Source organism: Apostichopus japonicus, chromosome 16, assembly GCF_037975245.1.
Source record: "Apostichopus japonicus isolate 1M-3 chromosome 16, ASM3797524v1, whole genome shotgun sequence".
Taxonomy (NCBI): domain Eukaryota; kingdom Metazoa; phylum Echinodermata; class Holothuroidea; order Aspidochirotida; family Stichopodidae; genus Apostichopus; species Apostichopus japonicus.
This window is the reverse complement of record NC_092576.1, coordinates 18,567,369-18,711,547: the sequence shown is the minus strand read 5'-3', so window position 1 is coordinate 18,711,547 and position 144,179 is coordinate 18,567,369. Positions and strand designations below refer to the sequence as shown.

The 144,179-nt window shown below is 36.1% G+C and overlaps 8 protein-coding genes and 4 long non-coding RNA genes across 19 annotated transcripts in view; 3 read left to right on the top strand and 9 right to left on the bottom strand.

The window, feature by feature from the left end:
* LOC139982730 (uncharacterized) overlaps window positions 1-738 on the bottom strand; it is a 13,218-nt gene extending 12,480 nt beyond the window's left edge. Inside the window, exon 1 of one of the 2 annotated variants that reach the window (XM_071995808.1) lies at window positions 531-738. In XM_071995808.1, the coding sequence (XP_071851909.1) occupies window positions 531-537 (7 nt within the window). In that variant the 5' untranslated portion in view covers window positions 538-738. The remainder of the gene's footprint in view (window positions 1-530) is intronic. The other variant, XM_071995807.1, reaches the window with a different exon arrangement.
* A 369-nt stretch (window positions 739-1,107) lies between these two features.
* On the bottom strand, window positions 1,108-10,897 carry LOC139982737 (uncharacterized). 2 transcript variants are annotated; one of them, XR_011798318.1, is made up of 5 exons: window positions 10,579-10,897; window positions 6,606-6,663; window positions 5,479-5,602; window positions 4,403-4,490; window positions 1,108-2,489 (listed from the first exon to the last, which is right to left on the bottom strand). It is a non-coding gene; the product is annotated as an uncharacterized lncRNA (long non-coding RNA). The 2 variants fall into 2 exon arrangements; XR_011798319.1 differs by having other exon boundaries at window positions 5,479-5,599.
* Window positions 10,898-16,044: 5,147 nt separating this feature from the next.
* LOC139982056 (uncharacterized) lies at window positions 16,045-26,684 on the bottom strand. The gene is made up of 5 exons (XM_071994563.1): window positions 26,505-26,684; window positions 25,554-25,605; window positions 23,131-23,477; window positions 21,817-21,969; window positions 16,045-20,832 (listed from the first exon to the last, which is right to left on the bottom strand). Exons 1-5 carry the CDS (start codon window positions 26,682-26,684, stop codon window positions 20,698-20,700), a joined length of 867 nt encoding a protein of 288 aa, XP_071850664.1. The 3' UTR covers window positions 16,045-20,697.
* Window positions 26,685-29,257: 2,573 nt separating this feature from the next.
* LOC139982729 (uncharacterized) lies at window positions 29,258-41,880 on the bottom strand. 3 transcript variants are annotated; one of them, XM_071995805.1, is made up of 5 exons: window positions 41,671-41,880; window positions 37,971-38,039; window positions 37,807-37,934; window positions 31,916-32,068; window positions 29,258-30,855 (listed from the first exon to the last, which is right to left on the bottom strand). In XM_071995805.1, exons 1-5 carry the CDS (start codon window positions 41,675-41,677, stop codon window positions 30,694-30,696), a joined length of 519 nt encoding a protein of 172 aa, XP_071851906.1. In that variant the 5' UTR covers window positions 41,678-41,880; the 3' UTR covers window positions 29,258-30,693. The 3 variants fall into 3 exon arrangements, with proteins under 3 accessions (XP_071851906.1, XP_071851907.1, XP_071851905.1); XM_071995806.1 differs by having other exon boundaries at window positions 37,807-37,880; window positions 41,671-41,877; XM_071995804.1 differs by having other exon boundaries at window positions 37,807-38,039; window positions 41,671-41,877.
* An 8,295-nt stretch (window positions 41,881-50,175) lies between these two features.
* On the bottom strand, window positions 50,176-58,978 carry LOC139983413 (uncharacterized). 2 transcript variants are annotated; one of them, XR_011798660.1, is made up of 4 exons: window positions 58,728-58,976; window positions 56,095-56,283; window positions 52,928-53,080; window positions 50,176-51,890 (listed from the first exon to the last, which is right to left on the bottom strand). XR_011798660.1 is itself a non-coding variant. In XM_071996952.1 (4 exons), the coding sequence occupies exons 1-3, from the start codon at window positions 58,732-58,734 to the stop codon at window positions 52,964-52,966; spliced, it is 321 nt and encodes a 106-aa protein (XP_071853053.1). In that variant the 5' UTR covers window positions 58,735-58,978; the 3' UTR covers window positions 50,176-51,890; window positions 52,928-52,963. The 2 variants fall into 2 exon arrangements, 1 of the variants encoding a protein (XP_071853053.1); XM_071996952.1 differs by having other exon boundaries at window positions 56,095-56,291; window positions 58,728-58,978.
* A 2,158-nt stretch (window positions 58,979-61,136) lies between these two features.
* Window positions 61,137-74,938, bottom strand: LOC139983411 (uncharacterized). Its single transcript, XM_071996950.1, has 4 exons — window positions 74,659-74,938; window positions 70,067-70,290; window positions 63,814-63,966; window positions 61,137-62,826 (listed from the first exon to the last, which is right to left on the bottom strand). The coding sequence occupies exons 1-4, from the start codon at window positions 74,663-74,665 to the stop codon at window positions 62,599-62,601; spliced, it is 612 nt and encodes a 203-aa protein (XP_071853051.1). The 5' UTR covers window positions 74,666-74,938; the 3' UTR covers window positions 61,137-62,598.
* Window positions 65,300-68,332, bottom strand: LOC139983686 (uncharacterized). 2 transcript variants are annotated; one of them, XR_011798789.1, is made up of 3 exons: window positions 67,235-68,332; window positions 66,366-66,499; window positions 65,300-65,947 (listed from the first exon to the last, which is right to left on the bottom strand). It is a non-coding gene; the product is annotated as an uncharacterized lncRNA (long non-coding RNA). The 2 variants fall into 2 exon arrangements; XR_011798790.1 differs by having other exon boundaries at window positions 67,613-68,332.
* Window positions 74,939-83,782: 8,844 nt separating the features above from the next.
* LOC139983412 (uncharacterized) lies at window positions 83,783-91,427 on the bottom strand. The gene is made up of 4 exons (XM_071996951.1): window positions 91,271-91,427; window positions 87,554-87,768; window positions 86,081-86,233; window positions 83,783-85,469 (listed from the first exon to the last, which is right to left on the bottom strand). Exons 1-4 carry the CDS (start codon window positions 91,275-91,277, stop codon window positions 85,308-85,310), a joined length of 537 nt encoding a protein of 178 aa, XP_071853052.1. The 5' UTR covers window positions 91,278-91,427; the 3' UTR covers window positions 83,783-85,307.
* Window positions 91,428-101,354: 9,927 nt separating this feature from the next.
* Window positions 101,355-128,365, top strand: LOC139982732 (uncharacterized). The gene is made up of 4 exons (XM_071995809.1): window positions 101,355-101,511; window positions 124,083-124,219; window positions 125,256-125,390; window positions 127,248-128,365. The coding sequence occupies exons 1-4, from the start codon at window positions 101,493-101,495 to the stop codon at window positions 127,413-127,415; spliced, it is 459 nt and encodes a 152-aa protein (XP_071851910.1). The 5' UTR covers window positions 101,355-101,492; the 3' UTR covers window positions 127,416-128,365.
* On the top strand, window positions 101,789-111,199 carry LOC139982733 (uncharacterized). Its single transcript, XR_011798313.1, has 5 exons — window positions 101,789-102,414; window positions 105,671-105,923; window positions 106,493-106,682; window positions 107,421-107,525; window positions 108,083-111,199. It is a non-coding gene; the product is annotated as an uncharacterized lncRNA (long non-coding RNA).
* LOC139982734 (uncharacterized) lies at window positions 116,182-120,711 on the bottom strand. 2 transcript variants are annotated; one of them, XR_011798315.1, is made up of 3 exons: window positions 120,261-120,711; window positions 118,351-118,571; window positions 116,182-117,625 (listed from the first exon to the last, which is right to left on the bottom strand). It is a non-coding gene; the product is annotated as an uncharacterized lncRNA (long non-coding RNA). The 2 variants fall into 2 exon arrangements; XR_011798314.1 differs by lacking the exon at window positions 120,261-120,711 and having other exon boundaries at window positions 118,351-120,229.
* A 6,175-nt stretch (window positions 128,366-134,540) lies between the features above and the next one.
* LOC139983479 (uncharacterized) lies at window positions 134,541-141,630 on the top strand. The gene is made up of 4 exons (XM_071997045.1): window positions 134,541-134,670; window positions 136,055-136,122; window positions 139,896-140,027; window positions 140,558-141,630. The coding sequence occupies exons 1-4, from the start codon at window positions 134,658-134,660 to the stop codon at window positions 140,819-140,821; spliced, it is 477 nt and encodes a 158-aa protein (XP_071853146.1). The 5' UTR covers window positions 134,541-134,657; the 3' UTR covers window positions 140,822-141,630.
* Window positions 141,631-144,179: the final 2,549 nt, after the last annotated feature.

Below are 144,179 nucleotides of genomic sequence, written 5' to 3'. Positions count from 1 at the left end.
TCACAATTATCGAATATAAATACACAGTAGTTAAGCCATACCTACAAATACACTGTAGTTAAACCATAAATACATATATACTAGTTAAACTGTACATACAAATACACTGAAGTTACGCCACACCTGGTACAACATACAAACACATAACAATTCAAGTAAAAGCAATAATGTTAGCATTCCCCTTTGTACATTAAAGTGTGACATCACTGCTTGATACGCATGGTCTGCAGGCAAGCCATGTACATTACAATTTACATTTTTAAAACATTTATTTTAGCCATCGTCATCGTCATCGACATGATCGTTGTCACAGTCATCTGTTATCGACATTGTAATCTTGTGCGCCATTGTGTGTAATATACCATATGTAAATATTACGTGGCATAAATTATAATGAATCTTACGTATGTAAGTACACTTGGTTTCTTCAGCTATTATGAACAAGTATTGCGATATTATATTCATAAAGGAGTTCAAATGTAATAATGTTAACAAATTATTCACTATCTCTTTTTTATTAACAAACTTACCAGTCATAATGAATATTGTCTTCCGCTCAGTGGTACGTTATCGTTATCTGAAAGTACGATTGGAAAGAAACTATAGTGGTAAAGTATTTGTCTAGTCTGGTGTTAAACTCCACTTTTCAAACTGACGATTCAGTTTTAGGAAACGTTATTGTAACTGCCTTAAGCATCAATAAAGTCAAGTAACAATAAAGTACGTTTGGCTCAGTAGTTTTGTTAAGCTTTAACATGGTCACTGAGCAAGTTAAAATGGGAAAGAGGAACAAAGTAAAAAGGGGAAAACTACAGTAAGGTGAACAGAACAAGTTCATGGCGTTCTTCTTATCTTTTTTATATTAATGATATTAGTCACGTATAATGAATATATTAAAGACGATTTACCCAAAGTAGTCCCCAGTATATACACATATACATATACACGTATATATATATATATATATATATATATATATATATATATATATATATATAGATATATATATATATATATATATATATATATATATATATATATATATATATATATATATATATATATATATATATATAGATAGATAGATATATGTATATACCGCCTATATTTCCAAATCATTACGATTTTCAATTATGTATATTCATTTGCCTTTATCGTTTACCTCCATCTCATTAACAAAAAGTCTGTTCAAAGTATCTCTTTCGAGATCCGGCTTTAGGAATCACAAATGATTTCGAGTTGGTCAGCATCATGTTTGATCTCTAGAGTAAGGCAAAATATGTCACCAAAAACAGAACTAGTATTGTTCGATACAGGTGACAAAACGCCTAGAGTGGAATTACGATCTTCCTTACCGGTTTCGAACCTCTGGACATACAATCAGCGTCCATAGCCTAGTGGTTAGGGTGTCCGTGTACAGAGCGGGAGGCCCGTGGTTCGAATCCCGGTGGAGGCTGGAAGTTTTTCACTGTTCTTGATTTCCCAACTCATTACGATTTTCATTTATATATATATATATATATATATATATATATATATATATATATATATATATATATATATATATATATATATATATATATATATATATATATATATATATATATATATATCGTTTACTCCAGTCATCGTGTCATCCATAACGTAAATGTTATTTGAAGTGTTCGGAAACAACTAATACTTACAAGAGAATATTGAATGTTTACTGCAGTATTCCTTTTAATTGTTGTTGTTCCATTGACGTTCCTGTTCGATGGTTTCAGTATCGTCTGTTCTACATAATCATTCACACAGACAGATTGGTTACATTAACATATTTCAATTTTAAGAAAATAAAGGGACTCCCATCAGTGAAGGTAGCATGGATTATTATAACATCATTTTTCTGTACAAAACTATGTAATTCATAGAAATATGTTCGACTGTAACTGAGAAATGTATTAGCTTCCTTGGTTTAACTTGCCCTAATTTTTATATTTAGCTGATGTTGACATGGAAAAAAAATCAATCTTTTACCTTGTATTATTTTCTCTGCCTTCAGTTACAAATGAAGTTTTCTGTCTGTTTTAACACTAACATTAAATATCATCATTATTATTATTTTTATTAAATACTATGTCATAAAGGATAATCTGATTCACATTCAGTCTAACTATTTTGAATCAACGAAAGTATTTTAAAATTTACTTTCTTCAATCGGTGTGCTTAAGTAACAAATATGTAACATCTGAATAGTATATTTTATAACAAAAAAATGTAAAAGACAGACAAAGAAGGAGCGAATAATGAGATATTAATTGTCTTTCAATACGTCTACATCAATCTTAGTAGTAAGAGGAGGAGGAGGCGGCGGCAGCTACAACTCGAAACATCACGTTAATAACGATCCAAACAATACCAATGACAAGAAAGATCTCCGAACACAACTTAGCTCTTTCAGAAGCTTGCTCTGCACCTTGTATGTCACCACTACTGAACAGGCTCCTCACCTTGACAAGAAATAAACATAAAAATATACAAACAGACGTTTTATCACTTGAAAGGAAGACAGTGTTAAGCTTTACGTATTAAAATATTCACTAAATCGATTGTCATCGTCACCGTCATCGTAGTCGTCATTGACATGATCGTCGTCATAGTCATCTTTTATCGGCATTGTAATCGTTATTGTCACCTTCATCGTCATTGTCATTAATATCGTCATAGCACTCGTCTTTGGACCGTCATTATCATCACCATAATAACCGTCATTGTGCCTGCAATCGTCATCGTCATAGTTGTTTTCCCGTAGTGTAGGAGTCATATGTCTGAAGGGCAATTCTCCGCTTAAGTATATTTGAAATATTTGAAATATCCATCTAAAAAGGATTGAAAAATCGTTTCGCTGTCAAAGGCAATATTAGCGTTCTCATACTTTATAAACATGTTTGTGAAAATTGACGTTTTTTTAAGGTGACTTCAAATGGCTACCAGACATTTCCTTTCAGTTTGTTTACATTTGTTGTTGGTTAGGTCCAATCAATCCTGTTTTGATAAGAATATCAAAGGTGTTTTAAGTCTTCAGGTAGAACAAGTATTCATTTTGTTTAATGCTATACTAAATTGCTGTGGTTATAATTGAAGAACATAAGACAAACTTAATGATTGCCTTCCTTATTGCATTTTGTGAAAAGTTGCTCAAATTACCGGGAGTATAATTTCAAAATTATGGGTCATATTTCTTACTGTCGTGATGTTTCAATTTAGACTTCAAAATTATTCAAGTGTTTGTTAATAAAAAAAAATGCTTATTGAAGAAAACACATTTTCGTTGTTTTCTTTTGTTTCAACGATTCCAGGATATCCAAAGTTTACTGAAGCGAATACCCCGTAGTTGAGTGAAAGCGCCTCCCCCATTCTCCGTCACAGTTCATTCCCCTTTCTCCGTTACGCTTCCTTATCCATCCCCTTGTCCCTCCCTCTTTCTCCGTTACAGTACCTCATCCATTACAGTGACCCCCCTCTCTTTATCCGTTACAGTTCTTCATACATCCCTCCATTATTTAATCCTTCATACGCCTCTGGGTACTTCCATCAACGTTAAGCACCCATGTAACTAGATCAGTCGGTGCTAACTTTGAGTTTGTCTCTCTCACCTTGGAAATCATGGGCACGTTACTCGGTCTAAGGTAAGATATGTGGTAAGACAGTGACTTATTTATATATATATATATATATATATATATATATATATATATATATATATATATATATATATATATATATATATATATATATATATATATCTCATTAACTATATTTAATATATAACGTAATACAATTTAACACAAGGCAATCATACAAGCTAAGGGAGTTACGTTCTTTTTATATATTTAGTCATAAAATTTAACGAAACTAATGCTTTATTCAAGTATTTGCATTTGACAACTTTACACAAGGCAATCATAAAAGCCAAAAGCATTACGTTCTTCTCCTGCCCTATATATCGTTTTTAATATATTGATTGTTGTTGACTTTTAATTGAAGGAATTGATTAGCTTTCTCCACCTATCGGTTGTTAAAGAGTCATGAAAGGCACAAACGAAAGAGGAAGTCACTCAATATGGTTTTGTCATTGTTATGACTCATGAATAACAGACGCGTTTTAGCACCTTTAAGTCTTTTTTCTTGTACAACTTTCTTCATTAACTACTAGCTTCTGTTTGTTTCAGGTGACCTGGTTTATTCAACAGCGAGGATAAGGTCCTCTCATATATACTACTTCAAAACACGCGAACCGGCAGCATGAACAGTTCCTGTTTCTCTAGCAGACACTAATTTTTGTTCTGTTAGCTTTTAGTTCATGTGAAAAAAATGAAATCCTTTATAATCGTCAATTTGAAACATAGAAGGAAACACTCACAAAGTCATGATGACGTCACTCAGTATGCTGTTGCCGATGAATTCTCTCCTTGAACATGCTCACGGAATGTGGTGTAGAGTAACATCTGCTATTGTAGAAAATTTACAGTACGTTAATCAATCGTTTACCTTTGACAAAGAAATTATCTCTTTGCAAGAATGAAATTAAAACCCATTTTGAAAGTGTTCCATTATACATTGACAGGAAACTTGTTTTTGTGTCTCTTTCTTTTTCTTTTGCTTAATTTTGAACTTTTAAGAGTTATGAATATATATATATGTGAATTAACAGTAAAAAAAGTATTAAAAAAAATAATAATCATCACAAAACATTAGAAACGTACAAAATATTTATTCCAACCATATTTTTCAATCCGGGATATCCATGGCATTGAAACGTTTGTGTAAATTTTCAGAGAAATAAAAACTTAACAAGTACGTATGAAACGCCGTGTTCAAATGTATTCAAAAACTAAAGATATCTTCAATTTAATTCGAGATATCTACAATTAATTTCAGATATCTCAAACTAATTTAAGATATCTGTAATTGTTTTCAGATATCCTCAAATACATTTGAGATATCAGATATTGCATTTTCGATATCTTGAAGTTCATTTAAGATATCTCAAAATTTAGGATATCAAGAAATAAATTAAAGATATTAAGCAGGGAAATTTATCTAAGATATCTCAAATTGAATTCACGATATCCAAACTTGAATTAGAGATATCAAGAAAAGAGTTCGCGAATCCAAATTCGAAATCAATAAATCCTAAATTATATTCGAGGTACCAAAATAATTAGAGATATCCAAAATTGAATTAGAAATATCAATAAATCGAATAAGAGATATCCAAAAGAACTAGAGATACATCACGAATTCGAATTAGAGATATAACAATAATTCGAATTATAGAATTTGAGATGTAATAATGTGTATAGAACCGCCAGAGGTGAACAATGTTGTGTGACACCATCAAAATTGGGGCTATAATATTTTGTATTTCATACATGTAGTTCCATCGTTTCATGGGCGATTAATTGTAAATCAAAGAAGCATGATTTCGACATTTACCTTTTTTCTGTAGCAGTATAAAGATCAAGTCTGGTACCAACAGATTTTGAAATTCGTTGTAAAATAGCTTATTGGTTACCTGAAAATTCTTTCCTCAATGTCTCACGAACACCTTTGTTTTCTGCTGAAGAGGAAGTGACGTAATTGATATTTTACAATGGATAGCCGGCATAGTACGACATTGTTAATACTTCCCCTTTCCATTTTCGTTTTGTTTAAGAAGACACACGAATTTGCCGCCAGCAAGATAATCCTAAATATATTTAAACCACTCACTATGTAAATTTTTCAATTTTTAGCGCATAGAGACTTAAGTGTGTATTTGCGCTTTATAAGAACTGTGTATTATTATTATTATTATTATTATGTAAACTAGTTCACAACGAAATTAAACATACTAACAGCAGCTTATACTCTTTGCCTGAAAACGTTCCCGTGATGTAGGGTGAGTAACAACTTGAATTCCTTGCATGGAAATAAGTCAAAAGCTTTATAATACATTGGTTAACAATATGATAAAACCGTTATTAATTGCATGGGTTGTGTTTCATTTGTTGAAAACAAGTTGATAAGAACAACGCAGGCAGTGAGAGGAATAGGATTCTTCCATCATCTGAGTTGTGTAACCGCTTTGAGTATATTCTTATGATTCCAGATATGTACTAAGCTAATATAATCAGAATCTGCATATATGAGAGACTTTTTTCATCGACATCCAAAACTCTCAAAGTTTTAGGTAACTTTCAATTGTAATGACCATTGTTTGAAAACTTACATTTTACACTTTCAACCACTCGATCGCAAATGTTATAACTGTAAATGTTAATAAGCATTAAAACTAGCCTGATATTAATTTTTCAATCAAAATTTATCGAAAACAGAAGTAGCTTTACTAAAGCAAAAATTATAGAGGCACCCTGCACTGAGATTTAACACACCCTCCCAATTTTGATTGAGCGAACAAGCAGCATGTTCAATAAGGTGCCATTTAACGTGACAGTCATTGGGCAGTTATCGTGGTCCACCTGCACGGATATATAAGTTATTTCTTCTAATTTTGATTAAGCGAACAAACAACAAAACTTATCTCAAAAGTCTCTGATAAATGAGTCCTATTAGAAACTCACAAATTTATAGTAAGAAGCCCCGTAACGTAACAGCCAGCGGGCAGGTATCGTGGCCCACCTGCATAGATATAGAAAATATTTCTTGCAAACATTTTTTTCAATGCAATAAATTACGGCAGCTCAATAGGGCCATAATCCCCCCCCCCCAGAAAAAAAAAGGAAATCGTTTTACTGGCTTTTTTTTTGTTCTTCTGCCCTTTTTTTCTCGTATTTCTGACTTTTTCCCCGTTTTTCTGATTTTTTTCTCGGTTTTCTGAAATTTCCCCCCGTTTTTCCGACTTTGCCTAGCCTATACGTGCAATGTGTTTGCATTGGCGTTGTAACTAGGAAAGCCAAACGCTTCGCCTGTCTATGGTCAATGTAAAAGTATTGCTGCAATGGCTGCTAGCTTGTCTAGGGAGCAATTGCTTACATTTTATTTCAGGCTCGGATATTCAAACTTTTTCGCCTTTTGTTCGTTTTTCTGATTAGGCAAGTTTGAGGCAAACTGCGTTTCAAATTTCAAATCATATATGAGTTTTCATTTCGGTTCCATGCTGATAAAAGGTGCGTCGAGAAAAAACCATAAAAACAACACATTATACATACTGCACCAATGGTACAGGGTCAAGAAAAAAAGTCTGAAAAAAGAAAATAGAAAGTCTGAAAAGCGAAAATAAAAGCCTAAAAAACGAAAAAAAAAGTTTAAAAAGCGCAACAAAAAGCCATAAAAACGAAAAAAAGTTAGAAAAACATATGTGTAACTCAAACATACGAAATTTTAACTAAAACAAATCGACAAAATAGTCGGAAAAACGAAAAAAAAAAATTGTCATGGCCCTATTGAGCTGCCGTTATAAGTTAAGCATTATAGCAGAAAATGTATGTTGTCATTGCTGCATGAGTACTTTTTAATATTACAAAAATTACAAAAAGGTACACTCTTATTATCAAAAGGGACACTTTTCAGCCTGGTTTTCATAGAAGAGGAGGTGTGTAGATAATTGATCAATTAATATTGAATTCAGTGTCTACTGGTTGTTGTAGAATCACTACGTTGTCGAATGTATACCGCGGCAGGTATTTAATGTAATATATAAGATATAATGTATTTTACCTCCAAGATCCTGACAACAGTCTCTACCCACTTATTTGCCCGGAAGAGTCGTATGCCTCTCTCTTTGTCCATCCCGTGTCCGTCTTATTCTCCGTTACGATTCCTTATCCATCCCCTTGTCCCTCCGCCACTCTCCGTTACGGTTCCTCATTCCTCCCCTTGTCCCTCCCCCACTCTCCGTTACGGTTCCTCATTCCTCCTCTAGTCCCTCCCTCATCCTCCGTTACGGTTCCTCATTCCTCCCCTTATCCCTCCCACATACTCCTTTACGGTTCTTTATCTATCCCCTTGTCCCTCCCCTGTCCTCCGTTATGGTCATTATGCATCCCCTTTTCCCTCCTCCATTCTCCGTTACGGTTCCTTATCCACCCCCTTCTCCCTCCCATTTCTCGTTACGAATCCTTGTCTATCCCCTTGTCCCTCCCCTGTCCTCCGTTATGATCATTATGCATCCCCTTTTCCCTCCTCCATTCTCCGTTACGGTTCCTTATCCACCCCCTTCTCCCTCCCATTTCTCGTTACGAATCCTTATCCATACCCTTGTCCCTCCCATGTCTTCCGTTACGGTTATTTATCTATCCCCTTGACCCTCTCCCATCTCCGTTACGGTTCCTTATCCATCTCCTTGTCCCTCCCATTCTCCGTTATAGTTCCTTCTCATCCCCTGTGCCTTCAATATTCTCCGTTACAATTCTTTATCCATCCCCTTGTCCCCCACCCCACCCCGTTCTCCGTTACGGTTCCTAATCCATCACCCATTCTTCTTGCCGTTTCCAGTCATTACTAAATCTTTCATATCATTAAAGCAGATAAGTACCTTCGTCGCTCATACGAATGACAGATACTTGCCCCCCACACCCAACCTCCATTTTTATTAACGATTACACTGGACAATTTATATCTCGTTCAATTTCGCCAGTTTAAAAATTAGTAGTTTTTCTTGTTATTTTCAGATCCAAATCCTCAGCATGGCAAGTCAGGGGTAAGTATGTGACATACATGTGTGAGTAGATAGTAGGTGTTAAGAGGAAGTTGTAGACAATTGAACGAGATTGCATTTAAAGAGAGCAAAACAACCCCTAAAACAAATTAAACAATTATATTTAAATACGCATCCAAGAACTTTTGTGTGATTCAGCTGTGATTCAGGAAGTCGGATGTTTAACAAGGCTATTATACATTAACAATAATAATAAATATCTTAAAACGACCTGGTGAGTTTATGTACATACACATCCACGAAGGTTTCCTTATTGAAGTTGATGTAATAGATGAAACAAATCAATTGTATCACTCACCATGGTAAGTCAAGGGTAAGTATGTGACATGCATGTGTGAGTAGACAGTAGGTGTTAAGAGGAAGTTTTAAACAATTGAACGATATTGCATTTAAAGAGATCAAGAAAAAAAATCATATTTAAATATGCATCCGAGAAGTTTTGTGTGATTCAGCTGTGATTCAGGAAGTCGGATGTTTAACAAAGCTTTTATACATTAATAATAATAATAACCTAAAACGACCTGGGTGAGTTGATGTACATACACATTCACGGAGGTTTCTTTATAAAAGCTGATGTAATCGATGAAGCAAATCAATTGTATCACTTAACTGTACAGTTGTAGTAGTAAGACAAAACAGAAACGCAATTAACTTACTTGAACAGTTTATTCATTCCAATACAATATAAAGTGTTCCACAGAAGTGTCTAAACTCCAAAAACTTAATTTTGTGGATGTACTGGTAAATATGAATAGTTTTATTATCATAAGCCTACTGACATTTACGTGCATTTACATTCACAGAGCCTCTTAAGAATTATATTACTTAAAGCCTGCCAATAAGTCAGGCAGACTGAAACTCATTTGCACCGGCCCACGTGATTATGAACATCTATGTAACTGGGTATTTCTTTAATGTCATTAAACCTCACCAGCTTATCGTACAGGGCATATTTTTAGGGCTAGCAGATAGAACTATGGGCACTTATAAAATTACAAGTCCGCATTCTGTTAGTGACCGATTACAACACCCTCATCAAATCCTGTTTTAGTCTTATCTCGCAGAATTTTGCCTTACAGACAATCCATCTGTAGGGAAATCCCATTTTCAGTGCATTTCGTCAAGCCCATCACTTTAGACTTCACCTCACTTCAGTGTAAAAGGATCATATTCTATGACGGTATTTCTTTTCAACTCTCCACCCTCCTTTCTTAACGACAAGTTGCATAGATGAAAGGAATTGTCTGGTGGAAGATTTGGATACATTGTCCTTGTAGTTCTTATTTTTTCTTTCTAACCATGTTAAAATTGTCCCTATTCGACGTTTTCTTCTTGTAGAAATCTGAATTACCAGTACACTAGTTTCTCACCAAAAGCAACGTTTGTTACGTCTTCTGTGTATTGTTTTGTTATTCTGTGCACTCTTGTCATCTTACTGATCTTAAACATTACTTTAACTATTTGTGAGACAGTGATTGTTTCTTCACTTGTTTAAAAGTAAGTCATAATTAAGTTGCCCAATTGATAAATATTCAAATGGTGTTTGTACCCCATTGATTTTCTAAATAAAGAGAGGTATCCATCTATATATCAGTTTTATTTATCAGTATTATATATCAGTATAATCAGCTCGGAGTCAACCGAACCAGTTGCATGGGGTGGGGTTCCCGACCTTCATCCCCAGTCGAGAGAAAGTTCAGTCGCGTATGTCTCTCTTAGTTCGATCGGGGAAGAAAAAGACCACCCATCCGGACCTACGATTTAAGGGTAGGAGATGAAAAGCCAACTTTATTCATAAATCATAACGTTTAGACCTAATTATAGATCAAAGTAACAGTTTATATACAGGTCTTCCAAAATGACGTCTACATTTTTACCTTGTTTTTCCAACGAGTCAGCTAAAACTTTCCCATGCAGGGCCAAATGTTCCCTCCTTCATGAACTTCCTGATCCGCCGCTGGAACTTCCGTAAAAGGTTGATACCCTTCCGAAACCTGTTGGGGAATTAAGAACCCCATACACTACCAACACACGTACCTGCGTCGTTGAAATCCACCGGTTACACCCTGATTTAACCCGGTTACACTCTATGCTTATAGATGAAACTCTGCGTAAATATAACTAGCGCAAGCTATTCAATAGAACGAGTATAATTGTGCAAAGGTCAACAGTTTAATTGATAACCGACAGCCCAATGAACCTTCCAACCGTAGATTTGTACGTAATTCATACACAAACTTAATACAGAAAAAAATACTCCACATAGACTTAAGCTACTTCCGGCTTGTCGCTTGCAGCATATTGAACAAACAGCTCACGCAAAAGCGTCGACCCAAGTAATATTTTACGTTAATTCTCAACGTCAGGCAATCAAGTTCCTTAATTTTTAGGATTGTAAGGAATTCTTAAAATTAAATAAAAGCCAAGAATTGTGAGCGACTTCGAAGGAAGTATGTAAAGGGAATGGCAAGCGAAAGGGAATCTTGAACATATTTTTTTATGAAATTAAACTTGGTTCAACGAAACAGTTTGTTGCTGCTCGATAAGTTAAACTATATAGGCCTAATTTAGATTCTTTTCGGAAGTTATATTGTTCTTCTTCCATTTTAACTTATATGTTGTATGTTTACACCTGTCTCCTCTCAGTCAATCTGATAAGTCCATTTAAAATAGTCAGAAAGTACAGGGGAATTATATTTTGGGAAATTCTGTCCAAAACCGTCTTGCAGATATGATATGGACAAAAGTGGGGTTTGACATATTTTCCAATCACCTGTACCATCACCTTGCTATGGTTGTTTCATTACTGTGAGGTACCTTTCAATTAAAAAGGAAGCAATTTTCCGAAGATGTTTCACTTAGCTTCAACATTTGTTGATTTAAATAGCCTTCAAAAGGTTGACCTCAACATGACTTTGCAGTCTTTTTCAGTCTTTATTATTCACTGAGCACTTGCCTTAGGTGACTGTATGGCTCCATATGAATGTTTTCACCCCTCCCAAGCAGTCACATAGCCAGGTTGGGGGCCTAGGTGGTATGTCCTCTTCCCTGTCCAGACTACTGTTCCCCCACACCTTTCCCCTAATCCGTTCCACCATCATGTGTACGAAAATTTCACAAGTAACAGGACATGAGTATTGTGCCCCTCCTGTTTTTAGTGTCCCTTCCATAAACTGTTGTTGCCCCTCAATCTAAGAGTACCCGGCTCAGCGTCATGGCCCTGGGGACCAAATATTTCTGTTAAGCCGTTTCGTCTATATTTAGGTCTACTCAATTTAAGCATGGTAACAATAAAAACGGTTAGGCTTCGTATACCGTATGTAACTAGTTAAGAGCCTTACGTTGGATTGTACAACATTTGACAACATGCATGCCAGGATATTTGTTTCCACCAATTTAGAACAGCTGTGTAAGCACGGTTAAATATCCGTAATTTGTATTTCAGTTTAACTAGTATATTCTACTCACTCAAAACTCGAGAGTAAATCTGGTGCTTCTAATGTTTCAATATGTGAACATTTGAAAAGATTCGACGATAATATCTGTATTTCGTCCAAACCTTTGCGCGAGTCATTGTTTTGGGTGTAAGAAGATGGCGCAATCGAGTGACCTTCAAATCGCTAAAATGCGTGACACGGTTGTCAGCTGGTACGAAGCCGCTACTGCGTTGGATTGTTGTGGCATGTAAGTAGGCTATACATGTGTAGGTCTGAGTATAACGTGTTAGAGAGCAATTATACGTTATGTAGTGTTGTATGACAATTTAATACCATGAAGTTAGAAGAGCTCCGTGCTAATACATTTAGAGTATTAATTTTGTATGATCATTCATATCACTCAAAATAAGAAGACCATACAACAAGAATCAGGCAAGTACTGACAGATGATGAACGACTGCGTGCTTGTTGGCTGTTTACTCAAAGTCGTTACAACCTGTTGTTCAAATTTGTTCAAGATTCTTCGGAAAAGTTCACTGACAAGTGTAAATATGAGGACAATAGTAAACATGTCTTGGGTTATTACAGGGTTAGTGAAGGTAGGCCTACTTGAGTGACAATAGAGTTATATCAATTACCAAAACGCCTGGCTTGCCAGTTTCCTTTGAATTTGTTCATTGCTGTTTTTATTCATCTTTCGTTTGTTAATATTGTTCACATTGTAAGTTGTCTCGTTACGACTTACGTGGTAGTACAGCAGAGCTTCAACAATGGCGTAATTGAATAAAAAAAAAATGGATAGGAATGCTTCTATTATTGAAACTTATTACAGCCCCAAACAGACCTTAACGCTAATAAAATCACTACAACACGACAGACTTATTATTCCTATTGTACGTACTTACACAATTCAGTTTTACACGAGGATAAGTATCATATATGGAGAATAGAATAAGCTAAGCGTTCTGTCTAGCATGCGTTAGCGGCATATATCAACACAGTAGGTATATAGACAATCAGGTGTTATATGTTATACCAGGCTTGATCTTTTAACAGAGTACAACAATATGATGATCTTGTGACCTTCTGTAGCTTGGTTTATTTAACACGTCACCGTGACCTATGCCATTTAAAAATCAACGTAATAAAACATAACAGTCAGCGTGGTTGTTTGTTTTGCTGGCAACAACTGAGAATATTGGAAGAGGGGGTTGGAGGGTGGGGCGTTATTTGCCAACATTGTATGCTAACGTTGTATGCCAACATTGTATGCTAATCGTCTATGCATACCAATTAACTCAGTTGATGTCTGTCAATTCCGTACTGTAGCGAATGTTAGTTTCAGTTTTGCTTTCTTCATTAAGGCTACCTACGCTCTCACCTGCTGAATACGTAGATCCCATTGATAAGGATTTTTTGCTGTATATATGCTAACGTTGTATATCAACATTGTGTGCTAACATTGTATGATAACGTTGTATGTCAACCTTGTATGCTAATCGTGTATGCTAACGTTGCATATGTGATATATATATATATATATATATATATATATATATATATATATATATATATATATATATATATATATATATATATATATATATATATATATACATGAACAAGTTGTAAGACGTTATTTTGGTTGAGGTTTTCATGTTTGATAACACAACAGATTAACCTTAAGATTGATTCGGGAACCGACACCATCATCAATTTAGCATTTAAGGAGCAATCTAGATCTTCGGTGACATAAAGGACTAAAAAGGACTAAACCGGTCGTGAAGTGGAATTTTTCTGGTGTGTTATTTTTTTTTGATTTACTAAATATATATATATATATATATATATATATATATACATATATATATATATATATATATATATCAATGCATAGCCCACTCTTCTCACTTATTCGTAATGTAGGAATGGCTCATTAAATGAATGATTATTATAATTAAACTTTCAAAGATATATTAACATTAGCGTTTGGCTAAACAGTACAGTGCACTGCATTGACAGTTAACGCAGTACTGTGCTCGTTTCACGTTGGCCGTTGCCAAATCACATACACATACATTTTGAAACGTAACAACGTAACGTAACGTATATATATATATATATATATATATATATATATATTTATATATATATATATTTATATATATATATATATATAAATAAATATATCTATATATTTTTATATAAATATATATCATCCACGTATATATTAATCCGCCGGCGAAGAGTATAGTGTCATCCTTTCAATTTTGAAAAAAAAAGAACCTGAAAATTGGACCCCATAACCCATTCTGATAGGGTTTTTTTGCATTGTGAAAGTAGTGCACATAGTCAACGATGAAGCAATTATAAATGAAGAGTGAGTGGGTGCGTGTGTTTGTGTGTGTTTATTTGTTTGTATGTATAATGACTGCCCTACCTGTGACTACGGATTGACGCCCCTGGAAGTAGGTCTCATAATCGATCAACATCCCTCATCAAATAGTTAAACTGCAGACAATATCGTCCAACTCATCACTTTTGAATATTAAATTAGTAAAACTGTCGAACTTTACATATCAGTTCCTTTCCCCCTTAAAATGCACACTAGAAAGTCTCAATAAATATGACACAGGTGAGCATGCAGGTAGGTGTATGACTTATACAGCTTAACCCGGAACTTACTGTGCGGGATGTATTTGTTGTGTACGTTATTGGCGTTTAACACACAACGTTGTGGGAAGCCGGTATGGAGCTTGACATGCTATATGCAGAGTATATAAGAAGTTGTTCCTATGGGTCTTCCCAGGTGGTATGCCATTGTTTATTACCCTGATCTGCTGGAGAAATGCTGGCATGTCAGTATTATTAATTAATACATGACCTGTTTCCTCAGTGAATTTTTTTCCATGCAACTCAGTCAGATATTTTGTGTACATGAATATGTTATCCTGTCAAGTGTGATATTTCCTACTTTAAATCTTTAAATCCTATATTTAGTCATGGTACAGGGTGTCCAAACTTGATCCAGATGAGGTTATTTGGTATGTTAAACACTTTATAGTAAACATCAGGTTTTTAATCTGTGCTGTTTTATTCATTATACAATCAATTATGAAGGAGGCTGCAATAATCTTTTTTCAAAAAGCTTGAATAGAGGGTTTCCTCTATTTTGATATCATCAGCTAACAACTGTTCTAACGTTTGTTATGCACCTATAAGGTGGGTGGGGAAGGGGGAGGGGGGGGGGGCGAGGGAGAGGCATGCATTTACAGAGGGCATGTCATACTTGGTAGACTTTTGATTGCTCCACTTATTCTTTAAAAAAAATCAATTTGTAAATGTCCTGTTCCGTTTCACTGTTCCTTTCACATGCTTGCAGTGTAAACCCAGGCGCGTATCCAGGGGGGGCGTTGGGGGCGCGCGCCCCCCCCGGGTAAGGAAAAGAGGAGAGAAAAAAAGAGAAGAAAAAAGGGAAAAGGAGGGGGGAAAAAGAAAAGGAGGAGAGGAAGGAAGGGAAAAGAAAAAGAAAAAAGAGAGAAAAAGGAGAAAAGGAGGGAGTAGAAGAAAGCCAAGACCTCGGGAAGAGAAAGAGGAACAGTCATAGTTAAAGCGCTGATCCCTATTATATACACAGGGTAGCCATTGACAGATCAAGGGTTACGGAGGGGGTGTGCGCCTCACCCTACCCCTTACATCGACAACTCCATTTTTGACGTTTCCATTTTTCCTCTCTCACTAATGTATCTACATAAGTACTATATATGGTCTATCATAACGCGTGTGTGTGTATGGACGCCTTAAACAATTGTACAATTGTGCTATATGGAACCAACTGTGCACTGGTCTTGAACTCGACCGAGTCGTCGGGGAACATGACGCATTTCGGGAAGGGGGCGACCGCCCCTCCCCCCGAGCAAATTTTCTTTATGACATCGCTAGTAATTTCAAAATAAACAATGCTTAGATGCAACTTACAAGGCCTGGGAAGTGTCATTTCCAGCGATCTGGGAGGCATTTTCGGCCAAAATTTTTATTGTACGCTTCGCGCCAACTCATGGTGGCGCTTCGCATAGATAGTTTGCCTACAGGCTTCGCCCCTCCCTTGGCAATTACTCGCTACACGCCTGTTCGAATTTGTAAAGCAAAGAGCAGATATAATATCATATCAGTGCGCATTGAAATGCATGTTCCACGATGAACAGCCTCAAAAACTGTCTATGTGTGTAGTCAAAGGCGTAGGAGCCCAATTGGATTTGGGGGCTGTAATGACTTGCCCGAAAAATATAACCAAAATTGTTCGCGCGCGAAGCGCGCGTTCCACATATAGATGCCTATATCATATCAGCAAGCATTGGTCATTACATTGCATGGCATCGTGTACCTTACGGTCCGTGAAAGTTGCACAGTATACCGCCGGATGCTAATGTCAATAACGAAATGTTTTATGTAGATGGAGAAAAGCATACAGATCCATTTATGTCAAAACTCTCTTTTAAAGTATAGTAATGTCGGCCAAGCTTAGAACTTTATTGTAATTACCAAGGAGATCATTTTTAAGCTATTCATTGCTATTTATTTTTCTTTCAGTAGGTGCCCGAAAAAAATGGGGAAAAAAATGGTTGCGGGGGGGGGGGGGCTGCAGCCCCCGCCTCCTGCGGGACCTACGCCTATGTGTGTAGTGTTCGGTTTCGGAAATATCTGCTATTTTTCATTTCCTTCAACCAAGTTTTATAAAAGCCATTATAAGAGGGTTTTAATATTTCTACACCAATAAATTAACTGTGTCGGAATTTTCGAAACTTTCCTGACCAACATTCTTCATCATACTTTCCTCTACTCGTGCAATTTTGACCTGTCTGTTAGGGGTTCAAGGAGGTTTTTCTATATTGGTTGTCCATAGATTGAATTTTGTGCAACATTATGGGTATGTTTTAAAGTGATTTTATTCACGAGAAATGTGAATTTTCAAATTCTCAACAAATAATGGGCTTAAAACCTTGAAAAGTGGGGCTGACGGATATTGTGGGCCGTGACGTAGAATCACCTACAAAAGCAATGATCCATAGGACATGCGATGAGGTCGAACATGATGTGTGACTGGTGACAATCTTCAAAAAGGTTGTGGATGGAAGAAAAAAAAAATGGGAAATACTTGGTTCTCAGGCAAAAGTGTACATCTGGTTGGTCAATTTCAAGCCCGAGAAGTGCCATTTCCGGTGATCTGGGGGGTATCAAAACCAGAAATTTTCTTGTACGCTCCGCGCCAACCGATGGTGGCGCTCCGCTTAGATAGTAATTCGGGCCCTCCGGGTTAGAAAATCCTGGATACGCGCCTGAAACCCCTTCTGCTCGGACCTGCATGCAAAGCCTGAATGTTATGTATGACCACTAATTGACAGAGAGTCATGGCAACTTAAAGGAAGTCAATTATGCATTCAAAGTGAGAAGCAAATTCAGTGCAATATCTTCCCAGTAACTCTTTGAAAAGACGATTCATTATTACACACATATATGGCATACTCTGCTCAAAACAAAGTCATGAGAGCCTAGAATGGGCCCATGCCAGGTCTTAGAGGAAGATAGAATGCAAACATAAATTATGTCTGTTGAATTTAGGTTAGTATAGGAATTCCTAGATTAAGACTGGGGGTACCATACACAGTCACCGATAATATAGGTGTCACACCACAATTAGAGTAGTGCACGTCCACATGAGAGGTTAACGATTTTGTCGGAAAATAACCCTCAAGTGACCTACTGTATTGGAACTTTGGGGGGATTTTCTGATTCATCATCATTTCTTTATCTGCTTGGATGTTGAAGAGGATGACATAAACTACTGATGGTATTAAAAATTGGAGGATTGAAGGTGATTTAAGGTATTTAAAAAGGTGTTGGTGGTAAAACGAGAAGATTCCGCAGAGACTTCTGGCAGATGGGTTGGAGAGCACTATGCTAAACTTTGAGCTTTTCTAGGTAAAAATCGAAAACGGTCATGGTGGCAAAAGTTGAATGTGCTGTAATAAGCCCAAGCCGCCAGCTATTATATGGTGGGTAGAAAATGTGAAAACTCGTATCTATGCTCTAGCGGCCTTGGAAAGTAACGAGTTTAGTGTGTACGTCAATGCGAGCAATTAATTGTTGTGCGACCCCTGCATGACTGCAAGCTGCAAGACGGTCCGTCGATTTGTTTGTATGCATTGTTGATGTTATTTGTATTTAACTTCTATTTAACTATTCATTACAAAAGAAACGAAACAAACACCGATGGAGATAGGGAATCCGTCGGGGGATTTCCAAGCGTTTTACACGTAATGTTGCAATAAAGGGATCACGGTAGTATATAAACTACCGTATGTGAGCCTCTTTCAATGTGTGTCTGTCTTGGTGGGTATGTGTGGGTCTCTGTGTGTGTTTTGAAACTGTAATAGATATATAGGCTACCAGCAAAGAATATTTGATGAACGAAATATAAGCATTATCCAATGTTACAGATCTGCATCCTGTTTGTAATAGACGTGTAGGGTGCGGTAATTGTATGCAGAAACTTAGCTTGACTCAATAAAATGTTTCTATAATGGCAGGTTAGACGAATGAATAATTGTCACAAACTCAATTAGTAATTATTATATATTGCTGAGATGAAAAATGACAATATTGATTATTTATGTGCTTGTTTAAATATGTACCTTTTAACTTGATATTAGTAGGTCGGTGAGAGCGTTCGGTGGTCTTAATGAAGAAAGCGAAACTGAAACTTACATTCGCGACAGTACGGAACTGACAGACATCAACTGAGTTAATTGGTATGCATACACGATAAGCATACAATGTTGGCATATAACGTTAGCGTACAAGGTTGACATACAGCGTTAGTATACAAGTTGAAAACTATTCAAAGGAATAGCCTATGTAATCATGGTCATAATATGAAAAACGTACTTTTTCCTTTTCGTTTTGCGCTTCCTTCTTTAATCAACTTCTTCATTTACTTCTCAGAAAACGCTGTAATAAAAAAAATAATAAAAAAAAATAAAGCAACTGTACATCACACTGTGAAACATAGAAAACTAAAACAGATAAAATACTAGTAAAGCAAACTCGAATCCTAATCTTTTGTCAATTATAATGCAAAAACACACACACCCACACTTAGGTTCTAACCATGTAATTATCGACATTGTATGCAATAGGACATCATATTTGTTAACGATATATTTAACCCTAATGGTAACTTTCTACCGGTGGAGAGAAATTTATTTAGAAATTCTCTGTAATTAGTATTCACTCTCTGGAATCATTTTTTAGTAAATCTAGTTTAGTCATCTTGGAAATTGGTCTTTGATCAAATTAACTACAAACAATTGTAATCCTGTAAGCGTAATAGTTTCAAGAATTTTCTATTATCTAGCTGGGTTCTCGAAAGTTAATCAATCTACGATCGTTTACTCCAGTCATCGTGTCATCCATAACGTAAATGTTATTTGAAGTTTTCGGAAACAACTTATCCTTACAAGAGAAATGTTGAATGTTTACTGCTTTATTCCTTTTAATTATTGTTGTTCCATTGACGTTCCTGTTCGATGGTTTCAGTATCGTCTGTTCTACATAAACATTGACACAGACAGATATTAACATTAATATATTTCAATGGTAAGAAAAGATAGGGTCTCTTATCAGTAAAGGTAGCATGAATTATAAACATAATGTATATATAGAATGTTAAAGTTTTACTTCCATTATTTATCTTTACCTTCAAATACAAATGAATTTTTCTTTTTATATTGATTTTTCGTTATATGAACAACAAACAGCAAAACAAAATCCAATCATGCGAAACAGAAAAACCCTGTAATAATAAAAAAGTTAGAGAAATACAAAAGCAACTACATCATACAGTAAAAAAGAGAGATAAAATACTAATTCAACTTGAAATATGTAATGAGTATAGACTAGATCATTTTGAACACTGTTTTCCAGACCGACCACAGTACACTACGGTACCTAATCACTGTACAAATGGCATTCGATGACTTCAGTCATGTACAAATTATTAGAATGGTGTGCGTCTGTTTATGTTCTCAAGTTGTGAATATGAAATGAAAGCAGTTTATGGGACAATGACTTAAGATATACTGTACATAGGGAAGTCGTTAGAATGAAGTACATGGTTGCGTACAGATTTGTAGGGGATTCTGGAAGACATCGTGTTCGAAAATAGAGTACATTATGCAGGAGCCCATGTGTATAGAGTAGATTAAAGGAGTTAAGACGATGACTATATCATATAAGGATACTCAGTTATAATGATAAAAGAAATCATTGACACCAACTAATAGAAATATCGATATTTTAATAGATCATCATAACATAAACTGGTTCTCATTTAGTCTAACTATTTTGAATCAACAACATTATTTAAATTTACTTTATTCATTCGGTGTGCTTAAGAAACAAATATGTAACATCTAAGTAGTACAGTTTAAAAAAAGAGAGAAAGAGAGAGAAAAAAGAGCGAATAATGAGATATTCTTTTTCTTTCCATATACGTCTCTATTAAACAGCTTCAACAATTGAGACAACAACGATCCAAATAATACCGATAACAAGGGAGATCACCGACCACACCTTAGCGCTTGCAGAGGCTTGCTCGGCACCTTGTATGTCACCACTCCTGAAAAGGCTTCTCACCTTGACAAGAAATAAACATGGAAAGATATAAATAGACAATTTATCATTTGAAAAAGAAGACTGTTCAAGCTTTTCTGTCACTGATATGTGATATACCTGCGTATGCCTATACCCATACGTACCGTAATGTAACTTCTTTACGTCATTTATATCACACAGGGCCGTAGCCTCAATTAACATGCCAACATGTGCCTTCTCCTCTCCCCAAAACTTTCTTATAAATGCCTTGCATATATAACACACGCATGAAAAGTCGTATAATCAATTAGGGTTAAAATGATGAAGATGATAACACCATTTTGAAAAATGAAAAATCATGTACCAATATTATAATAAAACTTAAAGTCCATGACTCTATACAAAATGGGACATTTTTTTCTCTCTCTAGTACGAAGGTAGGCTATGCTCCTGCATAGACCAACCTTTCCTTCCCACTACCCTTACCCATACCCTTCGCCTTACTCACTCTTCCCTCATAAATGCTACATCATTGACTACGTGCACTACTTTCACAATGCAAAAACAATATCAGACTGGGTTTTGGGGTCCAGGATTTTTTTTTCCAAAATTAAAATGATGACACTATACTATTCTCCGGCGGATTAATATATACGGGGATTATAAGGGTTATAGTACTATTGAACTGGTAATAAAGAGTTATGCACAATTAACAAGAGACTGCTATAAAGTTCTCCAATAGGCCTGCTGAGTCAAATTTTAATTAGCTTCTAAAGTTTTACGCAAGTTTTAATTTTTTGGTGGGGGAGGGGAGGGAGTTCGGTGAGGGGTTTGAGACGGTAGGGGACGAGAGGGTCTGACCTCTCAAGACATTCTCATGTTAAAGATGACCAGTTGTTCTAGCATATTAATGTGCAACACTGAAGATATTTAATGTAGGAAACGAAGCAAAGGGTTTTAAATCTGATCATACATGTACTAGCCAGGAATATGCTAGAAAGGCAATGATTCTCATAAAATACTTACTTTAGCTGCAAATACAATAGCCACGATACCAGTAGGAAAGAAACAGAAAATGGTGACCAGAATTGCAAATACCAAGTGGTCATTAGGTTGTACCTGGGTTGTACGAACAATTGTGACAGGAGCAGGCTGTGTGGCGGCAGCGACAGTGTTGATCTATATACGGGAAATATAGCAAGATTAGCAACTTTGCATAGCAAACTATACATGTAACAAAATACATCGTGGTACTATCGGCCATTAGTATATCATAACAGTATCATGTCTGTAACAGTGTTATGATGTCATAAATAACCAATGTTGAGTAATATTAGTAATGATCTCACGCACACACACTTCCCCACATTCCAGCTCGATTTAAACGACACCATGGCCACGTTCCTCCATTTTCAAATCCTGCACTCGCTCGTGTTCTGCTGGTGTGGAGTAAGAAAATGCCAATCAAACGGAGAATCATTTATAACCTTAGTGAGCCCAGGATTATAATAATGCAAACTATAGAACATTACATAGGTGATAATCCCGTTGTTGTTGTTTAAAAAGAAGAGCCAAATATTCCATGATTGTATAGAGATGTCAAGTATGTGTAGGAATGTCTACATAAATATCAGCATTTAATAGTATAACAGAATTATAGCGACTTACATAATTATTAGCGAGTCATATTTGAAACTAACATGCCGAACACAACAGCAGAAAAGTCATGAACCTAATTGTAAATATATATATATATATATATATATATATATATATATATATATATATATATATATATATATATATATATATATATATATCTAACTTAAATGTCAAAAAAATGTATTGCCCTTATAGTATTAAAAGTATTTCATCAATATAAGTAGACTATCACGGCTATATGTTCAAAGGTATGGCGCCTATAGGTTCCAAACCATATCTTTCTCTTTTCTGTCTTCGACATGTCAATTGCTTCCACGCCTAAGTGTAACTCCTAATGGATATCTAATAAGCTAAAGTTTGTATTCTAATATAACATTGACATCTCATTTCAGGTTTCGATTGTGAAAGACTTTATTTAAACAAGTCCTGCGGTCGGCAGTGTAATTATCAAGCTGTAAAAATAATTAGTTTTGTATAATAAATTAAATGGGCCGATATATTGAGATATGGATTGTAAATATGCTGTGATCATGTTTGACAATATTGCTAATACCTAACGTTAGAACATCTGCCTATGAATATTCCTTTGAGAGATACAATTAAAAAAAGAAATAATATTATCATTGCTTGTAGCCCTAACTACATTTTCTCAATAGTTAATATCAGTCTTATACGTACCACTGTAACTTGTTGTTGCTGAGGCGGGTAACCTTGTTGAGGCGGGTAACCTTGTTGAGGCGGGTAACCTTGTTGAGGCGGGTAACCTTGTTGAGGCGGGTAACCTTGTTGAGGCGGGTAACCTTGTTGAGGCGGGTAACCTTGTTGAGGCGGGTAACCTTGTTGAGGCGGGTAACCTAGTTGAGGCGGGTAACCTTGTTGAGGCGGATTTCCCGACTTTTCATCATATGGAGGAGGCTGTTGATCTGGAATATATATATTAATTTGAGTGGTAACATTGTTCCGTGCGTTTGTTAACCTATTACTCCTAGAACTGGAAGTATACAGCGACGACAGTTTGACCTTTTCTTGCAATGTATCAAGGTATTAAAAAAGTATATTATATCTAGTGTCGCTTACGTTGTGTCTCTTTTTAACCAAAATGCTAAGGAAAATGTTTCCGAAACTATTTATTCTACCCTGGCACATGGGATCTATGCAGTGCCTGTCTGGATACACTTTTAGAAAATGTAAATGCTGCTGCAAGAACTGAGTTTACAAGAATGGCAAATAAGATTCATTACAGTAATATAATCACTCTTTGTATACTGAACTAAAAAGTCTCCTGCAAAAATCGAGCAGAAATCTAAGAAATCCACACACAATACCAAACGTAAGTTTACAGTAACTCATTTATGTACGATGCTGCTTTATACATTCCATCCAAGCACTTAGAATGTTTGTTGTAGTCTGTTTCTTATATCATTTTATGTATTATTTGTTGTATGTGTAGATGTATTTTGTAGTATATCCTATCATCTTAACATTTTCCCTTTTATATTAGTCAATGCTTGGACTGTTTGTTGAAGTCTGCTTCTAATATCGTATTATGTATAAACTCTTGTATGTGTAAATGTATTTTATATTATATCCTATCATATTAACATTTTCCCTTTGATATTAGTTAATGATTGGACTGTTTGTTGAAGTCTGTTTCTTATATCGTTTAATGTATTATTTTTTTGTATGTGTAGATGTATTTTATATTAAAACCTACTGTATCATCTAAACATTATTCCTCTTTATTTTAGTCAATGCTTGGCCAGTTTGTTGAAGTATGTTTGTTTTATCGTTTTATGTATTAACTTTTGTATGTGTAAACGTATTTGATATGATATCCTATCATCTTAAAAAAAAATAAGTATGAAGAAATTGATGGTGGATTTGGAATACAAATAACCAACACAAATTTTTGTTGACCTGCATGCTTTCAAAGCTAATGTGACAACGTCCAAATATGTTAAAACTCAATAGGCCTACAGTGCCATTTTAAACCAAATGTTTGATATGCCTTGCTTTCACTGTATATAGTGTGGGGTTTATTAAATACACTTCAGAAAAAAATCACTGTGTGCGTGCTTTGTACACATTTCATATACATCACTGTCACGCAAGCCAAATTCTCAAACAATGAGTACGATATGTAAATAAGGTTGCATATATAAAATCAATTCAAAGGCGTGTTAATGGTGCATTGAATGTCTCGTTCAGAAGTATAAGGAAGTGGTTTACTTTGTATAATTATGCCATCAAAAGAAACAATTCAGATATACTTTTTTTCAATTTTAAAAGAGGAACTAATTCAATCCCTTTACATAATTTCCGGCATACAAGGTTAACGTTTTACGCCTAAATCGGTATTTTCTTCACGACCAGAGATTGCATACTGACGACCAAAAATATGGTTCCGTCTTAAAACTAAATGTAGTGTTACTTATTGTTACGACCAAAAATGCGACACAAAATCCACTCAAAAATTAACCTACCTTGAATATTCTTGCAATAATCATTACACCATTTTTCAATATTAAAGTATAGTCTATCTGTAATTACAGATAGAGATACTGCTAAACCAGTAGGAATGCCCTTAACTACCTTGCTTGGAAAAATAAAGTCGCAGTTTAAGGACATTAATATTAACAATTTCGAGGAAGCAATAAACCTTGCGCAAGATCGTGATACGTGGCGGAGGTTAATCACTGAACTTGTCGGATAGACGAGACTCAACTTACTACTATCTGTAATTTGTAACGCTGACCTCCTACTCCTAGGCTAGGCTCGGTAGTATAATGATGCCATCACTTTTAACAATTGTTCTTCAGCCTACCACACCCACCCCAATGTACTGTTTAGCCAAACGTTAACGTTAATATATCGTTGAACGTTTTATTCTAATAATTATTCATTTAATGAGCCATCCCTACATTACGAATAAGTGAGAAGAGTGGGCTATGCATTGATAACATCACAGAATGATTTTTTCAGTGTAAAATCAATTAATAAAACATGCAAAAGCCAAGTTACTATAGTCATGATTGTTACAACAGGAATTTTAAAAGTTACTCCCAAATTTGACACAAAAAAGTCGCCCAACAAGTTGCGACCGTTTTTTCTCGGACAAACGCGAACCTTGCCGGTATATGCTTCTTCCACAAACTGTTGGTCAAAATTATAAAGCACATTTTGTAACCAAAAGCGAAAGAGGCATGTGAATAACGTCTCAATGTACATTCGCACACAAACTGTCATCATCAATATTTTCAAGTTGATTGTGGAACTAGGATGACATGCTGTCACTACAACGGTTGTGAACTTATGCAATATTAATCGACGAGAATGCATTACTATTATAATGATACGTTCGCTTCTAAGGTGGATAATTGACGTCAACTGTTGGAACAAAACAGTCAGTTGTGGAGGCAGAAGATATGTTATGTGTCTAGACTTCAAATAATGCTAGAATTGTATCCCTGAACTAATTGGCTAGATAACAAGGGCGTCTGGGGTGTGCCACCATGAAATGAAAACTGTTTAAACGATTGCATTGACATAGTCTCTATACGTGCCTTTATATGATTAGCACAAGATATTGCAACATAGACCTAATGGATTTAAGGTTGGATTTAATCTTACGCACTTTATTTATTATGGAAGTACCTATGATGTACTAAACTATTGAATGTCGAAAGTAAAGAGACATGCTCTTTAACGGCCTCGATATGTTCACAATTATTAAATACAATTACACAGTAGTTAAGCCATACCTACACATACACTGTAGTTAAGCCATACATACATATATACTAGTTAAACTATACATAAAAATACACTGTAGTTAAGCCATACTTGGTACAACATGCAAACACATGACAATTCAAGTAAAAGCAATAATGTTAGCACCCTCCTTTGTACTTAAAAGTGTGACATCACTGCTTGATATACGTTTACTGCAGGCTAGCCATGTGCATTACGATTTACGTATTAAAATATTAATTATATTCATCGTCATTGTTATCGTCAACGTCATCGTCATCATCATCCTAGTCGTCATTGACTTTATCGTCGTCATAGTCATCGTTCTTCGGCATTGTGATCTTTAGTGTCACCATCATCGTCATTGTCATACATATCGTCATGGCACTCGTCTTTGGACCGTCATTACCATTACCATCATAGCCGTCATAGTCCCTGCAAATGTCATCGTCATAGTTGTTTTCCCGTGGTCCCGAGGTCATAGGTCTGAAGGTACAGTTCTCCGTTTAACTAGTATCCAGTGTCAAAGCAAAGCAAAGGTTTCGCCTTTGCCATTAACAGGTGCGCCATTGTGTGTTATGTACCATATGTAAATCTTACATGGCATAAATTATGTATCAAACGTATGCAGGTACACTTGGTTTCTTCAGCTATAATGAACAAGTATTGCGATATTATATTCATAAAGGAGTTCAAATATAATAATGTTAACAAATCATTCACTGTCTCTTTTTTATTTACAAACTTACCAGTCATAATGAATAATGTCCTCGCACTTAGTAAAACCTGCCAATTGGTGAGAACGCTTACGTTGTGAATATGTTATAGGAATGCTAAATACAGCCGTGGTACGTTATCGTTATTTCAAAGTACGATTGAAAAGAAACTATATAGTGGTAATATAATTGTCTAGTCTGGTGATATTATCCACTTTTCAAACTGAATATTCAGTTTTATCAAACGTAATTTTAGCTGCCTTAAGTATCAAGACGGTTGTATGTTTGGCTCAGTAGTTTTGTTCAGATTTTGCCGGTTCTATGATATATATATATCTGTTTACACGGATCCAAAATCGGTAACCGGGTACCCGAGAGCCGTTCCCCAACCGGAATCCAGGTACCCGGAAAATAAATTATATATTGGATTCCATGATAAATGAATGATATTCTCTACTGACAATGTTTTCTTTTTTAAATACGTTGGTGTTAGATAAGGTATAAAACCTTCCTCAGTCATTTCTATTTGCTTTTGTTTCTTTCATTAACTTGTTAATAACTTCATATAAGTAACATCACTACTAGCATCGCACTGCCGCAGCTGCATTAGTTTGCTCTCCACGTCTATTGGATCAGACCATATAAATATCGAATGTAGCTCTTAAACAGTTGTTACTACTGCTATCTATTATTCAGGCCCATGGTTCGCATTAGCCGCGAGATTACGCGATTCGCGCAATTTGATCGCATTTGGAATAAACGTTTAGTAAAAGGCCGTCTATAATCCCGTCTATAAACCATTAACATTTCGTAAAATTCCTTGTCAGCCTTTCCTTCTATGAAATAAACGAATGAATAAATAATCATTGTGAGAATTCTTTCAATTTCTTCAGCATGATAGCCTAAGACCACACTGAGTCAATGAGAAATCTAGCTAAGCCTAACCATCTGTTTATTCGCTGAAATTGTCACGCGTTATAAGGATATCCATGGAATACTTTCATTATTTCTGTTACATTCGATTACATGGTTGCCTAACACCACAAGACGTCAATGGTGTAAGCTAGCCTAGCCATCTGTTTATTAGCTAAAATTGTGACGCATTTATAAGATATCCATGGAATACTTTCGTTATTGCTGTTATCTTCGACCATATGGTAGACTGACACCACACTAAGTTAATAGGAAATCTGCCTAACCATCGGTTTGCAATTTAATAAATTACAATATGGGTAGGATTCAGGTAAGAATCTCTAGATTAAGGCAAATATGTCATCAAAAACAGAATGGATGGACGGACGGACGGACGGACGGGCGGACGGGCGGATGGACGGATTGATGGATGGATGGATTGGTGGATGGGTGAATGTATGGATGTATGAATGGATGGCTGGGTGGATGGATGGATGGATGGATGGGTGGATGGATGATGGATGGATGGATGGGTGGATGGATGGATGGATTGATGGATGGATGGATGGATGGATGGATGGATGGATGGGTGGGTGGGTGGATGGGTGGATGGATGGATGGATGGATGGGTGGATGGGTGGGTGGGTGGATGGGTGGCTGGATGGGTGGCTGGCTGGCTGGCTGGCTGGCTGGCTGGCTGGCTGGCTGGCTGGCTGGCTGGCTGGCTGGCTGGCTGGCTGGCTGGCTGGCTGGCTGGCTGGCTGGCTGGCTGGCTGGCTGGCTGGCTGGCTGGCTGGCTGGCTGGCTGGCTGGCTGGCTGGCTGGCTGGCTGGATGGCTGGCTGGCTGGCTGGCTGGATGGATGGCTGGATGGATGGCTGGATGGATGGATGGATGGATGGATGGATGGATGGATGGATGGATGGATGGATGGATGGATGGATGGATGGATGGATGGATGGATGGATGGATGGATGGATGGATGGATGGATGGATGGATGGATGGATGGATGGATGGATGGATGGATGGATGGATGGATGGATGGATGGATGGATGGATGGATGGATGGATGGATGGATGGATGGATGGATGGATGGATAATTACCTGGGTATAGTATGCAGTACCTCGGGGACATATAACGTCATGGAATCAAATTACATGATAGGCTGTGATGATTGTATGTAAAAACTTAGCTTTGCTCAATAGTTGTTGCTATCATCGGTTAGTCAAATAAAGTAATTTCACAAACTTAAGTAGTGTTTTTTTAATTAGAAGTTTTTCCGTTTTTGTACTTCCCTCGTTTATCACGTCCATCAATTAATTCCTAGAAAACGCTGTAACAACAAGCATGTTAATAAATACAAAAGCAACTTTAAATCACAATGTAATACACAAAAACAGATAAAATACAAATAAAACAATAAACTCTTGTCTCATTCTTGTTTAGTCAATTATCATGAAAACAGTAGTACGTTTGTAGTACGGTTAAAACGATAAAGGGGTGGGGGGGGGGGGAGTTAAAAACATTGGATTATCAACATTGGGTACAGGGTGAAGTCTTGTTTTTAACGAAATATTTACTACTAATGGTAACTTTCTACTATTGAAATTTATTGAGAATCTTTCTGGAATTAGTATTCACTTTCTGGAATACAATGACTTAGTTAACTCAATTAAGTCATCTTGGAAATTGGTCATTGATTAAATTAACTACAGCATTTGTTATCCTGTAAATAGTTTCACAATGTTCTATTTTCTGGCTGGGTTCTCGAAAGTTATCTATCTACGATCGTTTACTCCAGTAAACTTAACTGAAGTGTTCGGAAACAACTTATCCTTACAAGAGAATATTGAATGTTTACTGCATTATTCCTTTTATTTATTGTTGTTCCATTGACGTTCCTGTGCGATGGTTTCAGTATCGTCTGTTCTACATAAACATTCACATAGACAGATATTAACATTAATATATTTCAATGGTAAGTAAATAAAGGGTCTGTTATCAGTAAAGGTAGCATGAATTATAAACATAATGTATAAACATAATGTTAAAGTCTTACTTCATTACTTTCCTCTACCTACAAATACGATGTTTCTTTTTATATTGATTTTTCGTTATATGAACAACAAAGAGCAAAAAATAATCCAATCATGCGAAACAGAAAACGCTGTAATAATAAAAAGTTAAAGAAATACAAAGTCAACTATATCATACAGTAAAAGAGAGAGATAAAATACTAATTAAACTTGAAATATATAATGAGTGTAGACTAAATCATTTTGAACACTGTTTCCAGACCGACCACAGTACACTTCGGTACCTATCACTGTACAAAGGGCATTCGATGACTTCAGTCATATACAACTTATTAGAATGGTGTGCGTCTGTTTATGTTCTCAAGTTGTGAATATGAAATGATAGCAGTTTTATGAGACAATGACTTAAGATATACTGTACATGGGGAATTCGTTAGAATGAAGTGCGTGGTTGCGTACAGATTTGTAGGGGATTCTGGAAGACATCGTGTTCAAAAATAAAGTACATTATGTTGTGCCCTGCAGGGCCCATGTTTTGATCAAATTAGTTAAGACCGATAACTATATAATGTAAAGACACTCAGTTATAATGGTAAAAGAAATCATTGACACCAAATAATAGAAATATCGATAATTGAAAACATCGTCAAAAAGATAACCTTGTTTACATTCAATCTAACTATTTTCAACCAACAAAATTATGTTAAAATTTACATTATTCATTCGGTGTGCTTAAAAAACAAATATGTAACATCAGAGTAGCATCGTTTAACAAAATATGAAAAGAGAAAGAGAGATAAGAAAGAGTCTTTCCGTACGTCTCCATCAATATGAGCCGGTGGAGGAGGTGGCAACGACAATTTCAATTATCACGTAAATAGTAATCCACACAATACCGATACCAAGGGATATCTTCGACCACAATTTAGCGCTTGCAGAGGCTTGCTCGGCACCTTGTATGTCACCACTACTGAAAAGGCTTCTCACCTTGACAAGAAATAAACATGGAAAGATATAAATAGACATTTTATCACTTGAAAAACAAGACTGTAATGCTTTTCTGTCACTGATATGTGATATACCTGCGTATGCCTATACCCACACGTACCGTAATGTAACTTATTTATGTCATTTATATCACACAGGGCTATAGCCACAATTAATATGCCAACATGTACATTCTCCCTCCCCAAAATTTTCTTACAAATGCCTTACATATATTACACACCCAAAGTCGTATAAACATATGATATTAAAATGACGCAGATGATAACATCATTTTGAAAAATCATAAATAATGTATCAATATAATAATTAAACTTAAAGTCCCTGAAGTTCAATAAAAATGGGACCATTAATGTTTCTCTAGTACGAAGGTAGGCTATGCTCCTGCGTGGAACAATCTTCACCGCCCACTACCCCTATCCATACCCCTCGCCTTACCCACTCTTCCCTTATAAATACTACATCATTGACTATGTGCACTACTTTCACAATGCAAAAAAAAAAAAAAAAACTATCAGACTGGATTTTGGGGTCCAATTTTCAGGTCCTTTTTTTTCCAAAATTGAAATGATGATATTATTCGCCGGCTGGTTAATATAAACGGGGATTATATGGGATTATAGTACTATTGAACTGTTAATAAACAGTTATGCACAATTAACAAGAGACTGCTATAAAGTTCTCCAATAGGCCTGCTGGGTCAAATTTGAATTAGCTTCTAAAGGTTTACTCAAGTTTTGATTTTTTTTTGGTGGGGGAGGGGAGGGAGTCGGGGGGAATGGTTGGGAATGGTGGGAGATGAGAGGGTCTGACCTTTCAATACATTCTCATGTTAAAGATGATAACTACAGTTGTGTTAGTGAAACCTCCAGATGGTGGCAGTAAAATGTTTCAGCATTGGTGACCACTTGTTCTATATAACATATTTATGTGCAACACTGGAGATATTTCATGTAGGAAACCAAACAAAGGGTTATAAATCTGATCGTTCTGTACTAGCCAGGAATATGCTAGAATTACAATGATCCTCATAAATACTTACTTTAGCTGCAAATACAATAGCCACGATACCAGTAGGCAAGAAACAGAAAATGGTGACCAGAATTGCCAATACCAAGTAGTCATTAGGTTGTACCTGGGTTGTACGAACAATTGTGACAGGAGCAGGCTGTGTGGCGGCAGCGACAGTGTTGACCTATATACGGAAAACATAGAACGATTAGCAATTTCGCATAGCAAACTATACATGTAACAAAATCACATCGGGGTACTATCACTGAAAAAAATAAACTAGTCAATATTGCAACGGACTAACGTTAAATTAGTCTGTAACGTTAGTCAATGCACACGAACTAGCAAAAATCTTCGTTTCATCACTGCTTCTTAGTCAGTTTACACTGACTAAGGAATATTTAATCGCAACTTAGTCGATGGCGAAGGACTAAGGTATTTTAACCCATGGACTAAGAACGATACGGACACCCGATTTACGCCATAATCGTAGCTTAGTCGGTGTCGACGAACTAATGTATTTTAACCCAATTCGATTCACTTCAATTTGGAAACCGAGAGGCAACGACAGCTTGCTGGACTTGGCATAGTTTCATACGATCACTCTAAGCAACTTTCAACCGTAAATTACCCAAGAAGGTCTTTAGAAGAATGGAGGTATTAACTGCCATCATCGGCCTACCTGTTATTCCTTTAACTTGAAGGTAAAATTAAAGTTAATTGTTAGGCCACTGGCACTAGTACTGTATCATGGTTAGTGTAACGCTACCGTTGCCACGCTGGCGTTTCGCAATACACAAGTGCAATGACAGTGAGTAGCCTATAGGCTTCTACTGGGTACTGCAGTGCTTTCTCAACACTAAAGTGTGCATTCTAAACACCAATTAACAATGTGTTATGTGTGTATTGGGCTAGATTGAACAGTGGCACATAATCTTCTAATTTATTCCCAAACAAATGCTGGAACTATAAATCTCAATAGTTTATTTGAAGTCTACACTCATTTGGTAAAGATTTCCGGTAATTTCCCATGTGAATCTAAGTGGGTAGGCTTTGTGATATTGAATAGGCAAGGCTAGACCTTCAAACGTACAGTCACAGTAGGCTGAACAAATTATGTTGGCTAGTCAACGGTATTATATGTTGCGAGCAGTCAGGATGCACGCTTCAGTTCTATTTAACCTTTTCATTTATCATTTTTTAGTATTTAATTTCCGGTCACGCCGGACAATTGCGACATTCCTTCACGGTCGACTTGTTTACTGTAAGAAGTATTAACCGTTTTTTCTCAGGAAAGCTTGATAGTCTGAAGTTATTATAACATGTGATTTTAGTATACTGCCAAAAGAGTAAGTTGTTGTATTTGTATTGATATTTTATGTAGAAGTAACGGAAAATTTAGTATGTTTAGTTTGGTCTAATTGCACGTTTTTTTTCTGTCCAATGTAGTGCAGGGTTCACTTGCGCGAATTCAAATTATTCTGTTCATGTATATGTATATGCATCGATTCGTAGATTATGATGTTTTTTTTTGACATTTATTTGTAATTCAAGCATATCTGTTTAGTAGCAAAGTTTAAAGGTTAAGATTAATTAATTTTCTCTTTTTGATCCTAGATTGAATGAAACTCATTGACGTAAATAATAGATCAGATGATACAGTTTAACGCAGTTGCTAAAACTCTGGGCATTCTCTAGTCTTCGCCGGTCCATTATATACTTTAGTACTACTAGTAAGACTAAATCAAAACGACCGAAAGACAAACTTAGTGTAACAAAGTACTGATTCTCCTCTAGCCTAGGTCTAAACAGGCTTGTTATGTGAGCAAGCAAAATAACAACTAAAAACGATTAGGCCTATAAATAAGTTGGCTCAGTGCATTTCTGTTTCTAAAATTTTATATTTTTAAAGATCATAAAAACAAACAAAGATTTAGCCCATGTTTTATTATCTCTGTATTCTGGGCATTTGATTCTGGTTGCAATGGTGATGACACTCTCGTTCAAATTTTCAGCTTTATACAGTCTGCTTCAAACTTTGGGATGGTTTTTTGAGACTATAGTGGAAGCAAATCTCACATAACTTTGTGGTGACAACTTTATTTAATTTTTTTTCAAATGATGAATACTTTGCTGTTTCTTTTTTCCAGCAGGAATTGAAAAGCCAAATATCTAAGTCAAGTGTGAGGTTTCCTGTGATGTACGACACCAGTGTGGAGGCAACAACAGAAGAGGAGAACTTTGTTATATATGGCTTAAAGACATGTTTTAAGATGATATATTGGTACCCTACGCAGAACAAAAGAGTTTATCCAAGAGTCCAAAAAGCAAAGGAACAAGTACCATAGAAAAAAAAGATGGAAGAGTGAGTTTAACTATTGTACCCAACTGTTTAATGATATTAAAGATACTTTTCATAACCTGTTTAAAAAAAAACAGTCTAGTATATCATTTACGTGCAAGCTTCATAAGTTTGGTCAAATTTTGACTGATCTGTAGAGCGGGAGTCCAGAGGGTTTGGTTAGCTGGGAAGGTAACCAATTGCCTTGTACATCACAATGTTCACAATGCATTCCTGTATATGAAACCTGACGACTGGCAAACCGACTGTGGTGGATGTGGCTGGAGAGCAATTTTAAAGTCACCTAATAGCTAACCTAGATCAGCTTTCATGGTAACCACATCAAAGTAAGAACAATGTGTCAGGTATGGCCCCAAGAGCAACAAATGACCATCGCCAGTTATTATTGGTGGTGGGGTACCCCTGCCAGTGATCAACAATTGACCCCTCACGGCTGACCTACAGTAGGTCAGCTCATGAGGTAACCACTTGAAACCTACTGGAAAATGTTGGTTAGGACTTCAGATACAAGGGATGGGCATTGCCAGTAATTTTTATTGGTAGGGTACCCCTGCCAGTAGACCCCCAATATGCCCATCCCCTCATTGACCTAGGTGAGCTCATGATTTGACCAGTTGAAACCTACAGGAAAATGATAGGTATCACTTCATATGTAAGGATGGGCATTTCTAGTATTTTATATTGGTGGGCCACCACTGCCAGAGTCCGCCCATCCCTTACATATAGAATCCTGTCAATCATTTTCCAGTAGTTTTCAACCGGTTAAATCATGAGCTGACCTAGATCAATGAGGGGGGGGGGGTATTTGGGGGTCTACTGGCAGGGGTACCCCACTAATATAAATTACTGGAAATGCCCATCCCTTACATATAGATTCCTGCCAATCATTTTACAGTAGTTTTCAACTGGTTACCTCATGAGCTAATCTAGGTCAATGGGGGATGGGCATTTTGGGGGTCTACTGGCAGGGTTACCCCACCAATGTAAATGACTGGAAATGCCCATCCCTTACATATGAAGTGATACCTATCATTTTCCTGTAGGTTTCAACTGGTCAAATCATGAGCTCACCTAGGTCAATGAGGGGATGGGCATATTGGGGGTCTACTGGCAGGGGTACCCCACCACCAATAATTACTGGCAATGGCCATTTGTTGCTCTTGGGGCCATACCTGACACATTGTACTTACTTTGATGTGTTACCATGAAAACTGATCTAGGTTACTGTAGCTATCAGGTGACTTTAAAATTGCTCTCCCAGCCACACCCACCACAGTCGGTTTGCCAGTCGTTTGGTTTCATATACAGGAATGCACTGTGAACATTGTGATGTACAAGGCAATTGGTTACCTTCCCAGCTAACCAAACCCTCTGGGCTCCCGGTCTATTGGGATCATTATTAACATGATTAACATAATTATTAAGCTTTGAAAAATAACTTGGTGTTATGCTGTGCAAAGCTAATAATTATTTGGTAAAGCTGCTATTCCTGGCTTATAATTTGAGGGACCTAGATTTAAATGTATACCTCCCAATATGTTATAAAATTATAATGTAAATGTATGTTTATGATAATGTGAGTTATCATGTGCTATATCTGTATCTGTGCTTACACGTATATCATATTTTCTGTTCACAGGTCAATAATGGTGCAGATTTTGGCTTCCTGGAGACAAGTGGGAGGCCATTTGTAGTTAAGAGAAACACTCTTTGTTCGTGAAGACTTAACTGGTGTCGATTTGGGGTACCACTTTAAAACGAAAGTCATGAGGAACCCTTGCCCAAGATTCAACTTTGCATTATTGTGCAGTGCTATACTTTAGCGATTCTTGTTTGATCCATTAATTTGTCTTAACTTTGTTGGAATAAAATCATATTTTCAGATTTTTGTTCACAGTGATTTCTTCTCTATCTGTCGAAAGTCAGCCTTTGTAGACATCAGAAGTTTTATCAGAAATAAATACTGCCAACGTACACATTATTTGTGTTTCTTCTGCTCTCTTTTCTTTCAGTGGTGCTAGTCAGTGAAACTAGTCGGGTTTAATTCTTTCAGTGATTCTAGTCAGTGCAACTAGTCAGTCGATACCGACTAAGAAAGGTTAGTCGGGAGAGGCACCATCCTGACTAATGTAAAACCTGCTATAAACTAGTCGGTGGCTCATATAAATTAGTCGGTAAAGACTGACTAATGTCACCAACTAATGTAACTGACTAATATACATTTACCGACTAAAAAATTGTTGATCAACTAAGCTGACGGACTAAGATGACCGACTAAGAAATCCAACTGACTAAGGAATAAATTAGTCGGTATAGCAACTGACTAAGGCTATGTTAGTCGGGAGAGGCACCAGATGGACTAACGTTATGTTAGTCGGTGAACCAATTTAAGTTTTCAGTGTACCGGCCATTAGTATATCATGACAGTATTATGTCTGTAACAGTGTTATGATGTCATAAATAACCAATCTTGAGTATTATTGGTATGATCTCACGCACACACAATTCCCCACATTCCAGCTCGCTTTAAACTACACCAGGGCCACCTCTGCTCTATGTTCAATCCTGCACTCGCCCGTGTTCTGCTGGTATGGAGTAAGAAAATGCCAATCAAACAGAGAAATACTTATAACCTTAGTGAGCCCAGGACTATAATAACGTAAACTATATAACTTTACATAGGTTGCAATCCCATTGTTTTTGTTAATAAAGGAGAGCCAAACGTTCCATGATTGTGGAACACTGTATTGAGATGTCAAGTATATGTGTAAGCATGTCTACATAAATATCAGCATTTAATAGTATAACAGAAGTATGGCGACTTACGTAATTATTAGCGAATAACTTACATGCCGAAGACAGAGAAGGAGAAGAAAAGACATCAACCTAAATGTATATACATATATTCAAGAGTATCGTAACAGTAGCGTGCCTATAAGTTACAACAAATGCGACAATATGTTCAACGTATCTCACATATATTTTCAAATGTATTGCCCTTATAGTATTAAAAGTACTTCATCAATATACGTAGACTATCACGGCTATATGTTCAAAGGTATGGTGCCTATAGGTTCCAAACCATATCTTTCTCTTTTCTGACTTCGACATGTCAATTGATGCCACGCCTCAGTGTAACTCCTAATGGATATATAATACGCTAAAGTTTGTATTCTACTATGACATTGACATCTCATTTCAGGTTTCGATTGTACGAATCGTTTGGCTCTCCGTTGTTCCCTTTGATGATTTCGAGTGCTTGAAAAATTGGTACAGAACTTTGAAAGACTCTAATAAAACAAGTCCTGAGGTCGTCAGCGAATTTATAAAGCTGTGGGAATAATACGTTTTGTATAATAAAATAAATGGGTCGATATATTGAGATGTGGATTGGAAATATGCTGTGATAATATGTAACAATATTGCTCATAACAAACGTTAAAACATCTGCCTCTGAATATTAATTTGAAAGATACAATGAAAAAGAAAAGAAAAAAAATAATCATTGCCTGTAGCGCTTCCTACATTTTCTCCATAATTAACACTAGTCCTAGACGTACCACTGTAACTTGTTGCTGCTGCTGTTGGGGCGGATAACCTTGTTGAGGCGGGTAACCTTGTTGAGGCGGGTAACCTTGTTGAGGCGGGTAACCTTGTTGAGGCGGGTAACCTTGTTGAGGCGGGTAACCTTGTTGAGGCGGGTAACCTTGTTGAGGCGGGTAACCTTGTTGAGGCGGGTATCCTTGTTGAGGCGGAATTCCCGACTTGTTATCATATGGAGGAGGCTGTTGATCTGGAATATATTAATCTGAGTGGTAAAATTGTTCCGTGCGTTTGTTAACCTATTACTCCTAGAACTGGGAGTATACAGCGACGACAGTTTGACCTTTTCTTACAATGTATCAAGGTATTAAAAAAGTATATTATATCTAGTGTCGCTTACGTTGTGTCTCTCTTTAACCAAAATGCTAAGGAAACTGTTTCCGATACTATTTATTCTACCTTGGCACATTTGATCCACGCAGTGCCTGTCAGGTACCATTTTATATTGTAAGAAAGCAAAGAAAGAAGAATGAAGCTTCTTAAATACACATCAGCTATGTTTAATTTAAATTACAATATACTTTTAGAAAAAAGTTTATGCTGCTGCAAGAACTGAGTATACGCGAATGGCAAATAAGATTCATTACAGTATTAGAATCACCCGTTGTATACTGAACTAAAAAGTCTTCTGCACAAATTGAGCAGAAATCTAAGAAATCCCCACAAAATACCAAACGTAAGTTTACAGTAGCTCATTTATGTACCATGCTGCTTTATACACTCCATCCAAGCACTTAGAATGTTTGTTGTAGTCTGTTTCTTATATCGTTCTATGTATAAACTTTTGTATGTGTAGATGTATTTTGTATTATAACCTTTCATCTAAACATTATTCCCCTTTATTTTAGTCAATGCTTGGACTGTTTTTTGAAGTATGTTTGTTTTATCGTTATATGTATTAAATTTTGTATGTGTAGATTTATTTTATATTATAATTTATACAATTTATATAATTTATACAATTTTCCATACCAAGTACTACGTCAAAATACGTAAGACCAGCAGAAACAGAGCTAAGTGACACTTTTAACGTGTTGAAATTAACATTCTACTATATGAGCTATCTAACACTTGTAACGTATCGGAATAAATGTCATACTTTGAGCTATCTTGTTTCATGAACACTATTACTTTCGATCAAATTAATTCATTTCTCATTTATACTGATGTCATTCAGTTTTGATACAATTTTACATACCAAGTACTAAGTTACGTAGGACCAGCAGTAACAGATTATCACAGCTCCCAAGCACATGCTGAAGTCATGACCTCTCCAGCTTTTACGTCAAAAAACACATCCTTCTTTGTGACTACCCAATAAGTCTCATTGTACGAAGACATTGATGGTAGATACTTGGAATACAAATAACCAATACGAATTGTTGTTGACCTGCATGCTTTCACAGCTAATGTGACAAAGTCCAAATATGTTAAAAACCAATAGGCCTACAGTGCCAGTTTAAACCAACTATTTGATTTGCCTTGCTTTCACTGTATATAGTGTGGGGTTTATCAAATACAATTCAGAAAAAAAAAATTACATGTGTGCGTGCTTTGTACACATTTCATATACATCACTGTCACGCAAGCCAACTTCTCAAACAATGAGCACGATATATAAATAAGGTTGCATATATAAAATCAATTCAAAAGGGGTGTTAATGGTGCATGCATTGAAATTCTCGTTCAGAAGTATAAGGAAGTGGTTTTCTTTGTATAATTATGCCATCAAAAGAAACCATTCAGATATACTTTTTTTTTCAATTTTAAAAGAGGAACTAATTCAATCCCTTTACATAATTTCCGGCATACAAGGTTAACGTTTTACGCCTAAATCGGTATTTTCTTCACGACCGGAGATTGCATACTGACGACCAATAGAATGGTTCCGTCTTAAAACTAAATGCAGTGTTAGTTATTGTTACGACCAAAAATGCAACACAAAATTCACTCAAAAACTAACTTACCTTGAATATTCTTGCAATAATCATTACACCGTTTTTCAATATTAAAGTATAGTCTATCTGTAATTACACATAGACATACTGCTAAACCAGTAGGAAAGCCCGTGACTTGCTTGGAAAAATAAAGTCGCAGTTTAAGGACATTTATATTAACAATTTCGTGGAAGCAATAAACCTTGCGCAAGATCGTAAAACGTGGCGGAGATTAATCACTGAGCATGTCGGATAGACGAGACTCAACTTACTACTACTATCTGTATTTTTTAACGCTGACCTCCTACTTCTAGGCTAGGCTCGGTAGTATGATGATGCCAATACTTTAAACAATTGTTCTTTAGCCTACCACACCCACCCCGTTTAGTATATAATTTGTTACGTTTCAAAATGTATGTGTATGTGATTTGGCAACGGCCAACGTGAATCGCGCACAGTACTGCGTTAACTGTCAATGCAGTGCACTGTACTGTTTAGCCACACGTTAATGTTAATATATCTTTGAAAGTTTAATTATAATAATCATTCATTTAATGAGCCATTCCTACATTACGAATAAGTGAGAAGAGTGGGCTATGCATTGATAATTTTACAGAATGATTTTTCAGTGTAAAATCAATTAATAAAACATGCAAAAGCCAAGTTACTATGGTCATGATTGTTACAACAGGAATTTTAAAAGTTACTCCCAAATTTGACACAAAAAATTCCCCCAAAAAGTTGCCACCGTTTTTCTCTGACAAACGCGAACCTTGACGGCATATGCTACTTCCACAAACTGTCGGTCAAAATTATCAAGCACATTTTGTAACCAAAAGCAACGTGAATAACGTCTCAATGTACATCTGCACACATACTGTCATCATCAATATTTTCAAGTTGATTGTTTTGAACTAGGCTGACATGCTGTCACTACAACGGTTATAAACTTATGTTAATCAACGAGAATACATTAATATTATAATGATACATTCACTCCTAAGGTGGATAAATGACGTCAACTGTTGGAACAAAACAGTCAGTTGTGAAGGCAGAAGAGAGGTTATGTTTCTTGACTGAAATAACGATAGGATTGTATTTCTGAATTAATTGGCCAGATAACAAGGGCGTCTGGGGTGTGCCACCATAAATGAAAACTGTTTCGAACGGTTGCATTGACGGAGTCTTTAATCGTTCCTATATATGATTAGCACAAGATATTGTAATGAAGACCTAACGGTTTTAAGGGTAAATTTAATCATACGCACTTATTAATTAAGGCAGTACCTAATATATTCTAAAGTATTGAATGTTGAAAGTAAAGAGTCATGCACTTTAATGACTTCGATATGTTTCACAATTATCGAATACAATTACACAGTAGTTAAGCCATACCTACAAATACACTGTAGTGAAACCATAAATACATATATACTAGTTAAACTATACATACAAATACACTGAAGTTACGCCACACCTGGTACAACATACAAACACATAACAATTCAAGTAAAAGCAATTATGTTAGCATTCCCCTTTGTACATTAAAGTGTGACATCACTGCTTGATACGCATGGTCTGCAGGCAAGCCATGTACATTACAATTTACATTTTTAAAACATTTATTTTAGCCATCGTCATCGTCATCGACATGATCGTTGTCACAGTCATCTGTTATCGACATTGTAATCTTGTGCGCCATTGTGTGTAATATACCATATGTAAATATTACGTGGCATGAATTATTATGTATCGTACGTATGTAAGTACACTTGGTTTCTTCAGCTATTATGAACAAGTATTGCGATATTATATTCATAAAGGAGTTCAAATGTAATAATGTTAACAAATTATTCACTATCTCTTTTTTATTTACAAACTTACCAGTCATAATGAATATTGTCTTCCGCTCAGTGGTACGTTATCGTTATCTGAAAGTACGATTGAAAAGAAACTATAGCGGTAATGTATTTGTCTAGTCTGGTGTTAAACTCCACTTTCCAAACTGACGATTCAGTTTTAGGAAACGTTATTGTAACTGCTTTAAGTATCAATAAAGTCAAGTAACAATAAAGTATGTTTGGCTCAGTAGTTTTGTTAAGCTTTCACAGGGTCACTGAGCAGGTTAAAATGGGAAATAGGAACAAAGTAAAAAGGGGAAAACTACAGTAAGGTGAACAGAAGAAGTTCATGGCGTCCTTCTTATCTTTTTTTTTATATTAATGATATTAGTCACGTATAATGAATATTTACGATTTACCCAAAATAGTCCCCCATATATACACAAATACATATATACATATATATATATATATATATATATATATATATATATATGTATATGTATATATATATATATATATATATATATATATATATATATATATATATATATATATAAGTATATATATATATATATGTATATATATATATATTTATATATATATATATATATATATATATATATATATATATATATATATATATATATATATATATAAGGAAAACATAATGCCTTTAAATCCAACATAATAATTAGAGTAGAATAGATTTAACTACACGTAAAAAGAGTGATTGAAATCACGTTAGTCTATCTTAGGCCCAAACTGCTCAAAGTGCTTGAACCCGGAAAGAAAAGCCATATCCCTATTGAGACCATGACAGTGTGAACGTACTTTAAGGATCAATCCGACTTCCTTCAAGTTTCTTTCATTATGGTCAGACAAATTACCCAGGATTATGGCAAATTAAGGCAGTCGATATTGTGTTGTGGAAGATTAAAATGTTCAGCCATTGAAAAACTGGTTTTGTTGAGTCTGATTGTGCTTTTGTGATTATTAATTTAACTATTAGTTATTACCATTTCGGCGAAATGACCAGGCTGGTTGGGCGAAATGACTAGGCTGGTTGGGCGAAATGGCAGTTGGGCGAAATGGTTGTTGAGCGAAGTGACCAGAAAGCAAGAAGGGAGCTGAATGTCAGGGTCCGTGATCACGTGATGACAGACCTTACACCCGGGTTTATCACATTTAATATCCCCCTTGGGCTGGGGAGTGTCGGTGGAGGGTTAACGACTCCTAACAAGGATAATACGTAGGCTGGGAGGTTGTCTTCTAGCAACTGCAGGGGGGTTAATAAAAATGTCACCCATATCGTTTTCCAAGTTCAACGTGTTCCTTTCATTTTTGACCAGCCTAATGAATGAATCGACCTGATCGCTGTGTGTAACGACAGATGGAATACGATGCTCTTTCACCTCTCAAGGCTGACTTTGAAGCAGTTTCTCCCTGGGAATTCTACAGACTTTATTAAGGGTTCTCTTCAATAATTTGTAGGTATAATTACAATCAAGAAAGTGACTTAATCACCATGGAGAAATCATAATGTTGCCTTTCTGGACACTCTGGTCACTCTTTCCAACGGTCTGTATATTCTAAACCCACTGACCGTCACACATATTTCGACTTTCATAGTTTCCACCCATTTCATATTAAAGAGTCTATTGCCTTTAGCCAAATGCTTCGCTGCAAACGCATCTGTACCATCCTAAAACTGTAGGTCACTATTGGAAGTCGTATTGATCATTGAACAACTTTCACACTGTCATGGTCTCAATGGGGAAATGGCTTTTCTCTCCGGGTTCAAGCACTTTGAGCAGTCTGGGCTTACGTTTGACTAACGTGATTTCAATCACTCTTTTTACACCTGACGAAGGACCAGAGTGTTCGAAAAAAAAATTAGCGTGTATTTATATCTATTCTATTCGAAATATGATGTTGAATTTTAAGGCATTACATGTTGTCCTTATCTTTTCTACTATCATTTCTATCCAACACATGGAACATTTCATCATGCGTATATATATATATATATATATACATATATATATATATATATATATATATATATATATATATTAATATATATATATATATATATTAATATATATATATAAATAAATAAATAAATAATAAATAAATATATATATATATATGTATATATATATATATATGTATGTATATATATATATATATAAATATATATATATATATATGTCTATATATATATATATATATATATATATATATATATATATATATATATATATATATATATATATATATATATATATACCGGCTTCGAACCTCTGGACATACAATCAGCGTCCATAGCCTAGTGGTTAGGGTATCCGCATATAAGGCAGGAGGCCCGGGTTCGAATCCCGGTGGAGGCTGACATTTTTTTTCACTGTTATGGATTTTCCAATGCATTACGATTCTCAATTATATATAATCATTTGCCTCTGTCGTTTACCGCCATTTCATTAACATAAAGTCTGTTCAAAGTATCTCTTTCGACATCCGGCTTTAGGAATCACAAATAATTTCGAGTTGGTTAACATCATGTTTGATCTCTAAACAGAACTAGTATTGTTCGATACAGGTGGCATACGCCTACAGTAGAATTCGCCTAAAGAAATGCTTGGCAGTGGAATGAAAAGTAAGGAATGAATAACAATGACGTCAAATTGTTGATAACTTAACCAGTGGTTTGTATGGTATACAAATTAGCATTGTGGTTTAGAATATATTTCTCAGAGAATTCATGCTTTCAATACTTAAAGCGTTACTCAGTGACTTAACGTACATGTAATGTCCTCGCACTCAATAAAAGCTGCCAATTGGTGAGAACGCTTACGTTGCGGATGTGTTATAGGAAAGTTATATACAGCCGTGGTACGTTATCGTTATCTCAAAACACGATTGTGAAAAGAAACGAGTCTAGTATGGTGTTAAAGACCAACTATGGAGACTTTTCGATGAACATAAAATCCCCCCATTTTGCATGTATGTAATCCTTAACTCTTTCCAATTACATTGCTGTAATTCACCTTACCAATTTCGAACGTTAACTACGTGAACAATGGGAAGAAAGGTCAGCTTTTTAGGAAACCTATTTCAGACATTCCTGAAACATTCCTAAGACACCAGGTGACCATGTGACGTCACCGTTGGTATAACGCACTCACAGCAATACTTTTAGTGTGTTAAGTTATATACTTGAGATGCCAAAAACATCAACGATATTACTCCTTTTTCCCCAAAATGCCACAATTGTGTGTTGTTGGAGGTTGACGTTATCCCTCAGCCAACAAAAGCATTAGCTTTTTTATCTTTCCGAGTAAAAAGAACCGACGTAAAACGCCGCAGACTCAGTGGATCAATTTTGTTAGATCCACGCGGAGAGATTTTTCAGCACCAGGAGTATCTCATGCCCATGAGTCCACATGCATGACCCTGCCTTTGTGTATGCTGCAAATGTCTCATACTGAGAAACTTATATACTTTCGACAGCTGTGGCGGACATAGCTAATGTGAAATTTACCCTTTCAAGTCTCCTCGCAAACACGCCCTGTGCGTTCTAACCTGTAACATTATATCACGCATCTGTAGACCGTGTATAGACCGTGCCTATGCACTCTAAAAACAACCTGGTAAAAATTCCATGGTTAACAATTTGCTAACATTATCCTGGTTATTGGCTACGTTAGTTAACATCAACCTGGTTACGCTCCCACCGTCCTTGCGTAAACTTGATCTTAACATAACCCTGGTGAAAATAGATTATTTGCATATTGCAATCCTCGCCTCTGATTGCTTGGTAGTCGCGACTCAAGAAGTTTGGTCTAGCAGCTTCCTACGACGACAATCGCAAGCAGGAGAAACATTCAAATACAACGAAGAAATGTGCGAATGACCATCTAATTATTGCAGGTGACGAAGTCAAATTCTTGCTATACCAATGGGGTATGAGTAACCCTAAATCAGTGTTTAAATGTAAAGGTGAAATACCGGGATCATGTCGATTTTGTTATTTCTGTGATACAGTCAGTACGCGCGATATTGACGTATAGGCTATAAACTAACGTTAGCCCTTACGTTGTTAGGCTAGGTCAGATTCATTCACTGATGTAGTAAATACACTGTACTGGCTATGAGATAGTATAGGCTTGTATTTGTATAGTAAGTACCTTCACTTCAGGACCTGGCCTAAGTCTGGACCTAAGTAAGTGTATTCCTACTGTGTGTAATACTCAAACCAAGATCTTCCCTAATCAACGGCCGCTTCTAGTGACTACTTCTACCAAATTCGTGTAATTGTGGTGTACGGTAACTTCTGAGGACACACCTAATCAAAGCCACACATTAAAAGTGAAATTATGCATAGACCGTTGTGCTCTTGGGTCAGTACACTTTAGTCTTAGACTAGTCTTAGGCTTGCCTTCGCTTTTAAGAGACTAGGCCTAGGCTATACTACTAGTGGTCTACATGTTCGGGAAATGGCTATTAGTGATTGCCGACAGTGTAGGAAGAGGTTGCTTAAAATTGCAAGTGATGAATTTATTGTAGTGGCCTAGATTAACCTCTGACTCTGAGTGTAAAACTTACCCAGGCTAGGCTATAAGCAGTTAAGCTTTATTTGTAAATTTAGCTTATATGCATTGATAATATGAAATTTAATTTAAAAGGTGATAATTTTGTACTATTCATTTTAAAAACCGAGAAACATGTGTATTGTTAATCTCAATATAGACTATACTTCAATGTAAATTAGGGGGGGGGGGGTACTTGTTTGTCAAACTTAAACAAAGCTGAAATAAATGGCTGAAATTAATTAGGCTAAGCCTACCCATGCAATAATATAGGTATAGCCTAGGCCCAGTCACAAATAAGTCTTAACCACATGAGAAATGTAAAAATGAAACACCACATAACTAGGTCACAGCTTTGCACTCCTAATGTTAAAAGCCTCACAATATAAAACAGAAATGAGTTTTATTAAATCTCATGTTGTTCTTGTTCTACAATTATGCTCCCCAGAGGTAGGTTTTGAAGCACTGTCAGTGAGGCAGATTATATTTCCATATTATGCACAGCAGATCATGAATTTGGTGTAAATCTCAATAAACTAAACTGCCCATAGCAGGGACTCCTTATAGCATTGATTTTCTTAACAAAGGGACACATTTACAGTAAGGCATATTATGGTTCCATATATATCACAGCAGATCATAAACTTGGTGTAAATCTCAACTTAACCGAACTGCCCATAACAGTTTTCCTTATGGCATTGATTTTCTGAACATTCCAAAAGGGACACATATACAGTTTTCATGGGAGAGAATGTTTGTATAGATACAAACTGGTAAGTATTTAAACATGGTACAAAACTCAAATAAAGACCGTTAATGTAATTGATTTTGTTTTACTTTGAAACTATTTTCTAACAAAGGTGACCGGCTTCTGTTATGTGCAGAAATAAATAACTCTTTTGCTGTTATGTGTTATTTTGTTTGGCAGAAATGGAAGATTTGTACCAAGAGGAGCTAACAGCCATGACAGAGTACAAGAAACACACAACCTTGAGCCTTCCATTACCGAAAAATCTGTAGGCTGCAGTTTACTTAGCCCTTTGATGGTAAGTGTTGTTCAATGTAATTGCAACTGAATACTGTTGAGTATTAATTAAGTAAAATATCTCTATACATAAGCTGAGCAACTACAACTCATACCATCAAGTCAAAAGTCCAACACAAAAGTGAGTTGCAAGGTGATTGATACCATGTATAAGTTATGCATGTAGAGGTCAATTGAGGTCACTGCGATCATTGCAATATATCACTATCTCGATCATACTTCCATACACTTCCCCCTATTAAAGTGTTAAAAGATATCGATTTATCTTTGCACAAGATTGATCTCTTACTATCTGCAAATTGTGGAAGCATAACTTGAAGCCACCGTGAAGTCATCAATTTTATATTAAATGAATTTTCTTGTGATAGTGAAATTCAGTTAAATTAAAGTGCATGTATCCTAGAAATTTCAAAACAGAAAGGCCAAATCAGGACTGTACAACATATAATTGTACACTATTCTAAGCATGTCCTACATTCTGCATAGCAGATGGCAAGTCTCTGATTTCTAGTTTTATTTCTCCATGGTAAAAACAAAAAGTGTGACCATGGCCTTCAGTAAGTGTCAGTCCTTTTTAAAATTATTGTCATAGAGCAGTGAGATACCTTGGCTATCTTGGAAAGCGCGGGGGGGGGGGGGCGGGGGAGGGGAAGATTGGGAGAAGATGTAAACTTTCAGTGAATGTTATTTTATGATATCAAATTTAAACAATTTCACAAATCTTTTGTTGCAGATGAACTTGGCATTTTCTCTTGTGACTCTGTTGTTTTGGGGAATTTCAACATCAAGGGTGCAAGGGTGCATCATTGCAATCATTCATACATGTAAAACAAGTAAGTTTTATTTTTAGACTTATGATTAATCTACATGGAATTGTGCTAGCTGATAGCCCACTGATTATAGGTACAGTGGAACCATTTAATATCTGTTTGCTTGATAGAGAGCTTTCAGTGCTCCTACCTTCATCTACCATAAAATGACAACAAAAGCAATGTTGAACCAGTATCACACCCTTTGGTTTGACTATAGGCTAAGTGCTGTAAATGACACTATTGACTCATTTTGCTCCAAGCGACTATCGTGTAATGCACATTTACACATTTGACTTTCGCCTATTATGCAATCGGTATGTCAAGTTCACGAACACCGGCTGTGTGAACTTAAATCTCTATTTTCTTGTTTGTCGAAAAGAGATCTGAGGAAACGACCGTGAAGAATCTTTAATTGGCTGCCAACACAGTTTGTTACTGCACTTGCTATAAAAGACAGGCTAATGCAATTTATTCTTTTTCTACTACTGAAACTGATAAAAAGTAAGGTTTTCAAAAAGTTTGGCAAAAACTAGTAGACTGAAGAAAGCGATTAATCTTCTTTTTCGTTCTAGTTCGTTAAAACACCATTTAATACTTTCATTGTTTCTTTCCTTTCCCAGATTGGTACACACTGGAAGAGGTGAAAAATGAGAAATTGAGAGAGGCTACCAATTAACACAGCTTTGCAGTAGTAGAAGGATGTCTTTGGCTTGGATGATCAAGAATGTGATAGTAGCTGTTTTTATGAGAAACAATTTGATGTTTTGCATTTCAATTCATCTCTTTGTCCACAATTGATAATACCTGTCGGTACGAGTTCAATGAAACTTGCATAGAGATGGCCTGCGATGAAGAGACATGTGGAAGTGCTCAGGAATGTTATGTCAAAAGTTATTTAGGGGTCGGTTTAGTTAATTGTTTGGAAACGCTTCTTCCTGAGTCCACGGATGGACATGTGGATGTATGCAAAACGTGATCATAATTATGGTCATTCGGGGTAGGAGTGTCAGAAATTTCATGTTCAAGGACACTTTGGTCTATTCTTTAACTACTTAACTGTTAGCTCAAAATCTTTTCATATTAATCTTTCTTGTGATTAATAAGCTTAACTTACCACTTTCTATTGGAGTTAACATAATTTGCACAAGTATGTGAGGTCCAAGGATGAGTTTATGACTTAAACATTAATGGTATCGTTGGAAGCCTAATCATTGTCTTGCAGATGTTCGGTTTGCCTGTGCAAAGTGGTCAAGCATGTGTAAATAGTCATGTTAGGGTTTCATCGCATTTATCCATGTCATTTATCGTATTCCAGTATTGTGAGTTCGTAGTACATGTGTTATATGTCCGTTATGTTTGTTCCTGCATCTGCATGGTCCAATGAGTGGAATAAAACGGAACTATATAACGATCGGACATTTTATTTCGTTAGTAAAAGTCTTGTGATTGTGAGATGTTACTGGTCAAGGCCTGTTACAACTAGACCTAACTCTATGGCATTACACAAAGTCACGATAGTATTTTGCCCAGGATTGAACGAGAAACGTGGATTTGGATATTCACTGCAAAATTTGATTTATTGACAGGATATTTTTTCTGTGTTTGTTAGTTTGGATATTACAACGAGTAAGTATGTTCAGCTGAAGCTTAGTCATGTATATGCTAACCTGGTCGATTCGGGCCAGCGTCTTCTCGTAGTTGTTCGATTATGTTTAGTTTTTTGGGGGGTAATTCGTTGACAGTAACGTCAACCATTTTCCCGTCACATATCACGCATGAGGCATCTATTAGGTCTATTCTTCTGTTCAGTTTATATATATATATATATATATATATATATATATATATATATATATATATATACATATATATATATATATATACATATATATATATATATATATATATATATATATATATATATAATTAGTATTTTTTTAAATAGTAGTTTTTTCCCCGTTTTGCGCTTCCTTCGTTTTTCAACTCCCTCAATGAATTCACAGAAAACGCTGTAATGGCAAACAATTAAACAATTTCAAAAGCAACTATACGTCACACATAAAACACAAAACACGAAATCAGATAAAATACCAATAAAATAACAAACTCGAATCTGAAATCTTCTCTCCATTATCATGAAAACAAAAAATACACAGCACGGTTTAAAAAGGTAAGGGAAAAACATTTGATTATCAGCATTGTATACAAAAAGAAGTATTCTTTTGTGTACGATAAATTTACACCTAATGGAAAATTTCTGCCTGAACTTTATTGAGAAGTTCACTGGAATTAGTATTCATTCTCTGGAATATCATGATTTAGTGAACATTAATTAAGTCATCTTGGAAAGTGTTCATTGATAAAGTTAGTTACATCATTTTTAATCCTGTAAATAGTTTAAACAATGTTCTATTTTCTGGCTGGGTTCTCGAAAGTTATCTATCTACGATCCTTTACTCAAGTCATCGTGTCATCCATATAATATACATTTTAACTGAAGTGTTCGGAAACAACTAATCCTTACAAGAGAAATGCAGTATTCCTTTTAATTATTGCTGTTCTATGACGTTCCTGTTCGATGGTTTCAGTATTGTCTGTTCTACATAAACATTCACACAGGCAGATATTAACATTAATATATATCAATGGTAAGAAAATAAAGGGTCTCCCATCATAACTTTTCGTTAACAAAAATATGTATTTCAAAAGATATATTCTGGACTATGACTAAGACGGGTATTGGCTTCCTTGATTTAACTTGCCTTATTTTTTCTATTTAGCTGATGTTGACATGAAAATAAGTTAAAGTCTTACTTCCATTATTTTTCTTTTCCTTCAAGTAAAAATGTTTTTTTTTTTTTTTTTATATTGATTTCGTTATATGAACAACAAAGAGCAAAAAAAAAAAAAAAAAAAATCCACTCATATAGTATTCAGAAAACGCTGTAATGATAAAAAGTTAGAGAAATACAAAGGCAACTACATCATACAGTAAAAAGGGAGATTCAATACTAAATAAACTTGAAATAAACTTAAACTAGTATAGACCAAGTCATTTTGAACACTATTTCCAGACCGACCACACGACACTTCGGTACATAATCACGGTACAAAGGGCATTCGATGTCTTCAGTCATATACACATTATTAGAATGGTGTGCGTCTGTTTATTTCTCAAGTTGTGAATATGAAATGATAGCAGTTTAAAGGGCAATTTCTTAAGATATACTGTACTAATAGGGAAGTCGTTAGAATGAAGTCCATGGTTTCATATAGATTTGTTTGGGATTCTGGAAAACATCGTGTTCAAAAATATATAGATTACGTTTTACTCTGCAGGGGCCCATGTGTATAAAGTCGATCAAAAGAGTTAAGACCGATTACTATATCATCTAAGGACACTCAGTTATAATGGTAAAAGAAATGATTGCACCAAACAATAGAAATATCGATATTTCAAAAGATCATCAAAAGATAACCTGGTTTACATTCAGTCTAGCTATTGTAAATCAACACAAATATTTTGAAATTTACTTTCTTTATTTGGTTTGCTTGAAACAAATTTTAACGTCTGAGTAGTATAGTTAAAAAAGAGCGAATAATGAGATATTCTTTGTCTTTCCGTACGTCTCTATCAATTGTAGTCGAATTAGGAGACGGCGGCGGCAGTGGTGGATATACTTATTATAATGATTATCACGTAAACAGTACCCACACCAATACCGATACCAAGGGAGATCTTCGACCACAATTTAGCACTTGCAGAGGCTTGCTCGGCACCTTGTATGTCACCACTAATGAAAAGGCTTTTCACCTTGATAGGAAATAAACATGGAAAGATATAAATATAAATTTTATCACTTGAAAAAAAAGACTGTTAAAACTTTTCTGTCACTGATATGTGATATACATGCGTATGCCTATACCCACACGTACTGTTATATAACTGCTTCATGTCATTAATATCACACAGGGCTGTGGTCACAACTTACATGTCAACATGTAACTTCTCCCCTACCCAAGACTTTTCTGTAAATGCCTTACATATATAACACTCACAAGCAAAATCGTATAAACACATGGGTTAAAACGATGAAGATGATAACATCATTTTGAAAAATTAAAATTCATGTAAAAATATAATAATTCAAGTCCATGACTCTCCCAAAATATGGGACAATTATTTCTCTACAGAACGAAGGTAGGCTATGCTCCTGCATAGACCAACCTTTCCCGCCCACTACCCCCACCCATACCCCTCGCCTTACTCACTCTTCCCTTAAAAATGCTCAACCATTGACTATGTGCACTACTTTCACAATACCAACAAATATTAGACTGGGTTTTGGGGTCCAATTTTCAGGTTCCTTTTTCCAAAATTGAAATGATAACACCATATTATTCGCCGGCAAATGAATATATTCGGAGATCATATGGGATTTTAATACTATTGAACTGGTAATAAAGAGTTATGCAAATTTAACAAGAGACTGCTGTAAAATTCTCCAATATGCCTGCTGAGTCAAATTTGAATTTGCTACTCAAGGTTTACACAAGTTTTTTTGTTTTTGGTGGGGGATGGGAAGTAGTTGGGACATGGGTTTGGTACGGTGAAAGATGAGAAGGTCTGACCTTTTAAGACATTTTCATGTTAAAGATGACAACTACAGATGTTTCAGTGATACCTCCAGAGGGTGACAGGAAAACGTTTCAGTATGGGTGATTATTTTTATCTTTATTGCAACAATGAAGATACTTAATATTAGAAACCAAGCATAGGGTTATAAATCTGATCTTTCTGTACTAGCCAGAAATATGCTGGAATGGCAATGACCCTCATGAAATACTTACTTTAGCTGCAAATACAATAGCCACGATACCAGTAGGTCAGAAACAGAAGAGTGCGACCAGAATTGCAAATACCAAGTAGTCATTAGGTTGTACGTGGGTTGTACGAACAATTGTGACAGGAGCAGGCTGTGTGGCGACAGCGAAAGTGTTGACCTATATACGGGAAATATAGCAAGATGAGCAACTTTACATAGCAAACTTTACATGTAACAAAATCACATCGGGTTACTATCGGCAATTGGTATATCACAACAGTATTATGTCTGTAACAGTGTTATGATGTCATAAATAACCAATCTTGAGTAATATTAGTATGATCTCAAGCACACACTCCCCCACATTCCAGCTCGCCTTAAACAACACCAGGGCCACATTCCTCCATGTTCAAATCCTGTACCCGCCCGTGTTCTGCTATTGTGGAGTAAGAAAATGCAAATCAAACGGAGCTTCATTTATAACCTTAGTCAATTCAATTCAATTTTTCAATTCATAAGACTTTATTTCAATCTCTCGCATTAAAGTATGCAATTTTGACAATAGACGTGGGTAAATGTTCAAGAGAACAAGAATTTGAGGAGTGCCAACAAGAAGCTCTGCAGAGCTTGTTTACGTTGACACCCCTTTACAAATAAAACATAGAAAGAAAGCTTAAGTATACTGAGAAAACAGAACAAAGATGGCAAAGAAAGGAAAATTCAAAATCAATGATAGTTTGATATAAGATACTCTTTAAGACGTTTTTTGAAGGTGTTCAAAGTTTTACAACCAGTAATAGTAGTAGGGAGGGAATTCCAAAGTTTTACGCCAACATAACGAATACCAAATTGTGCAGACCTAAGTCTTAAGTAAGGAATAGTCAATTGATTTGGCGCACGGTTAGGATAAGGATCGTTACGTAACTGGAAATAGTTGCGAAAAGTCGACGGAGCATTATTATGTAATCAATTGAAAATAAAAATACCAGCATAGTAACGATTTATATCGTAGATACTTAGAGCGTTAAGAGTAGTAAACAATGGTGCTGTATGCTGGAGGTAATCCGCATTACAAATATAACGAATGGCTCTCTTTTGAAGTAAATAAAGGGGTTAAATTCTAGAGGCATGGGTACTGCCCCAAATAACATTACAATATGTAAGATGGGGAAGTATGAGTGTATTATACAAAGTGACCAATGTACTTCTGGGAAGGATTTGGCGAAATCTATTACGAACTCCAGCGCCTTTAGACACTTTCATACAAATAATCTGAATATGATTATTCCAAGAAAGATGATTATCTATATAAACGCCAAAAAATTTAGTAGTATTAGACAGTATAACATCACCACCGCAAAGTCTGATACTATTTATGTTAGGATTTAAGTGCTTTGAATGTGTTCTAAACACAATATAGGTAGTTTTCTTAACATTTAGTGACAATTTATTTGCACAAAACCAATTAGGAATATATGTTAACGCATTCTGTATAGTATCCAATAGAAACTGGAAACTGGAAAAGAACAGGTTGGTTAGAGATTATATGAAATGTGTTGCTGGCTTTATAGAGGTCATTAACATAAATTATAAACAACAATGGACCAAGTATGGACCCTTGAGGAACACCACACTTAATTGGCTTAGAAACAGAATTTATATTATTGATAACAACAAACTGGTGACGATCAGCAAGATAGCTTTTGAACCACTGAAGCACAGTTCCCCGGATTCCATAATGACTAAGTTTGTCAAGTAAAATGTTATGGTCAAGAGTATCAAACGCCTTCGACAGATCCAGAAATATACCAGAAGCATACTGATTATTTTCGAAAGCTTCCATAACTTTACAAGTAAAATGTAAAATAGCATGTGTAGTTGAACGGCCAGGAATGAAACCAAATTGGTAGTTATACAGTAAATTATGCTTAGCAATAAAGTTATAGAACCGTGAGAACATTATTTTTTTGATTACCTTGGAGAAACATGGGAGAACTGAAATGGGTCTTTTATTATTAACGGATTCCTTTTCACCGGCCTTAAAGACAGGAGCAACTCGAGCTATTTTTAAAGATGTGGGAACAACACCAAGCTCAAAAGAGAGATTACAAAGATATGTGAGTGGAATACATAATGAATGGGCAACATGTTTTACAATAATAGCAGAAACACCATCAAAACCAGCAGCGGATGGCTTGAGTGATAGAAGTACTTTAAGGACCTCATCTCTTGTTTCAGGAATAATGAAGAAAGAGTCAATGACTGGTGCTTGCAGGTACATGTTGTAGTGAGAATTAACATTAAGAATCTTATGTTGAGTGGCTGGACCAATAGTAGTAAAATAATCATTGAAAATGTTTCAATATCCAATGGATTAGAAAAACTGAGCCCCTGATAATTAATCTGTTCAGGAGTGCGATTAGCTTGTCGACCATGTGAAAGGGTATTTATTGACCGCCACATACTTTTCGCATCCTGGCTGTTATTATTAAACATATTGGTGTAGTAAGACTTTTTGGCCAGCCTGATAACAGACGTAAGACGATTACGAAAACGTTTGTAATCGTTCAAGTTGTTTGCAGTACGACTACGGAGATATTTTTTATATAGACGATTCTTTGTACGGCAAGAATTAAGGATGGCAGGAGTCATCCAGTCATTCTTGTCACTAATACCCTTCTTTGTACTAGCAACATATGGAAGACAGTTGTTTAAATGCTTACTAAATATTTTATTAAACTGATCAAATGCAACGTTAGTGAGCCTAGGACTATAATAACGCAAACTATAGAACATTACATAGGTTGCAATCACGTTGTTGTTGTTAGTAAAGGAGTGCCAAACTTTCAATGATTGTGGAAAACTGTATTGAGATGTCAGGTATGTGTAGGAATGTCTACATAAATATCAGCATTTAATAGTTACGAATGCTTGAAAATTTGATACAGAATTTTGAAAGACTCTATTAAAACAAGTCTTGAGGTCGGCAGCGTAATTATAAAGATGTGGAAATAATACGTTTGTATAGTAAATCATATGAGTTGGCATATTGCGATATGGATTGAAAATATTCTGTGATCGTGTTTGAAAATATTTCTTAAATCAAACGTTTTGAACAACTGCCTCTGAATATTCCATTGCTTGTAGCGCTGCCTACATTTTTTTCAAAGCTAATATCAGTCATATACGTACAATTGTAACATGTTGTTGCTGTTGTTGAGGCGGATAACCTTGTTGAGGCGGGTAACCTTGTTGAGACGGGTAACCTTTTTGAGGCGGGTCACCTTGTTGAGGCGGATAACCTTGTTTAAGCGGGTAACCTGGTTGAGGTTGATCGCCTGGTTGAGGCGGAATTCCCGACTTGTTATCATTTGGAGGAGGCTGTTGATCTGAAAATAACAAAGTTGAGTGGTAACGTTGTTTCAGTGCATTTGTTAACTGAACTGTCTAAGACATCTTTTCCTCTTGTATTGGAAATACATAAAAAATATGACAACTGCTTTACCATGTTCCAAAGTTCATCTTTGCAGCAAGTGCATCCGAGCAGACAACTACTATTGGTGTTTGACAAATATTTGAAGCTAAACGCTTTTCATCAGACTTGGATGATACTGATTACGTTCACTCACTCATGACGTCACTTTGTTTCTGGTTTTGATATTTTGTTCGCATTTAATTCAGAAGTCCCTCTCAGGATCAGTTACATGCCAGGGAAAATATGAGATAAATAATAATGATGAATATCTTTTTCAGTTTATAATTGAACAATAAAAACGGGTTAAATTGATTCAATTGTCCCGGGGCCCGACCTTGCTATCCACGCCCCTGCTTAAACTTTGCCCATGTAATCTTAGGGAGTCCAACATGTTAACATGTATACACATCTAATAGAGGATATATAAATGCGATCTCTAGTGAATCTGCAGTGCAATGTGGCAAATGGTTATGATATACAACCGTCTAATTCGACCATGATTAATAGATGTTTCATTGGCTACATGGATTTTGTATATCTAAGCATTCCTACGAACCCCCCTTCTATGCTCTTCTATGTTCTTCTATGCCAGCACATAATCCTTTCAACAGTACCTCAATTTATTCAATTATCTGTAATAATTGCTATGTTTGGTTGTTTAACCCCACAAACCTCAGTGCACCACTTTACACGGTTAAACCCTACATTAACGGTACGTTTTTGGTGAAAAAGTCCGTCATTGTACACGACAGAAATTATATTGAAAAAAAAAACAATTGGAGACATATATGGCAATTCCGTAATAAAGTGGTTAATTGAACAAAAGAAACAATTAACTGATTCCGCTCATATGTATCTTTGGTGATTCAGCCTAAAAATGTTTCAGTCCTCGACGTTTATCTCCTTTCTAAGCAGTTCAGAAACGTCACAGGTTATTGAAGTCTGGCCTGTTCATTGAATCTTAGCTAATTACACAGAAAAGTATTTTAGCGAGATTTCCGTTTACAGCTGTAACTTTACCCTAATTGTTTCATATTCACAACGTTTGAACATAAACATTGCTGTAATTTATAAATATAAATAAACGCACAGTACTGCGACAGTCAATGTAGTGCACTGTACTGTTAGTTTTATTCTAATAATCCTTCATTAGCAAACTAATGAGCCATCCCTACATTAAGAATAAGTGAGAAGAGTGGGCTATTCATTTACAATCTTACGGAACGACTTTTCAGTGTAAAATCAATTAATAAAACATGCAAAGCCAAGTTACTATCGTCATGACTGTTACAACAGGAGTTTTTGAAAGTTACTCTCAAATTTTACACACGAAAAGTGCCCCAACAAGTTGCGACCGTTTTTATTTCTCGGACAAACGCGAACCTTGCCGGCATATGCTTCTTCCACAAACTGTTAGTCTAAAATATCAAACACATTTAGTAACCAAATGCGGGAGTAGCATGTAAATGCAACGTCTCAATGAACATTGCACACATACTGTCATTATCAAGTTGACTGTTTTGAACTAGGATGACGTGCTGTCACTACAACGGTTGTGAATTTATGCAATATTAATCAACGTATCCATATTATAATTATATATTTACTTCTAAGGTGGGTAATTGACGTCAACTGTTGGAACAAAACAGTCAGTTGTGGAGGCAGAAGATATGTTATGTGTCTAGACTATAAATAATGCTAGAATTGTATCCCTGAACTAATTGGCCAGATAACAAGGGCGTCTGTGGTGTGCCACTATGAAATTAAAACTGTTTCAAACGATTTCATTTTCGGTGTATTATCAAATACAATTACACAGTAGTTAAGCCATACCCACACATACACTGTAGTTAAACCATAAATGCATATATACTAGTTAAACCTGTGCACATACAAATACACTGAAGTTACGCCACACCTGATACAACATACAAACACAGAACAATTCAAGTAAAAGCAATAATGTTACCTTTCCCCTTGTACATTAAAGTGTGACATCACTGCTTGATACACATGGTCTGCAGGCTAGCCATGTGCATTACGATTTACATTTTTAAATATTCATTATAGTCATCGTCATCGTCACCGTTATCGTCATCGTCATCGTAGACGTCATCGACATGATCGTTGTCATAGTCATCTGTTATCGACATTGTAATCTTGTGCGCCATTGTGTGTAATATACCATATGTAAATATTATGTGGCATGAATTATGTATCATACGTATGTAAGTAAACTTGGTTTCTTCAGCTATTATAAAAAAGAATTGCGATATTATATTCATAAAGGAGTTCAAATTTACTAATTTTAACAAATTATTCACTGTCTCTTTTTCATTTACAAACTTACCAGTCATAATGAATAATGTCTTCCACTAAGTAAAACCTGTCAGTTGGTGAGAACGCTTACGTTGCGAATGTGTTATTGGTATGCTATATACAGCCGTGGTACGTTATCATTATCTAAAAATACGATTGAAAAGAAACTGCAGTGGTAATATAATTGTCCAGTCTGGTGTTAATATCCACTTTTCAAACTGACTATTCAGTTTCAAGAAACGTTTTTTAACTGCCTTAGTATTAATAAAGTTCAGAATGAATAAAGTATGTTTGGCTCAGTAGTTTTGTTAAGCATTTGCCGGATCACTGAGCAGGTTAAAATGGAAAAAGAAGAACAACGTAAAAGGGGAAATATATAGTAAGTTGACAAAAAAGGTTCATGGCGTTCTTCTGGCATTCTTCTTATCTTTTTCATATTAATCATATTAGTCACGTATGATGAATATTTAAATGACGATTTACCCATAATACTAACCCCCCATATATACACACACACATGTATATATATATATATATATATATATATATATATATATATATATATATATATATAGATCCGGCTTTAGGAATCACAAATGATTTCGAGTTAGTTGGCCTTATGTTTGATCTCTGGAGCAAGGCAAATAAGTCACCAAAACAGAACTAGTATTGTTCAATACAGGTGACAAGCGCCTACAGTGGAATGACGACCGTCCTTACCGGTTTCGAACTTCTAGACATACACTCAGCGTCCATAGCATAGTGGTTAGGGTGCCCGCGAACAGAGCGGGAGGCCCGGGTTCGAATCCCGGTGGAGTCTGGAAGTTTTTTCACTGTCCTGGATTTTCCAACTCATTACGGTTTTCAATCATATTTATTCATTTGCTTTTGTTGTTTACCTCCATTTCATTAACATAACGTATGTTCAAAGTATCTCTTTCGAGATCCGGCTTTAAGAATCACAATTGATTTCGAGTTGGTTAGCATCATGTTTGATCTCTAGAGTAAGGCAAAATATGTCACCAAAGACAGAACTAGTATTTTTCGATACAGGTGAAAAACGCCTACAGTGGAATTAAGACTTTCCTTACCGGGTACGAAGCTCTTGACAAACAATCGTGCCCATAGCCTAGTGGTTAGGGTGTCAGCGTACAGAGCGGAAGGCCTGGGTTCAAATCCCGGTGGAGGGTGGAATTTTTTTCATTGTTCTTGATTTCCCAACTCTTAGATTTTCGATAGATAGATAGATAGATAGATAGATAGACAGACAGACGGACGGACGGACGGACGGACGGACGGACGGACGGACGGACGGACGGACGGACGGACGGACGGACGGACGGACGGACGGACGGACGGACGGACGGACGGACGGACGGACGGACGGACGGACGGACGGACGGACGGACGGACGGACGGACGGACGGACGGACGGACGGACGGACGGACGGACGGACGGACGGACGGACGGACGGACGGACGGACGGACGGACGGACGGACGGACGGACGGACGGACGGACGGACGGACGGACGGACGGACGGACGGACGGACGGACGGACGGACGGACGGACGGACGGACGGACGGACGGACGGACGGACGGACGGACGGACGGACGGACGGACGGACGGACGGACGGACGGACGGACGGATGGACGGATGGACGGATGGACGGATGGACGGATAGACGGATAGACCGATAGACGGATAGACGGATAGACGGATAGACGGATAGACGGATAGACGGATAGACAGATAGATAGATAGATAGATAGATAGATAGATAGATAGATAGATAGATAGATAGATAGATAGATAGATAGATAGATAGATAGATAGATAGATAGATAGATAGATAGATAGATAGATAGATAGATAGATAGATAGATAGATAGATAGATAGATAGATAGATAGATAGATAGATAGATAGATAGATAGATAGATAGATAGATAGATAGATAGATAGATAGATAGATAGATAGATAGATAGATAGATAGATAGATAGATAGATAGATAGATAGATAGATAGATAGATAGATAGATAGATAGATAGATAGATAGATAGATAGATAGATAGATAGATAGATAGATAGATAGATAGATAGATAGATAGATAGATAGATAGATAGATAGATAGATAGATAGATAGATAGATAGATAGATAGATAGATAGATAGATAGATAGATAGATAGATAGATAGATAGATAGATAGATAGATAGATAGATAGATAGATAGATAGATAGATAGATAGATAGATAGATAGATAGATAGATAGATAGATAGATAGATAGATAGATAGATAGATAGATAAATAATTCCTTGGGATATAGGATGCAGTACCTCGGGGACTTATAACGTTATTGAATCAAAAGACGTGATATCCTGCGATGATTCGTTGCAGAAACATTGGTTATCGAGATTTGATACAAATTGAAGTCTTGTTAACGATATATTTACTCCTAATAGTAAATTTCTACCTGAAATTTATTGAGAAATCCTCTGGAATAAGTATTCACTCTCTGGAATATCATGACTTAGTAAACTCAATCAAGTCATCTTGGAAATTGGTCATAGATAAAATTAGTTACAACATTTGTTATCCTGTTAATAGCGAAAACAATGTTCTATTTTCTGGCTTGGTTCTCGAAAGAAATCTATCTACGATAGTTTACTCCAGTCATCGTGACATCCAAATAATGCACATTTTAAATGAAGTGTTCGGAAACAACTAATCCTTACAAGAGAAATGCATTATTCCTTTTAATTGTTGTTGTTCCAATGACGTTCGTGTTCGATGGTTTCAGTATCGTCTGTTCTACATAAACATTCACACAGACAGATATTAACATTAATATATATCAATGGTAAGAAAATAAATGGTCTCCCATCAGGAAAGGTAACATGGATTATAAACACAATTTTTCTGTACAAAAATATATATTTTAAAGATATATGTTGGACTTAAACTGAGTACGGTATCGGTTTCCTTGATTTAACTTGCCTTAATTTTTCTAATTAGCTGATGTTGACATGAAAAAAAAATGTTAAAGTGTTACTCCCATTATTTATCTTTACTTTCAAGTACAAATGATTTTTTTTTTTACATTTACTTTTTCGTTATATGAACAACAAAGAGCAAAAAAAAAATCAAAACAAATCAAATTTAACGTTAGAGAAAACGCTGAGATAATAAAAATTTAGAGAAATACAAAGGCAACTACATCATACAGTAAAAAAGAGAGATACAATACTAAATAAACTTGAAATATATGATGAGTATAGACTAAGTTATTTTGAACACTGTTTCCAGAACGACCACAGTACACTTCGGTACATAACCATGGTGCAAAGGGCATTCGATGATTTTAGTCATATACAAGTTATTAGAATGGTGTGCGTCTGTTTATGTTCTCAAGTTCTGAATATGAAATGATAGCTGTTAATGGGGCAATGACCTACGATATACTGTACATAGGGAAGTCGTTAGAAGGAAGTACATGGTTGCGCACAGATTTGTAGGGGATTCTGGAAGACATCGTGTTCGAAATGAGAGTACATTATGTTGTACCCTGCAGGGGCCCATGTGTATTGAGTTGATCAAAGGAGTTCAGACTATATAATCTAATGACACTCAGTTATAATGGTAAAAGAAATCATTGACACCAAATGATAGAAATATCGATATTTGAATAGATCGTCAAAAAATAACCTGGTTCACATTTAGTCTAACTGATTTCAATCAAAAAAAAAATATTATAAAATTTGCTTTTTTCTTTCGGTGTGCTTAAGAAACAAATAGGTAACATCTGAGTAGTATAGTTTTAAGAAAAAACTGAAAAGAGCAAAAAACAGAGAAAACAAGAACAAATAAAGATATTTGTCTTTCCGTACATCTCCATCAAGAGTGGTAGTAGTAAAAGCCGGGGAAGGCGGCGTCGTTGTCGAAGGCGGAGGAGACGGTGGCTGCAGTGGAGGCGATGGCGACGATGATGCGTATAATTTGATATATTACGTAAACAGTGATCCAAACAATACCGATACCAAGGGAGATCTTCGACCACAACTTAGCACTTGCAGAGGCTTGCTCGGCACCTTGTATGTCACCACTACTGAAAAGGCTTCTCACCTTGACAGGAAATAAACATGGAAAGATATAAATAGACATTTTATCATTTGAAAAAGGAGACTGTTAAATCTTTTCTGTCACTGATATGTGATATACCTGCGTATGCCTATACCCACACGTACTATAGTGGATCTGATTTGTGACATTAGTATCACACAGGGCTGTAGCCACAATTAACATGCCAACATGTACCTTCTTCCCTCCCCAAAGCATTCTTATAAATTCCTTACAAGTATAACACACGCACCTACAGTCGTATAAACAAAAGGGGTTGAAAAGATGCAGATGATAACACCATTTAGAGAAATGAAAAATCACGTATCAATATAATAATTAAACTAAAAGTCCCTGACTCTCAAACAAAATGGTACAATTATTTCTTTCTAGCACGAAGGTAGGCTATGCTCATGCATGAAAAAACCTTGCCCGCCCACTACCCCTACCCATACCCTTCGCCTTATTCACTCTTCCGTCATAAATGCTACATCATTGACTATGTGCACTACTTTCACAATGCAAAAAAAACTATCAGACTGGATTTGGGGGTCTAATATTCAGGTTATTTGTTCCGAAATTGGAATGATGATACTATTCGCGAGCTGGTTAATATAAACGGGGATTGTATGGGATTATATTTCTATTGAACTGGTAATAAAGAGATATGCCCATTTGAATTTGCTGCTGAAGATTTACTCAAGTTTTATTTTTTGGTGGGGGAGGAGAGGGAGCTGGGGATTGGTAAACCACTCCCCTTACTCAAGGGACGGAGGGAGATGAGAGGGTCTGACCTCTACAGATGTGTCAGCGAAACCTCCAGATGGTGGCAGTAAAATGTTTCAGCATTGGTGACCACTTGCTCTATATAACATATTTATGTGCAGCACTGGAGATATTTCAGTAGGAAACCAAACATAGGGTTATTAATCTGATCATTCTGTACTAGCCAGGAATATGCTAGAATGACAATGATCCTCATAAAATACTTACTTTAGCTGCAAATACAATAGCCACGATACCAGTAGGAAAGAAACAGAAAATGGTGACCAGAATTGCAAATACCAAGTAGTCATTAGGTTGTACCTGGGTTGTACGAACAATTGTAACAGGAGCAGGCTGTGTGGCGGCAGCGGCAGTGTTGACCTATATACGGAAAATATAGAAAGATTAGCAACTTTGCATAGCAAACTGTACATGTAACAAAATATCATCGGGGTACTATCGGACATTAGTATATCATTAACAGTATTATGTCTGTAACAGTGTTATGATGTCATAAATAACCAATGTTGAATAATATTGGTATGATCTCACGCATAAACATTTACCCACATTCCAGCTCGCTTTAAACGACACCAGGGACACATTCCCTCATGTTCAAATCCTGTACCCGCCCGTGTTGTGCTGGTATGAAGTAAGAAAATGCCAATCACACGGAGCTTCATTTATAACCTTAGTGAGCCCTGGGGCCTGTTTCACAAAACACTAAGACGCGTCTTAGTGGATAGGACTTATTGCCGTTTTCACAAAGATTACTAAGTCGCGTACAATACTTAGTCCACTCTTTACTAAGCAACTTAACGGGACTTAGTCTACGTCTCGTCTTGACGAGACTTAGGGACTGATCTTAGTGTATGGTCGAATGTCCGAATTCCGTATGTCCGTATGATCGAATTGTCGCCAATTTTAAACCTGCTAAGTCTGCACAAATTACACTATACACGAACAATATCAACTACAATGGCTGCTCAGATTGTTCAGGAAATTCACAGCAGGCTGTAAACTATGTAAGAGTAATTTCGAATTCAAAAAACATGATAACAATCAAATTTAAGCGAGTTTCATCTCACAAAAAAAGCTGTGATCATTTGCCTTTATTCAAAATCACCTCAGTCAATATGATAAATATTGGGAAATTTAGAGAAACTAATGTAACACATACTTTAAGAACCGGCATGTGCTTGTAATGTTACCACAAGATACAGTTGGTCAAGGGAAGAGGGGTTCAACTTATGTAATGAGTCGACTACCTTTGCGAGGATATATGTACAAGTACACCAAAATGAATACAAACACAATAGTTTCGTGGTAACCCCCAGGATAAATAATATAAAACCATAAAGTAAAAGATGGATCAAAAGAAAGAATACGCAAAAATTAATTAATCACTACATGTCCACTGAACCCGCAGCCGTTTATATATATATTACATACAGTACTATGAAAGATCACATTTAATGTATTTATTTGTTTTATCACAACAGTAAGGTAATAATAATAATAAAAACAAATACAAAGAGTTGTGAAAGGAAGTGTTCTAAAAAACCTTTATGGCACTCCCTGCTTAACTTTGCAAATATACATAAATACATGTCTCCACATTCAAAACCACCTGACCCTTCCCACAACTTTCCAACCCTTAACTCCCAGCTATAAGCCCACCCTCCACTCAAAACCTCCCATCTCTACCCTCACCCAACACCTGTTGAAACTTTTGCCTGAAAAGAAATTTGGGATTATTATGATTATCCTCAAACAATTTGTTCGATTTATTTTTAAATGCTAAAGTCAAAATGAAACCAAACTGATAGCAAACTGCTTATCAACTAAAGAGCCTGTGCATCAGAATGTGTTAAAGTAAGTTTGCCTGACGCCTCGTTCTTAGCAGGATCTTCTTCAGAGGCTGAATGACAAATAACAGTAACAGATGGGACAAAGACACGCACAGAATACAGACAGGTTAATGAGCAGGGTAAACACAAAAGAGATAGATGTATGAGGATTAGTAGACAAGGGCTGGAGAGAAGAAAGAAAGAAACCAACAGGTGAAGAGGAGAGGTAGGAGATAAACTGTGGAGGGTCAAGGAAAGGATTAAAGGAAGAGGGTAGGAATAAACTAGAGGAGGAAAAGGACAGAAAGGTTGTGGTGAAAAAAAGTGTAGAAGAGAGCTACGAGAAAATGGGTGACAGGAAGGGGGGGGGGACAGGAGTTCGGAAGCAGAAGAAAGGTTAGTCATGTCCTTCCTGAATGTTCAGTCCATGGAGGTTGAATGGTTCAAAGGCATTATATCCAGTCTCTCACTGGTGATTCGTGCTAGGTCAGGACGGCTATCCCTTCCAGTTTCTGTTAAGAATGATAAAGGTTAAATGAATTAATTTATGTTCATTAAATTCTTGCAATAGCACCAGCACCAAAAAAATAAAATTAAACCAACACTGATATATACAAGATAATAACAGAAGGCCTTTCCATAATAAAATATAAATTTCAAACCTGGGCATCCATTAGAAAGCCAAGTTAAACAGAATTTGTTCAAGATATCACACAAGATCAGTCATCTGACAACTTTTGAATTCTAAAGTAATATTTTATAGCTTCCGACATTTGAAATGATATTTTAATAACAAATATTAGGATTTACTCAGGCTATAGTAAAACCAATTTCCTGTGTAGTGGAATCTCTTAGCTATAGCTGCAAAAACAAAGCAAACAAACATACAGACATCTTGAACACAAAATGATTGCTGTGGAATTCACAAACCTTTCCTTCATCTTCTCTTCTTTACTGGACCCCTTCCCTCCAGTGCTAATGAGCAGTGCCTTGTGAGTGGAGACAAACTCCACCAAAGTCAGTGTTTCCATCTCTGAGAAATCAGGGTACCGTTTTCGCTTTTCCTGAAGAGGAATATTTGTTTGTGAAAATTAGGGCAACAAGATACAATGAGTGCTCTTCTGATTTGACAAATAACTATAACACTGACATACCACATCTAAGTCCTAGTACTAGCACATTGAGTAGCGGTTTATGTTAGTATTATTGTTAATGTCAGTTTAGGTCCATAACTAGGTTAGGCCTAATTTCTTATAGGGCTGGCATACACGTTCAACAACCTACACTAGCCATTAAGTATTCCTGTAAATAGGCTTGGCATATGTGAACATTCATGGCGGCAAAAAGGTTAATAGGTCTAGGCTACTAGGCCTACATCGCAGGCACAGTAGCGACTTGGGCACTGACGCCATAGCCTACCTAAGCCTAGGCCAATATACTAGCTTTTGGCTTTGTAAAGTTGTAGCATGTAGACTATAGCAGTGTAACTAGGTTAGGCCTAATTTCTTATAGGACTGGCATACACGTTCAACAACCTACACTAGCCATAAAGTATTCCTGTAAATAGGCTTGGCATATGTGAACATTCATTGCGGCAAAAGGTTAGTAGGTCTAGGCTACTAGGCCTACATCGCAGGCACAGTAGCGACTTGGGCACTGACGCCATAGCCTACCTAAGCCTAGGCCAATATACTAGCTTTTGGCTTTGTAAAGTTGTAGCATGTAGGCTATAGCAGTATAACTAAGCCTACGTAGGCTAGTATAGTATTAGTAGTAAATTGAAACATGTTATGATCTACCTTACGACTGTAATGCAAGCCCATACTAGCCTAGCCCTTGAAGAAGACTGTAGTGTGGGTTCCTCGCGATCAGCCTTAGCGGCTTCCTGACTCGGACTCGGAAAACATAAGCATAGTATTAGTAGGCCTAGGCCTTATACTGATATTTGCTAACACTTGGCCTATGCTTGGATTACGGTTAAAGTGCTAAATATGGTTACTAGGCTATTTGGTCCCATTACGTCTGCCCTGTAGCTTATTAATAACAACGAAGGAGACAACTTTATGTCTCGATAACTGCATGAGAAGTCTCTCCGTCTATTTGACGTCAACATATTAATATTACATTACTTTTGGCCAAATATTGTGATTATAAAATACATTTTACTTGGTATTTACCTTTCCCATTCTCGCAATTATAAAGTTCGTTCGTGCGATGAACTGTTAAAACTTTTCGCGGTCAAAGGTCACAGTCTCGTTCATGTCAACAAAAATAAAATGTACGCATCTTAAGACGCGTCATGGTGAGGAACACTTTTGTGAAACCGAGATCCAAATAGTACTTTACTAAGACGCATCTAAGTGTAAGTGGAGTCCGAACAGCACTAAGTCCTGTGTGCGTAAGTCGAGTTTTGTGAAACAGGCCCCAGAACTATAGTAACGTAAACTATAGAACTGTAATAGGTTGCAATCCCGTTGCTGCTGTTTATAAAGGAGAGCCAAACGTTCTATAATGGTGGAAAACAGTATTGAGATGTTAAGTATATGTAGGAATGTCAACATAAATATCAGCATTTAATAGTGTAACAGAACTAATGCGACTTACGTATTAGCGAGTAACTAACATGCCGAAGACAAAGAAGGAGACAAAAAAAACATAAACCTAATTGTGTATATATATGCAAGAGTATCGTAACAGTAGCACGCATATATGTCACAACAAATGCGTCAATATGTTCAACGTATCTCATATATGTTCAAATGGATTGCGCTTATTATAATGAAAGTATTTCATCAATATAAGTAGACTATCACGGCTATATGCTCAAAGGTATGGCGACTGTAGGTTCTAAGCTATCTATTTCTCTTTTCTGTTTTGGAAACAGGGGCGTATCCAGGATTTTCCAATAGGGGGGGGGGGGCGTCAGGCATGAATGATCGCCGTCCTGGGGGATGGGTCTAAGGGGAGGGGTGACAATTTTTGCTTTCGAAGAAGGGCTGAAATGCAAAATGGTGCCATATGCATGGGCGACGATCCGTACTTCCGAGTGGTGGGGGGGGGGGGGATATGACCTTGTTGACTATCTAAGCGTAGCGCCACCATAAGTTGGCGCGAAGCGTACAAGAAAATTTTGGGATTAACAAACCCTCTAAATGGCCGGAAACGGCACTTCCCGAGGATTCCAAGCGGCATATACCCAACTTTAAAATAGGGATGTCATGTCCGAAATATCTCATAATCAGGATCCAAAATACCTTTTTTTAATTTCGGGTGTTATTTTGGGAAAATTGCCCCTGTCAATCTTGTTTCAGGCGCAACGTTAGAATGTTCGAGAGCTCTTTTATATTATTCGATGAAGAAAATGGCCTCATGCAGGCTATTATAGGCCTATACACATGCAATACACAATAACACATAGTTACATGCCTAGGTACCGATTGCTAGGGCATCCAGGTGAAACGTGTATTAAGCATTACCCTGGTAACATGAGATTCTCAGCTGTTCGAGGGAACATGTACGTGTGTAGGCCTACTATAGGGCCTATATGAATACTATGAGGGTGCATATATGTACTATATCAATACCGTGGGCGCAATAATACATTTTGTTGTTATAGGGCCAATGAAGCCTAAAGACAACTATTCTTGCTTTATAAAGACGCTTTATTTGAAAAGATCGCACTGCGTTTATGGTAGGCTAAAAAAGAGCCGTACATTAACGATGATGCATAAATGTAGGCATGAAAATATTCTTATCCCTGGTATTTGGTGGGGGATATGGTGTATTACATCCCCTCCACCCATTTTCATGGGGGATATATCCCCCCTTCCCCCCCCCCCCCCCAGGATCGCCGCCCATGGCCATATGTGATCCATTTTTCGACCTTAATAATAAGCAACATTTCCAGTAAATATGGACACAAAATGCACAATTTAGTATGGCTGGCATGTCACTTAGTGTTTATAGTGATAATACAAACACAATTACCATCTATGTTTCTAAAACTATTATGCCGCCGAACTTCGCCAGAACCTTTTTTTTGGCAAACAAAAAATAAAGCATACGGGAGGGGGGGGGGGGGGTTGAGCGATCACCGACAACTCACTTAAAGGTCGTCATCAATTTTTTTATTTTTTTTTGCTAAACTTTTTTTTTTTTGGTGACGGCCAATAGGGGGGCGCGCGCCTGTTGCGCCCCCCCCCTGGATACGCCCCTGGGAAATGCCAACGTCAATTGATGCCACGCTTAAATGTAACTCCTAACTGATATATAATTCGCTAAAGTTGATATTCTTATATAACATTGGCTTCTCATTTCAGATTTCGATTGTACGAAACGTTGGCTCTCCGTTGTTTCCTTTGATAAATACGAATGCTTGAAAAGTTGGTACAGAACTTTGAAAGACTCTTTTAACACATGTCCTGAGGGTCGTCAGCGTAGTTATAAAGCTGTGGAAATAATAAGTTTTGTATATTAAAATAAATGGGTCGATATATTGTGATGCAAATATGCTGTGATCATGTTTAACAATAGGTGCTAATACCAAACGTTAGAACATCTGCCTCTGAATATTCCATTGCTTGTAGCGCTGCCTACATTTTCTCCATAGTTAACATCAGTCCTATACGTACCACTGTAACTTGTTGTTGAGGCGGGTAACCTTGTTGAGGCGGATAACCATGTTGAGGCGGGTAACCTTGTTGAGGCGGATAACCTTGTTGAGGTGGATAACCTTGTTGAGGCGGGTAACCTTGTTGAGGTGGGTAACCTGGTTGAGGCGGGTTACCTGGTTGAGGCGGGTAACCTTGTTGAGGCGGAATTCCCGACTTGTTATCATATGGAGGAGGCTGTTGATCTGGAAGATATAAGTTGATTGGTAACGTTGTTTATGTGCATTTGTTAATCGAACTGTCCAAGACATCTTTTCCTCTTGTATTGGAAATGCATTAAAATATGACAACTGCTTTACCATATTCCAAAGTTCATCTTTGCAGCAAGTGCATCCGAGCAGACAACTACTATGGGTGCTTTCAAATATTTGAAGTTAAACGCTTTACATCAAACTTGGATGATACTGATGACGTTCACTCACTCATGTCGTCACTTTGTTCTGGTTGTGATATTTTGTTCGCATTTAATTCAGAAGTCCCTCTCAGGATCAGTTACGGGCCATGAAATATATGGGATAAAAATTAATAATGGATATATTTTTCAGTTTATAATTGAAAAATAAAAACGGGGCTAAATTGATATCAATTTTCCTGGGCTCGACCTTGCTATCCACGCCCATGAAACACTTTGCCCAAGTAATCTTAAGGAGTCCAAAATGTAAACATGTATTTACTATGGTAAATAGATGTTTCATTGGCTACATGGATTTCGTATATCTTAGCATTCCTACGAACCCCCCCCCTCTCCTCCCTTCCCCCACCCACTCGAAACCATCAGTTCTTCTATGCCAGCATATAAATCCTTTTTTTATTACCTCAATTTATTCATTAATGGGGTCCGCTGTGTTTGGTTGTTTAACCCCACAGACCTCAGTGAACCACTTTACACGTTTAATCTCTACATACACTGTACGTGTTTGTGAAAAGGTAGATCCTTATACGCGACATAAATGACATTGGAAAAAATCAACAATTGGAGATAAATGTGGCAATTCCGTAATAAAGTGGGTAATTTAACAGAAAATGAAAACATTTTGGCTTAAAAATTTATTTAACTTTATTGTAATTCCAATGTTCCTCTTCTCCACCGTATTTGGATAACTATGAAAAGAACATTATTCTGGGAAGGTACTACACCGGCCCTTGCTTTCTGTTTACCCATCCCTTCCACAAGGTTTTAAGGAGCAAGCAAGTCTTCTAATGTCATAGATCGACTCCCGACTTACAGTTTATTCTGGTCAAGCATTCGAATGAAAAACAAAATTAACAATCAATTAAAAATCAGCAATATTAGATATATGTGGCAATTCCGTAATAAAGTGGGTATTTACCCAGAAAATGACAACATTTTTATTTAACAACTTATTTAACTTTATTGTAATATATATATATATATATTTATATTTGTTGTTGACCTGCATGCTTTCAAAGCTAATGTGACAAAGTCCAAATTTGTTAAAGCCATAGGCCTACAGTGCCTTTCCATGTTAAACCAAATGTTTGATTTGCCTTGCTTTCACTGTATACAGTGTGAGGTGTATTAAATACACTTCAGAAAAAAATTACATGCGTGCGTGCTTTCACACATTTCATATACATCACTGTCACGCAAGCCAACTTCTCAAACAAAAGTAAGATATGTAAATAAAGTTGCATATATAAAATAAACTCAAAAGGGGTGTTAATGGTGCATTGGATGTCTAGTTCAGAGACAGGCAAAGGCATACGGAAGTGGTTTACTTTGTATAATTATGCCATTAAAAGAAACCATTCAGATACAAGGTTAGCGTTTTACGCCGAAAATCGTTTTTTTTTTCTTCACGACCGGAGATTACATACTGACGACCAAAAATATGGTTCCGTCTTTAAAACTAAATGCAGTGTTACTTATTGTTACAACCAAAAATGCGACACAAAATTCACTCAAAAATTAACTTACCTTTAATATTCTTGCAATAATCATTCTACCGTTTTTCAATATTAAAGTATAGTCTATCTGTAATGTGTAACGCTGTCCTCCTGCTCCTAGGCTAGGCTCGGTAGCATGATTATGCCAATAAAGTTTTAACTATTGCTCTTTAGCCTACTACACCCACCCGTTTGGTATTTAATTTGCCACGTTACAAAATGTATGTGTATGTGATTTGGCAACGGCCTACGTGATACACGAACATTACTGCGTTAACGTGCAATGTAGTGTACTGTACCTTATAGCCAAACGTTAACGTTAAGACTAGGACTTTTTAACAATATATCGTTGAACGTTTAATTACAATAATCCTTCATTAGCGAAGTAATGAGCCATCTCTACATTACGAATAAGTGAGAAGAGTGGGCTATGCATTGACAATCTTACAGAAAGACTTTTCAGTGTAAAATCAATTATTAAAACATGCAAAGCCAAGTTACTATCGTCATGATTGTTACAACAGGAGTTTTAAAAGTTACTCCCAAATTTTACACAAGAAAAGTTCCCCAACAAGTTGTGACTTTCTTTCTTCTCGGACAAAACTCGAACCTTGCCGGTATATGCTTCTTCCACAAACTGTTGGTCGAAATTATCAAGCACATATTGCGAAAGAAGCTGGTAAATGTAACGTGTCAATGTACATGCGAACACATACTGTAATTATCAATATTTCAAGTTGATTGTTTTGGGGTGTGCCACCATGAAATTAAAACTGTTTAAACGATTGCATTGATGGAGTCTCTATACATGCTTGTGTGATTAACTCAATATATTGCAATATAGACCTAACGGTTAATTTAATCATACGCACTTACTTATTATGGCAGTTCCTATAATGTACTAAAATAGTTAAAAATAAAGAGACATGCTCTTTAATTACCTCGATATGTTCACAATTATCAAATACAATTACACAGTAGTTAATCCATACCTACAAATACACTCTAGTTAATTCATACATAGTAGAACACTGTATTAAAGCCATACTTACAAATACAATGAAGTTAGACCATACATACCTACATACTAGCTAAACCATACATACAAATATCACTCAATGTACCAAAAAAAGTAATTACATTGTCTTTAATACTCGTAATACACTTATTTGGAATAAGGATTTATGTATGGATGGGAAAATAATTTAGCAAGTTTATACTACTAAGTTTGTAGGTGTTAATATTGATTGTAAACTTAGCTAGCAAGTATATTTCAACTATATGCAGTATAATTGCACGGAATGTTGGCATATTAACTAAGTTGAAATATTATCTATCGGAAAACATACTCAGAACACTATACCAGACCCTGGTTGTCCCGCATCTCACTTATTGGTCTGGTACATACAACACCAACCTTAACAATCTTATAATACTCCAAAAGGCAGCCATTCGCCACATAACACACTCAGCCCCACGTGAGCACGATCTCATTAAAGTTAAGCTTGATATTTGCCTACAAGACCTGGAATGGATTACTACCAGCTCCCTTTGACTATTTTTAACCAGTAACAGAGATGTACATAATCATAACACGAGGCATGCTAATCATGCCCACTATAATCTCTACAATACCACCATTGGAACTTTAAGCCTACAAAACAGTGCAACAAAAACATGGAATCTTCTAACGAACGATTAAAAGAGTAAAAAGTCCGTCACATCCTTTAAGAAGTGGTTTTGTAAGGAAATAATAGCTAGTTACTGACTTAAACTAAATTATACCTGTATGTAATTACTATATATATATATTGAACATTTAATGTGTACTTATATTTATGTATATGTGTTTATACACATATATATATTTAGTTCTTTTTTTCTTTTCTTTTCTTTCTTCAGGGAGTCTTCCACATTGTTAAGCTTTTAAGCTTTATGGAAGACTTCCCTGCACTTTGTACTTTTGTGGCAAAACAAATAAATAAATAAATACACTGTAGTTAAGCCACATTGTACCTGGTACAACATACAAACACATAACAATTCAAGTAAAAGCAATAATGTTAGCATTTTCCTTTGAACAATAAAGTGTGACATCACTGCTTGATACACGTGGTCTGCAGGCTAGCCATGTGCATTACGATTTACGTATTAAAATATTCATTATATGAATCGTCATCGTCATTGTCACCGTCATCGTCACCGTCATCATAGTCGTCACCGTCATCATAGTCATCTTTCATCGGCTTTGTAATCGTTATTGTCACCATCATCGTCATTGTCATCAATATCGTCATGACACTCGCCTTCGGACCGTCATCATCATCAACATAATAACCGTCATCGTCCCTGCAATCGTCATAGTTGTTTTCCCGTAGTCTAGGAGTCATAGGTCTGAAGGGCAGTTCTCCGCTTGACTAATATCCAGTGGCAAAGCAAAGGTTTCGCCATTAACAAGTGCGCCATTGTGTGTAATATACCATATGTAAATATTACGTGGCATGAATTATGTATCATACGTATGTAAGGACACTTGGCTTCTACAGCTATTATGAAAAAGTATTACGACATTGTATTCATAAAAGAGTTCAAATTTACCAATTTTAACGAATTATATACTATCTCTTTTTTATTTACAAACTTACCAGTCATAATGAATAATGTCCTCGCACTCAGTAAAACCTGCCAATTGGTGAGAACGCTTACGTTGCGAATGTGTTATATGAATCTTATCCAGCCGTGGTAAGTTAGCGTTATCTCAAAACACGATTGAAAAGAAACGATAGCGGCAATTCAATTGTCTAGTATGGTGTTAATATCCACAGTTCAAACTGACGATTCAGTGTGAAGAAATGTAATTGTAGCCGCCGTCAGTACCAATATGGTTGTATGTTTGACCTAGTAGTTTTGTTTAGCTTTTGCCGGGTTAGGCATTGAAGACTCGCCCCAAACCGAACGCAGCCATCTGAAAAAGTTAACTTTCTGTTTGTTGCAAGTGACATTTTGTTCGTGTCGCTACAAAGTGCACAGAGTAATGAAACGTGATACCTTGTTATCTTTAGCTGGACATGAGATGTTCATCGCTGTATCGTTTATACACTGTGATGTGGGTAATGACCGCGGTTGTATGTACTAACTGTACACTAGTGTCTAATTCGCAAACTGTGTGTGTATTTCCTGGGATTTATGGTGGTGTATGACACTTCTGTTACACCTCATTCGAAACTAGGTCAGATTACCGGCTTTAAACGTTTCTTTTTGCGCGAGTCTTCACACCCTTTATATAGGAAAAGAAGAACATTGCAAAAGGGGAAAAGGTGTACAGAAAAGAAAGTTTTTTTTTTATATTAATGATATTAGTAACGTGTAATGAATATTTAAATGACGATTTACCCATAATAGTAAACCACCCCCATATATATATATATATATATATATATATATATATATATATATATATATATATATATATATATATATATATATATATATATATATATATATATATATATATATATATATATATATATATATATATATATATATATATATATATATATATATATATATATATATATATATATATATATATATATATGGATTGACCCATAGGGGGAATCACGGAAAACTGACCCATACTGCGAAATTTTTGAAAATTTTGAATAAAATAACAACAATGGTAAAATATCCATAAGCTTTTCAAGAGGTACTATGTGCAAGATGCCTGATGCGACTGTAGTAGTCAAAATCTTCAATTCCCAAACGGCGGCAGATATACCTTTTTCGGCCCGAAAAAAATTCCACATAACGTATTTTTACTATGCAGCCACCCATGTGGAGAATGTGTTTATTGGTCGCCTTAAAGGTATGTATATTTCTCCTTTCAGGAAGGTTGTTAGGGGTAAATATATTTCCTCATAAAGGGAAATATAAGAGTTAGTAAATTCACATTATTTTCCTTGGTAGGTAGGGATTAATTATGCACACTGGTGTAAAATACAAACTATACGCTGTCCCAATATTTCCATATATAAAATGTTATGAATACATGAATATTCAACAAAATTAGGAAACTGAGTTCTGAAAATAGACATTCATGATGTATACAAAACTCAGACGGCAAAAGAATTAACACTCCCAGGCACAATATTCAGGTGGACGGTAACAAGTTTTATTTGTACCAACTATCATAACTGAACAAGAGAAGGGTTAACCTGGGATGGAGAGAAGGTGTAAACCAATTTGAATTTTAAAGATTTAAAAATTAAAAGTGAACGGTCAGTGGTGAGAAATGGGAATACATATTCGAAACACATTTTCTTTTCATAAAGATAAGCATCTACAAAATGTTTTGTAATCAAAACTCCTATATTAACATGTTTTATGTTGCAAAATAAGCACCTTTGTTCGTGTGGCTAAATAGAGAGATCCGCAAAATTGCTTATTCCAGTAACCTCAAACCTGTACGTTTGTTCATGGCATCAGAAAATATCTGTATAGTGTAACAAAGTTAATAAGCACTCCTGCCTTGGCAGCAGACTGAAAAATGCATCTTCTACTACATAATCTGACGTACAGAGAAAGGAAAATTATACTTAAATCTTTACGCAAACAAAGACTCAACTTCACAGGGAAATTTATCCCTATACTACTACTTTCATTGTGATTACCTTTAAAGGTTAATCAACATATGTAAATGTCCACATTAATCAGAAAGAATAACACAATCAAAGGCACACAATCCTCTTACAAACTTTTAGGGAAAGACAAAATCGATGTGGAAATAGCTAGTACATTTAAATATGTGTATATAACAAGGTGACTTTGTGAAAAAGTATATGTATAGTTATGTTAAAAGTAAGCCTGTTCAGGCCTCAAATTATAGCGCGTTATAATTACTAGAAGTTTTTAAATGTTCTTTCCTGGATGCCGTTACTCTCCTAATTGTTAGACATTCTAAATAAACACACAAAACGACTGAATGTCCCAGTGAGGTAAATTTCCTCCAAGGTGGTAATACAATTAGTTTTTGAATCTCTTTGAAGATCTCTGAACAATTGGTCATTGTAGGAGTGTTGCTGACATATAAACAGACAGGTATATACATTGGATAGCACACAGTCCTTTTACACAGGTTGTGGAGCGTTATAGAACAGCATCTCCTTAAAACATAGTTCTGATGCATATATTTGTGTTTATGAAGCAACTACAGTAGGATATCATATCCCCACAATTACGTCCTTCTGTCACTATGATCCAAAAGGGTAATATACCTGTATATATTTCCCCTAGGGTTAATACTTGTTACTCTCCTTTAAATATGACACACCTTTTTCAAGCAAGGTGATGTTATGATGCAGATGTACTATAACTATTTATAAGTAAACGTTGTATTAAAGTAATCACTAAAAGTAGTGGGATATAATATCCCACAATTAGGTCCTCCTGTCACTATGATCGATAAATGGAAATATTCCTGTAAATACTTCCCCTTAGGGATAAAACATGTTCATCTCATAAAACTGACAAACATTTTTCAAGCAAGTTGATGTTATGATGCAGAAACCCCAAAATACTTTAACTATTTAAATTAAAAGTAAACTTTGAATAAAATAATTAAATTTAAAGGCAGGAGGATAGAATACTTCTATAGTCTCTGTAAGGCCTGCAAGCACTGTGGTCCTTAAATGGAAATATACATGCTTTACACAGAAAATCGACCAAGTTCATAACTATGACCAACTGAACACACAGTACATTTGTAAATAAAAACTCCAATTTACATTACATAATGAAACAACAGAAAATACACTCAGCAGGAAATAAGAACAACAAAGAAATATCATACCAAAATATCACTGTAAACTATATCCATGGGGAAATACACCTACACTTCTGTTCTGCCCTCATATGAACACATAACTCCTTACATGAGATATATTGGTTTTTGATTAGTGTGATACAAAGGTAGGCCATGTGGGTCTGAAAAATGCATATTGGCTTCTTCATCAGGCTTCCAATTTGAGCTAGGGTCGATTAAACCTCTCTGATGATCTCTGAACATTTGTTCATTGTATGAGTGTTACTGATGTATAAACAGATAGGTAAATACATTGGATAGAACACAATCCTGTTACACAAGTTGTGGAGGAATCATATCAAACAGCATTCCCTTAAAACACAGTTCTGATGCATATAGTTGTGTTTGTGAAGCAACTACTGTACAGTAGGATATGCTATCCCCACAATTAAGTGCGATTTAAAACATATATGTGTTGTGCTGTACAGGCCTAACACTGATCCTTGAAGTTAACCATACATGCACACTTTTTAGTTGACTATGGTGATAATACTGTACACATATCTGCCTCCAGTAATCGTAAACGTGTCAATAATTTACCCTGTGTCATATACTCATGGTGGACTGTAAATCAGAATATATCTCTTTAAAACATAGTTCAGATGCATATCTTTGTGTTCATGAAGCAAATACAGAAGGATATGAGATTCCCACATCATAATGTCACTGTGATCCTTAAAAGGTAATTTACCTGTATATATTTGCCCTGAGGGATAATAAATGTTACCCTTTTAAAAGAAAATGACAAACCTTACTCTTCAAGAAAGTTGATGCAAATAGCCTGTACTGCTACTACGGACAAACTTTGCATTTCTCAAAACAAATCATTTGAAGCTAGAAGGAAACATATTCCTACAAGTCTTGTTAGTCCTCCCATTTCTGTGGTACTTAGAGGAGAATGTACCTGTTTATATTCTCCCTGAGAGAATAATATGTATGACCTGTCTTAAAAGGATACACATAAGTTTTCAACACATGTGATGTACTGTAATGATGCATCAATCTGAAGTGATATTTCTATATGCCAACATCATCTTTCTTTAACACCTTTCTCTAAAAGCCAACACCCCACGAGTCCATGACTATGGAAATATCATGCAGGTAGTACTAATACCTACTAAAGGGATGTCCTCCCTAATGTGAACATTCTACTTTACTACAATTGTGGTTCTTCCAAAAGCTAGATCTGCTCTTGACTCAAGGATAACTCAAAACTAAGGTAGAAGGCTCATCATCCAATGTTACTCCTGCTGATGCTTTCTCTTCATTTGCCATCTTCTTAGACTTGTTGACTTCGTTCATCACGTTTGTTTTGAAAAATCTTCCCACATCATGGCCAACGTTTTCAAGAACATTGAGGAATTGTAAAATGTCCCTGCGACCTAAGTAAATAACAAAGAGAAGAAAGGGATACGATGTTTGGGATAAGATGTTCGATATGTATTAGAACATTGTGGTTACAACATGTAAGCCAAGCACCAAATGTTGTAACAAAGCAACACTATTCTTGCCAGGTTCCTTCCATATGCTGTTGCTAGTATTAATCTTAAAAAAATATTCATCTTCATTTTCCAACAAAACAAATATTGATTCTGTCTTGGTGTCCATGCCTACAAAAAAACCTAACGCCTTCAGTCTACTGCGCATGTGCACCAAATAACACTTCTTTCATCCAGTCTGTAAATGAAAAGGGTTTGATATTTGTTTTGCAGGACTCCGACTCACTTTTCTCCCCAAAAATGTGGGATCTAATACTCCAAGCCTTAGCTAATAGTTTTAGGTATCATAGTCTTGACACCATTTGGATGATCATTCAGATACTAGAAAGAAATTATTGTTCCCACTGTTGTCCCTGTATTGGGAAGAAAGTATAGAATGAGTAGAGCACTTAAGCAGCACCACTGTTTCAATCACAACAAGTTTGAACAAAATCCTGGTTAGGATTGCAAACATATTAACGTTTGAAGGATTATATCTGAAGCCCCACAGGTCATTTATTCTTGTGATACAATCCATAAAGGACAATACTAAACCATCCTCGCAAGTTTTAGTATAGACTATATCATTTCATAGTTAGGATAACTATTTCTGACATTTTGAACTTAAACCAATCACATTGCTCGATCTGTTTGGTGTTTGGAAAATATGTTACAACATCTGATTGGTCAGGGTTCTTCTTTCTATGGAAAGTCATTTATAAAACATGTTGTTCCCTATGAGCATTGAACTTGGGCAAGTTCAAATGTCTGGAGCCAACGTTTGTTCCGTGACCAATTTCAATGGGAATTAAGTGTGTTAAAAAACAGGATTTTCCACATGTAATATACATGGGATTTTTCTGTAAGTGGAGCAAACTTGTGGAGGCTCATGGATTCTTGAGAAAATACTTATCAAAGAAATAATACAGTTAAATATAATTTTAAAGTTGCTGTTCAGTAATGATATTAAAAGTAGTGATTGGAATCTGAGTGAATACTAAAGTCAAAACATGAACATGGCATTTTGTTGAGAAGTAAGAACTTGTTGTGCAAATTGTTGTTTTTCTTTCATGAAGTTTATCATGGGCATGTCTTATGGGATGCAGGTGTACGATAGGCCCAGGCCTAGGCCTTTAAAATTGGCAGATGTGTATACTGAAGGTCTCAAATTACATACGTCTTACAGCTTTTGACATAATGGCCATGGCCATGCCGGATAACCATTAATTGCTCAGATCATCAAACGGTTAAATGGTAAGTGGATTAACCAAAATAACACAGCCGTAATAAGTAACCTAAATAAAAAAAATTAAACAACAGTAAAATCTCTTAGTGTTATACTGGTTAAAAGTGTCTGTCACTTATTTCAAGCCATCCTTCCCCCTACTACAGATTACTTTATCAAACCTTAAAGAATTATTTAGCATACCTTTGTCAGAAAAGTACCAGACTGAAAAGTTGTCTGGTTCATAGAACATAGATCTTAGAACAGGCCACAGATTTTTGTGCATTTGTTTAACGGTTTCTTCTGCTTTTCTCTTTCTTGCTGAGTGCTTAGTGCCTATTGACAAAGTAAATGAAACATTGAACACAACTTATAACAATTTTAGAGTCACTAGGCTGATATGATACTGTAATATTGTGACGAGCCCGCTTCCTCCGATAGTAATACTATATCGGGACTCGCGATAGAAAGGTACTGGGATATCTTGATGCCGTATTTATGCTTCTTCAGGAGATGTCTCGAACGGGCGAAAACAATGAGTTCACAGAAAAACAATTTGACAAGATCGGATTTGAATAGTGATTCGGTATAATTTCTTCTCTGTCGATTCTCTTTACAAATAAAACTAAATTACAATGATTTGACTTGACTCCGTCAATTAAGCAATTAGAAGGAGTGATGAAATGGTAACGAAGCAATGACGAAGCGACGAACTGATGACGGAGTCATAAATTTGCGGGACATGCCGCCTTTTATACCTTACTTCTATAAAAAATCCCACTGCGCACAATCAGTAGGCAGCCAATAACCTGACCATCCTGTATTAACTTAACGATATAAAAATAAGTGCGCTGGCACTGATCTGCCCTGATTGGTTGGGAGTTTGGAAGTCCATCCCCTTTCCTATGGAAACTTCCATACCACGTGAGACAACCTTCTCGAATGTTCCACAGACATAATGGAATCTATTTTGGGAAAAGGCCCTGTACCAAGATTCAATAAGATAGTTAAAACTTCTCGTGGGAAAACTGAATCCATGACCTAGATAAATACATAAGAGGAGGCCTGTAAGGTGTCTCGATGGAGTTTTCCGGTAACATCAAAGAGATGGTATCACTATTTCATAACAATACCATATGATGTTATCCAGCCTGTAAAAGTTTAAGCACCAATAACACAGAAAATTGAAATTCATTATGATGGCGAGGTATCACACATCAAAGCCTCCTTCCTATGAATTCATACTTATATTCATTCTTTTCCTTATGAACATCACATAAGCAGTTCTAGACTCTGCAGGCTGCAGTTGTGGCGAAGAACAATTAGTTATGGGCCTAGGCTAGTTGCCAGGCAAACGAATAAACTCGATAATAATCATGGATGATCTTACGTTGTAACTAGCTACAGTAAAGCCCTAATGAAAGGTAAATGCTAGCTTAGATTTAGGTCCTATGTCCAACTGCAGAGTCCAAAGACTATAAATTTAACATCGAATGCTCTGATCTGGCAATTGCAAGTTGCCCCCACCCTTTGGGATCTTGCCTAAGCTTCAATATGATGTGTATCATTAGAATGATTTCGCAAGTGGCGCAAGAAGTTGTGCCTGCAGTATATCGCTAGGCTAGCCTTATTTCAATACTGTGCTCTGTATCATCGGCAAGGCTAGCTTAGTCAGTAGTTAGGCCTGTGGTTTCATGAATCTTGGATTCCTTTTCTCATTTCTTGCATCCTCCCTTACAGCGGAAACTGTATTCCTTTACTTGTGTCTATCGATGGTAACAATGTGTAAATCATTAATATCAGGGCCCAACGTTAGGCCTAACTTGGGTGCAAATTATTGGCTATATGTCTAACACTAGCATCAACAGACTGGACTAGGCAAAAGCCTGTGTAATAAGTTAGGCGTTTGCCTCAATATTTCTCGGGCCAAGCTAACATAGTCTCGGCCTAATTAATTAAGCAATCACAGAAAATGGGCCTCCGTCTAATCTTGTTATGCCAAACGTTAGTCCTTGACTTTTTATAAGCCTAGAATAAACCTGGCTACCCAATATAGACCTGACATTCTGAAGCAAAAGGCCTAGCCATACCCTATGGAAGTCCGAGTATGGCTGGGGCGATTGAACTTTGAAATTGAGAAAGTTACATTATATTAAAGCACGCTCTGGTTACAGATACAATATTAATAATTTTTATCTGAAACAAATCATATTACCGGGCATAATGTCTTCAATCCAAGACCTAACCCAAATCCATTACAAGTACTACTTAGCAGTCAGCACAGTAGATCCACGAAAGACTACGAGGTAGGGTCATTTGTAACACTGTAGACAGTGTACCATACTGTATGCCCACGCAAAACGTTTGCTGGTGCATGCCTGCTCACATTTCTCCCTAGCGCTTCAGAAAGTATATTATGCGCAAGCGCAGAAACATACAAATATATATTTTGTACAAGACAGCAGAATAACCCATTAGAAACAGGTATATCGCATTTTCATAGCGTTTAGAGCATGTTATTGATGAGATTTACACATGAGGTGGGTAATGTTTTCAGCAACTTAAGGTAGAGAGATAATGACGATATACATATCATTCAATCAAAATAGGATCAATAACGTTGATTTCGCCGTAAGGCTCACTTTTCTAGACGGCAAATATACAACCCCCATAAATCTGGCGCCGTTTATGCATCCTTGACAAAGGTCGTGCAACCCCTACTAATGAATATGCAAGCTTGTGACCTCTTGCCAGAAGGGAATATCTCGAGACATGCGTAGATCAAGCTGAATGCAGTAAAAATAATTTCTGAATCATTAAGTCGAAGTGTAGATTTCACCCAAGAGCCAATTTCGCTCTATAACTCATTTTTTTAGCAGTTTTTCCCCATAATCCGCAATTAGCAAACTATATATATATGTGTATATATATATATATATATATATATATATATATATATATATATATATATATATATATATATATATATAAATATATATATATACATATATATATATATATATATATATATATATATATTTATATCATTCTTTGAGTATAGGATGCAGTACCTCGGGGACTACTTAGAATGTCATTGGATCAAAGGACATGATAGGCTGCGATGATTGTATGCAGAAACTTAGCTCTGCTCAATAATTGTTGCTATTATGGCAGGTTAGACAAATGAAGCAATGTCACAAACTTAATTAGTATTGTTTTTAATTTATTCATTTTTTTTTCGTTTTGCGCTTCCTTCGTTAATCAACTCCCTCAATTAATTCACAGAAAACGATGTAAATAGAAAACACATACAACATCAAATATACGTCACAATGTAAAACACAAAACACGAAAACAGATAAAATACCAATAAAACAATAAACTCGAATTGTAACTCTATTGTTAATTATCATAAAACAAAAAATACTCAGCACGGTTCAACTGGTAAGTGGGCCGGGGGGGGGGGGGGGGGTTACAAAACATTTGATTATTAAATCTGGATACAAATTGAAGTCTTGTTAACGATATATTTACTCCTAATAGTAAATTTCTACCTGAAATTTATTGAGAAATCACTGGAATTAGTATTCACTCTCTGGAATATCATGACTTAGTAAACTTAATTAAGTCATCTTGGAAATTGGTCATTGATAAAGTTAGTTACAAAATTTGTAATCCTGTTAATAGTTTAAACAATGTTTTATATATTTTAATATATTTTATATATTTTAATGGTAAGAAAATAAAGGGTCTCCCATCAGTGAAGGTAACATGGATTATATACATATTTTTTTTTTACAAAAATATGTATTTCAAAGAAATATGTTGGACTTAAACTTAGGAGGGTATTGGTTTCCTTGGTCTAACTGGCATTAATGTTTCTATTTAGCTGGTGTTGACATGAAAACATGTTAAAGTTTTACTTCCATTATTTTTCTTTACCTTCAAATACAAATGCATTTTTCTTTTTATTATTGATTTTTCGTTATATGAACAACAAAGAGCAAAAAAAAATCCACTCATACGATACAGCAAACGCTGTAATAATAAAAATTTAGTGAAATACGAAGGTAACTACATCATACAGTAAAAAGAGAGATACAATACTAAATAAACTTGAAATATATAATTAGTATAGACCAAGTCATTTTGAACACTGTTTCCAGACCGACCACAGTACACTTCGATACATGATCACGGTGCAAAGGGCATTCGATGTCTTCAGTCGTATACAAATTATTATAATGGTGTGCGTCTGCTTATGTTCTCAAGTTGTGAATATGAAATGATAGCAGTTTATGGGACAATGACTTAAGATATACTGTACATGGGGAATTCGTTAGAATGAAGTGCGTGGTTGCGTACAGATTTGTAGGGGATTCTGGAAGACATCGTGTTCAAAAATAAAGTACATTATGTTGTGCCCTGCAGGGCCCATGTTTTGATCAAATTAGTTAAGACCGATGACTATATAATGTAAAGACACTCAGTTATAATGGTAAAAGAAATCATTGACACCAACTAATAGAAATATCGATATTTGAAAACATCGTCAAAAAGATAACCTTGTTTACATTCAGTCTAACTATTTTCAACCAACAAAATTATGTTAAAATTTACATTATTCATTCGGTGTGCTTAAAAAACAAATATGTAACATCTGAGTAGCATAGTTTAACAAAATATGAAAAGAGAAAGAGAGATAAGAAAGAGTCTTTCCGTACGTCTCCATCAATATGAGCCGGTGGATGAGGTGGCAACGACAATTTGAAGTATCACGTAAATAGTAATCCACACAATACCGATACCAAGGGAGATCTTCGACCACAAGTTAGCACTTGCAGAGGCTTGCTCGGCACCTTGTATGTCACCACTACTGAAAAGGCTTCTCACCTTGACAAGAAATTAACATGGAAAGATATAAATAGACATTTTATCACTTGAAAAAGAAGACTATGTGCACTACTTTCACAATGCAAAAAAAAACTATCAGACTGGGTTTTGGGGTCCAATTTTCAGGTTATTTGTTCCGAAATTAAAATGATGATACCATACTATTCGCCGGCGGATTAATATAAACGGGGATTATATGGGATTATATTACTATTGAACTGGTAATAAAGAGTGATGCACAACTAACAAGAGACTGCTATCAAGTTCTCTAATACGCCTGCTGAGTTAAATTAAATTAGCTTCTAAAGCTTTACGCAAGTTTTTATATTTTTGGGGAGGGAGGGATTTGGGGAGGGGTTGGGTACGGTGGGAGATGAGAGGGTCTGACCTTTTTAGACATTATCATGTTAAAGATGATAACTACAGATGTTTCAGTCATACCTCCAGAGGGTGGCAGTAAAATGTTTGAGCATGGGTGACCATTTTAGTAGCATATCTACGTGCAACACTGAAGATATTTAAAGTAGGAAACTAATCATAGGGTTATAAATCTGATCATACTGTACTAGCCAGGAATATGCTAAGATGGCAATACCTCATAAAATACTTACTTTAGCTGCAAACACAATAGCCACGATACCAGTAGGCAAGAAACAGCAAATGGTAACACAAATTGCAAATACCAAGTGGTCATTAGGTTGTACCTGGGTTGTGCGAACAATTGTGACAGGAGCAGGCTGTGTGGCGGCAGCGACAGTGTTGACCTATATACGGGAAATATAGCAAGATTAGCAACTTTGCAAAGCAAACTATACATGTAACATATCACATCGGGGTACTGTCGGCCATTAGTATATCATAACAGTATCATGTCTTTAACAGTGTTATGATGTCATAAATAACCAATGTTGAATTATGTTGAATATTGGTATGATCTCATGCACACACCCATCCCCCACATTCCAGCTCGCGTTAAACTACACCAGATCCACATTCCTCCATGTTAAAATCCTGTACCCGCCCGTGTTGTGCTGGTATGGAGTAAGAAAATGCCAATTAGAAATAAGAATAAGAAAATGCTATTACATAGGTTGCAATCCCGTTGTTGTTGTTTTAAAGGAGGGCCAAACGTTCCATGATTGTGGGAAACTGTATAGAGATGCAAAGTATGTGTAGGAATGTCTACATAAATATCAGCATGTAATAGTATAACAGAAGTATGTCGACTTACGTAAGTATTAGCGAGTAATATTTGAAACTAACATGCCGAAGACAGAGAAGGAGAAGAAAAGACATCAATCTAAATGTATATATATATATATATATATATATATATATATATATATATATATATATATATATATATATATATATATATATATATATATATATATATATATGTATATATATATATATATATATATATATATATATATATATATATATATGTATATATATATATATATATATATATATATATATATATTCAAGAGTATCGTAACAGTAGCGTGCCTATATGTTACAACACATGCGTCAATATGTTCAACGTATCTTACATATATGTTCAAAATTATTGCGCTTGTTATGATTAAAGTAGTTCACTATCACGACTTTATGTTCAAAAGTATGGCGCCTATAGGTTCCAAACTTTCTCTTTTCTGTCTTCGACATGTCAATTGATTCCACGCCTAAGTGTAACTCCTAACTGATATATAATACGCTAAAGTGGATATTCTAATATAACATTGACATTTCATGTTAGGTTTCGATTGTACGAAACGTTTGGCTCTCCGTTGTTTCCTTTGATTATTACGTATGCTTGAAAAAATCGTACAGAAATTTGAAAGAAGTCCTGAGGTCGGCAGTGTACTTATAAAGCTGTGGATATAATAAGTTTTGTATAATAAAATTAATGGGTCGGTATATTGAGATATGGATGGTAAATATTCTGCGATCATGTTTAACAAACGTTAGAACGTCTGCCTCTGAATATTCCTTTGAAAGATACAATAAAAAAAGAATATTATCATTGCTTTTAGCGCTGCCTACATTTTCTCAATAGTAAACACCAGTCCTATACGTACCACTATAACTTGCTGTTGCTGCTGTTGAGGCGGATAACCTTGTTGAGGCGGGTAACCTTGTTGAGGCGGGTTACCTTGTTGAGGCGGGTAACCTTGTTGAGGCGGGTTACCTTGTTGAGGCGGGTTACCTTGTTGAGGCGGGTAACCTTGTTGAGGCGGGTAACCTTGTTGAGGCGGAATTTTCGACTCGTCATCATATGGAGGAGGCTGTTGATCTGGATTATATAACGTTCAGTGGTAAAATTGTTACGTGCATTTGTTAACCTCTTACTCCTATAACTGGGAGTATACAGCGACGACAGTTTGACCTTTTCTCGCAATGTATCAAGGTATTAAGAAAAGTTTATTATATCTAGTGTGGCTTATGTTGTGTCTCTCTTTAACCAAAATGCTAAGGAAAACGTTTCGATACTATTATTCTACCCTGGAACATGTGATCTATGCAGTGCTTGTCTGGTACCATTTTATATTGTAAGGAAGCAAAGAAAGAAGAATGAAGTTTCTTAAATACACATCAGCTATATTGAATTTAGATTACAATATACATTAAGAAAAAGTAAATGCTGCTGCAAGAACTTAGTTTACAAAAATAGCAAATAAGATTCATTACAGTATTCAGAATCACCCTTTGTATACTGAACTCAAAAGTCTCCTGCACAAATCGAGCAGAAATCTAAGAAATCCCCACAAAAAAACTAAATGCAGTTTACAGTAACTCATGTATTTACCATGCTGCTTTATACATTCCATCCAAGCACTTAGAATGTTTGTTGTAGTCTGTTTCTTCTATCGTTCTATGTATTAACTTTTGTATGTGTAGATGTAGTTTATATTATATCCTATCAACTTAACATTGTTCCCCTTTTTTATTAGTTAATTCTTGGACTTTTTGTTGAAGTGTGTTTGTTATATCGTTTTATGTATAAACGTTTGCATGTGTAAATGTATTTGTTCTTGTTGAGGTATTTTATGACTCCTCTCTATAAATGTTATATAGTACAACTTGGAAACACTTGAACGATGTCACAGTTGTTTCCTTCTTTAAATCTGTTTTGATACAATTTTCCATACCAAAGTACTAAGTCAAAATACGTAGGACAAGCAGAAAGAGATTATCACAACTCACAAGCACATGCTGAAGTGACCCCCCCCCCCAGCTTTTACGTCAACAAAACATATCCCTCTTGTTGTCTACTCAATAAGTCTCATGGTATGAAGAAATTGATGGTGGTTACTTGTTATACAAATAACCAACACGAATGGTTATTGGCCTGCATGCTTTCAAAGCTAATGTGACAAAGTCCAAATATGTTAAAAACCATAGGCCTACAGTGGCTTTCCATATAAAACCAAATATTTGATTTGCCCTGCTTTCACTGTATACAGTGTGGGGTGTATTGAATATACTTCAGAAAAAATACATGTGTGCGTGCTTTGTACACATTTCATATACATCACTGTCACGCAAGCCAACTTCTCAAACAATAAGTAAGATATGTAAATAAGGTTGCATGTATGAAATCAATTCAAAAGGCGTGTTAATACTTTGAATGTCTCGTTAAATGAAAGGGAAAAGCCTAAGGAAGTGGTTTAGTTTGTATAATTATGCCATTAAAGGAATCATTCTGATATAACTTCTTTATTTTAATTCTAGGGTTTAAAAGAGGAATTTTATTCCTTTTACATAATTCCGGCATACAAGGTTAGCGTTTTACGCCGAAATCTTTTTTTTTTCTTCACGATCGGAGATAACATACTGACGACCAAAAATATGGTTCCGAATTAAAAAGTCAATGCAGTGTTACTTATTGTTACGACTAAAAATGCGACTCAAAATTCACTCAAAAACTAACTTACCTTGAATATTCTTGCAATAATATCATTCCACCGTTTTTCAATGTAAAAGTATAGTCTATCTGTAATTTGTAACGCTGTCCTCCTACTACTAGGCTAGGCTCGGTAGCATGATGATGCCAATACTTTTAACTATTGTTCTTTTGCCAACCTCGCCCACCCCGTTTACTATATAATTTGTCACGTTACAAAATGTATGTGTATGTGATTTGGCAACACGAACAGTACTGTCAATGTAGTGCACTGTACTGTTTAGCCAAACGTTAACGTTAAGATTAGGCCTTTTTAAACAAGATATCGTTGAACGTTTAATCCTAATAATCATTCATTGGCGAAGTAATGAGCCATTCCTACATTACAAATAAGTAAGAAGAGTAAGCTATGCATTGACAATCTTACAGAATAACTTTTTAGTGAAAAATCATGCAGAGCCAAGTTACTATCGTCATGATTATTACAACAGGAGTTTTAAAAGTTACATCCAAATTATACACAAGAAAATTCCCCCAACAAATTATCAAGCACATTTTGTAATCAAAAGCGGAAAAAGCATGTAAATGTAACGTCTCAAGGTACATTTACACACATACTGCCATTATCAATATTTTCAAGTTGATTGCTTTGAAGTAGGCTGACATGCTGTCACTAAAACGGTTGTGAACTTCAACGAGAATGTATTCACATTATGTGTGTATATATATATATATATATATATATATATGTATGTGTGTGTGTGTGTGTATATATATATATTAGATCCTCCTGCAAGCAGGAACTCGCGAAGAAGCCTCGTTGGCTTATCAAAGCCGCAAGTTGACCGAAGTCAGTCTCTTACATTCATATTTAACGTCCATGATTACGAATTGTTAATTGCCAACAACTCTGTAACTGGACGACAAACATTAATCTGGGAGAGACTCGAACCGGGGACCTTATGATTGAAAGGCACCGGCGTTAACCACTAACACTCCATAACACTCAATTATAATGATACATTCACTTCTAAGGTGGATAATTGACGTCAACTGTTGGAACAAAATAGTCTGTTGTGGAGGCAGAAGAGAGGTTACATACTAAGATAGTTGAAAATAACGAGACATGCTCTTTAATTACCTCGATATGTTTTACTGTAGTACACACTATATTACACTGTATTAAAGCCATACCTGCAAATACACTGTAGTTAAACCATACATACATATAAACTAGTTAAATCATACATAAAAATACACTGTAGTTCTGCCATGCTGTACCTTGTACAACATAAAAACACATAACAGTTCAAGTAAAAGCAATAATGTTAGCATTCTCATTTGTACAATCAAGTGTGACATCACTGTTTGAAATAAGTGGTCTGCAGGCTATCCATGTGTATAACGATTTACGTATTGCAATACTCTTTATATTCATCGTAGTTGTCATTGACATTATCGTCGTCATAGTCATCGTTCATCGGCATTTTGATCTTTAGTGTCCCCTTCATCGTCATTGTTACAAATATCGTCATGGCACTCGTCTTTGGACCGTCATTATCCTCACTATCATAACCATCATCGTCCCTGCAATCGTCGTCGTCATAGTTGTTTTCCCGTAGTCAAGAAGTCATATGTCTGAAGGGCAATTCTCCGCTTAACTAATATCCAGTGGCAAAGCAAAGGTTTCGCCTTTGCCATTAACAGGTGCGCCATTGTGTGTTATATAGCATATGTAAATATTACGTCGCATGAGTTATGAATTGTACGTAAGTACACCTGGTTTCTTTAACTATTATGAAGAAGTATTGCGATATTATATTCATAAAGGAATTCAAATTTAACAATGTTAACAAATTATTCACTATGTCTTTTATATTTACAAACTTACCAGTCATAATGAATGATGTCTTTCCACTCAGTAAAACCTGCCACTTGGTGAGACCGCTTACGTTGCGAATGTGTTACAGGAATGCTATATACAGTCGTGGTACGTTATCGGTATCTGAATGTTCGATTGAAAAGAAAATATATAGTGGTTGAAGAATTGGTTCAGTTGTCATACATGTTTATGTAATATGAAAGAGGACAATAAAAGAAGCACAATGTGAAAAACTGTTCAAATATCTTTTTTCGGATAAAGAAATATTCAAGTGTAAAGTTTTATCAGATTATGTAGAAACTGCTGAAATCTGACTAGCTGTGATGTCACATCCTCACATTCCTGAAAAATCTTTGTTTTATTCTCTAAATATTTTGTGAGATTTCATGACTTTCAACCAAAAGATATGTCAGGAGATCTCATATTTGTCAAAGGAGATATTTGAGATTAAACATCTGAAGAATTTTTGATTATATTATTTTCAAATGTTTTAAAAATGTAAATGATTTTTAAAGAAATAAATTCACAAATATTAAGGTAGTTAGGATGTGACGTCACACCCTCACAGTAAGTCTTTCTACACCAGTCGCTTTCAGAGAAATTTTGATATCTTCAATTGGTGTCATATCACCTTAACAGAGCATGCTATCATGATAGTTTCTTCACTGTTCTTGTTGTTGTTTTTTGTGCTCTTGCATACGAAAAAGACATGTCAAACACCTGAACCAATCCTTTAATGTATTTGTCTAGTCTGGTTATATCCACTTTTCAAACTGAATATTCAGTTTGAGGAAATGTTATTGTAGCTTAAGTATCAATAAGGTTATATGTTTGGCTCTGTAGTCTTGTGCCTTTGCCGGTTCACGGGGCAGGGTAAAAAGTAAAAAGAAGAACGATTGTAAATATATATATATATATATATATATATATATATATATATATATATATATATATATATATATATATATATATATATATATATATATATATATATATATATATATATATATATATATATATATATATATATATATATGTATATATATATATATATATATATGGCCCGTGGTTCGAATCCCGGCGAGGCTGAAAGTTTTTTCACTGTTCTTGATTTCCCAACTCATTACGATTTTCATTTAATATATATATATATATATATATATATATATATATATATATATATATGATATGATATGATATGATATGTGATATATGTTTATCCAACTCACTACAATTTTAATTATATATAATTAATTAAAAAATTAATAAAAAATAATAAATTCATTTGCCTTTGTCGTGTACCTAAGTATATAAGTATATAACTTGGAAAAAAGACCTCACAAGTGTTGACGTTCACTGAAATAACAGTGCTAAATTAGTGAAAAATATCACGTATCAACAAACTATCACATTGAATACAACAAGGAAATGGAATGCAGAATAACAAAATTAAACCATGAAATCAGAAATTATTAATTAGGTGGAAAACAACAGGAGACAAATATTATCAACGGGGTATAGATGGCACATGCAATATTTCTTTGGAAATGAATGTTATGTTATGAATGAATTACCGTACTTGATGTTATTGATGTTGTCTATAGTATTTTTCGTCTTCCGCTTCGAGGAGTTCGGTGTGGGACTACTGCCTCACCACCCCCCCCGCCTCCTAACCCCTTAATTCTCTCACCCATCCTCCAGACCCAGGTTATATGTCCATGCACTTGACGAATATTTGTTACTTATATAAGGGCCCTTTAAAACTCCCTGTTTAATAAAGGTTATAGTCATTATTGATATGCCGAAAACCGTTAAACAAGTGTCCTATTAGTCAGTTAAAGTGAGCTTAACTAACTACTTAGGTGTATATTGTATAACATTTCAATAGAAATAACTGAAGACTTTTATGTTATGGTAAAAGTCTACCCTCATATTAAAATTAAGTTGGACGACTAAAATACTGTAAGCAGCCTAATTTCAAATTAGGAGTGCAAGCATAGCAAGCACTAACGACTTGAAAGCAATGAAATATTCAAGAAGAAAATTTGAAATGTTTGACACGCAACTTTTCAACGTTAACAACTTACAATAGGTAAAACGCCAAAATAAGTTGTGAAATGATATCAAAAAAGTAGAAAAATGGACCCCCCCTCTCTTTAGGGATTTCCACCCACCATGTTTTCCGGTTAGCTATGGCCCTCAGCTGTCACAATATACTTGTTTGCCATTAAATTAGTGATGGGTGTGGCCACCACGGCTGTTACCTGTAGCACTATGGGGAGTATACAAGATAAGAACACAGTCTAAGTGTTTAGTTACATTAATTGTATGATGCCTTGTTGATTGCAATCAATAGCTGAGTCATTTAAAGTTTTGATTACGCCCAATCTGGCAGTTGCGATGACAACGCTTCAAAACTGATTTTTTGGTGGGGGATTTAAAATAATTCATATCATTGTAACTAAACAACATATAGACACAATCAATGTGTCTTTGGCATATATATTTCAGACTTTCTGATTGATTGAGCTCAAGACCAGGCCCATGTTAGGTCACGATCGAGCTCAATCAAAACCGTTGTCATGACAACACTAGGCTGACTGAATTTGAGTTTGAAATGGACTTTGACAACAAAAAATGTCATATCTATATAACTAAAGAACATAGAAACACAATCTAAGTATCAATGTATATAAATTTAGGGCTAACTGGTAGATTAGATCAAGATCATTATTACTGCAGATGAAACTCATTCTCAATCAGGACCATTGTCATGGCAACACTATGCTGACAGAATTGTAATTCGAATTTGAGAGGAAAATGTCATGTCTTTGCTCAAATAAACAGTTAGCCATTATTAAATTTACATTTTGTTCGATGATTTGAATTTTTCATCAGGATGTTACCATGACAACAACCATATTTAGATATGACAGTGACCTTACATGATCCAGATCTTGACTGCAATCAACCAGTACGGTTACCCAATTTTCCTAGCTACGTTTATACCTTTCATGCTTAAACCTGATTTTTGTCATGTCACGCCTACTTCAATGACACACAAAAATTGTTTGATCCCCCCTCATTATGGGTACTATACTTATAGCATATATCTTACAGTTCACATGATTTAATTCAGCTGTGTCAACTGATAGGATACTGATTTGCTACATTCCACTACAAGAGAATATACAAAACACAAATAGATGCGAACAAACATAAAAGAAAGTCAAGTTGAATCAATGGTAAATAACATGAACAAAATTGACTTGGCTTTACAATACTTCGCACAAAGCCACTCGTCGATCTTGTAGCCGGATTGTATCATCTCACTCATACGCACATTGGGAGCAGGGACATCCAGCAGGCAAGCATTCAATATTAAATTTGTTGCATGAAATAAATTCGGGTCAGGTGATGAAATTAAAGTTATTTGGGGGGGGGCGTCTCAGTTGGCCCATAGTCTATAAAATATGATGGTCCCATCCATATATTTGAGCCAAACTGTATGAAGTTAGCGTGACACATTTGCTTGTTACCCAATGGCAATATCAGATCCTAATACAAGACGATACCATACATAAGGTTACCCAATTTACCTACCTACGTTTATACCTTTCATGCTTATACCTGAATTTTGTTAGGTCACGCCTATATTTGAATGACACAACATCTTTTGTTAAACAGGGTAAAACAGAATTCTGGATGAAAGACACATAATAAATTAAAGTAGAGTTCTGGATGCAAGACAAATTATTTTTTGTTCTATGTCAATTATTTCTAACCCACACTCTATGAGAGGTGACGCAAATACCTCTTTTCATATCAAATAGGAGAAGGAAACTTAAATTTTATTCCGTTCGTTTATTTCTTTGTTTTAGAGATCTAAGATACAATTGTCATGGTTCGTCGCGGCAAATGATATAAGAAGGAGGGGCTGCGGTGAGGGGAGAGTAGCTACGACCTTGAAAGGCATGCTATTGCCTCCCATAACTTATGCTTTATACAGATTTCAGCTGCTGATAGAGTCGACCATGTCAGAGTGTTGACAAAATGTATTGCACGTATAAAAGTTATAAAAAACATATTAACCTCGTCCCCGTCACCGTCCCTTCCTCGTAACCATTCAGTCCTTCAAAATGCAACAATTTTTAACAACGTTGGCTGATAATAGATCAAAATTTTAAATATTTATAAAGATGATTCTAATATTTTGTATTAAACTATATACACACTTCTGTATGTGTGTGAAACACAGTCATTTGGGAGGGGGGGCTATACACGCAAATACCGCAGTTTAAAAGGATCAATAAACACAACTGGTTATTTGTGGACTAAAACAAAGTCTTGTAGTTGACGAATTCCCGATTCCCGTGTTTCCCAAAATTACTTGCATAAACTTAAAACCCTATGAATCCTGTTTCGTGTTTCGAATGACTGTGTTATTTCAAGCCCATCATATCCTTATATAAGATTAGTCACATGAAGTTAACGTTTTTTATTTAATAAGTATTGTCCTTTCCTAATTCAAAAAAGGTCTTGAAATGTGAATAGGTATTGTTTGTTGAAATTTCAGGCTTAATCCCAGTTCATGATCGTCTGCATCGAATATAGTTGTAAAGGAAACAACTTACAGCAAGAAATCTCTTGCGAGCATAATCTTAAGCAAGCTTTTGTGAATAAGAAGATTTCACGGAATCCGTTTTTCTTTACTGCCTGCTTCGAAGTCATCGATATATCGGGGCATAAGCCTATTGTATATTTACGTCTTGAGAGGATACGACATTCTTACTGCTTGCTGCAATGTAAACAAAGACATTGAAGCGTGAGCTTCTTGTTAATAAAGATATTCAGATCCGTTGTTCTAATGAAAGTAAAACAGGATGAATAGAGATTTCGTTGGAGGCAGTGTCATTCTCTGCTACCAATAGATTGTAGCCAACCAATAATACCAATTTAAGCTCGTAGAAAGTTAACTCGTCTAATGGCTCAGTTGGTAGAGCAGTGGACTGGTAACCCTGATGAACTGAGTTCGACTCCATCAATGGTTGGTTAACACATTTAAATTTCTTTTTCTATTTCAGTAGTCGACGCGGAAGTCTTGATATATTAATTCAACCAATTACTCACGGGGCAATGTGCACGGCAGAGAAACTGCACAGGTGGGGGATTGGGGATGGTCTCTGTTCTTTTTGCAAGAATCCAGAGACTATTCGACATATGTTTTGGGAGTGTCCACATTTATCGAGAGTTATATCTTGGGTTGATACATTTTTCAAAAGAGTAGTTGGTAGGAATGTGTTACTCACTTGCGATGTATTTTTACGTGGTATTCCTAACCCTGGAATACATAGGTTAACATGGGAAAGACTTGTTTTAATTTTTAGTATTGTGAAAAAGATAGTTTGGAATAGAAGGTGTCGGCTGGTTTTTGATAAGAGAATTATTGATGAAAAGGAGGTGGTCAAATTGATTAAAAGAGATATACAAGAACGCATTGAAATTGATTTTAGAAGATGGTCAGAAATCAAATTTATGAAAACGTGGATTCATGGTTCGTCGTTCTGTGAAATGGTACGGGGGGTAGTACAAATTAAGTTACCGTAGTGTTAGAGTGTAGATTAACTTATTCCCTTTTCTTAGCTTGTAATCATAAGTAATTCTTTCCTTTCCTTGTTTAATCCTGTATTTATTGCTTTCTAGTAGGTTTGTAAAGTGAAAATGTGAATAAACTGAAAGAAAATTAATTCAACTATAGAGATATACAAGAACGCATTGAAATTGATTTTAGAAGATGGTCAGAAATCAAATTTATGAAAACGTGGATTCATGGTTCGTCGTTCTGTGAAATGGTACGGGGGTAGTACAAATTAAGTTACCGTAGTGTTAGAGTGTAGATTAACTTATTCCCTTTTCTTAGCTTGTAATCATAAGTAATTCTTTCCTTTCCTTGTTTAATCCTGTATTTATTGCTTTCTAGTAGGTTTGTAAAGTGAAAATGTGAATAAACTGAAAGAAAATTAATTCAACCATTTAAATTACTAGCTGATGTGATGGCCGATATGGTTAAGAGGGTGACGAAAGACTCATTCCTCGTCGGTCGTGTAAATCGTGGCTAGGGTTCAAGACAGGCCTCTGGCGATAATACCATTGGCTGTAGGTATGGTGCTTTTTGTGGCCTAGGATCCCGTGCCATGTCTCCCTTGTTGTCGCAAAAGAACCCGGGGGGATGCGCAGAGGGTCGGTGAAATCGACCAGAAGCGTACTAGGTGGCGTGCGTGAATCCTTGCCTTTGGCCAGAGGTGGTGACATCTCTGCGACCGGCATGCTTGCAGCCACCGTCCACTGAATACGTGGCCTGATGAGGCGCTATTCTCCTAAAAGTGAGTCTACGGATGCCTATAAGAGCCATATAAATATTTTATATTCATAACACCATGATTCAAACTAGCGCCATCGAATTCTTTGAGAGACCTTTTTTTTTGTCATTCTGAAGGTGGAATGGATTTCATTTAAATGGGTTATTTGTGGTAAGTCAAGTAACACATTCCAACAGTCATGCGGTTCACAAGGGTTTGCAGAAACTTTATTAAACTCATTATTTGACATAAATGCGTTGGTAAAGATTTACACTACCTACACCAAAACAAGCATTATATTCGTTGCAATAATAGAAACATACAAGCCAGCAAGACCATGAAATAAAATTGTAATATACATAGAATTCGATCTATATCACTTTTGCGAGAACACCAAAGTATACTAGTGTCAATGTGGTCCCATTCTAAGCGCAGTGTTGTAGCAAATTCTCATAGAGGATATTTAGTTTCGGAAACTGGGTGATTTTAAGAACTTTGTTTGAGATTCACCAAAACAAAAAATCCCCTGTATTGTGCTTTGGTTACTTGAAGGAACAAAATTAACCTTGTTATGCCGTGGACCTTTAAAACCCACTGCTTTCAGTCTTGCTAGGGTTGTATTCCTATAGCTCATTTACTTTTTTTTTTTGCTTTTCGGAATGACCCTTTAGACAGTTGAGGTTAACTAGTTCAAGTGACTGAACCTTTAAGTTTATTACACAGCCCATCAGACTAGTTCCTCGGTTGCATTACAAAACTCAATGGGAGAAATTATAATTATATGGTCTCAAATAATTGTTAAGGACAAATATTCTGGTTGACTTAAAAAACAACGGATTAACATTAACTATATGGACAACAGTGAGGAGCCGACGTCACCATCAAGTTAGCCTAAACGAATATTCCAGAAATTAGGTATATTTAACGATAAATATATTGAAAATACTGGTATAGCTACAGAAACAATATTGGGGTAAAATGTTCCCTTTTTAATTTGTTTTATAACATATCAAGACTAACATTCTGCCATATTCATTATTTAATTATTTAAGTGAGTTATCAAGTTACACAGCAAAACCTATCCGTGTCGATCATTCTCCCATAAGTGATTACAGGTGATACATTTTAATAAAAGTCACCCAGGAAAGAACCTGGGCACGAAAGCCAGACTACCAAACGTCCGATCCGCTCTTAACCACAGTCCATTGCATCGAGACTGTGACTGTGTGATCATCGTAGGTGTGTATCAGAATTCCCCTCGAAAGGGAACAAATACTACACATGATCTTCGGTGATGTCTATAACTCTTCTGTCGATCTGTTTGTTGTACACGTCTCAGGATAAAACTAGTTTGATATCGGAAGAATGTTATCCGATTCCTTGTTCTTTATTCTATTTGCTTTACAAGTCAATGGACTCCATTCTGATGAACAATGAACAGGTGAAGAAAATTGCCATGACTGGAATACCAAGTGTAGTCCTCGTTATATCCAACACGTAACACACTTATGGACTTTGTCGATACTCATTGACGAACCACATCTTCCTTATTGGAAATAAGTTTATAACAATAGAGAGAGATTAATGCCATTCAAGTGTGCAGTTTGCTTGCATATTACTAAAACCTGTACGACAAGATGTTTACGCTATGTGAGCAGTTCAGAATTCACAGTGAACGTTTAGCGTTTTATCCGGCTTCCGGTAACACGTATCAAATATCCAATTGATGACTATATAACGACGAAAAGACATTAAGCACATGGACATTAATATCCTCCATATATGGCTCATTTGCATCCATTGCATTCACAAAATATATACCTGCATTGTGTGTTGATCACTTCAGATTGAAACGAGACGGTAATATTCACAAAGCTGTACCCATTCAAACAGTAAAAAAAAAAAAACATTAAATTCGTTATATACAACTGATTTGTGTGCGTGTGTTTGTCTGTGTGTGTGTCGATGGGTTAGAATAAATACGTCAGTGATTTGGAGCATCGAAGTGACCGTATTCAAGCTATACGGAGCTAAGGAGCTAAGGATATATATATATATATATATATATATATATATATATATATATATATATATATATATATATATATATATATATATATATATATATATATATATATCATAAATATATATCATAAAATAGCGATATAAGCGATATACCAAATCATGAAATTAATGATCTTATACTCAATATCAAGCTTACAGAATGAGTCCCACTGCTTTAATTGGAGAAGAAAGACAAATGTATAATCCCGCACAAACAACATCCTGTTATTCTGTTTTTGTTTATGTTTTCGATTTGGAAAGTGACATTACAAATTATTAATCTGAATGTTTCAACGGTGGACAATCCAAGACACAAATAGACACAGGCACAAGCACGAAGCTACGACCGATAAGCTTGGCTTTTATTCTATGGGTCAGCCCGATATTCATAAGGACCATTAGTCATAAGGGTCATTGTCCATAAGGTTCGTTATTCATAACGTACAGTATTTCGAGAAAAAATAGGTTCGTTATCCATAATCGAAAAAAAAGTTCGTTATTCATAATAAAAAAAGTGTCATTGTTCATAAGGTCCGTTATTCAAAATCGGAACAAAGGTTCGATATTCATAATAGCAAAATTGGTCCGTTTTTCATAATCGGAAAAAAAGTTCGATATTCATAATAGCACAAAAGTTCCGTATTTCATAATTGGCCAGTGAGATGCAGGGGCACTGGGGCGTGACGACCCCGCGATTATGAATAGCGAACCTAATTTCTAGAAGATTATGAATAACGAACATTTTTGCCAATTATGAAAAACGAACCTTTATTTCAATTATGAAAAACGAACCTTTATTTCAACCATCACTAACGAACCTTATGACAAAATAAGGTTTTTCTAATCATGGATAACGAACCTTATGAACAATAAACCTAATGACTAACGAACCTTATGAACAATGAACCTTATGAGTAACGGACCTTATGAATATCGAGCTGCTCCCTTATTCTAACCCTATATGTCTGGATAACCCTCTATTGTATGACAACTGCATGGTGGCAGGGATATCTTTTGTTCAATGTCATCACTTGTGAAGCGTAGATAAGGCCTACACACATATATACAAACAAGAACAACCCCAATACACCCTCACAAAACGCCTTATCCCCCAAAACACCGAGTGCCCCGTTATTCTCCAGGTGAAAATTCCAGTTAATACCTGTTGAACTGGTTTTAACAGCTACCTGTTGCAACTGGTATTTGGTGACAGGTAATAACAGGTATTAACATGTTCCAACTGTTTTCAACAGGCGCAACATCTTTTAACTGGTAATAACGTACTGTATATGAACAGGTTTCAACTGTTTTCTATTGTATGACAACTGCATGGTGGCCGGGATATCTTTTGTCCAATGTCATCACTTGTGAAGCGTATATAAGGCCTACACACAAACAAACATGAACAACCCCACTACACTCTCACATAATCGCCTCTTCCTCCAAACTCCCCGAGTGCCCCGTTATATTGATCATGTGTTCACCTGTCCCAACGTACGGCAATCCATAACTAACGGTGACCAGTAATCCATATACGTATACATTGAATCATTGGAGCTATTCAATAGAAGGCAATAGTTTCCCTTTGTGTTGACAGGATAATGGTTAGTGTAAAGGGTTACCGGGATACCAGGAGACAACGGGCCCTGTCCAAACACCGAATTATCGATTAATTCGTGTTAGGTGTGTAATTGTGTATATGATGTCTTGTACCACTTCTACACACAAACAATACAACCAGGATCAAACGAACGGAGTATAAAACTCTATATACAACTAGTGGTCGTTCAAGTTCTACCCGCCGCAAGATGGAAACATTACCAGAAGGTATCTTTTTCATTTATTTATCTGTTTTTATCTCCAATTGTGTATATACAATGGGAAAGGAAGACTCTCATAAAGTCTTAAAAAGACTTAACAAGGTAGGAGACTCCCAGGGAGAAAAGAAAAGAAAAATGTACAATTATATATATATATATATATATATATATATATATATATATATATATATATATATATATATATATATATATATATAAATATATATATATATATATATATACACATTGGTATATTTGTTTACTTCAACGCATGATAGCTGGGACATAGGTTTACCTCGGGGATAGGTTTACCTGACACCAGGTAAACCTAAGTCTAGGGTCTTCTTGTTCAATCAATTTCACTTCCTTTGAGGAATGATTATTTCGAGTTAAGAGAAAACCTCATAAACTTATCAATTCCGAAGTTACAAAAAAAAAATCGTTCATTTAAAGGGTAAAATATCCCCTCAAAAGTGGAGGTAATTCCGAAGGGTATATAACAGAATTACGAACATGGTATATATGTTGATCCCAACTTTACACCTCGATTTTGACCAAATGCGGCTATATATAGTTCCGAAACTTACAGGTTCCTCTAATTACACTGAAATCTTCGTGTTTGTATGTTTTCTTCCATTAATTTGGGATATTTAAGAAAATAAGAGTTTCTATTTTAACTGGCAAATTTACACGTAACGAAACAACGCCCCCATATATAAGCAGTTCTTTCTGTGTTCGGTGGTAGAGCAGTCGATCGGATCGTATCGTTGCTATCCCAATAGCCTAGGCTACATTCAACGTTACTTTATGTAGGCCTAGCCATGTAGTCTACGAAGGAAAGTGCCGCAGGTTACCGTAAACGTTGCCCATTTGAAGTTGGCTTTTGGAACTTTGGTGGAGTATATGCATTGTAAGTAAATTCCTTAAAAGTGTTCCGGATATATTAATAACATTTAGAGTAAATACCTTCATGCTGAACACAAATAAAGTAAGACCATGGTTAGAGTTAGACTTAGAGTAGACTAGCCTAGGCCTGACGTTAGCCCTAAATTGGACCTATCAGTATTACTGGCTATGGTAAATCACAGCTGCCTGCTACTGCCTTTGCTGATACTCGGAATATAAAATATGATAAATAAATTAAAGTATATACTTGTAACAGACTGGTCAACCTACACATTTTGCAGCCTGGTGATCTTCCAGATCATTTAAAGTAAAGGCTTAATAATTGACGCACCTCCAAATATTACTAGGCCTAGGCCTAGTACTACTATTACTATACTAGCCTACTACTACTGTAGCTAGTACTAGCAACTATACAGCAGGCAACCATAACTTTTTGCAGCCAAGCAGAGTTAAATATTTCATGAGTTTGAATCCATTTCAGGTATATGCTGATCAAATTGTGTTTGTGCATGTTTTGGGGCATTTGGAAATCTTACTCCCTAAAAATAACCAAAATTAGGCCTACCTCAATATTATACCACTAATCTCTGGGACCTGACCTTTCTGAGGTTAGAGGCTCAGATAGATAGAAAATTTATTGTCCATTTCAGAAAATACAAAATTACCTCAGAGCATAGCAAACAGCATCCAAAGATAATGGATGTTTACTTAGGCCTTCACTACAGTAAGCTTATCGACAGATGTGTCAATTTAGGGGTATGAAAGAACTTGCATTCGTGCGATGCAATTTTGAACCATTTCACAAAATATAAATCTTTGGGTATGTCTCAATCTCTCTGCCATAAAATAAGGCAGTCAGAAAGTCACAACTCCACAAAAACAGATACACAAGCAAACGGAACACTACAGTAAAAGAAAGGCCCTGATAGATTTCATAAACGGGTTACAAAAGTAAAAAATGTGAAAACGTTTCCCGTCTCAGTACAATATTCATCCCCACAATATTCTCTATATGTGTAAGTGTGCATCAATTAGCCCTGTGTGTACAGTAGTAGTGGTGTGTCATTGGTTCTGATTCAGAGAACTACAGTAAGTCACATAGGGCCTCAGTGTAGCAGTGTACAACAATTTTTTGTAACATGAGTTTTTTTTCCCTGCACCTATGGGATGAATCATGGCTGAAGGTAAACAATTGAGTATTCATTTTAGAATAACAATGCAATCATGGCTAAGTAATTTAGGCATTTTGATATTAACATTATGATGTGGGTAGTGTTAATAGTGCTGAAGTAATAGCTTGATCAAAAGTATTCCTCAAAGTCCCACAATGCCTTCACAGGGTGACCTACTGTACAGTCACTTGAGCACTCAGGAGTTTTTGCAAAAAGAGAAAATTCCTTGTCCAAAATTGCTAGGTTTGATCCAGTTTTACGGAGTCCCATAACAAAAAAACACAGTGTGTGATATATCAATGGAAAAGTGTAAAGATTCAATGTAACATATTTGAAAGGATTAGAGTATGTTGAAAAACCACCAGCTATGCATTTTAAGGAAATAACAGTACTTACCTCATTGAACCTTGCATTGTGTTCACACTAATGAGTTATGAAATTGTTATCTGTGTCTTCATCATTAAAAGCTATTAATTAGGTTGATCAATGGTCTCACATATTAGTGCAATCACAGAGGTTAAATATCAATCAGGTTATAATGCCAAGGGAATCCAGACCTACTTCATAAAAAAAAAAAATCATGGCTCCTATAAAAATCATTCATGATATAAAAACCAGCATACATACAGTATGTGCAACTTAAGTAGTTTCATATTGGGTATCATGTCCAAATAAAAGCTCTTGATTGTATTCAGTTTTCATACTTTTAAAAATGACCATCTACAGGTGTGCAGTAATTTGGTGTTAGTAAGTAACATGAAAATGCACAAGACTAATGTTCAACAGGCACTAAATAGTTCTCATGTCCATAGCACAAACCAGGGAGTTGTTCCATTACAACTCCCTGCACGAACAGGCTATTATGATCAGAGTTGTTATGGAACAAATAAAACTCCCTTGTATGATGTTAGCACAGTACTGTGTGACAAAACACTTAAATGCATACATGTGGTAACATGTTGCTATGATCTGATACTAGCTGGTTGGGTGTATAAATAGATCACCATTATGCAAACTGCACTGCACATGGTTTCCATTATGTAATAAGTTTCATTTTATGAATTTGTCAATTTGACATGTATGCTACTGTATATGTGTAGGCTGCATGTACAACTTATTGTATCTTAATAATATACAGCAAAAAACTATTGAGAACTGTGATAAACAACATTTTCAAAGTGACAGTTGGGGATCTAAAAAGACCACTGAAAGCCTTCTGTAGCGATATAACATGATACTAAACATTATGTAGATCTCTGCAAGCTAGTGTACCCTGCTTTGAGATGTATGGTTTAAATAAGGTTTTCACAAGTTTGCCCTGTTGACCCAACCACTGGCCTAGACATACCAATAAATAGATCTATCCATGCTTCAAATTGAGTTTTAACAATTTGACCATTTTTACCTAAAGTACTGTACCTTTGACCTTCACCAAAAACAATAGGCTTCTTGTACTTGTGATGCATCTATACATACATACTGTACCAACTATGAGATCTGTCCGATATAGCTTACTGTCATGAGAAACTGTGTTTACAAGCTAGGATCACAAACACAGTACTCCTACCAATGCACACGCACACATATGCCATCGTGAGTGGAAAGTTTCAACATCATTGAAACCAAACATTAAAAATGAACTCAGTCATAATGCCAAAGTCTGTGTACACGAGTACTCCTGAGCTTAAACCCCAAATGATACGTTGAGGGACTAAATGTACCGGTATACATAGTCTAGGGTGCATGCAATTTTTAAGTAAATGAACTGCATGCGAGATGAGGCATTGAACCATGCATGAATACTCAGTCAATCTCTTGAAGTGATTGCATGCTAAATTCCTGGGTACAACTTACATACCAAATAATAGATCAATATTCAAACTTAGTAGTGTGGCATTTTTCTCAATTGTTGCATATGCGGTTTCCATGAAAAAAGTGATAGCTAAATTAACTAAACTGACATGAATATTGGACAACATGTACACTACAGTAAGTATTGACATCAAATAGGGAACTGCACTGTCAAGACTTCCACTTGCAATTTATGAAACAATTATCTGGACTTATTTATGTTCATTCTCTTGTCAGAAAAGATGGCTTAAATTTGGCACAATTTGAGGAATGCATGAATGCAGAATGAGAACACCACAGCAGATATGCTCCACTTTATTGCAAGAAGTACAGGGCTGCAATTTCAAGGTCGACGCAGGATATCAAAATACTGTAACTTTGAGCTGCTGGTTCGTGCTGACCATGGGATGCAGCGAGAAATGGCTTATATGGAAATAAGGAGCTCCCACAAGCATATATTGCAAACATCCCCAGTTGTCTTTAATATTCAGTAAGTATTGACTGTGAGATATATTTTAAATCCCTATGACCTGAAGTTAGTTTTCTAAAGCCTTCCCTTTAATATCCTCTTAGTCTGATCAACACACACTATACATAATATAAATTTACTGTACTAAGTTTCAACACGAACAAAGATGATGAAAATTTGCTGTTTATTTTCAAAAACTGTAAACGATCTAAGGCAACGGCTAACAAATTAATGTAAGAAAGACTTTCCACTTCCCACCAAGTCCACTGCCAAACCTTTTGTTTTACTTTGCTACTTCCACCATCATAGAATGTTATCAGAATTGAAATGACTTTATGTGTAGTCTTTGAAAACCAAATGTAATGTAAATCTGCCATCTGGCAGGCTGGAATGAATTGTAGGTAGGATTGTGAAGCAAAGACTTGAGGTGTTAACACACCATCACATTTTAACCTTGATTATGATGTGTTTATTTGTACCTTTTGCAACAATGTCAATATCAAAATGTGAGGCTTTAAAAAATATTTACATGGAATTTACTTCAGTGAAACTTTGACATATGATTGAAATGTTGTTTTGGTTTGTTGTAGGTTAACAAGAGCTGGTGGAATTTCTCCACAAGAGAAGGAAGTACTGTCATCAATAAAATCTGCAGACAGAAGAATATTTTTACTGAAGATCAAAATTTTCAATGAAAGGAAAGGCTTTCGATTAAAATCGGACAAACAACTTCTGTAGATACAATGAGGACTAGATTTATATGTCATTGCTTGGAGCCAGGTAAGGTGCATTCTATGAGTTTGAATTTTTCTTTTTAGTTTCTGGACAGGTATATGACATGCAGCATACAAATTAAAATTTGTTAATGAATTTTCTTCCTTCACAGCATCATAAAATTCATTATTAATAATCCATTTATACAAATTCTTATGTTGCTGTATTTGAGAATAATTTTCGTTAGTAAAACAAAGATTTTAATCATATTCATTGCATTAACTATTATTCATGTAACTCCCTTACTTCGCTGTATCAAATAAAACATTGTTTCACCAATCCATTATTCCAGTTGTTATACTGCTGGGAGGGGAGACACCAAGGTCTTTTAATACTTCAGTTACCCAATTAATGCTAACTAGATGCTCAATAATGCTTCCCACAATGGGGATTTTGGGTCTAGCAAACCTTAAGTCTAGTGGACCCTCAATGTAATGGGCATCTCCCCCCCCCCCCCATGTTGGTACTGCATGTGGTATACTTTTGTTAGTGAAACTAAGAGTTTCATCCTAGTCATTACATTGAGGGATGCTCTTTATTAAACTCCCTTACTTCACTGCAGCGTATTGGTAATCAACTATTCTAGTTGTAATGTTGCTAGTACTGTATTTGAGAATCCTTTTGTTAGTGAAACGAAGAGTTTAATGCTATCCATTACATTTAGGAGTACTCTCTAAGTGTCTACCTTCACAACATCATATAATAAATTTTTAACAATCCATTATCTCTTTATATTTATGACAGAGCTGTAGTCGAGTCCAATTAGCCAGAGTCCGAGTCCATCTGGTCTGAGCCAAATACAAGACCCCTCAATTCCGAGCCGACTCCAGATACCAAAGATCACCTTCGGTAAAAATTCTTGAACTGTTATGATAATTATGCACCCAGGAGGACATTTACCTCATGCTATAATTTTTTCGGACCAGATAAGTGGCAGCAAGCTCTTCCTGGTTCATAAATGTTATAAAACTACTGGGAGGGGAGTCACCAAGGTCCTTCAATACTTTCAGTTACCCAATAAATGCTAACTAGACGCTCAATAATGCTTCCCACAATGGGGGTGTTAGGTCTAGCAAACCTTAAGTCTAGTGGACCCTCAATATTATGGGCATCCCTCTTGTTGGTACTGCATGTGGTATCCTTTTGTTAGTGAAACTAAGAGTTTTATCCTAGTCATTACATTGAGGGATGCTCTTTATTAAACTCCCTTTCTTCACTGCATCGTATTGGTGATCCATTATTTCAGCTGTAATGTTGCTAGTACTGTATTTGAGAATCCTTTTGTTAGTGAAACGAAGAGTTTAATGCTATCCATTACATTTAGGAGTCAACTTTCTAAGTCTCTACCTTCTCAACATCATATAATAAATTATTAACAATCCATTATCTTTTTATATTTATGGCAGAGCTGTAGTCGAGTCCACTTGGTATGAGCCAAATTCAAGTCCCTTCAAGTCTGAGCCGACTCCAGATATTCAAATATGATCACCTTTGGTAAAAATTCTTGACCTGTTATGATAATTATGCACCCAGGAGGAAATTTACCTCATGCTATAATTTTTTCGGACCAGATAAGTGGCAGCAAGCTTTTCCTGGTTCATAAATGTTCAGCCCGGGCGCTCAACTTTCAAACCATGCAGGGAGAGGCAAAATCATATTCAAACCACGACCACCGCCAGGTTAAAACGGGCTTGAACCCTACTCTACTAAAAGTGATATTCTAGTTACATTTAGGATTGCTCATTAAGATTTTCAAATCATCATCATTGTCATGGTTGCTACTTTTTCTGATGTCATCATCATTTGTGAATTATTGTTATTGTTGCCATGTTACATTTGCCAGTATCAATTTTGCTTATTGTTCTCTCAAAATTGCAGAGTAGAAGGAAGAAATGTTAGCTAATAGTTATTATACCATATGTTCTTGGTCTCTAAATTGTTTACGCTGAGGTCAGTATGAACAGAAGTGTTTATAATAGTTTTCCTTTCTGATAAAGTATTTTCTGAATCATTTCATTAATTTTATATTTAAAATGGAATTTTCAGTAGGTGTTGGCTTCATTGAGGGTCAAAGGCTACTCAAGGTCAGTAGAGTAACATAGAGCATCTAACTCAACAAGGAAAAGTTGGTAGTCATATGTAGTGCATATAGGTTTCTGACATTGAGTACTATTCTATAAATTTGTACAGTATAGCAGAAGCCCATGTGAGATAACTAGATATCTGAAACTGAAAGCCATGTTAACATGATAGTTCAATATTGGAATGATGAATGGAAGTTTGTATGCAGGTGTATCATGTGCTGAGTGCTCTTAGCCAAGTCAAAGGTTATTTGAGGCCAATATAGGTAAAATCTGAAAACCTTCATGATCCCATACTATCTAGTATCTGACTAGTAGCTGCTTTAATAGCTGAATCTTAGGGCAATTAATATATTTATCAGAACAAGTAATGTACCTCAAAAGACTTCTTAAGCTCTTTTGAGCCCCATTCAATATTTCAGTGTATTAACTTCATCATTCTTTTAACAAATTTACTCCAAATTGCTAGTTTCATGTTCTGGCAATGAACCTTTGTAATATCATGTTGCATGAGTGCTGTAACTGGTTTACAAGCTTGCAAAAGTCTTAAAAGGAGGATAGGGTGTTGGGATAAATAGTTCAAAATTATATTAACAAAATTGTACCATATTTTGCTTTTCTTTTTTCCCATATGTTGCCACTGCTTGAATAAGACTAGTTGACTTTTTGTGAGCTCCACCTTTGACAACAAGGTACAGTAGACTTCAACTGCATCTTGTTGGCAACATCCTAGGAAAGTTTCAATAAACACAGATGTTTCTATAAAATGAGGAATCTGATGAACATTCCAGTACTGCAAGTCTTTATTGGACATTTCAGCAGGAGGCAATAACCAATTCTGATATTGTTACATACTGTAGGTCCTTCATAAAATGCCACTTAAAGAACTGTATTACTTCCTTGGGAAGGTGAATTTATTGTCAAATACAACATCAAATACAACCTGTCCAACTCCCCCCCCCCCCCCCACACCTCCATTTATCCCGAGTAGTTTACAGAAACTGGGACAGAACATTTTTTGTGGGAAACAAGGTTAAATAATGTTGTTTGAGGTATTGAGCATTTATCTACATGTCCCTTTCGAATCTAGATAGGAGGAAGTAGCAAACAATGCAATGAAGCCATGAAGTTCAAGTGGATGCTTTAATTGTTTTTACCCAAAACATTGCTATATTCATTGATAAATATAATCCACTTCAAATTCAGTACCGTTATACAACATGCAAAAGAGTTATGATATTGATGTACTTTCTGAATTTAGACCATTGCAGGTGAACAAGTTTAACATTGGTTTTTAATTTGACTCTATGTAGAAAACAGCGGTTACATAATGAACCTCAGATACAATATCGTGTAAATACATATTACTGCTAGGAGCTGTTTAACAATCAGTGAAAGAAAAATTTATTACTTGACTATGAAGAGATTTGCAGAACTCCACTCCTTCAACAATATTTACAGTGGTGCAGACTTCAAAGCAGTGCAAGGGCAACAACTGCCTATCTCTTTAAGAAATTTCCAAGTGCTTTCATTTCTTTTGAACATTTACATATGTTCAAAAGAAAAATGACAAATTAAAAGATGTGGTCTTTTCAACATGTTACCACATCTCCCCCACCCCCTCTCTCCCCCATCAAAAAAGTATTGCATGTAAAGCAGTAACCCTTTTTGTACATGTGCAATATATGGGGCAGAGCCTTATTCATGACTTGACCAAGCCCTTTATCCATTTGAATAGCACAAGTTATGTCAGTGGTATTCACATCAATGCCTCATAGAAAATGTGCCTCATGGTAAATTTTCTAGCTGATAGCATGAATGTGAATGAGCTGAAGTTGTAGAAGTTGCTTTGTTTATATATTTCTGAAAGTAACGTGAAATTTCATATTGATTTTAATGAAAATATTTGCATTTATCAGTAATAAACAGAAAGAAGACATAATGATTTCTGCTATAGTGTCTTATCTCTGCCTCTTATGTTAAAATTGTGTTCATTGGTTGGTCCTTGTACTTCGAACATATTGCTCCCTAACTCAGCAAACCCATATTCGATCTGAAGATGCTAATTCAGACAGCTTACTGTTCTAGCAAGTTCTCGACCAATTATATTGATGAATTTGCACTGGATGAATTTGAATCATGCCAACTATGTAAGGAGCCATTTCTTTAAACCTTGCAAGACTGGTCTATAGAGTTTCAGCTAATTTAATACAAGCCGATCGATGAAGAATTCAAATACTGTGTAATCCTATCCTACTTCAAAGGTGTACGTGGTCGAAAGGTTTCCTAGTAAAATTACTGGTCCTTTCAGATCTGCAACTTCATCTTGAGAACTTCTTTTTGGTCACATAGTAGCTTGAAACAATTGAAAGTTGGAGACAGTACTTTGAAGATATGTGCTTCGGCACCATGTACCCAGTGGCGTAGCCACGGGGGGAGGGGTGGGGGAGGGGGGTGGGGGCGACAGCCCCATGAAAACTTGTCGCCCGCCCACTGGGATTTTGGGTGTCGAAAAAATTACATGTGCGAAAAATATATCATTCATTGGTCTGCATGGTATCGAATCTCCATGATGACCACTCATGAACGACCCTTCGACCGCGGACCGGCAGTAGGCTATAGTTGCTGAAAAACCTGACGTGACATAGCGCATAGGCCGAGATATGTCATGATATTTCAAAGCAACTTACCAGATTGTCTTTTTTCTTCTATTTCTCTAAACTATTTGATGACCATATCAAGACATGGGGATCTCAAAATAAAGGATGTTTTGAAACTTTAGAGCAGCTTACAAGGCCTGGGAAGTGTTATTTCCAACGATCTAGGAGGTCTTTATAGCTGAAAATTTCCCGTACGCTGAGCGCCAACCCATGGTGGCACTCCACTCAGGTAGTAACAAGACGCCCTCCCAGGAATTGGTCAAGCCCCCCCCCCAAGCGCCCACCCCCTCCACTGGAACAATCTTGGCTACTTCACTGCATGTACCACAGGTTTATCTGATATCAAAGTGAAAGCGGCTTTCCACAAGAATAAAGAAAGCATATCTACATTTTTGTGTAACACCTACGCAACTCAATCCCCACGCAAAGAAGACTACCTACGTATAGTTTTCATTGAGGATTCCAATAATTCCTGCAATTTCCTACCAATAACATATGGAAAGTCACTCCTGTTATCGTGGCAGAGCTAGGGTATTGGTAAGAGGGGGTGAGAATGGTCTGTATGGGCGCTTTCGACTTTATCGAAGCGGAGCGCCACCACAGGTTGGCGCAGAGCGTACAGAAATCTTTTGAGTAAAGATACTCCCTATATGGCCGGAAATGACCCTTTCCGGGCCTTGCTAATTTGCAGATAAACGAAGAATAAAAAGGTGTCATCGCCAACAAAATGTGACAAATGTCAATAGGTAGATGAGAGCGCCATAAAAAAGTCAATAATCGCGAATAAGTAAAAAAAGTGATAAATAGCTGAAAAGGGCGCCAGCAGTCCATATGAGTCCGTTGGGGGGGGGGGCATCCGCCCCCTGACTGTATTGACGCTCCGCCACTGTTGGGAGCTCAGTGTAGGAAGAGAAGGGGGGAGAGGGACGGTATTTTTTAACGGTTTGGGTGAGCGTCTGCAATGATTCGTAATGACATGTTATCGCAAGCGTTCAACATGCTCAAATAAAAAGAATGAATGAGAAGGAATTCATATCACTTTTCAATCATTTTTTGAAACAAATTGAGCGAATTGATCGCTAGTAATCTTGAAATATGTTTTATCACGGTCATTGTCATGTTTCTCATATGTACCTTTCACATATAAAAGAATTCTGTACGTAATGTTATCAGAAATACTTTAAAAATGACACCAAAGAGATTAAAAATTCTTTTCGAACTTGTTAATAATATTGTCTTTTAAGAGACACCGTAGACACGTTGCTCGGTTGGGTTTACTGCAATAGTGGCAAATGGAGACCAATAGCCGCACTTAGTGGACCTAATGTTATAGTCGTGCATTGACCTTGAACAGAGGGGCCTACCGTGAAAACGTACGGAAAATTCATCCTTTTATATCTCAGCGAGACAATTCCACTGGATACAATAATACGACTCAAAAGTCCTTAGATGTGGTCATCATAACAATCACAATAAAAGATATGTATGAAAAGCAGATTAAAGATATGATGGAAACTCAAATGTGGACCAAAAAACGATGTCCCTACGGATGCCGTTTAGTGACATTTACATAATTTGTGTGTAGTAGGTTCCTTAGCTCTTTTGTGGAAAAACTTTGTAATATGCTTAAAGTTGGTAGTTCATCCATGCTTTAGATTAATGAGAGACATAGATCATCACGTTTTATGAGGAGGGAGGCTATTTTTGAAAATCTGGGTAATAGGTACTGTAACTCTTTTCTTGGAGAAAGCTTGGAATATGCGGATAAGGAAGAAAGTTTCGAGTTCCTCCCACGCATTAGATAAATGAGGGACCTAGTTCATCACGCTTTGCAAGGATATCTAATATAATAGGTGTAAGAGAGTGATTGTAATGAAGGGAAGGGGAGAATGGGGGGGGGGGTAAATGATGTTACCAGGGGGACCTAATAATTTGTCCTAAATGAGATTTAAAAAATTCATTAATGTAAGTAAATTTCATTACTGTCTGCTCTCGCTGATTTCTTTTAACCCCATAGAGCGGAGTGTGTGAGGTGAAGAAGGGTAGGGCAGGATGGGGGAGGGATGATAAATGACGATGTAACCAGGGGGCTGATAATTCGTTCAATAAGAGATTTGAAAATATATATATATGTAAGTTTATATCATTACTGCCTGCTCTCACTGATTTCTTTCAACCCTAAGTTACGCTTATCGGAAGACTATACGCCGATAATACAATTCTTTAACAAGGAGATGCTTCTAATTTATTAAACTGTGTAACTTTCACTAATCTATTTGGAAAAAATATGCTTTTAAGTTGAAAGACTCAGTTAGGATCAATTAAGTAGAACAAAGATCGTTGCGTGCTGCGTGTAACGATGAAGTTTCCTACATTGGGATGGAAGAGTATCAGGGAGTGTAAGATTGAGTGGGAAGTTAAATGACGGTGTAACTGAAAAATTAAAAAAAAATCTTAGTGATAAAATCATTATTGCTTGCTCTTTGCTGATTTAACATTAGAATAAGTGTCTCTAATCATTAGATATTCCTTTAACATACGAGGTTCGGTTGGGGTAGGGGGGGGGGGGACACTAGACGGATTGACGGGGAAGAAGATTGGGAGCCAGTGGCGGAGCTAGGGATATTGGTCAGAGGGGCAAGAAAGGTCTGTATGGGCGCTTTCGACTTTATCTAAGCGGAGTGCCACCACAGGTTGGCGCAGAGCGTACAGAAATCTTTTGAGTAAAGATACTCCCTATATCGCCGGAAATGACCCTTTAAGGTATAGGTGTCATCGCCAACAAAATGTGACAAATGTCAATAGGTAGATGAGAGCGCAATAAAAAAAGTAAATAATCGCGAATAAGTAAAAAGTGGTGAATAGCTGAAAAGGGCGCCAGCTTCACATTTGAGTCCGCCCCCCCCCCCCCCGCCTGACTGTATGGACGCTCCGCCACTGCCTGTTATGACATTAGAAACAAATACTGATATGAGATGAGTGTGGTATATACCTACTCACGACTGATAACAGTATTATAGTGCATGTTCTAGCCTTTTGACATCGTATGAATCTAGCAGACAACGTACAGGTACCGTCTGGTACCATTATCCGTTTTGAGTGCTATTTAGGGGTTCTAGGACAAAATCCCCCCGGACAAAATCCCCCCGGACAATATCCCCCTGACCCATACAAAGCCTGCCTGCAACAACCAGGGATGGCCCAGGTGTGACAGTCAAGGCATGGGACATTGCACTGGTTAGGGTACCGTTCAGGGGATTGGTCAGGGGACTGGTCAGGGTACTAGTGAGGGTACTGGCGAGTGTTACTGTGAGGGCTCCTGTTAGGGTACCTGTGAGGGTACCGGTCAAGGTACTAGTCATGTGACTGGTCAGGGTACCGGTCATCATCCTGGTCACTCTACCAGTCAGGGTTCCACTCAGTGTACTGGTTAGGGTACTGGTCAGGATACCAGTCCGGATACTGGTCAAGGGACTGGTCGGGAGATCATTGAGGGTAATTGCGAGGCTACCTGTTAGTGTGGCCATGGGATATAGCTCCATGGTGTGACATTTAAGGGACCGGTCAAATTACTGTTTATTGTACCAGTACTAGTAAGGGTACTTGTCAGAGTATGTGTCAGAGTGCCTTTCAGGATACCAGTTGGGATACCGGTCGAGGTACCGGCCGGGGTACGAGCCGGGGTACAGTCCAGGGTACTGGTCAGGGAGGGGTACCGGTGGGGGTAACTGTCAGGCTCACTATTAAGGTACCGGTCGGGGTATGGTTGGAGTACTGGTCCGGGAACCACTGAGAGTACCACTGAGAGTACCAATGGAAATACTGGTGAGGGTACCGGATGACGGTATTGGATGACGATACCGGGGACCGGGATGACACATTTTTGTAAAGAATTGATGGGATTTTTTATAGCTTGGGGAGATTTCGGCTTGGGTGGATTTTGTCCTAGGGGGGATTTTGTCCAGGGGGATTTTGGCTCTGGGGGATTTTGTCCTAGGGGGACTTTGTCCGGGGGGATTTTGTCCTGTCACCCTATTTAGGTATTAGTATTGGACCAAAAACAGTATTAATGTCGGCACGAAACAAACGTTAAAGAAAGGTCAAATGTTGTTTGTCCATCTCTAACATCCCTGGTGGAACCATGGAATTATTTGAAAATTGTCAGCACTGTGGCAAGTCCCCCAGACATTTTGATATGTTACCATTATAGTTAACAAATTGGGTAAAGCCTGTTCAGGGAATGATGATAAGCAGCCCCTCCACTTTTATGTTTTTGACAAAATACTATACACTCAAAGCCAGATTTTTAAAGCAAAAAAATTATGGCTCAGGAACTAATGGTATACTGGCAGTTTTGAACTAAAATCGACAGTGAATATTACATGAATTGCATCAGAACATAATTTAAGTAATGCATAAATGCATGCGCAGTTGCAACTGTTCACTGTATGTTTATTTCTTTTCACTCCTCAGAGGAATACTGCTACAAACAGTCAAACAACAAACAATTTTCAATTGATCAGGAATACAACAGAAAGTGTCCATTTCTTTTCACTACTGTACAGTATACTGTGTTGCTGACTCAAAACATAAACAGAGATAGAGGCAGTGAATGCGATTGCTTAAAATTCATCAAAAATTGTTGACGATTTGTTTTTTTAAACTTCTACCCAGAAATCTGGCTTATTACCAAACACATACAGTAGTGGAGATTAGCATGATATTAAAAGACGAGACACAATAAAAATTGTACAATCATATTCAAGCAGTTGATTGTATTTTCAATCCCAGTTTATATTTTTCACAAGATTTATTTCACATAAGCCAGGATACTTGCACTATTTCATGACCTCAATTTACTGACCTCTCTCATACATGAGAAACATTTTGGGAACTAACTTATACCTCAAGTATTTATCTAGACTTACCAGTATAGGCTGTATCTAATACCGTAACCAATGCAAATTACCACAATATCATGGAGTTTCCATGCTTGGAGGGACAAAATTATACACTATACCCCTGGATTGCACAATTTCATACCTATAGTTACAAGTGTTGTGGTTTTACAGTATGTTTCATTGGGCTGCACTAGGTTTCCATGACATTGGTGCTAGTTGCATGTGCCTTTGCTGTATTCACTCCCCTCAATTTTGAGGGGAAATAATTTAATTTTGTTTAAAGAATAAACTGGTTCTTGGTGTAATAAAAGACCACAAGCTTTCAGTAATTAAGTCAGGCCTAACATTTTAAACTTTTCCCATAGCATAACCCCTGAACCCCACTTGTAGAATTGTGAAACTGTGGTTCAGAAACAATGCAGTGTACCCCTGGAGATTTTGAGGGATAAAAGTTTGAAAGATTTTTATAATAGTAATCTGCTTAACAAATACCCTTAGTCCTGCACAAGTATCTGTGTGGTGGTTGTTGAAAATTACTGTACTATGGCTTGCTGATCTTGTTTGGAATACAAAATTAAAACATCTTAAAACATGAGAAATGCATTTAAGAACAGTTAAAGCAAGGTAAGGCAGCAAAATATCCAGTAACCTCAACACTTAAGCATCAGGACCACTTCAGTTGTATAACAAGTTCCATGTTCTTGACAAGCAGCTGCAAATGTTCCCTAATACTTACAAAAACATGTAGTGCCACAATGTCACCAAACTAAAATATTTCAAGAAGTACATTGCAAAAGAATGAGTCCATTTATACAGTTAAATATGTAGAAGACTTCCCATGAAGACTGTCTGCATTCTCTTGGTTCTGTCTGCTTGAAGCTTATACTATTAATTTCCTCTATCTTTTATATGGTGTAACAGTGTAACATATCCTGGAACTAGTTAGTTTTCTGTTACTGCTCTGCATTTATGTGAAGCAAATACTACATTACTGTGCCAATCCAACAACTATTCCCAGCAACTTCCTAACTCCATTGAAAGATGTGCTGTGTCCCAGAGGATATACATGAGATGTGTGAATCTACTTCGCGATTTACAGGACATACTTTTGCTTTGCTTGGCATCGGCTTCTATGCAAGCTTTCAATTGATAAGCCCAACAAGGAGCTACTGTATACCACTATGTACAGCATGATGAAAAGCTTGGTTGATGATTGTATTCACCCCACTGTAAACTGTGTGATAATCTTGCCTGGCATTTCTAATTAGAGCATATCCTTTGCTGTATTAGCCTGTAGATCTATCCATCTGTTGGTACAAAAAGAAAAGCTTTCTCTTAAAGATATGCTGATTTGGTCCCAATTATAGCACGCGCAATATAGCTTGGAATGTTTTGCGATTACCGATTAGACCTCACATGACCTCACACTCTACAAATGAAGAAAACAATGAACTGCTTTACAAAACTAAATCTCCTGTAATTCAGCCAATATTTTAATCATCTCACAACCTTTCATATATACTATTTTCACTGTAAATTTCAATTCGTTTATCCATCCCATTTTGGGCCCATTAATTCTTGATTCATCTTGCCTTGTATACAACATTACACATTTTATTTATGCAGCCATGCATTCAATTGGAGCTGAAACAGCTCCCTACCATAGCAAGTGCTTTTAAAAGTTGCAAGTCATTCAAGCTTTACCAATTGTAAAGGTTTCAAAATTTAAATATGCATGTACATTTTATGTGGACCTAGCCTGACAATTTGGTGTTGTCTTGCATTGACCTTTAAGATTAAAAACCAGAGAGTGGATATAGCTCTAGTGTAGTTACTGTAAATACTATGGACATAGAGGAAAAGATACCACCACATTAACCAGATCATACAAAAGTTTTCATCCCTTCTGATTGTTTCTTTCTTCATTCCATAACTTTGGAATAAATTACCTCAGATGTTACTCGTATTTGAGATAATAGAGTCCTATGGTATCAAGTTTATGCGATGTCAAACCTACAGAATATTAACTTACTTTTTGGTTAATTCAGAAAATATCTTCCATTTTGCTGTCAATGATGCAGTAGGTCACCACATCAGTCTGTCCCAGGCGGCATCTGTGCTCTAGCTATGATTGCAACCGTTCCAATATTGACTTTTTCACTGCATGGCAGCTACATCGTACAGTGTTATTCCCTTGGATAGTGGGCTGTTGTCATTCATCTTGAGATTGAGAATGTTGATCATCAAATTTGTCTGAGAAAACATTAACAGTGCCAATCAAATAAATATCAAATGGTCAGAGTGTAGATGTGCATTATTTCAATTTTTATTGTACACTTCTCTCCAATATATTTTGGGCCAATACAGAGCTCAGATCTTTAACACTGAATATTGCACATTTAGTCAACTTGGTGGATCTAAATAGACTTAACAAAATGACCTACAGTATATGCAAGGGAGGGGACAGAAGGCTTTATCAAATTTTTGTGTTATATATATTTTTGGAGGATGTTAACTTTTAATTAGGTGCACTCAGCTTTTGTAATAGTTACATTATGGAAATGTACTGACTCAATAACCTTTTGGATGCATGGCATTGTTATTTTGTACAAATTTTGGCTAGTTATAAATAAGACACTTGAAACACAATGCATCACTTGAGAGACTTAGATTAAAGGTATTCTGCATTGGCCCAAATTTGATGCTGGATTTTCTAGTTTTATATCCTTTAACTGTTTTTATGGATACCCTCACTGGGATATTCAGACATCTTACAGTACAGTGGTGCTTAGAATGTCTGAGAATATTTTGGAGAGTAAAGACTTCCAAGAACTTTTTGAAAAGTTCTAGCAGTTATAGCATCTCTTATTCAATACAGGCTACTTGTAAGTTGCATTTGCATGGTGACTTCAGTCTCTAATAATCTAGGCATAGCTACTGTACAGTATAGTAAAGGCTTCATAATTGACGCACCCCTGTAATTGACGCACCTTAAATTATTACTAGCAACGATACAGCAGGCCACCTAAACTTTTTTTGCAGTCAAACAGAATTACATATTTCATGAGTTTGAATCCATTTGAGGTATTTGCTGACCAAATTGTGGTATTTTTTAAGCTTTTAACACCCTCCCCCCAGTTTTGCACGTTTTTTGGCCATTTGGAAATCTTACACCCTTAAAATACCCAACATTACCTCAATATGATAACACTACTCTCTGGGACATGACCTGTCAGAGCTAGGAGGCTCAGAGCATAGCAAACAGCATCTAAAGTCAATGGATGTATACTAAGGCCTACACTACAGTTAGCTTATCGACAAATGTGTCAATTTAGGGGTATGAAAGAACTTGACACGGCAGACATTTTGTGGTCAAATTCTGCTCAATTGTACGGTGCATAAGCACAGAACCTTAAATATTTTGAGATCAGAACATTTCTGAGGAGCTACACATATGAAAAACACATACAGTTGAGTAATTTGGATTTTTCCTTGATAGATATCATTGATCAAATCCTTAAGTGCGTCAATTAAAAGCCGACCATGCTACAGTATCTGGTCATGATTAGGGCAATGTACAGTAACATAATTGTCCAGCAAAATCTAAGGCCATATATGATACATACTGTACATGCACAGTAGGCTAAGAAGTTAAGCTGACCTACTTGAAATCTAATTTCTCTGGCAGTTGGTATTAATTTGTAGCTCAAACTACAGACCAGTTTACCCTTGACCCAATGCTAAGGTAGTGTTAGGACTTGGACTATGGCCCTAGGCTACAGTCGAACGTAGGCTAGGCCTTACAAGTTTTAGGCTAGAAGCTAGTCTAGACTATAGTATTGAAATATGGGTATGAACAAATAACGTGAAGCTGTATGCAACAACGTTATAATATCAACGTTAATATCACCAAACTTTATTGATTAATCTCATGGACCTTACCTGAAGTTGTTGGTGAGACGTTTTCGTGTTAACGGTACTTTTTTAAGAAAAAGTCAACAAGGAAAGAACCTGGGCACGAAAACCAAACTTCCCGGCGAACGACTGACCCGATCTCAAGCCCAGTCCCCTTACATCGGGAGGGAACAGATACTACACATCATCTTATATTAGCCGAAACTGTTATTGGGTTGCATGCAATGCAGCCTACGGGTATGCTTTAGCGTTAGCCCTGGCGTATACAGTGTACACAATGTAGAGCGTATACACTGAATACAGGCAACTGCGGCTGTCAAGAAAACTACGGATGCCTGTACGTCAGGTCAACTTATATACCAACTGGGGGATATACTTTGAGAGCAAGACTTAGGTTTACCGTAAGGGTTTGACAAATTGGATTATTCCTTGCCAAATGACCCAAAAAGTAGGTAGCAACTTATAACGACTGATATGCAGTGCTAGTACCATAAGGTATACTGATGTAAAATTTCAAGTTGATCCAATCATTTCACCTCAGGTAAACCTAAGCACCAACTCGGAGAAGTAAACGTAAATACCAATCCAGTGCTATATATATATATATATATATATATATATATATATATATATATAAATATATATATATATATATATATATATATATATATATATATATGTATATGTATATATATATATATATATATATATATATATAATATATACAGTATATACGTAAGGATTAAATATACAGTAATAATATCCTAATGATGCTGAGATGGATACGTGAATCGATTATATAATACCAGTACAAGTTAATCAATTCCTTTTTCAAATGTCTGGTGAATGTGGGTTTTGAAGTTATAGAGTTCAACTTTTTTGATAGATCATTCCAAATTTGTATTGCTCTATTACAAAGACCGAATTTCCCTATGTTACTATGGTAAAAATTGCAATGAGCGTTGTCGGCTTGTCTTGTGTGATGGTTATGTAAGACTCTGTTACTATAAGTGACTGGTATAGTAATCCATTCCATGTTTTGTAAGCAAACGTAGCAACATTGACTGTTATAATATCACCAAGTTTTTATAAATTTAGGGACTTAAATATTCCACTAGTATGTTCGTAGTTTTTGTGGTTTTGTTTTATAGTTTTCATTGGATATTTCACGTCAAAGTAGTTTGATTGTGAGTACGTTTTACTAAGAGATTGAGACTACAACTAGGCCTATACTGATTTACCCGGTATATGTATATATATATATATATATATATATATATATATATATATATATATATATATATATATATATATATATATATATACACGTGCTTGATAATACACAAATAACTAAAAGAAAATGATTTTCGAATGTATTAATACCACCAATTCACGAGATGAGCTTGATTCAAAGCTGGATATGATATAAGAACTACTGATGATCTTTTAATTAAAAACGGAAAGTTTGCCTTGATTATAACACAAAATTTTACAGTTACCATGAATGATATTAAGTTTCATAGCGATTCAGTTCTCCAAGAAGGGAAGTGTTAAAGGAGTATAGAAACTTCAAAATATGAAGCCATTCAAAGTACGTTCCTTTAATGTCGGCTGTAATCTTACTATGTTTCCTTTTATAAATACGAGAGCAATTAATAGCGGATAAGAGGGCCGAGCAAGGGACTCTCTTGTTTTCAGCTACAATTGAATGCTGCTTTAAGTTATGACAATATGCATATATAGGAATATGCTACCACAATTAGAGTGATGAACGACTCACTGAAAATTTAACCATCGGAAAATAGTCCTAACTTTAATCTAGTGAAGTGACTTTCAGGGATGATTTTTTAACCATCATTAATCTATCGGATGTTGACGATGACTAAAGGGCTTTTAAGACGTTTGAAAAATTCCTGCGTGAAACAGGAAGATCATAACGTATCGTAGCGAGAGCTGACAAATGGGTTGTTGGGGAGCACTATATGCTAAACTTCGACCTCTTCTAGCTCAAAATTCTAAACTGTGATAGTGACAAAAATTGAATGCGCTGTGATAGCCCAAGCTATCATTTTATCATTTTGTATGTATATAATATTTCAGTTAAAAGCTCCTGTCTTTTGCACTATAGCGGCCTTGGAAGTGACGATTTTTAGTGCGTAAGACAATGGAGGACTTCATTGTGGTAGGACACCTTTAACTAGTATTACCGTCCCGTCATAACTTTTGAATAAATTCTGAGAATGGTGCGGCGAGGAACGGTAATCAGATCCAACCATAAATGCTTTTCATAACATTTTCCCTTTAGAGATCTCTTCGCTATTCGCGGGACATTGTAGAGTTTTGTCTAAGTAGATAGAAACCTCACTTGTTCATAGCACTTTCTAGATAAACAACCGTAGATTTTACTCTCCAGTCGTTTTAATATCTAGCTATTCATCAATTTTATCAGATATATAAGCACGTCAATTCAAAGTATTGTTTTCACGGTGCCATCGTTTAATAAGTGTAAAATAAATCATTCTGGATCACTTGGAACGGGTCATCATACTAGGTTTCAAGGGCCAATGAATAGACCCAATCAAACGAGGATTAAAAAACTCTCAAGTACTTGTTGAACGTTGAGATGGGGTTACATCTGGAGAGCTAGACCGTTGTTTCTTAATCTCTAACATCCCAATGGTCCGACAGTCCATTTTCAAAAGAGAAAAAGGAAGCAAACAACCGTGAATTGATATGTTGCAAATATTTGATTAACCATGCTATGCAAATATGTAGGTGCGGGAGAAGAGGGGGTGTGGGTGCGTAGATGTTATCAGAATGGAATGGCGTCCCTAAGAACTCGATATTTTACTCGTAGTCATCGAAGTTGTAAACTAAACGCAAAATACTTGTGGTTAAATGAAAAAGGTACCATTAAATGAATTATTTTAAAAACTATACATAAAAATAAATAAATAGATAGAAAAAAGGCATAATGTACTCGTTACTCAGCTAAGCAGTGTTGAAAAATATGCCTAAACTACAAGAAAGCACTACTTGATTCAAGTGTAGAGTTGATCGACAGAAATGTTGTGTATATAACGTTTCAGAATGATGATGAACCAAAGTTGTGCAGGAAAAGACATTTGTCGTCAAGCAAGGGCCCAAAACCGGGTCTTCTGTATAAAGTGTTCAGTTGTGATGTACTTGTGGGCAGCTCATAAGTTGACCACCCTCTTATAGTATCACCTACGTAAGAAAGCTGCTAGCCTATACTGGATAAATGTCGCATGTTTTGTTTCATTTTATTAGTCGTAACCGATCACAAGTTTATCTGGTTCGTGTTGACACAGCTATGCTGTCTCGGGGACCATGGATAGGCAGGCTACCTCTTTTAGGCTATCCGAACTAGCCTAGCCTACCTCTTGGGCAGGGCCGTATCTAGAGGGAATGGGTGTGTGACACCATTCACCAATGAAATCGGCAAAGTTCTGCAATAGTGGGCAAAATAAAGGAAAGAGAAAAAGAGGAAATGAGACAGGGAAATTATGAAAAGAACGAAGGGAAAAAAGTAAGAAAGAATAAAGAGAAAAGAGTAGATAGAAAAGAGCAACAGTGGCGCACTGAGCGTGGTGAGGAGGGGAGAAGGGGTGGGGTCCGCCCAGGTACCAGACAGGGACTGCCTTCCACCGTCCCAAAAATTAGATAAATAAAAGAAAATTAAAGTAAATAATTATTTATGGGCATTCTACCAGCTACTGAGGAAAGGTGGATTTTTTTCCCCACCAACTCCGACCAACTCATTCAATGTTTTGATGACGCTTTCATTCAGACGATTAACTGTTGCATATTCATGTATTTCATTTTTAGGTTCCAAAGAAAGGATCATGGGCGATAAAGATGTGGTATCAACAGATGAAACCACAGAAAACAACAACGCCAACGAAGAAGAACAACAGGTGGCCGTTGCGAATTGTTCACAACCGTCCTCTGAAGGCCTGCATGAAGTAAGACGACTTATAGCAAGTTCAAGTTTGCAAATTTTGCTTAATATCATCATTTTGAAATTAGTTGGAATCCATTGATTACAACTGTTCCCAGATTGAAGTTTCAGCACAGCATTTTGTAGGTCTCTGTGGTATGAATATTTTGAAGCGGAATGTCAAAACTTTAAAGAACTTTGTTAAGGACGAAGGGTGGGGAGGGGGAGGGGGGAGGGGGAGGGAATACTGAGAGACAGATTGAAAATCACGGTAAATCTAGCTTCAAAGAATAGTAGCCATATAAATATATATATATTTATATAAATATATATAAGACTTATAATGCGCACACACCACTCAAAGAATGAGAATATATATATATATATATATATATATATATATATATATATATTAGACAAAAACATAGAAATAAATTATAATACTCATAATTGACAGATAAGGAGTATTGTATAAGAAAACATCTTGAACTTTCGCCAGCAATACTTGGTCATCAGTGAAATGAATAGTAAAATATATATATATATATATATATATATATATATTTATATACATATATATATATATATATATATATATATATATATATATATATATATATATATATATATATATATATATATATATTTATATACATATATATATATATATATATATATATATGTACATGTACCAATAAAACCAGGACTATACAGAAACAAAGAATAAGAAGAACGGATTACAGATATGTTTGTGGAATTAGTAGTTGTTTAGGGGTTCCAAGGCTTTGTTGAGACCGGTGATATGAGACTTAATACGTATTGTAATTGCTTCTATAGCTTAAAGTCCTTAACTGAACGTAAACGGAAATATATTCGATTGGTTCTTTCATATATAGTGATTCTCTTTTGGGACTCATCAGGAGATGGTAGGGATGGAACCCCGCAGCTTCCGTACCGCTAAGCCTAAGTGACAATACTGAATATGAGTGAAAGCGTTAGAATGCCTAAAATACGCATTTTGTTCATGCAAAGATAATATCATCACATTATTTACTTTTCAGACTAATAGCAGTCTAATCAGTCAGGACGCCACCGAAGATAAACCACCCCCTAATTTTGCCATGGCTATTGTGGTTTCACTACTTTGTCCAGGGGCTTTCTTGTGTGGGATCGCGGCTCTTGTATGTGGTTTAAAGGTATGTGTACAGGCATTAATCAGATTTTAGAATGCGATTCCTGTAGTATAGTCAGTATTGCGAAGTTTGGAACACTGCGAACTCCTGCGAACTCGGACTCCTTAAGAAATACACGATTTCACCATGACAACCTACAGGAGGAGCCAAATTTCACCAAAAAATACGAAGCTACAGTTATTTTCTCTCCAAAATGACCCGTGTGCAAGAAAGTACTTACATATTTGTCAATAAAATGACAGAGATCTATGAAGTCTGTTATAATTATTGAAAGAGCAACTGCGCCACCAATTTTATCACCTGCGTCACACTGTGGGTTTGGTGTCCGAACTTCGCAATACTCTAGCAAAGAAATACCCGTCCAAAATCACGAAGAATCTTCTTGAAATACAACGTGAAAACAGTTTGCAGGAAAGAAAGTTTGGCAGTGTATCGTAATATAACACAATTCTCCCACCATCTCAAGTATATTTTCAGGTGATTTAGACCAGAAGATATAGTTTTTGGGGGGTTTTAAGGCTTAGGTGTCCGAACTTCGAATTGACCATGCTACTCTAAGCTCAACGTTTTTTAATCTGTTTGGGGGAGAGGAGGAAACGGGGGACTAGGGTATATGCATAAACGATAAATTAAACTATGGAGCCGTGCGAGTAGTGGCTAAGGTTACGAATCACTGATTCGATATTTATTACTCAATGGGGGGGGGGGGGGGGCGGGGGAGGGGGAGGGGGGCGCGGAACCAGGATTATAGAAATGATGAGGTGTAACCCTCTGGGCATTGAAACCGACTCTCATGAAAGGTGGGGAAGAGGGATGGTCATAAAAAGTGAAACTTTTAGACGTGAAATGGTTCATCGTGAGACATAGTTAGAGTATAAATTATGTATATTTTTACAAGTAATTAGTTTTAATCTTTAAAATGAGTAACTTTTTCGGCAGAATGTCTATTCAAAATATGTTAAATTCTAAGAAAACTGACCGTAATTTGAGTTCCAGTTAATATTTATATATCCATCCCTGCGTTCATGATAATCAGTTTCAATATATGCTTAATCTGTGGAATGATCCTTTCAGGCTAACTTTATGAAGAGCCGCAGGTCTAAATGTTAATGCTAATCCATTTTTTTCATACAAAATGTAATACATCAACCAAAGCGTGCCCTTCAGATTTATCATAAACACCCCAGCGCTATTGCAGGACATTTCAACAACATTTGTCTTTGAAAAAAGTCATCATGCATTGTGAACAAAGCATAATACTCTAAACCTGAAAACAGTATTACTTCTGAAAATTACCATTTTGTTCACTTGGTAAAAACAACCAAAATTGGCAATACAAAAGTACCTAATCATCATATTTGTAGAGTACAATATGTGTTTCGATATGTTTTCAACGCCTCCCGAAACTCCGTTCAGATTTAAGCCTTTGAGCCCCCCCCCCCCCCTCCGGCCCACCCGGCCTCCCACTTCTTTTCTTATACAGATTTTGGATGTCTCAGGCTTACCAAATCACAAGTCAACACTCGGCTTTATTAAGCCTATACAACACTTATATATTAGATATACGCACAATCAAACTAACATACCATGATAACACTAATAGGGATGGGTGGAACCGTTAGGACTGCACTTTCGTATTCAATGGAATTGAGTATGGAAAATTTGACAAATCTTAAAAAATAAAATATATGCTGGAACAGTGAGCACATTTTAAAGCTTTTCGATTGGCAGATAGAGTCGTTAATGTGTTTCCTATCAAATGAATGAGTGATATTAATTAAATCATACAATATTTTTGATGATATTTTTCAATACTTGTGAATATTGAAATGCATTATTCTTATTATGATTGATTAACAGGTCCGTAACGAACTGAAACATGGCGATATAGATACAGCATACCAGTCATCGAAGATCGGGAAAATGTTCATTACGGTCGGCTATATCACTACAGCGATACTATTGAGCGCTGCGCTGCTTGCATCGATAACCTATGAAGTGTACAGGTTAATATCTGTGGGTCGATAGCTGATGATCGTAATGATACTATACGCACTCAAGCAGTATCATTCATTACTCCACCCTCTAACTTAACTTCCTAGTGTTCGATTAACCAGTGTTTGAGATAGTGAAACAGTCACTGATGATGATGATGTTTATTATTATTAAATAGTTGATAACCTTTTGCTTGGATCACTGTATTTTATAAAGCAAACATAGTTACAACCCTGGCTTTTCCGTCCCCATGTAAATATTAATACGGAAGCTATTATAATAATTCTTATCATTATTATTATTATTATTGTTGTTGTTGTTATTATTATTAAAATAGGAATAATCTTTTTAGGATATCATCCTTCATTAATGAATATAGATAATTTTTGTGTAGAATTAAAGATCGGCATATGATACATTAATCCGAGAAAAGCTCATCAAAGATTCCTAAATATCGATAGTTGGTTGTTGAGTATTTTCAATGCTCCTTAAGTAATATGTCGTAATTCTATTTATTTGTAAAATAAACTGACTTTTTTGTACAGATAATTATACCATTGTACTAATCGTATTAATTGTTTGGCTAATTGGCGTATTATATATATTAGTATAGCAGTGGCGTATGAAGCTTTCAAATAAGTGAAGGTGTGTAAAACCAATGGTGTTTGGGGGTATATCCCATAAAAATGTTCGCCGTATACGCTACGGTGGCCTAAAAGTTTTTATCACAAAAACCTCAATAACTTTGTTTTCCAAATTTCAACGTTTACTTTCGAAATTACGACGACCATATTTTCCTCACAATTCGACCATTTAAAAAAAAAAAGGTTTATCGACTAATAAATAAATTATATTAAATAATAATATTAAATAAATAATATTAAATAATATTACAATCTTCTTACAAACTTCTAAAATCATCTTCATTAAATGTTTTGACTCTTTTTATCAAATCAAGACTTCTATTGCCAAAGCTCGACTTTTTATCTCAATTTGTCAAAGTTTCCTTCAATTTAATTTTCAACGTTACATGTTGAAATGAGTAGGTTTTCTAATCTCGAATTTTATTGCCGCCGTGTTCACTGAAATTGCAACTTTTTTTGACGACATCTTAACAAAAACTGTTGAAATTGCATCATATATCTAGAATTGAACAAATATGAGGACTTTTTATAAAGAATATTTGAGAAATGAGGTCAAAGATTGAAATTAAAAATAAATAAATAACCCTGCCAAAAATCCGACACTGATCTTAAAGGCTACAACAATGGCAATTAAACGTTGGTTCTTTGTTGCGACAAGACAAAGGGATCATTATACGTTACATGTGCAATACCTTTGTAGTCTAGCAAATACTTAAATATAATCAAATAAACACACTTTATGTCTTAACCAACACACTAAATTTAATTGTGTATATAGTTATAGGACATTAAACTCACAATAACAAATAGTCTCTTACTTTTAAATGTAGTATAAACCTTTCTGTATATATATATATACTCTGAGTTAATAGCTAGTTTCAATACAGAAAACCAGCTCTGCCCTAAATACTGAAATGGATTTATTTGTAAGTCAAGCCCCTATACCACTCCCCCTTCACTCACGATAAAGTTATGTATGATAACGGATGCTTGGGTTGGCTCGTAACCATCATTCTAACTTACCTACGTGGAATACTACTTATGAAGTATTGGATAATATTTAAACACTCTCAGAGATCTAAACGTACAACTATTGGCTGTTACTTATTCTCAAGTGGCTCCATAGGCGTCAATTTTAATCAAATGTTGATAATTGAGTCGCAGAAACACAACAAATTTAACATTTGTACGTTTGATAGGAACTGATGTTACCCAACTAATTAAAGACAAAAACTAAAAAAGTAAAACTTCTCTAGTATTTACAAAGTGCCAAAACCAGGGGAAATAACTAACATAAGCCAAACTTTAAAAACAAAATCAAAGGAGTTCCCGAAAACGTGACGTTACTTACTAAGACTTTCTTGAATTGCTAAACGATGAATTGTTAAACGATGAATTGTTCAAAGAAAATCTAAACCAGTGAACCATAGAATATAACATATTGCGGAAATCTGCACGTTGAAAAGATTTTCATTTTACCACATTTTGCTTTTAGTAATTTGATCCAAAATCGCAGTCCCTTTAATTAACCGTTTGACGATGACGGTGTAACATCATGTAAGGTATCACGAGTCCATTAGAATGGGAAAAGTGTGTTACATATAGGTACATGTTGTTGAGCGATCTACTGTGTTATACCAAGTAAGATATTACGTGTCCCTTGGAATGGGAAAAGTGTGTTACACATATGTACATGTTGCTGAGCGACCTAGTGTTATACCAAGTAAGGTGTTACGAGTCCCTTAGAATGGGAAAAGTGTGTTACACATATGTACATGTTGCTGAGCGACCTACTGTGTTATACCAAGTAAGGTATAACGAGTCCCTTAGAATGGGAAAAGGGTGTTACACATATGTACATGTTGCGGAACGTCTACTGTGTTACACCAAGTAAGGTATAACGAGTCCCTTAGAATGGGAAAAGTGTGTTACACATATGTACCTGTTGCTGAGCGACCTACTGTGTTACATCAAGTAAGGTATTACGAGTCCCTTAGAATGGGAAAAGTGTGTTACACATAGGTACATGTTGCTGAGCGACCTACTGTGTTATACCGAGTAAGGTGTTACGAGTCCCATGGAATGGGAAAAGGGTGTTACACATAGGTACATGTTGCGGAGCGATCTACTGTGTTATACCAAGTAAGGTATAACGAGTCCCTTAGAATGGGAAAAGTGTGTTACACATATGTACATGTTGCTGAGCGACCTACTGTTTTATACCAAGTAAGGTGTTACGAGTCCCTTAGAATGGGAAAAAGGTGTCACACATATGTACATATTGCTGAGCGACCTACTGTGTTATACCGAGTAAGGTGTTACGAGTCCCTTAGAATGGGAAAAAGGTGTCACACATATGTACATATTGCTGAGCGACCTACTGTGTTATACCGAGTAAGGTGTTACGAGTCCCTTAGAATGGGAAAAAGGTGTCACACATATGTACATATTGCTGAGCGACCTACTGTGTTATACCGAGTAAGGTGTTACGAGTCCCTTAGAATGGGAAAAGTATGTTACACATAGGTACATGTTGCTGAGCGACCTACTGTGTTATACCAAGTAAGGTGTTACGAGTCCCTTAGAATGGGAAAAGGGTGTTACACATATGTACATGTTGCGGAGCGACCTACTGTGTTATACCGAGTAAGGTGTTACGATTCCTTTAGAATGGGAAAAGGGTGTTACACATATGTACATGTTGCTGAGCGACCTACTGTGTTATACCGAGTAAGGTGTTACGAGTCCCTTAGAATGGGAAAAGGGTGTTACACATAGGTACATGTTGCTGAGCGACCTACTGTGTTATACCGAGTAAGGTATTACGAGTCCCTTAGAATGGGAAAAGTGTGTTACACATAGGTACATGTTGCTGAGCGACCTACTGTGTTATACCGACTAAGGTATAACGAGTCCCTTAGAATGGGAAAAGGGTGTTACACATATGTACATGTTGCTGAGCGACCTACTGTGTTATACCGAGTAAGGTGTTACGAGTCCCTTAGAATGGGAAAAAGGTGTCACACATATGTACATATTGCTGAGCGACCTACTGTGTTATACCGAGTAAGGTGTTACGAGTCCCTTAGAATGGGAAAAGTATGTTACACATAGGTACATGTTGCTGAGCGACCTACTGTGTTATACCAAGTAAGGTGTTACGAGTCCCTTAGAATGGGAAAAGGGTGTTACACATATGTACATGTTGCGGAGCGACCTACTGTGTTATACCGAGTAAGGTGTTACGAGTCCCTTAGAATGGGAAAAGTGTGTTACACATATGTACATGTTGCTGAGCGACCTACTGTGTTATACCGAGTAAGGTGTTACGAGTCCCTTAAAATGGGAAAAAGGTGTCACACATATGTACATATTGCTGAGCGACCTACTGTGTTATACCGAGTAAGGTGTTACGAGTCCCTTAGAATGGGAAAAGTGTGTTACACATATGTACATGTTGCTGAGCGACCTACTGTTTTATACCAAGTAAGGTGTTACGAGTCCCTTAGAATGGGAAAAAGGTGTCACACATATGTACATATTGCTGAGCGACCTACTGTGTTATACCGAGTAAGGTGTTACGAGTCCCTTAGAATGGGAAAAAGGTGTCACACATATGTACATATTGCTGAGCGACCTACTGTGTTATACCGAGTAAGGTGTTACGAGTCCCTTAGAATGGGAAAAAGGTGTCACACATATGTACATATTGCTGAGCGACCTACTGTGTTATACCGAGTAAGGTGTTACGAGTCCCTTAGAATGGGAAAAGTATGTTACACATAGGTACATGTTGCTGAGCGACCTACTGTGTTATACCAAGTAAGGTGTTACGAGTCCCTTAGAATGGGAAAAGGGTGTTACACATATGTACATGTTGCGGAGCGACCTACTGTGTTATACCGAGTAAGGTGTTACGATTCCTTTAGAATGGGAAAAGGGTGTTACACATATGTACATGTTGCTGAGCGACCTACTGTGTTATACCGAGTAAGGTGTTACGAGTCCCTTAGAATGGGAAAAGGGTGTTACACATAGGTACATGTTGCTGAGCGACCTACTGTGTTATACCGAGTAAGGTATTACGAGTCCCTTAGAATGGGAAAAGTGTGTTACACATAGGTACATGTTGCTGAGCGACCTACTGTGTTATACCGACTAAGGTATAACGAGTCCCTTAGAATGGGAAAAGGGTGTTACACATATGTACATGTTGCTGAGCGACCTACTGTGTTATACCGAGTAAGGTGTTACGAGTCCCTTAGAATGGGAAAAAGGTGTCACACATATGTACATATTGCTGAGCGACCTACTGTGTTATACCGAGTAAGGTGTTACGAGTCCCTTAGAATGGGAAAAGTATGTTACACATAGGTACATGTTGCTGAGCGACCTACTGTGTTATACCAAGTAAGGTGTTACGAGTCCCTTAGAATGGGAAAAGGGTGTTACACATATGTACATGTTGCGGAGCGACCTACTGTGTTATACCGAGTAAGGTGTTACGATTCCTTTAGAATGGGAAAAGGGTGTTACACATATGTACATGTTGCTGAGCGACCTACTGTGTTATACCGAGTAAGGTGTTACGAGTCCCTTAAAATGGGAAAAGGGTGTTACACATAGGTACATGTTGCGGAGCGACCTACTGTGTTATACCGAGTAAGATATAACGAGTCCCTTAGAATGGAAAAAGGGTGTTACACATAGGTACATGTTGCTGAGCGACCTACTGTGTTATACCGAGTAAGGTGTTACGAGTCCCTTAGAATGGGAAAAGTATGTTACACATATGTACATGTTGCTGAGCGACCTACTGTGTTATACCGAGTAAGGTGTTACGAGTCCCTTAGAATTGGAAAAGGGTGTTACACATATGTACATGTTGCGGAGCGATCTACTGTGTTATACCAAGTAAGGTATAACGAGTCCCTTAGAATGGGAAAAGGGTGTTACACATAGGTACATGTTGCTGAGCGACCTACTGTGTTATACCGAGTAAGGTGTTACGAGTCCCTTAGAATGGGAAAAGGGTGTTACACATATGTACATGTTGCTGAGCGACCTACTGTGTTATACCGAGTAAGGTGTTACGAGTCCCTTAGAATGGGAAAAGGGTGTTACACATAGGTACATGTTGCTGAGCGACCTACTGTGTTATACCGAGTAAGGTATAACGAGTCCCTTAGAATGGGAAAAGTGTGTTACACATAGGTACATGTTGCTGAGCGACCTACTGTGTTATACCAAGTAAGGTATAACGAGTCCCTTAGAATGGGAAAAGGGTGTTACACATATGTACATGTTGCTGAGCGACCTACTGTGTTATACCGAGTAAGGTGTTACGAGTCCCTTAGAATGGGAAAAGGGTGTTACACATAGGTACATGTTGCTGAGCGACCTACTGTATTATACCAAGTAAGATATTACGAGTCCCTTAGAATGGGAAAAGTGTGTTACACATATGTACATGTTGCAGAGCGATCTACTTTGTTCTTTGTTACAGTAGGGGGGGGGGGGCTATGCCTCTTTTGATAAACTTTAGGGGAAGAAACGAGAACGGCACGTCCTATACATTGGCAAGATTTAAAGTTGAACTACGCAAATGTAGGCCTATTTAAAATAATGAAACAGATGTCAACCGTCTGTATTGAAGCATCTGTACCTTACCGAATCAAACATTTCTTAAAGAATTCTACCCAGAATGATTTTTCTGCCAAATTTCATGCCCACCCCACGTAAAATATCAAAGCTGAGACATTTGATAGAGCACGGCAGCAAACAAGTATATTATACTGGACTTACCCTTCTCCCTTTTTCCCCCCTAAACAGAAAAAGTCATTCAGAATATTAAAAAATACAGTACAATAAATAAATATATAACATTCATATGCGTTACAGCAAAAAAAAAAAATTCGAAAGTGGCAAACTATAGAACCATTGTACATCTAAGAACGCCAACATTTTCAGGAAATGTCTTTTCCTGCTTATGTAATAACCCCCACCCCCTCCCTCTCCAACCCTACCTGAACCCTTGCTATGATATCATTATTACACATGAGCAACGCTTATAGTAAAACAAGAAAATGATTTCTTTGACGGCAGTTTATCGTAAAAGATTCTGTTTGAAGAATTCTATTCGAGAGGCTTGAAACCAGTTCGTTGTTTCGTGGATGTCAATGAGCACACGTGGTAACGTTAATAACAAACTTGATGCAGAATCTTCACCATGTTCATAATATTACTCTCTACTGACTGACCAAAATACACATCTACATTTACGTATTTTTTCTTTACTTAATTTTACTTAATAAATTCAGTTTGACTTAAATCGATGAGGAACAAACTGTTTAATCACGTGGTTGACAACACACAGTATAAGTTCAAAACAAACGTGAATGAAAGTCTCTGTTACCCAGGACAACATCCAGCAATCGATGAAGTGGTTTTTGTGAATATCTAGATCATGGTCGATTGCTGTATTTGATTTTAATTAGTTTGAGGATACTCTGAAGATATTTTGAAAACATAATTGTAATAAGGTTTCCATATCAATTTTAGAGTCACACATCTAGGCACTAGTTGACTGCATGTAGTGGGTATCATATCGAGATCTAACGCTAAACCAACCATGACGTCTAAAGGTAAGGTATCAACTCTATCTTTTTATTTCGTTTCGAGCAATGTGATATTAAAAGAATATTAGAAAAATAATAATCATAAAATAAATAACAAAATAAGAAATAAACGTCGCCCGCGGCGGCGTCAACAGACATGTTCCATACAGCAATTTATTATGACATGTATTTGCATAGTCAACGTAATAGTCACTTTCAAGCTGCTTTTATTTACAACGATATTTTATTACAATGTTAATTGGTTGCTGGTATATTATTCATCTTCTAAAAGTAAAAGGTTACTATCACCAAAGAAACGTTAGGTTATATATTGGGTTGAAATTTCCCACTTTACCTTTGTCCAGTGGCGTAGCTAGGGCGTCAGGGGTCCCGGTTTCAAAATTGAGACCTGTGATTATTCACCTTTACCTGCTGTTGGCGGAAAGCCCCCCCCCCCCCCAAAAAAAAATAAAGTATGATATTTGCTACCCAAGTGACTTATCGTTGTGAACTGTTTACTCAAAATATAGGAACCGACCATCGGGGACCCCTGGCTATCAATCGAGGCTCTGGCTCAAATAACCCCCTCATCATGGCGGTAATAGCTCCATGCCATGATATATATTACTCGAAATCAATTGTCTTGTTTAAAGCACGATAATAGCTCCATGTTTAAAGTAACCAGTTTTACCTCCAGATTCAGGTAAGACGTGCTCAAGAGTGTTGCGACTTTACTGTAGTTAATTCCTGTAGCTTCCGAGCCTTCAAATGATGGAATCCGTCAAAATGTAACAAGCTTAGGTTTATGCACAAAATGTTCTTTTCCCCTCTGCTGGGAATAACATATTTCTTAATATTCCTGTTCGCTTTCGGTTGGTCTCCCTGCCACATTTCTGACCAAACCAGTTTGTATTTATAAAGACCATCATTAGATAACATTTCATCTATAAAATGGATTTTTGTTAATTAAAAATTGTTTGCTTGCTCCAAAATAACCAAATTAATTAACAAAATACAGAAACATTGTGTGTCCCACAAAGTTTAATGTCATGAATGATATATTTTAATTACAAAACCATCGATATGGTTTCCCTCTTATCGCGGTACAATTAATATATATATATATATATATATATATATATATATATATATATATATATATATATATATATATATATATATATATATATATATATAGGACTATGGTGTAGCAGATTGTTTTGCTAATTATATTAAAACGTTCGTTGAACGTTAAATTGTGCAAGTGCTCCTTCGAAAAAAACTTGCTATATAGAGAGTGAAAATTCAATTAAACTCTGTGTATACATTGACAGTAGTAAAAATCACGCAATAAAGAAATACCAACATTTTAATACTAATTTTTGTATTACATTACACTCAATATTTACAGAGGAAACAATGCCTGGCGCACCAGTGACATACGACAATACCCCTGCTCCTCCCTACACCCAGCCACAGGTTAGTATATAGAGTACCATCCATCCATCCGTCCATCCATTCATCCATCCATCCATCCGTCCATCCATCCATCCATCCATCCATCCATCCATCCGTCCATCCATCCATCCATCCATCCATCGTCCGTCCGTCCGTCCATCCATCCATCCATCCATCGTCCGTTCGTCCGTCCGTCCGTCCGTTCATTTATAGTATAATGACTTACCATATACAGGATAATTCTCTGTAGGGTCTTATGTCAATATTGACTGGTTAGACTGATCAAGTAGATTGTAATGGGATATTTCAGTTCAGTGTCAAATGTCATCATGATAAAATAAACAACTAACTAACAAGATATGAGAGCCTTAAGGGTGATACCATAGAAAATTTTAGACTTTATTTATCGTAAGGTATTCAAGATAAAAAAAAGAAGCAAATATTGGATTGTTACAAATGTTGCTACAGAGATTTCGGTTTTCACGTTATTCACCTCTACAATATTGTAAATCGTCCTGGAAAGCTCCTCTAATGCTTAATTGATAACGACGTTGATTCCTTAGTGCACGGCTGGCCTAAATGTTAATGTTAATTCATTGTTCTATGAGTTCTAAGCCCAACCAAGTTTGATCTTTTAAATTTATATCAAGAACAGAGCACACTTGCTTGACATTCTTCTCCTTTTATTATTGACAAATTTGTAATACAAATCTCAACTTGTCATCTGAAACAATAGTAGTCGTGTGTTTTCTTATTGAGTTTGGTAATTTTGTAATTCATCTGAAGAGTTGGTCCGTATATTAAACGACATATTCCCATTCCACGCAAATTAAATTAGAAATAAACAACATGAAGTAAGTAACTGTCTCCCACAGGGCAAACTTAATTATGTGCCTAAATTAATCCTTCAACTTGCAAATAGTAAAAAAACGTGCTTATCCCTGTTAGGTCAACCTCAGTTTTTTCATAACCTATTTTCCTTGTGTCCATATGCCTAGATGACATTAACGTTATTATTATATAATAGTTAACATTTACCTGAAAACAACTATATGACGTTGCCAGTTCCCCCAACCTCGATTAATTCAAAATATAATAAAATACTTAAAATTGAATAAAAATGAATTCTTTCTCATGTTTACACATATAGCGAAGCTGACTTTAATCATAAATATTAGTCGTTCGTTCTCATAATGTTTTCGTATCTACAGAATGGAGTAACCAAGGTGATTAGGGGGTAGATCGATATCCATTCTTCAAAAGAGTTCATATAATATTGATGCTTAAACTAATCACAGTAGGCCTATGGCAGAGTCTTCAGCTCAAGCATTTATTACATCGGGACATAAACAAACAGAAGTTGTCTATAGCTACTTTATGCTTTTGTTCAGTTGTCTCTGTTCTTGCTTTTGTGTGTGATTGTTCAGTTGTCATTGTTCTTGTTTTTGTGTGTGATTGTTCAGTTGTCATTGTTCTTGTTTTTGTGTGTGATTGTTCAGTTGTCATTGTTCTTGTTTTTGTGTGTGATTGTTCAGTTGTCTTTGTTCTTGTTTTTGTGTGTGATTGTTCATGTGTCTCTGTTCTTGCTTTTGTGTGTGATTGTTCAGTTGTCTTTGTTCTTGTTTTTGTGTGTGATTGTTCAGTTGTCTTTGTTCTTGTTTTTGTGTGTGATTGTTCATGTGTCTCTGTTCTTGCTTTTGTGTGTGATGGTTCATTTGTTTTTGTTATTTTTTGGTCTTATATCTACTGAGATATTATACATATCACAAAGTCAAATTAACATTTCTGCCTGAACAATGAGTTAAGTAGTAGAAACTATAAAAATGATGATGATGGTGATGACGACGTTGATGATGATGATGATGATGATGATGATGATGATGATGATGATGATGATGATGATGATGATGATGATGATGATGATGATGATGATGATGATGATGATGATGATGATGATGATGATGTCGACTATGACAATGATGATGATAGTGATGTTGATGAAGATCATAACGAGGCAACTATTAATACTACTACTACAGTTATTACTATTACGACGATGATGATGACGATGACGACGATGATGATTACGATGATGAGAATGAAACGATAATGATGATGATGATGACGACGACGACAACGAAGATGACGGCGACGACGATGACGATGACGATGATGACGACCTTTCAACCCTTTCAACGACGCATCAAATTTCCTATGTTAATATATATATATATATATATATATATATATATATATATATATATATATATATATATATATATATAAGCATATAAAAGAGCATAGGACAATTACTAAAAGTGTCTTTTAGGAGATTGTATTATAGAGGTCCTCGATGTTTAACCATGATGTTAATATTTCTCAACTTGTAACAGACATTTTAATTCATACAAAAATTCGTTAACGTTGGAATGCTCACATTTAATTTCTTGTGGAATATCTAGTATTTGATATGAAAAATTAAATAATTCAACGGATGCTTTAATAAGAGTTGATACGTAAAAAAACATATCCGACTTGGAAAAAATAAAGTATCTATTAAAAATATGTTGCTCAACATCTTAAAAAAAAAATTACACTCCCAAAACAAATGTTCAATAGTCTCCTTCTTTAGGCCACAGAAAGAACACCGTGAATTGTCAATTAATCCCATCAAACTCAAGAGATGGACTTGTCCCAAGTATACGATGAAGGGAAACGAAATTGAAAGTATTGTAACTTTGTCTCCCTTAACAACTTGAAAGGAATTTGAAAGATAAAACGCCATTGTAGAGAGCTATAACCGAAGTTTACATTCCACTTAACAATATAATATAGAATAGTTACGTGTCCCTGAATAAGCTGCTAATAAATGAAACGAGATAGGTAATGCATTGTTATGAAATATCTTCAAAATTATTTTCTCGACACCATTGCAGGCATCTAATGACCTTCTCCAATGAGCTTGGGTAACATTTATAATGCCACAGTAAAATGTGAAAGGACAATTTATATCGAATATTCGTTTAAAATCAAGAAAACTAAAGAACCGGTTATTTGCATCTAAAAGATAATGAATATGAATCAGATTTTTCTCGTACCAATGTTTGTAAAATATTACACAATAGTTTACTTTAATATTGTGGCTGTTCTAGATAATTTTGATCAATAAACTTGCCAGTAGAGAATATTATAAGCAAAACGAGACCAAGCATAAAGTACATCATTAATGAAATGATTTTAAGAAATTATAAAAATTAAAACTTCATTTCAATACCTATCTGTCAATACTTGGGTCCCTATTGACAAAATGAACAGATTTTAAGTAATTACATTGTGTAAATATTTTCCCCCAGGGGGACAATTATATGATCACAATGGGCACGTAAAGGGTTAAACGTTGCCTGGCATGAAATTACATACAAATGGATATTGTTTACCAATCTTTTTAAGATAATAGAAAAAATACATTTTCCAATAAGCCTCAGTAGTGTCAGTATATCTCTTAACCCATGTATATTTTAAACCATTAATAAAACTGCTAATAATGAGTAACGATTAATCCTCCCTCTGAAATGGAATTAATCATAACAGTACGTTTTGATTTTATCGGGTTTTCCCGACCAGATAAAGTTATACAAAATATTATCCACATTCCTATGTTAATATGCTTAGCAAGATTTTTGTTTTCTGCGTCGTTTTACCGGTAATTTACAATCGCCTACTACTACTATAACTTTATTTTATTACAATTAATTGTAAACAATGACTGTATCAGCGGTTAATCTCTTTGACAGGTACAAACCACAATGATAATCCGAGACACACAGCCTATGCCCAACAATAATATGATCTTTGCTTGTGTGGTGTTATGGCTTTGTCCAGCCAGTCTTATCTGTGGTCTGGTTGCATTTATCTGTTCTATGAGGGTAAGTCCTACGTTAATCATGTGATTATTATTCTCAATCAGTAGTTGATATCATTTTGTTTTGCAGCATAGCAAGACAAATATCTTAGTGTGTTTCATATTAATCCACTTCCCTTAGAAATGTAAATATACATGTGGCTGTTCAGTAGGGCATTGCTTACTACCGCCCTCTGTTAAATATACATGTGGCTGTTCAGTAGGGCATTGCTCACTCCCTCTGTAACTATACATATGGTTGTTCAGTATGGCATTACTTACTCCCTCTATAAATAGACATGTGGCTGTGCAGTGAGCATTGCTTACTCCCTCCCTGTGTAAATAGACATGCGACTGTTCAGTAGGATATTGCCCACTCCCTCCGTACATATACATGTGGCATTGTTCCCTCCCTCTGTAAATAAACGTTTGGCTGTTCAGTAGGGCATTGTTCCCGCCCTCTGGTAATATACATGTAGATGTTCATAGTAATGCAAGTTACAACTGTTAAGGGAAATATATCACCATAGCCTAATGTTCGTTTGTTATTTTCAGGTGAAATCCTTATACGACGGAGGCGATTACGAGGGCGCTGTTGCGGCTGCAAATCAAGCTAAGATTTGGTCAATAGTCGGTCTGGTGTTGGGGGTTATCGATATCGTCATTTCGGTCGTAATTGTTTTCATCATGGTAGTCGTCGTAGCTGGGACTGTTGGCGCTGCCGTCAGCCTTGCTGATGACCTAAATGATCTAAATAACTTTAACTATGATTTTAATAACTACCAGGTCAGCTTCTTCGGTTCCAATTTCTTCGGTTGAATTTAATCTACAGAAAGGACAGAAAAAGAAAGAAAAAACAGTCCCTACTCTAAATGAAATAAAGGAAGAAAGAAAAAAAAAAGGAAGGAAGAAAGAAAGAAAGAAGAAAGAAAGAAAGAAGAAAGAAAGAAAGAACAAAGAGAGAAAGAACAAAGAAAGAAAGAACAAAGAAAGAAAGAATAGTAGACAATCCATGGAGTTGCAGATCTCATCTTAGTGATATGTTTACGTGAACTAATACGAAACAAAATCAAAATCAAAACTGTTAATGAACTGCGTATCCACCTAGGAGCCTGTGAAAAGAGAATGTGTAAAAGTAAGAAGGCCTTACGTTTCGATCCTAGCAGGATCTTCTAGGATCCTGCTAGGATCTGAACGTCATGCCCTCTTACTTTTACACACGTACGACACAAGTCATAATTACGTTCTACAACCCCATACATCAACTATTACCTAATCATCCCTCAGAATGCATCATTTCACGTTTAAATAGGAGCAACAACGCCGCAGAACTCGGCTTAGCTTCTATTTAAGAATTTGTCTTGATTAGCGATATTTCTGAGCAGTTAATCCATTTGTTGGTGAGAGAAATATAAGACATAGGTGGATTAACGGTGTCACTTCCTTCCCTCACATCCCCTTTCCTACTTGCGTTATGCTCCTTCTTAGCAGACAAAGTTTGTTACAATGTTAGAAAGTTCTAACATTCTTTTTGAAGGGAAAACAAACATAAACATAAATGTATTTTTGTTATTTTTATTGAAATGAAGAATGATAAAAGTTTGAAATAAATATGAAAAGTCAAAATACTGTAACTACCGCTAAAGTATGTGTTCTTTAATACTGTAAAATGTAGTATATTTAAACCAGAATACAAAACTGTACTTAGGTTTCCGTACCAAGCTGTTCTTTCATTACTGTGCACAAAGGCTAGCGCTCCATTAGGTCCTAGGCTATTTATCAATTAGTTGGAAACTGCAGAAACAACATCAACCAACCTTTATTACTGCTACACAGTCTGAAGTTACCTATGATTGAACAACTGCACACTCTCTGAAGTTACCTATATATGTTTGAACAACTACACACTGTCTGAAGTTACCTATGTTCGAACAATTAAACACTATCTGAAGTTACCTATGATTGAACAACTACACACTATCTGAAGTTACCTATATATGTTTGAACAACTACACACTGTCTGAAGTTACCTAAGTTCGAACAACTAAACACTGTCTGAAGTTACCTATGTTTGAACAACTAAATACTTGAAGTTACCTATGTTTGAACAACTACACACTATCTGAAGTTACCTATGTTCGAACAACTAAACACTATCTGAAGTTACCTATACATGTTGAACAACTACACACTATCTTAAGTTACCTAAGTTCGAACAACTAAACACTGTCTGAAGTTACCTATGTTTGAACAACTACACACTATCTGAAGTTACCTATGTTTGAACAACTACACACTATCTGAAGTTACCTATGTTTGAACAATAACACACTGTCTGAAGTTACCTATGTCTGAACAACTACACACTGTCTGAAGTTACCTATATTTGAACAACTAAACACTGTCTGAAGTTACCTATGTTTGAACACCTACACACTATCTGAAGTAACCTATGTTTGAACACCTACAAATTATCTGAAGTTACCTATGTTTGAACAATTACACACTATCTGAAGTTACCTATATATGTTTGAACAACTACACACTGTCTGAAGTTACCTAAGTTCGAACAACTAAACACTGTCTGAAGTTACCTATGTTTGAACAACTAAATACTATCTGAAGTTACCTATGTTTGAACAACTACACACTATCTGAAGTTACCTATGTTCGAACAACTAAACACTATCTTAAGTTACCTATACATGTTGAACAACTACACACTATCTTAAGTTACCTAAGTTCGAACAACTAAACACTGTCTGAAGTTACCTATGTTTGAACAACTACACACTATCTGAAGTTACCTATGTTTGAACAACTACACACTATCTGAAGTTACCTATGTTTGAACAATAACACACTGTCTGAAGTTACCTATGTCTGAACAACTACACACTGTCTGAAGTTACCTATATTTGAACAACTAAACACTGTCTGAAGTTACCTATGTTTGAACAACTAAATACTATCTGAAGTAACCTATGTTTGAACACCAACAAATTATCTGAAGTTACCTATGTTTGAACAATTACACACTGTCTGAAGTTACCTATGTTTGAAGAGCTATACAAACTGTTTGATTATTTCCCAACCAAATACAATTATTGACTGTTTGATCACCAGGATTCATTCTTCTTTCTAATATATCCACCGTTATGCTTGTATAGATATATAAACACATTATTCCATTGCGTTGCAACTCAGAGTTTCACGCACACATTGAGTTCTTTTCACTGCGGCGATATACAATTAATATAAGATCAACACACCAGACAAAATTTCCAGTTTATACGCATTCACACACCAGTAGAATCACTGCGGTCGAGTGTTACAGAATTCGTTTTGTGACACAAGATCAGGGGTTCGATTCCTATCTTCACCTGATGAGTCGCAAAAGGACAAAACCGGTCGTGAAGTGGAATTTTGTGTTTCCATATTGCTTAACTAACTTTCCTGCTGTGGGATATCTTTTCATCTCTAAACACCTAAAACTGTACACGTCCAAGAACAAGAAGATTATACCGAAGGGAGGGAGGGGTGTGGGTTGCAGGGGGAGGGGTAATTGTCATAGACCAAGATGTATCTTACGTAAACATATCAAAGGTGTGGTCATGTGGGTAGCATACCGTATATCATAAGCTCTTACGTATAACAACAATGTTGTTATAAACCATGCCACATATATCACATACATCCTGCGACAATTGGGTTCTTGCAAGTTGGCATCATAGTCGAGGAAATGCGGTCTTCATGTGATATTGAAGCCACCTTAGCCAAAACGATAGGCATATTGGTTGGCTCCATTCTTGTCTATCCTCTATTTAGGTAATAAACCCCCCCCCCCCCAAAAAAAAACACATTAATAGCGACCTGTAAAAGTGTAGTTTTACTTTTTAATTCGCATTTATTTTCATTCCAGCCATTTTCAGAATTCTCCTGCAGTTCTTGCCCTCTACCTCAATACTGATCTGGTTTACTAAGAGCTTGTCTTCTACCTCAAGCTTGCCCTCTACCATCTACCTAAATACTGATTTGGTTTACTAAGAGCTTACATATTTTTGTTACCTCTGCAGTATCCCTTTTCATTGTACTCTTGAACGGATATTTTCCATAAGATTATTCTTTAAAGCGATTTAAGTCTTGAACAATGTTTGTCTCTATGTTTTCACCATCC

What these genes read in the sequence shown, in the direction of transcription:
- LOC139982056 (XM_071994563.1), bottom strand. Translation starts at nt 26,684, where the DNA reads ATGACCTCGGGACCACGGGAAAACAACTATGACGATGACATTTGCAGG. An exon ending in ATGACTATGACGACGATAAA is followed by an intron (nt 25,606 to 26,504) that starts GTCAATGACGAC and finishes TTTGACCAACAG; the next exon opens with TTTGTGGAAGAAGCATATAC. An exon ending in CTATTGTATTTGCAGCTAAA is followed by an intron (nt 20,833 to 21,816) that starts GTAAGTATTTTA and finishes TTTCTTGTCAAG; the next exon opens with GTGAGAAGCCTTTTCAGGAG.
- LOC139983479 (XM_071997045.1), top strand. An exon ending in CTCCCTACACCCAGCCACAG is followed by an intron (nt 136,123 to 139,895) that starts GTTAGTATATAG and finishes TCTCTTTGACAG; the next exon opens with GTACAAACCACAATGATAAT. An exon ending in CATTTATCTGTTCTATGAGG is followed by an intron (nt 140,028 to 140,557) that starts GTAAGTCCTACG and finishes TGTTATTTTCAG; the next exon opens with GTGAAATCCTTATACGACGG.
- LOC139982732 (XM_071995809.1), top strand. An exon ending in CCTCTGAAGGCCTGCATGAA is followed by an intron (nt 124,220 to 125,255) that starts GTAAGACGACTT and finishes TTTACTTTTCAG; the next exon opens with ACTAATAGCAGTCTAATCAG. An exon ending in CTCTTGTATGTGGTTTAAAG is followed by an intron (nt 125,391 to 127,247) that starts GTATGTGTACAG and finishes ATTGATTAACAG; the next exon opens with GTCCGTAACGAACTGAAACA.
- LOC139983413 (XM_071996952.1), bottom strand. An exon ending in AGCAACAACATGTTACAATT is followed by an intron (nt 53,081 to 56,094) that starts GTACGTATATGA and finishes TCCCGTATATAG; the next exon opens with GTCAACACTTTCGCTGTCGC.
- LOC139983411 (XM_071996950.1), bottom strand. An exon ending in CTCAACAACAAGTTACAGTG is followed by an intron (nt 63,967 to 70,066) that starts GTACGTATAGGA and finishes TTCCGTATATAG; the next exon opens with GTCAACACTGCCGCTGCCGC. An exon ending in CTATTGTATTTGCAGCTAAA is followed by an intron (nt 62,827 to 63,813) that starts GTAAGTATTTTA and finishes TTTCCTGTCAAG; the next exon opens with GTGAGAAGCCTTTTCAGTAG.
- LOC139983412 (XM_071996951.1), bottom strand. An exon ending in AGCAACAGCAAGTTATAGTG is followed by an intron (nt 86,234 to 87,553) that starts GTACGTATAGGA and finishes TCCCGTATATAG; the next exon opens with GTCAACACTGTCGCTGCCGC. An exon ending in CTATTGTGTTTGCAGCTAAA is followed by an intron (nt 85,470 to 86,080) that starts GTAAGTATTTTA and finishes TTTCTTGTCAAG; the next exon opens with GTGAGAAGCCTTTTCAGTAG.
- LOC139982729 (XM_071995804.1), bottom strand. An exon ending in AGCAGCAACAAGTTACAGTG is followed by an intron (nt 32,069 to 37,806) that starts GTACGTCTAGGA and finishes TTCCGTATATAG; the next exon opens with GTCAACACTGTCGCTGCCGC. An exon ending in CTATTGTATTTGCAGCTAAA is followed by an intron (nt 30,856 to 31,915) that starts GTAAGTATTTAT and finishes TTTCTTGTCAAG; the next exon opens with GTGAGAAGCCTTTTCAGTAG.